Source organism: Panthera leo, chromosome A3 (genome assembly GCF_018350215.1).
Source record: "Panthera leo isolate Ple1 chromosome A3, P.leo_Ple1_pat1.1, whole genome shotgun sequence".
NCBI lineage: Eukaryota > Metazoa > Chordata > Mammalia > Carnivora > Felidae > Panthera > Panthera leo.
In genome coordinates this window covers 118429273-118560607 of record NC_056681.1, presented here as the reverse complement: position 1 = coordinate 118560607, position 131335 = coordinate 118429273, and the positions used below count along the sequence as shown (strand labels likewise).

At 47.3% G+C, this 131335-nt stretch overlaps 1 protein-coding gene across 2 annotated transcripts; it reads left to right on the top strand.

Moving 5' to 3' along the window:
* Positions 1-24336: 24336 nt before the first annotated feature.
* Positions 24337-125274, top strand: DPYSL5 (dihydropyrimidinase like 5). Of its 2 annotated transcripts, XM_042933467.1 has the most exons (14): positions 24337-24727; positions 68555-68819; positions 96429-96587; positions 99224-99403; positions 100272-100340; positions 102535-102579; positions 104387-104462; positions 105405-105561; positions 111553-111694; positions 113327-113469; positions 114935-115142; positions 120251-120419; positions 122260-122341; positions 124646-125274. In XM_042933467.1, coding segments are annotated over exons 2-14 (1692 nt in total). In that variant the 5' UTR covers positions 24337-24727; positions 68555-68558; the 3' UTR covers positions 124647-125274. The 2 variants fall into 2 exon arrangements, with proteins under 2 accessions (XP_042789401.1, XP_042789400.1); XM_042933466.1 differs by lacking the exon at positions 124646-125274 and having other exon boundaries at positions 122260-122553.
* The last annotated feature ends 6061 nt before the right edge of the window (positions 125275-131335 follow it).

Genomic DNA, 131335 nt, shown 5'->3' with positions numbered 1-131335 from the left:
TTTGTGTTTTCTGTTGATGCTCACTCATTGCTTTTTTCTCTTTGGTGCTTGATTACATTTGATACTATGACTGACACATCTATATGAGGAAATAATTTGAAACTTAGAAGATCTTTCTCTAGAGAGCATTTGTTTTTTGTTTTGTTTTGTTTCCTACCAGGTGCCAAGAAGCACTAAACATTTAGAACCAACATAATTCCATTTCAGAGCTTGAGATTTTCTGAAGCACCCAGGTGATTCAAAGCCAAGGTCTATCTCACATCTGAATTTCTTCTCATTCACCTTATTCCCAAGGTACAACCAGTCCGCTTATCCTGCTTACCTTGGTAAGCTTGTACTTCACCTTTTGCCTCCCTAACCCCCCAAGGCTGTCAAAAGCATGGCTCATTTCTTGGCTACTTTTTTTAGGACTGGCAAACATCCCCATGAGAAACAGTTAGGCCAAAGCTGCTGTTAAACTCATCTCTAGATTTCCAACCTCTCTTTGATCTTGGATCAGTAATGACTAACAATCACTATCTTGTTAGCAGTTTAATGCTTTTAAGAAAAAAATACACTTGTCCATTTTTTTTTTTCAGTTATCTTCAGTAGGAGAGTGGTTCAAATGACCACTGGCATAAAGACAGACAAACCAATAAAATAAGATACAATAGATAGCCCAGGAATAAACCCTTCCATATATGGCCAAATGATTTCCAACAGTGGGGAAAAGACAGTCTCTTCAACAAATGTTGCCGGGAAAACTGGATATTCCCCTGCAAATGAATGAAGGTGGACCCTCACCTAACACCATCTGGAAAAATCAAAATGGACCAAAGACCTAACAGTAAGAGCAACAATTATAAAATTCTTAGAAGAAAATGTAGGATAAAATCTTCATGACATTGGATTTGTGATTTCTTGCATATGACACCAAAGGCACAGTCAACAGAAAAGAAAAATAGACAAATTGGGCTTCATGAAAATTCAGAATTTTGTGCATCAAAGGGCACTATCAACAGGGTTAGAAGGCAACCCCCAGAAAGAGAAAATATTTGCAAATCATATCTGATAATGGACTAATGGACTAATAGAACATACAGGGAACCAAAACTCAAACACAAACAAAAAAAAATACCTTGATTCAAAAATGGGCAAAAGACTTGAATAGACATTTCTCCAACAGCGATATTATTAATGGCCAATAAGCCCATGAAAAGATGCTCTATATCACTAACCATTAGAGAATTACCAACAAAAACCACAATGAAATACCACCTCATTAAGCCATTAAGATGGCTACTAGTAAAACAAAACAAAAACAAAATAACAAGTGTTGGTTGGACGTGGAGAAATTGGAACTCTTGTGCACCTCTGGTGGGAATGCAAAATGGTACAACTGCCATGGAAAGCAGTAAGTATAGAGGCTCCTAAAAAAAGTTTAAAATAGACTGACCATATGATCCAGCAATACCCAAAAGAATTGAAAGCAAGATCTCAAAGATTTGTATACCCATGTTCAGTGCAGTACTATCCATAGTAGCTACAACGTGGAAGCAACTTGTGTCCATCAACAGACGAATGGATAAGTAAAATGTGATATACACATACAATGTAACATCATTCGGCCTTAAAGGGGAAGGAAATTCCGACACTACAATGTGGATGAACCTTGAGGATACCATGCTACATGAAATAAGCCAGTCACAATGAGACATACTGTATGATTCCACTTATATGAGGTACTAGAACACTCAAAATCATAGGAACAAAAGTAAAATGGTGCTTGGCAGAGCCTAGGGCTCGGGGGTTGGTGGGGGGGAAAGAAAGGGGAGTTAGTACTTAATGGGTACAGAGTTTAAGTTTTGTAAGATGGAAAGAGTTCTGGAGATGGATGATGGTGATAATTGCACAACAATCCAAACGTACACCTAAAAATGGTTACCTTTTATGTTATGCGTATTATACCACAATTTAAAAAAAGGTTTTTTAAATAGTATCCATGAGCCAGTTTATATTATAAACATAAATTGAGCCTCCATCCAGCAGAAGGCGCCAGGCACCTGAAGAGACCTAACAATGGAACCTGCCTGCTGCTGGCAGATAGGGTGCGTCTGTGGTTCCACTGGGCAAACACCCATTGTCAGCTGTCTGCAGCGGTGGAATAATGGCTCCGGATGCCAGCAGAACACCACCCCTTTTTCATGGTCCTAAGATGGAGACAGTCACAGTTACGTAACAAAGAGACCACATTTGCCACTCTCTTCACCAAAAGAGTTGGGTAACACCTGTGCCCTGGGAAGTCTTAAATGCATTCTGCATTCAGTAAATGCAGAATTTTAGAATCTTCATAATCGGAGCTTAGAAGCCATCCTGCACAGCCTCTCTATTCTAAATCAGAAACTGATGGGCGCCTGGGTGGCTCGGTTGGTTGAGCATCCAACTTCGATCCAGGTCACGATCTCACGGTTCATGAGTTCGAGTCCCACATCGGGCTTACTGCTATCAGCCTGTCAGTGTGGAGCCCACTGGGATCCTCTGTTCCCCTCTTTCTGCCCCTCCCCCATTGCACTTTCCCAAAAATAAATAAATGAAAATTAGAAACTGAGAGGCACCTGGGTGGCTCAGTGGGTTGGGCATCCAACTGTTGATTTCGGCTCAGGTCACGATCTCCTGGTTTCTTGAGATCAAGCCCCACATTGGACTCTGCACTGGTAGCATGGGGCCTGCTTGGGATTCTCTCTCTCCCTCTCTCTCTGCCTCTCCCTGACTCGTGCACATGAACACTTGCACTCCTCTCTCTCTCTCAGAATAAATAAATAACATTTTTTAAAAATTAGAAACTCAGCCACAGAGAGAGGAAAGAGCTTTTCTTCACTCACAGAGCTGGCTGGTGAGCAACCCTGCTGGCCTCTGAGCTCCTGGAAAACAGAATCTCTGTCATCCCTGTCTCCGTGTCCCCACTTCTTAGCCCAGTTCTCAGCTTAGAATAACTACTTACTGAGCGAACAAATGAATGAGGGAGTGGGTGAAGGAATGAGTTGTGGCTAGAACCCATATTATATTACAGATGTTAGAGATTTTGAGACTACATGTCTGGGCATCTATCAGCCTCTGGAAATTTCTCCAAAGTCCAAGAGGTCTAAATGAGGCAGATTTTTGGGTGCCTGGCTGGCTCAGTTGGTAGAGCATACAACTCTTGATCTCAGGGTTGTGAGTTCGAGTGCAATGTCGGATGTAGTGATTACATTAAAAAATAAAATCTTTAGAAGAATAAAAATAAACTAGGCAGGGGCATCTAAGTGGTTCAGTCAGTTAAGCCTCTGACTCTGGATTTCAGCTCAGGTCATGATCTCACAGTTTGTGCCCCGAGTTGGGCTCTTCACTGGCAGTGTAGCGCCTGCTTAGGATTGTCTCTCTCCCTCTGTCTGCTCCCCAGCTTTTGCTCGCTCGCTCTCTCTCTCTCTCTCTCTCAAAATAAATGGACATTATGAAACATATATATTAAAAAATAAACTAGGCAAATTTGTTTCTAAATTATGAAAATTATGATGTCTGGAACCCAAAGTAACCAAGAGAGCACTGAAGAGGTGGGTGTGGACAACAATACGTACTTGCTTCTATGGTCAAGCAAGTTATCCATTACAGAAGACCCATAAGCAGAGGGTGCCAGATCATAGCGTGGAAAAAAGAAATAGTGTTGAGTGTCCCCTGTTGGGAACATCAGCAATCAATAGAGAAAGTAGACTGGATATCCAAAGGGAAGCCACAGCCCCTGTTCTTCCTCTCCCCACTCGCTGCCTCCATGAAGTTTCTCCATCACCACCCGTCTCCACACCACCCCCAGGTGCATCCCACGCAGTTCCGTGAGTTTGCCGGGACTTACAGATCTACTTTGCTACTGTTCTTTGGGTAGTATGAGAGCTGTCATCATCTTCATCACATTAGTACTCTCCTCTCACTCAGGTACCCCTTCATTCATGACCTGCCTCCAAGAGTCCAATTAGCCACCGTTGCTGCCTGGCTGGGCCATAAACCAGCTTGTGGAGAGTCCCCTGTAGACTGTGGCTCTGTGGCCCTGAGTGGTAAACCCTCAGGTTCCCAACCGGGAGGGGAAGCCACCTGAGCCATAGATGCAAGTATGAAAAAAGTGGTATTTTATTGTCTGTTATTCATATTTTCCTAACCAGCAGAAAAGCTGAACGCAGGTTTATGGGCCATTTACGTTCCCTCCTTATAAACCCTACGTATTCTTTACCTACTTCCCTTTATCAATTTATAGAAACTTATATATATTAGAGATACTAATCTTTACTAAATCAAATACATTGCAAATATTTTTTGACTTCTGGGAAGAATTTATTTGTATATACATGGTATGAGATAGGTGTCTAATTTTATCTTCTTCCAGATGGCCAGCAAAATATGCCTGCATGATTTATTAAGTAAAGTGCCTATTGAATTTTCCTCTATAGGATGAAAAGGCCTCCTTTACTATATATTAAGCTCCCATAGATACTTCCATTTATTTCTGCTCACTCTTTATTCTTCTGTTAGTTATAACAAAAAATGGGAAATTACCTGAATGTTTAAATAGACCATCGTATATCCATACAATGAAATATGGTATGCCCATTTACCCATATACATATTACCTATGTAGCTATTAAAAGTAATAAATAAAACCTATATCTATTGGTCAGGAGGGACTTTCGTGATATAATAAGTAAAAAAAGGAAAATTACTAAGTATTATGGATAGACATGTGAAACATGGTATTTATTTTAAGAGGTAATAAAACTATCGTGTGTGGGTATACAACTCTGTGAATGTACTAAAAACCATAGAATTCTGCACTTTAAAAGGGTGAATTGCACAGCATGTGAATTATATCTCAATAAAGCTGTTTTCTTTTTTTTTTTTTAATGTTTATTTATTTTTGAGAGAGTGAGACAGAGCATGAGTGGGGGAGGGCCAGAGAGAGGGAGACACAGAATCCGAAGCAGGCTCCAGGCTCTGAGCTGTCAGCACAGAGCCCGATGTGGGGCTCGAGCCAGGAACCGTGAGAACATGACCTGAGCCGAAGTCAGACGCCCAACCGACTGAGCCACTCAGGTGCCCCAAAGCTGCTATTTTCTTTAATAAGTTTATTTTTTATTTATTTATTTTTTTTAGAGAGAGAGAGAGTGCACAAACGGGGTAGAGGGGCAGAGGGAAAAAGAGAGAGAATCCCAAGCAAGAGCTTGGGGCTCAATTCCACAGCCCTGGGATCATGACCTGAGCCAAAATCAAGAGTTGGACACAACCAGGTGAGCCACCCAGGCGCCCCTCCTTAATAACTTTAAATTTGTGTTTGTGCATGTTTGCAAGGGTATAGAGAAAAGGGTAGGAAGATCCACCCCAAGCTGTCCATATGGGGTTGGGATCAGGAAAGGAAGAGGGGATAATTAACTTTCCTTTATACACGTCTGTATTATTGAATATTTTGCACAGAGAATGTTAGTTTTGTCATTTTAAACTTTCAATAAAATAGCTTTCCAAATTTTGTACTATTACATCTTTCCAATGGGAGAAAAAAAAAAAAGACTCGGGCCTCAATGTTTATATGTTTGAATCCCTGCTGATAACAGCTGTTGTTCTTATTGGCTAAACTGATGAGAATGTACAACCGGTTCCAAATGCCCAGCCTCTAGAGGCATCCAGAAAGAACCAAATGCAGTTCAATCCAGCAGAGAAACAAGAAACTTTCAGAGTCCCCAGCTGAGCTGAAGAGAACTCACAAGATGGCTCTCACTGTACATTCACTAAGTTCTAGACAGACCCCGCACCACTCCAGACCCAGAGGTCCACGTGGACACCCTCTCTAGTCTTACCGTCAGCTTGCGTGGAGGCAGGGCTCATCAGAGCAGAAGGCAAAGGGCCATATACTGAGATGCCAGCCAAGGCTGTGGAGAGAGAACTGTAATTCAGTCCACTGTAAGATGAAACCATCCCTGCATGTAACAAGTGTCTCTCCAAGCCTCTTCAATCTTTCAAGCTTCCTCAGTTTCCTCAGTGTACAGGTATATGCACACGGGGCACACCCTGTGTGTGTGTGTATGCACTTGCTTGCTGAGTGTGGAGCCCGTTTAAGATTCTCTCTCTCTCTCCCCTCTCTCTCTGCCCCTCTCCCCCGCTCCTGGGCTCTCTCTCTCCCTCTCTCTCAAATTAAAAAGAAAAAAGAAGCACAATCCAAGTAAAACTTACACAGAGGTGTCCCAGGCATATTAGTAATACGTACGACAGTGAAGAGATGGCCTGGTAATTTGGTGTGCTGATGAGCAGGCCGCACGTGGGTGACCCCCATGCTAACTGCTGGACCAGGATTATGACACACCAAACCCAAGGTCACCAACCCCAGAAGGCTTACTGGGGAAGAAGGAGCAGCTAGATGGATGGGTCGGCACACCCAGCCCCAGGGGCCGTTGGCGGTAACCAGTGCGTCTCATTCTCTCTCCCAGAACCTAGACCAACCAGGAGAAGCCAGTCCTGCAAGAACCCACAAGAGATTTCCAGGGGTCACATAGGCCTGGGGCCTCACTGGGCTCTCCTCCTGGGGCCTCTCCCAGCCTCCCCATTCCACAGCCAAGGAAACAGAAGCCCAGGGAGGGTAAGTGAATTCTTGGGCAAAGAGTTTCTCCTGCCTGAGGTCAAGGGGACTTTGCAGGCATGAGGTGGGACAAGGGAGGGATTCTCAGTCCTGCTGCAGCAATGGGGATGACCCACCAGGGAGACAGGGAGGGGAGAGAAGTGACAGAGAAAAGAAAGACAGCATTAGACTATGACATGAGTCAGCCCCCAATCACCCTGCCAAGATCCTAGGGGATCTTGTGTTCCCCGAACCGATTCCCACCAAAAACAGAGTCCAACCCTCCTGGGGCCCCAGGGAGCACTCCAGCCCCTGCCCCTCTGTAAGGAGAGAAAGAGCTGAAGCCGTAGCAACCACCAGGTACTGCAGAACAAGGCAGGAGTCAGGGGACCTTCCCAGTCCCCTCCCTCCTGCACTGTCCTCACTTGTGCAAGATTCTGACTTTGGAGATCCCTCTAAAATATCCCTTTGGCCCTTGCTATGGACTGAATTATGTGTCATCCCCCCAATTCATTTTTTTAAGTCCTAACCCCGGTACCTGGGAGACAGGGTCTTTAGAGGTCATTAAGATAAAATGAGGTCATTAGGATGGGCCCCAAGGCAATGTGATTGGTCTCCTTATAAGAAGAGGACAAACGGACACAGATGGGTATAGAGGAAAGATCAGGCGGAGGTACAGGGAGAAGGCGGCCATCCGCAAGCCAAAGAGAGAGGCCACAGAAGAAACAGCCATGTTGGCACCTTGATCTTGGACTTTCCACCTCCAAACTGTGAGAGAATATGTTTCTGTTGTACCCCCAATCTGTGGTACTTTTTGTTGTGGTTTTAAGTAAAAAAATTTTAAGCCATCTCTGATGAGGGACCATAAGGCAAGCTGAGGGCAAAGTACAGGCTAAAACCCCACCACCACCACCCCCCACCCAGGTGGGATATGGGTGATATTCCTCAGGCACTCCTGGCTGCCCAAAAACAAAGGAAAGGAAAGGAAACAAATGAGTAACTGATAGAAATCACAGTCATGCAGGACAGGAGTCTCCATCAGTTTACAAATATCTTAGTAAATTACAAGAAAAAGGCAATCTTATCAATAGCCTCATCTCCAGAAATGTATAGGCTCAGTTTCCTGGGGCCCCAACATCACCCCTCCATAGGCAAGAAGGAAATGGCACGGTAAAGTTAAATTTCCTAATAACCTGCAGCCCATTGACAAATACTTGAGGCAAATACAGAGTATATAACATTTCTCCAGGAACCTCCTGCCTTCATAATGTTAATGCCTTACTAAGAGGAAAAACAACCTTAGCTTGAAGTAGCAAGGCCTCAAGTATCTTAAAGAATCCTCTTTAGCATATCAAAGTCCCTCTGGAGGCCTCCCTTTCGTCTTTACCTCCCAATTCCATAGTCTATAACCAATCACTCTTCACAACCCCCTGGGCACCATTTTCTGCCCACCAGCCTTGTCCCCGTGCTTGAACAAAATCACCTTTTTTTGCACCAAAGAGGTCTTCAAGAATTCTTTCTTGGCCGTTGGCTCTGGACCCCCACCGTCACCCCAAAACTTCATCAATCTCTACACCCAACATGGGGCTTGAACTCACAACCCCAAGATCAGGAGTCACACGCTCCACCGACTGAGCCAGCCAGGCCGGCGCCACCGAGTCTGTGGTACGTTGTAAGTCAGTCAGCCCTGGCAAACGAAAACAGCCCTCATCTACCACCCGGATCTCACTGTTCTAGGGGCATCCACAAGAAGACAATCCAGGTATGACAACAGGAAGGGACCGGGGGCTCACTACAGAGAACGAGTATGGAGGCTGTGGGATGAGAAGGTGAAACGTCACCATGGCAGACATGTGGCGTGGGCTGTTCAGGGCAGCCAAGTGGGGGTGCACAGAAGAGTGTGTCCTGAGTGAAAGGAATGGGTCCCTGCGTGCTTGGGAGGGAGTCCCAGACTCGTCTGGGGCCTTTTCCACCGGAACCCCCAGGCAGAGACCCTTGAGTAGGAAGAACTGTAGAGCTAGCTCATGGTAGGAAGAGAAGCCTGCCACCCCTTGGCTCAGGTCCACCTTCTCAGGTGGCAAGAACAGCAGGCCACAGGTCCAGGGGGGAAATCTGAAGGAAAATAAGCCTCATTAGACCATCCCACTGGCGACACCTGTGCAGACATTGAAATTAGAACGTGATTATAAAAAGGAGAGGCAGACCACATCGATAAAGAACTTTCTATGTTCCGAGGGCTTTCACGTGAGCGGATATGCACCCATTCCTCCTGACAGGTCTGAGAGGTGAGCGTCAGGATCTCCGTCTTCCATCCGAGGTAGTAAATAACCAGGAGAAGGGAACCGAAGCCTGGCACGGAACAGCCCCAGGTTTGGACCCCGACTCTGGCTGCAGCTCCGTGACCCAGGCAAGTAGCTCATTCCCTCTTAAGCCACAGGGATGAGAGATCCTTCTCGCTGGGGTACTGTGAGGGTTGAACACATTGATGTGGGGGAAGCGTCTGCCCCCAAAAAAAGGGTAGCTGCTACTATTCTTGGGATTCTGCCCTACCGCAGTCCCACACGGACGCGTTTCGCAAGGCTGAGGGGCCGCGGCAGGAGGGGGGCTGGAACAGTCGGCAGACCCAAGTCCCAGGAACGACCACCAGGACCAGACCCCCTGGTACCTAGCGGTATGATGTGAGGTCCGGGAGTGAATAACCAAGAACGAATTCTTGAGATGTTTTCAGTTGGGGGGGGGGGGGGGGGGGAAGCGGTGTTATTAAAGCACAGGGATGGGACCCGTGGGCAGAAAGAGCTGCATTGGGATTGTGAAGGATATACTTGTAAAGTGGGGGGAGGGGTGGGTAGAGACGGAAGGAAGTTTCCAAATCCCAAAGGATTTTCATATGTTAAAGAAGACTTACGAGATCCTGGAGGCCTGGCTGTTGTCAAGCTAAGGGTTTTGGTTTTTTTTTTTTTGTTTTTTTTTTTTTGCCTCTAGCGAAGCATCAACATGAAGACACTTGGGAGTCTGGAGGAATGTCATACACTGGTGGCCTCAAGTGTTTGTCAGTGGGCTGCAGGCTGGAAGAAAATTTAATTTTATCTACACTTCCTTTTGCCTTTGTTCTCCACATCACCAAGCAAGGAGCACAGCCACACAAACGGGGGTGCTGGCCTTTGAAAGTCCTTCAAGGGTAGCCCCGGGCCCTATTTCAGGATGGCTATGCAAGGCTGGCTCAGAGGAGAGCAGTCTCAGGGGCTAGGACTCGGTGGGGCTCAGGGGTTTTAAGCAATTCTGAAAGGTTGTCACCAGCTATTGAGTAAAATTGGTCACCCTCAGCTCCACAGCAAAGAGACTAATCTGCCATGACATCTTGAATTTATTCAGTGCTTTTCTGCCAAGGAGATCAAAGTACTTCAAAATAATTTCCGCTAAACTTCTCTGAGAAAGAAGCCAGAGGGAAAAAAACCATTTCACCTATGAGCTGTGCTTGACATCAGTCATAGTCTCTGAAGTTTTATAATTCTTCATGATTTACAAAATGCCTTTGTATATAATCCCCAGTGGCACTCTGGGAAGTAGACAGACGGGTGAGATTGACCCCACTTTACAGGTGGGTAACTGGGAGCCCAGGGAGCCTGAGCGCATCTCCAAAGTGAGGGCAGCACGTTGGTATTGAGTTCCACGCAGATCCCAAGCAGGGCGCGGTTCCTGGAAGGCCTTTGAATCTAGCAGCTGGTAACAGTGCCGGAAGCACCCACTCTCCGAATCCCGAGAAGCCAGTGCTGGATACAGTGGAAGCAGCCATCTGCAGTGCCTGATGGGGGTGGAGGGCCAGAGCCATCCTGGCTGCAGGACCCTGGGACCCCAGCCAGTCCCACACTGGGAGGTATCCTCCAGGCATGGCCATGTTTGCTATTTTCTCCTTCCCAGGGTGCTCCCAAATCCCTCCCATGTTGTCAACCCGGCCCTCTCTCCCCTCCCCGCAGGACTCACCTTCTCCAATCCTACCCCTCCATCTCCCCTCTGCTTTTCGTTTCTTGCTCTTCACGGGACATTTCTCCTGGTCTGTGGACTTGGCCAGGGCCACATCCTGAAGCTGGAAAGAACCTTCCCCGACCCTGCTGGCCCTCCCCTCAGCTGCTGTCTACACCACCAGGGCCATTTCCTCTCCCTGCCAACTTTCCCCTGGCCCCAAGACAGTGCTTGCATCCATTGTCTCCCCACCTACCCCTGAGCCTTCGAGGGACCTCCACCCTCTCCCCGTACTGCGACTGCTCACCACACACCGTCACGACGGCCTTCTACTAGGGGGTCTCCCACTGCGGGTGCTGTGCCAGCCACCCTTAATCTGACCTTGAGAGAAGGGTCCAGGCGAGGCAGCACAGGCTCACTCAGCTCGGGGCTGGAACTCACAACCACTGTGGCTCCCTGCTCCGCCACAGCCCCTCTGGTTGGGCCGTGTGTGTGCTTGGCCCAGGGGAGGCCTCCCCCATGTTAGAAAAAAAGCCCACTGACCCAGTCAAAGGAGGGATGCAGAGACTGGGAGCACAATGAAGAGAGGCTTTAATCAACATTCTTGGAAGAGCAGGTGATGGACAGGCACTCTCCTGGGCAGTTACAGCAGACAATTTATCTCCTAGCATGCAAGTCCCTCCCCTGGTTCCTCATTGGCTGAGTGTTACAGAGGTTACAGCCTCACCCAGATGTGGCCTATGCCCGTGTAAGGCAAAAAGTAGTCTGATCGGAACAAATGTACATTCCCTGAGGAATGAGACTTTCAGTCCCTCTTCCCTTTGTTCTTTGGCACATGCTCATTACAAAGCCTGTGAAAATAAGCCCACTAACCAGAGAGGGGAAACAGAATCAGGAAGTGCGGTGTCTAAGGCTTTGGGACTCCATTGTGGGGGGTGGGGGGTGTACACATTTCCAATAGGTTGTAAACCTATTGTTAATTAGCACAGCTTTGATTTGGTATTTCTGAGAATGAATCATCTCCCTTCTCACACCCCACCCTCAGCAGCTTCCTGTCTCCTGCCTACCTGGCCTGCTACAAGTGTCCCAACGTTCCTCCTTTGTCCCTCTGCACTCACTCCTACACTCTCCTACACTCTCCCAGGCTTCAGCTGAGGGCTCTCTGCAGATGGCCTCTGACTGCTCCGTTGGCCTCCCAGCACCTCCTAGTTCCAAATCCTTGAGGTTACAGCTCCTTGGCTGCTCAACTTCCTGAGATCGTGCAATATAAGGTCTCCAAACCTAGACTCCTCCTCTTCCCCTCAAAGCCGTCTCCACCTTGCCACTTCTCCACTTCTGCCAGGGATGCTGGAATTCTCAGTCATTTGGGGCTTTTGTACAAGCCGGGCCTTTCCACAGGCCTGGCCAGTCACATATTCCTTCTCCCTGTAGCTCCTCAAACCACTGCTTCTTTATTCACTTCACTTACTTACAGCTGATCTATGATCACCTTCCCACTGGCCTTGCCTACGCCTGGGAGACTCCCAGCCCTGAGCCCCCCAAGTCTCCTGCACATGCCTGGTTTTTTAAAATCATTCTAGTATACATAACGAGGTCAACCCAGGAAAGGGCCAGGGAAAACCCAGAAGCTGTGGTGTCTCAGGAGCTCCACATTTCCCAGCACAAGCTAAAAAGCAAAATGTTGGGGGCACCTGGGTGGCTTACTCGGTTAAGCTTCTGACTCTTGACTTCAGCTCAGGTCATGATCTCACAGTGGTGGGATGGAGTCCCACATTGGGCTCTGCACTGAACGTGGAGTCTGCTTGGGATTCTCTCTCTGTCAAAAATAAATAAATAAACATCTTTTTTTTTTTTTTAAAGACTCATCATTTATTTTTTTTAATTAAAAAAATTTTTTTTATTCTTTGAGAGAGAGAGAGAGAGAGAGAGAGAGAGGCAGAATGCAAGCTGGGTAGAGGCAGAGAGAGGGAGACACAGAATCTGAAGCAGGCTTCAGGCACTGAGCTGTCAGCACAGAGCCCAATGTGGGGCTCAAACTCACAAACTGTGAGATCATGACCTGAGCTGAAGTCAGTTGCTTAACCTACTGAGGCACCCAGGCCCCCCAGATAAATGTTAAAAAAAAAAAAAAGGCAAAATGTTGGCCTCACACCTGCTCAGACTTTAACCTTCTCCCAAATCCAAACATTCTGACAGTGTTATAGAACTTAAACCGCTTCCTGAACTGACTTCTCCAGGGAGGCACAGGATTCAAAGTCAGGCAGACCTCAGCCTGAAACCTACCTGCCCCACCCACTTGCTGTATGACCAGTAAGTTGGTAACTTAACTTCTCTGAGCTTCAATTCTCTCATCTGAAAATTTAATCGAGTTGTTGAAAGGATTAAACTTAAACTGGGTAATATGTATAAAGCATACTTCCTGGCACCTCACTCAGGAAGTAGTGGCCTCTGTCTTTACTGGAGACCAAGATATACCCCAGGCGCACCCCCAGCCCCCCTTCTACACTCTATGCCTCAGCCTTGGAGGCTTCCCCCAGTGCAGGAAAGGCAGACATGGCTCCTCAGGAGTCATCAGCAAGGGGAGAGCATGTGACAGAAAACACCTTGATTATTTTGTTTACGTTTATTTATTTTGAGAGGGGGCAGGGGCAGAGAGAGGGAGAGAGAGAGAATCCCAAGCAGACTCTGCACTGTCAGAGCAGAGCCTGATGCCGGGCTTGAACTCACAAACTGCAAGATCATGACCTGAGCTGAAATCAGGAGTAGAGTGCTTAACTCACTGAGCCACCCAGGCACCCCCTTATCAAAACTCTTTAAAAAAAAAAAGCTTTATTCTTTTTTTTTTTTTTAAGTTTATTTTGAGAGAGAGAGAGGGAGACAGCATGCACGAGGGAGGGGCAGAGAGGGAGAGAGAATTTCCCAAGTAAGGCTCCGTGCTGTCAGTGCAGAGTCTGCTTGGGTCTCTCTCTCAATCTCTCTCTCTCTCTCTCTCTCTCTCGATGAATAAATAAACTTAGGGGGGAAAAGGGCTGGAAAACCATTCTTAAAAAAAATAATAAAGCTAAAAAAAAAAACGCTTAGAAGTATGAATCCCCAACAATCCTGCCATTTGGTTTTCCTTAATGAAATTAGACAAGAGGGGCACCTGGGTGGCTCAGTTGGTTAAGCATCCAACTTCGGCTCAGGTCATGATCTCACAGTTTGCGGGTTTGAGCCCCGCATCAGGCTCTGTGCTGACAGCTCAGAGCCTGGAGCCTGCTTCGGATTCTGTGTCTCCCTCTCTCTCTGCCGTTCCCCTGCTCATGCTCACTCTCTCTCTCTCTCTCAAAAATAAATAAACATTTTTAAAAAATGGAAACAATTAGACAAGGATACCAAGATAGCTGTTCACAAATGTTTGTTCTGGGCTGTTTATACTAGTAAAAAAATGCAACAACCTGGTCCAAAAATAGTCTAGTCTATAGGTAGAGTTCCTAATTGCAAGCAAAAGAAACCATTTCTGGCTGATCTGGGTGGAAAAGGGATTTATTAAAAGGATATCACATAGCTCTAGGTATGTAGCTGGGAGTGGTGGATGATGTGGGAAAGCAAAGGCAAATGAAAAATTAAATTTCCTTACTGCCTACAGCCCATTGACACATCCTTGAGACAGCCAGAGTGACCTTCCTCTAGGAGCTCAGCTGCCTCGATGATGACACTTTGCTAAGGACAAACAAAAAGGAATCCTAGCTTAACATTCTCCTGACTCCTCAGGATCCTGTAAGTCTACTTTAACATATAAAAATCCCTTTGGAAACTTTCTTTATCTCTACCCCCCCAAGATATACATTGGCAACCATACTCTAAGCATATGGCCCATATGCTTAGATATACATATACAGCTGAAGGGTCTCATAGCTACGGTTTTACTAGACCGTAATAAGTGACCTTTTCCTAACAATAACTAACCCCCTCAAGGTCCTGGATACCTTGCTTCCAAAATTCCTTAGAAACTTATGCTCTCCCTAACTCCCTAACCCCCTCCCACCTTGAAGCTATATAATCAGTCACCATTCACAACCCAAGTGCAGCTCTTTCCGCCCATGGGTCCTGTTCCCATGCTTTGGTAAACCACCTTTTTGCACTGAAGGCTGCTCAAGAATCCTTTCTTGGCCATTGGCTCCGAATCCCAACGCTTCAAACAGCATCAGTGGGTACCTGGGTCACGGGCAGAACTGGTACAGTGGGCTTACCACTACATTTCCAACCAGAGCAGTGCCAAGCTCTAGTCATTACCACCAGCTCCACTGCTGTGGGCTGCCCAAGCAATGCGCCGTCTTGCTGAAGAGTTCCTCCAGGGCCTCTCTGATTTTATGCCACCAGTTCCTAGTTCAAATATGGGGTGGATGTGCCTGATGGGCAGAATCTGGATCCCATGCTTGTGCCCCACTGGCAAGGGAGCCTGGGAACCAGTTTGGGACTTTTGGTTTCTATAGAGGTAGTCTGGCTCTGTTTCTCCTCATGCTGGAAGGGAATTTGGATGCTGAGAGACCAAAAAGATTGACACATGTGCAGCAGATTAGGAAATGGGTAAAATAAATGATGATGCCTGAATAGAAGAAGTGGGATACTATGGTGAGGGGGCTGAATCTAAATCTACAAACTTTAGTTTCCTAGCTGAAGTTGATTCTTATCACAAGTGCCCATTCGGTGGGGGTGAGAGAAGCAATAGTAAATTAATCTCAGAGAATTTATGGCTCCTCTCCTGTGGAGTGTGTCTAAATTCTGGAGGCTTACACAGAGTAACAGCAAACACCCTCTGCTCTAGATTCTCCATGTCATTTGGACAATCTCCCATCCCCCCCAGTGGCGCGGGGTAGAGGGAATAGACACCCTCTCTTTGGTGTCCACAGAGGCTGTGCTCAGCCCTTGTCACCTTCTCTGTCGCTCTACTCAGCCCAAGTCTGGAAATATTAATCCAACCTCCAGAGCATGAATAAAACTTACTCAGACTTCTGGGGCTCCTGGGTGGCTCAGTAAGTTAAGCATCTGACTTCAGCTCAGGTCATAATCTCACAGTTGGTGAGCTCGAGCCCCACGTCGGGCTCTGTGCTGACAGCTCAGAGCCTGGAGCCTGCTTCGGATTCTGTGTCTCCCTCTCTCTCTGCCCCTCTTCTGCTCTCTCTCTCTCTCAAAAATAAATAAACTTTAAAAAAATTAAAAAAAAAAAGACTTACTCATACTCCTATATTCTTCAAAATCTATTGATGATGCCTCAGTTCCTTCCTAGCCTGAGGGGTAGGCTTTGGAAACACTAAAGGCAGGAATTAACTCCTTTTTTATGCTTTCTGCTTTTCCTGAAGCAGTGAATGTTGAGTCCCCTAGCTGACTGAATGGAGAAAGAACCAAGAAAATATGTAGAAATATCCCTCAGTAGACATTTCAAAACAGTCCCCCTTCACACTCTGTACTTACTGATATCTTTTTCAGAAAGGTAAAATCAGGGATGCCTGACTGGCTCAGTTGGCAAAGCATGTGATTCTTGATCTTGGGGTTGTAAGTTTAAGGCCCACATTGGGTCTTTAAAACTAATTAGTTAATTAATTAATTTAAATAAATAAATATTAAAACAAAATATTTAAAATAAATAAAATTTAAAAACAAAAATAATCTAAGTAATGAAAATATGATAAAAAAAAGAGGTAGGGGCGCCTGGGTGGCTCGGTCAGTTAAGCATCCAACTTCGGCTCAGGTCATGATCGCACAGTCCGTGAGTTCGAGCCCCGCGTCGGGCTCTGTGCTGACAGCTCAGAGCCTGGAGCCTGTTTCGGATTCTGTGTCTCCCTCTCTCTCTGCCCCTCCCCTGTTCATGCTCTGCCTCTCTCTGTCTCAAAAATAAATAAACGTTAAAAAAAAAATTTTTTTTAATAAAAAATAAAAAAAAGGGGTAAAATCATGACACAAACAAATATAAAATGAAGATATGTTCAAATTTTTTTTAACTCACTTATTACTGAGAGAATCAGCAAGCTATAACAATTATTAACAAGGACAATCCAAATAACAAAGACATCTATAGACAGGTTGCTGATATGAATTTGCTAATAATAGAGGCAAGACTGTTCTCTTTCACTGGATGAAATTGATTGCATCTTTACTGGAGAAAATGTATTTACATGTCTGTAAACAGGAATCATTTACAACTACCATCAATTCTTTACATTACATTTTATTCTAGAGAGTTACAGAATGATCAAAGATGAAACGCACAGACATGATAGAATTGGGTGAGCCCAGAAAGGTCCAAGCCTGGCCTTCCATAGAAAGGGAACTCTACTAATTTCCTAGGGTTGAGTACCACAACCCTAAATGGGTATTATAGAACAATGGAAATGTATATTTTCCCAGCTTGGGAAACTAGCAGTCCAGGATCAAGTTGTCTACAGGGCTATGCTCTCTCCAAAGGGGCTAGGAAAGAATCCTTCCTTGCCTCTTCCAGCTACTTGTGGTTCCTGGCAATCCTTGGTGGTCCTTGGCTTGTAGACATCACTCAGCCTCCATTGTTACATGGCATTTTCCCTGTGTATCTGTGTCTAAATTTCTCCCTTCTTTTTTTTTTTAAATGTTTATTTACTTTTGAGGGAGAGAGAGAAAGATCATGAGCACTAGCTGGGGAGGGCAGAGAAGGAAACAGAGGATCTGAAGCATGCTCTGCACTGACAGCAGAAAGCCTGATGAGGGGTTCGAACTCACAAACCATGTGATCATGATCTGAGCCAAAGTCAGACACTTAGCCGACTGAGTCACCCAGGTACCCCTAAATTTCTCCCTTCTTATGAGAACAGCAGTCGTATTGGATTAAGGCCCACCCTAATGACTTCATCTTAGTTTGATTAAATCTAAACACTTCTATTTCTCACAGTTCTGGAGATTGAAAGTCCAAGATCAGTGTGTCAACAGGGCACATGGTCTGGTAAGGACCCTCTTCCAGCTCTCCTGGGCCCCTTTTATAAGACATTAATCTCATTCATGAAAGCTCTGACCTTATGACCTAATCATCTCCCAAAGGCCATACTTCCTAATACCATCATATTGGGCATTACGATTTCAATATATGAATTTGGGGGAAACACAAACATTCAGCCTGTAGCAGAGCCCAGTCATAGAGGGGCCCTCACACTCTCATGGGTTTTACCTCCAAGAACCCCACCAGTTTCTCATGATAAAGAGTAGAGAAGATCCCTTTAATATTTCTGGCATGGTAACCATTTTGAAATAAACCCAGAAGGTTCTCCCTAATAGGGACCTCCAAGGGAAACCTCACCAGAACCTTCTCTTACCTGAAGGAAGAACAATTAGCCAGCTATGACCATGTCTAGCCTCCCTGTCTCATGTAAGAGAAGGGAGAAAAAAGGCTGAGAAATGCTTCTGAAGGTCAGAGCCCAGGGACTCAGGCCTGCTAAAAACAATGAGATTTAATCGTAAGATTATGGAACACTTCTCTTTCCAACATCTTTCCACTACATCAACAGGCTTCAGGATACTAACAGTGGATTAACTGGGAAAGCTGCATATCACAGAGTCTATCTAAGAAGGAGTTCTTAGGGAAACCCAAAAATTACAGAGGGGTAAAAAACAAGGAAATTAGAGGAAACAAGCCTGTGGCACTCAGAGCCACAACAATTCTTAAACACAGCCCAGCTCCTGCCTAGAATAACACAAAGCATTACACTAAAAACCTACTTACCTCAGTTTCTCTTACCCAGTTTGTCATGTCTAGCTTTCAACAAAAACTTACAAGGCATGTTAAAAAAAGCATGAAAGAGGGGCACTTGGGTGGCTCCATTGGTTAAGCATCTGACTCTTGATTTCGACTCAGGTCATGATCTCACAGTGTGTGTGTTCGAGTCTTGAGGAGTCTGCTTGGGATTCTCTCTCTCCCTCTCTCTCTCTGTCCCTCCTCTGCTCATGTATGCGTTCTCTCTCTCTCTCTCTCTCTCTCTCTCTCTCTCTCTCTCTCAAAATAAATAAATAAACATTAAAGAAAAAAGCACGAAAGAGAGGCGCCTGGCTGGCTCAGTTGGTGGAGCATGCAACTCTTGATTTTAGGGTCATGAGTTTGAGCCCCACATTCAATGTCGAGATTACTTAAATAAATAAAACTTGATTTTAAAAAAAGCACAAAAGAATACCATCTGAGGAGACAAAGCAAGCATCAGAACCACCCTCAGCTATGACATAGACTTGGAATGATGAGATAGGGAATTGAAAATAACAATGATTATTATGTTAAGACTCTGGTGGAAAAAGTAGGCAACATGCAAGAATAGATGGGGACTTCAAGCAGAAAGATGGAAACTCTAACAAAGAATAAAAAAAAAATAATAAAGAAGGAAGAAACACTGTAACACAAATGAAGAATAACTTTGATGGGCTCATCAGTAGACTGAACACAGCTGAGGAAAAATCAGTGCACTTGAAAATATGTCAATAGAAATTTCTCGAACTACAAACAGAAAAAAATGAAAAAAAAAACAAACCCCAGAATATGCAAGCATGTAGGACAATTCCAAGTGCTCTGAGATACTGTAACTTTGAACAGCAGGATACAGGCTCTCTGGGTACCTCACAGAGCACCCACATGGGACTTTTCATTGTGAAAGTCAGGAGGCAAGCTAATCAAAGTCAACAGAATCGCCAAGGTGGATGGGATGGCCACCACTCTGAAAATTACAGTATGAATCCCCCCAAAAAACTAGATTTGCGAATAACACACAGTGTGGTCTAAATGAACAAATATGGATCCTGGAGTCAGACCTAGGTTTTGATCTCTCTCTGCCCCTTTGAACTGTTTGACCTTGGCACGTTACTTGCCTTTGAGATCCTGTTTCCCCCTTTCATAAAGTGGGCGTCACACCTTTCTCACAAGTCTGCTGTGAGGATTAAATGAATCCTATGAATAAAGTATGCAGGAAATTGGGGCGCCTGGGTGGCTCAGTCGGTCGAGCGTCCAACTTCGGCTCAGGTCATGATCTCACTGTTTGTGGGTTCGAACCCTGTGTCGGGCTCTGTGCTGACAGCTCAGAGCCTGGAGCCTGCTTTGGATTCTGTGTCTCCTTCTCTCTCTGCCCCTCCCCCACTTGTGCTCTGTCTCTGTCTCTCAAAAATAAATAAATGTAAAAAAAATTTTTTTTTAATTTAGAGTATTCAGGAAATGCAGGAAATGCTCAATAAATATTCACTTTAATTCTTATTGAGATAAGTTCTGATTAAATGCAACTGAAGAGGACAAATTAGCTGAACAAGGGCTGGCTTCAGGGGCACCTAGGTGGCTCAGTCAGTTAAGCACCTGACTCTTGATTTCAGCTCAGGTCTTGGTCTCAAGTTCATGAAATTGAACCCTGTGTCTTCCTCTCTCTGCCCCTCCTGCTTTCTTTCTCAAAATAAATAAACATTTTTTTAAAAGAAAGCCTTTATAAAATAATATCAGAAAAATTCAAGTAAAGGCAGTAATGGGATTTTTTAGTGTTGTTTTCTTTAGACTCCTTTTATAAATGAAAACCCAACTTGGTGGCAGGGTAAGGGGACTCTTTCCAATATTCTCAGCTTCCCGGCCCACTCATCCAGGGTTTAATAAAGCATTGTGCTGTGGAGTGTGACAGGTGGGGAACAAAAAGATGATTAAAGATGTGGCTCTTAGAGTACCTGTTTTGTTCTCTGAAGGTGGTTGTATATATTTAAGTTGTGTTTCTTGCTGTCACTATTATTCTTGCTAATGCCCAGATGAAGTGTATTTAAGGGAGAAAAATGTCTTAAAACAAAACCTCCTTATCCTTATCTATAAAATGTTGACATTGTGAGACTATGCAGTTTATAGGTTCCGTTAACCTGGAGAATGTGTGTGTGTGTGTGTGTGTGTGTGTGTGTGTGTGTGTGTGTGTGTGAAAGAAATGCAAATTTCAAATTGTAGATTTCTGCCAAGGGGCTAGAGCAGCTGGAGTCATCCAGTGATTCTTTAGGTTGGTTTGTGGCCATTCTAGTTCCAAGAGAAGACAAACTTTTATTTTAAAATTACACTTTGAGGGGCCCCCTGAGTAGCCCAGTCAGTTAACCATCTGACTCTTGATCTAGGCTCAGGTCATGGTCTCCCAATTCGTGAGATCAGGCCCGGGAGTCTCAGGGGAGCTGCTTGGGATTCTCTCTGCCCCTCCCCCTCTCTCTTGCACACACATTATTCTCTCTTTCTCAAAATAAGTAAATAAACTTAAATAATAAATAAATAAAATTAAACTTTGAGACTTAAAAATAAAAGCAGGAAAAAAAAAAGGATTCCTAGGCCAAAAGAAATGATTTAAATTTTTGGAGAGCTCATCAGCATTTCAAGAGCAGTGATAAGCCACTGGAATTTACTTTGATATTTTTAGCTCCAGCACAGCCACCCCAGCCTCCCTGGGTCCCTTCCCCTGTGTCTCAGCGTTGGCTGGGTGACCACAGCACACCAGGACCTGAAACTCTCTTACTCTCATTCCCCCACTGCCCTTGTTTGTGTATCTGATTAGCGCTATGCTTTTTTTTTTTTTTTTAAAGATTTTAAGTAATCTCTATACCCAACATGAGGCTCAAACCCACAACCCTGAGATGAAAAGTCCCACACCCTGCCGCCTCAGCCAGCCAGGCACCCTTAGCTCTATGCCTTAATTCTTCTAGAGGCTTCCTCTGTTCAGTCTTTCCCCCAATGTCCATTTGTCCATCCTCCTGACTCCTTTTTTGGTTCCTGCTCCGTGGCACTGACCTGAATATAGAAGTTTGACTGTTAGCTCACAATTGTTTTAATGGCTAAGAAGATGTCACAATGTGTTCTCCACGCTAGGGTTGTCATTGACTTATGGGGAGGTTTGGGGGGAGAATGGTGAAAAGAGAATACCAAGGAAGAAATCTAATACACGACTCAGGAATGCTGGAGAACACCCCTTCTCAGAGGATGCCTTCAGGAGGAACAGGTTGAAACTGCAGAAGAAGGGACATAATTCCTAGAGAGTCACTCATGGTCGCCACAGTCCCTGCACTGGAGAGTCAGCCTTCTGAAAGACTTGTAGGGGAGAGCATGCCGGTGTAGAAGGGCTCTGCTCTGCGTCAGGTAGATGTAGTTTGGAGCCCTGATAATGATATTTACAGCAGGGTGACTTTCTGGGCACATCACCTGACCTCCTCATCTGTAAGACATGTGGAGTTGTAAGGATCCAATGTGTTTCCAAAACACCTACTAGCCTTTCCCCTCTCCCCCTCTTATGATAGTCCTTCACTTGCCCCTTATTCAGAAGCTTGTCGTTACAGCGATTTGGAACCCCAAACACATTTACTCATAAAAGCCAGTAGCCCTGAGCTTCATGAAGTCTGGCCCCAACACCAGCCTACCTTACTATCCTCTTTCTCTTCCCACCATCCGCATTCACGGACTTGACTTTCAAGTCGTGATGGGTTCCTCAGGTGCCTTCCAAACACTTTTCAGCTTCCCCACCCACAAATTTATACTCCTTCCTCCTGGAATCCCAGACCTTTGCTTAGAATCATCTAGCAAATAAATATCCAGGTGAAATCCAAATCCAGCTCCTCCATTCCCTGATGATCTGTTCAGACCAGATTTCTCTTGCATGGGAATTCCTATTCTATTTCATCTAAGCTGGTCGTATGAGCTTTACAATAAAAGTCACAGCATATTGCTTTTCGTAGCTGTTATAATGGAAATCTTGGCATATTCTTGTTTCCCCTCACACTGTTCCATGACCATTTGTTGTTGAATAAATTAATGATAATAGCTACATTTGTTGAGTGCATGCTATAGGCCAGGCAGTGTGCTATGCCCTTTACATGCGTTTCCTTATGTAATTATCACAGCAAAATTTTTTTAAAAATTAAAAAAAAAAAAAATACCGTGATCCCCACGTTCTGTGGGGAGCTAAGGCTCATATGGCATAAGTAACTTTCCCAAAGTCAATTATCCAAAAAGTAGAGCAATGATTCCAACCTAGGGGTGTCTGACTCCATGCCCTATGTCCTTTCTACTTCCCAGGAGAGATAGCCTAGATTAAAAGTATATGAATAAAACTAAACTCAAGTACTGGGGACATTTACAACCCCCAGGTCTAAGGTGTGCGACTTTTCAATGCTCCAGGCAGAGAGATGGCCACTCTTTCTCTTACCAGGGGAGGTAGGCCCCAGAAAGCAAAGAAACAAGATTCCAAATTTGAGGTCCACAAAATGCTGCAGAAAACATTTCCTGCCACTAGAGGACTCCCTTCCCCTTAGGCAAAAAGCGCAGCTTCCGGGGAAGATGGTACTCGGGCGATCCTGCTGTTGCTGGCCTGCTGGGGGCTTCGCTTCGCCTCCCTGAGGCTCAATCCATTTTGCCTAAAGCCCTGGGTCCCTGCAGAACCTGGCCAGCCTGTGAATCCATAGGGCAGTGCCCCAAGCTGGAGCAGTGGGAGGACAAGTCATTCCTGAGCCCCCTGGATTGGGGATGCCTTGGTGTAGGCCCTAGGCTCATTTGGGGGCTCCTTGCATAGCTCAGGACGTGTGAGGCAGAGGGCAGAATAGTAAACCTTCCTCCCTGGAGAAGCAGAGACGCAATGTGAGTAATCAGCATGCATCCCGCCCAAAGCCAGCCTGGCCTGCTCCAGGCCCCGAACCCACGGCAAAGGACTGCAGGGTAAGTGGTCCATGGACACCCCACTTCGGCAGGCTCTGCAGGCGGGATGCACCTGTAGGTTTTGCTGAGAGGAGGAGGGGAGCACCCTCGGGAATAATGAAGCGCTATATTGGTTGAAAATAACTTGCAGAGAGGCGTGAACTACCTCTCTGGCTGCGACTGTACAGCCCGCTCGTCTGGGAGCTCCCCTGCCTTCCCCCCCTCTCCAAAGCTGGGAGGAGAGGGGTTTCTGCAGTATTCCATTGGGGTTCCCCTCCCCCCTCCAGGGACCGTGGGATGGGGTGGGAGGGGAGGACTCAATGGTGCATTTTAATCAACAGCATCACCTTTGAAGTGGCATTAAGTGAAAAGAGGCAAATTGCTAAACCGTATCTAAGCTATTATTACTACAACGACATAAAATAACAGATTACAGCAAAGGCTTGAGAGAGGTTTAGGGAAGTGGTACAAAGAAAGGCCTGATGATCCGCCCTCTCCTTTTTCAGATTTGTTGATTTAGTTCAATTATGCGTGTGTTTAAAACGTGAAGGAAAAAAAGGTGAGTAAATGTGAATTGAGTTATAAAACATTTCCAAAGGCTTCACCGTGTCCTGAAAGGAGGTGTCCAGAAATAGGACAGGCAGCTGGACCTGAGAGCTCCGGATGGAGAAGCCCTAGCTCAGCGCAGCTGAGAGAATGAACTCCAGGTTCGAGCCCCCAGAGCGGACAGACGCGAACTTAGTTGGCCCCGAGGGTCCGTCCACTGTGTACAGTACGTCAGAACATTTCGCTATAACGACCACCCGGTCCTCTCCATCGTGCAGTCCCGCCGAGCGCCCACTTTAGAGGCCTCACACTGGGTCTTGGAGGGAACTAGGCGGCAAAGGGCTGGCCCGGCAGCGGCCGGGGCATTGTTTCAACCCCTCGGGTGGGATCCTGCAGGGAGGGGGAGGGGAGGGAAGGCGGTGTATCCTAGGGACCCGCCCCGTAGCCCTCCCAGGAGACTCGTGCATCAGCGCGTGTGAGCGCTGGGGCTTTGTGAAGTGTAGTGAGTCACCATGGAAACCCAAAGGAACGCGGAGAAGGGCGCGCGGGGGGTCGGCGGGTTCTCCGGCCTCACTCTCCTTCCCCTCTCGGACCCCGGCCCTGCAGCAGGGCCTGTCGGGAGTTGTAGTCCCAAGGCTGCGGCCGCGCGCGGCGGCGAAGATGCGGGGCGCCGCCTGTCCCCGCCTCCCCCTAACCTGCTAGCGCGAGGTGGGGGAGCACTGGGGAGGAGACGTCGGGTCGGTGATTGGCCCAGACCGCCTCCAGCCCCCACCCACGTCCCCTCCCCAGCCCGCGGCTTCCGACTCCAGCGCCCCGCGCGCCAAGGCGGCGATCGAGCGAGCGCGCGTGCTGCCGCCGCCGCCCCGAGCACCCGCAGCTCCTGCGCCGCGTCAAGACCGAGGAGAGACGGACCGACCGACGGACCCTCGCAGCCGCAGCATCCCGGAGGAGTGCGTGATGGCGGGGCGGGCGGTGGGCTTATTCTCCCTGGGCTGGGACATCCATCTCATGGCCTCTGTTTTTCTGGGAGGCGCACAAAAGGGCAGGGTTCGGGGTGCGCCCAGGGGCCCCGCTGCAGGGGACGCGGCGGGAGGTGTGGTTTGGGATTGGGGCGGCCATCGGGGCTACACTGAGGCCGGAATGGGGTCCTCTTTGTACGCCCACGGAGCGCCGTGCAGTGCCTGGCTCATAGTAGGCGTTTCATGTGTGCTTGTGGGATTGCAAAGAACTGAGGTGAGGAGACGGCTCGGTTGAAGGGATTTCACTCTTAGCACATAGTAGGTGCCCAGCCTCTCTCGTCGAGGTGCAGTGAATGGCTGGAGGCTGGGCGGGGGCTTCTCTGGCTACCGGCCCGTCCTGCGCGAGTCCCTAGATCGGCGCTATCTCTGGCCCCCCACCACCACCGGCACACACACCCTGCGTCCATCTCGCCTCCGGGTTGGGATTTGCCCAGCCTGTACCAGACCCGACGGCTTGTTCCACTCGACTGGCTAACGCAGCGGTCGCCTAAGGACGGTTCGCCTGCCGCCTCCGAGGCACCTGCCTGAACTACAAAGGCCGCCTGTGGCTGCCCGCCCCGGAGCGGGCGCCGAGCTGGGTCCCTTCGCTGGAGCCCATTGCGGGATCTCTCCCCGCAGCATCGATCTTGGTGGGCGACAGACACCGACGCCCCAGGCCTGGGGAGGGGCAAGAGCCCGAGCCTGAGAGAAGCTGGAATGGGGAGAGGCAGACGCGGGGCCTCCGTCTGGGCAAAGACGGGGAGATGGGGAAGCTGGGTGGGGACAGGTGACTGGGTCTGGGTGGAGGGGGAAGTAGAGACCAGGGTTGGAGGAGGAAAGAGAGAGGGGGCGGGGGGCGGGTCTGAGGCGGGAGGGAAGAGTGCGGTGCAGGTGGCGCGAGGCGGGGCGAGTCTGGGACTGAGGAAGAATGAGGATGGGAGGGCAGACGCTGGAGGGTGGAGACCGCCGGGGTTGAAGAGGGTAGACGCCGGGGAGGAGGAGACCCGCGCCGGCCGGGGGAGGGTCTCTCTGGGGAGGGAGGTCTCCCAGTGGAGGAAGGTCTCCCGGGAAGGGAGGGGGTGGGCGGCTGGGAGGCGGGTCTCGGGCCTGAAGACCCTCGGCTCCAGGCGTGGAGCCTGGAGATCCTGGCGGCCAGATCCAGGTGGCCAGCTGGGCGTGGCCGTTGGAATGGCAACCGACCTAGGATGGCGGATCCGAGACTGGGCTGAGCTGTCCCCACTAGGAGCTTTGTCTCCCGGCCTGACACAGCCCGTAGGGACTAGCTTAAGGTTTTGCGATAATCCGCAGCGCCGCAGGCACACCCTTTTCTTCGCGGAGCTGAAAGGCTTGGTCCAGTGGCAGATGCTGGCAGGGAGGCGGGATGGGGGAAGTCTCCCGCCGGAGAGACCCGGAGAACAATAGCCGGCACTGGTATCCACGCGACTCCGTACCAGGCCCCCCCCCATCCCCAGAATTGCAAGTGTTCAGTTTTCTGGTGCAGAAAATGCTCTGGTAGAAATCTCAGGGCGTGCGCTCGTCTTTTGGGGTTTGTGTTGGGGACCAAGCCCCGCTGTTAATTCCCTGGTGTGAGTCGCGCGTCCCCCAGACTGTGAGGCGGGCTGAAAGCCGCCGCCACCGGCTTTAGGTGCCTCCGCGCCGCCGCCTGCCCCTTGCTATTGACCAGGAGCCCAGACGTGGCGTGGCGGCCCGGCGGCGACCTGGAGGTTGCCTCCGTGCACAGCGAGCCCCCTTGAGCAGTCGGCTTTGTCTGCGGGCTCACGTCTAAGGTCTGCTGTGTGTTCATGGAAGGAGCAGTCAGGATTGTTGCGGATTGTGGTTAAAAACAACAAACAACAAACCAAAAACCGGACAAGTGGCTTTTGGAGATTACCCGCCAAGGGTGCGGCTCTTGGCTTTTACAGCCTGCAGCCTGGGCACCAAAGCTTCCCATTGCCAGTGACCACACCCAAGCCAGTGTGTCCATCCTTTGCAGATTTTGCCTGTATTGTCTGCTGACCTAAGACAGGGACGGCTCTGTGATAGGAGGTGGCTGCTTGCCCATGGGAAAGCGGATGAACAGAAATGGAAGCACAAACCAGGGCTCAGCAGACCTTTCCATGCGCTCATAGTCTTGCTGGCTGTGTAAGCATCTTTCATGCCAGACTGCAGCATCTTGACATGTGAAAGGATTACCCAATCCTAAAATTTCATTTTATAGGTTTTCTTTAATCATTGTTTAGCTTATATTAGAGGTGACTCTTTGGCATCAGGCTTCTACTTTTAAATTGTCATTCATTTAACAAAAAAGATGTGTAGGGAGGGCAAGGCAGAAGGATTATTTTCTTTTATTCATATTTTATTTTATTTAGAGTGAAGGAAGCTTGGATAAAAGACAGAGCATCATAGGACTCAATCATTGTGACTTGTATTTGCCCTTAAGTTAACTGATGAGCCTTTGGCTCTCTCTAGCCTTGAAACCCCAGGATTTTCTTTCTTAACCAGGTTGATGCATAAGGTTGGTGCATAAGGCTGTGATATCACTGTTGGCTCTTGCCCAGAATATTCGATAGTTGCCAACCCGAAAGCCTCCTATTTGGGCAATACCGAGTGGACACAGGAAAGCAGCAGTCGGCTGTATCTTGCTGGTTTTCAAGGATGGTGTTTTTAAGAGGTGCCTCTCAGAATTTACAAAACTGGTCTGAAAGGATTAATTGGAATGCTGTTCACTGAATGATTTAAACTAAGTTAATAGACCTGTCTATCTCTAGAGTAGATGAAAACCAGGAATCTTAATATTGGAAAACCTACAATCTGACACAGAGGTTTTCTTCTTATGAAAGAGCTCCAGGGGGAAATGTGTCTTCATGTCGTACCCAAGGGGGAAAGTTTCAGAAGGGAATGTTTTGTTGGTTTATTCTTTTTGAAAGAATTTTACGGGTTTATTTAAAGGTGTAATCCTGTTGAGCCCTGTGTGAACATCCATCCCAATAGTTTCCTCCTGGAGAGTCCACAGATGAGGAAGGCCAGCATCCGTATGACCAGCCCATTTGTATAGGGAAGATGGAGAGAAAGCAGCATCCTTCTCCTACCTCCTGTGAAAATGTCTGAGAGACAGGGCCCAGAGGGAAGAATCAGGCGACCCCAGAATTCCGGGGTGCCATTGTTAACTTCCATCTCCCTGACCTCGGGGACCTTGGCTAGGTATATACAAGATGTTCATAGGACATGAACCTGTTTCCAGCATAGCCCCTCCAAGATGGAGTTGTAAGCCAGGATACTTTCAATATGCTTTATGCACTGTGCGTTTCCTCCTATGGGAATGGTTACGCAGCAAGGCGAGCATACACAATTGGCAGAAGTTAAGTTTGGGGACTTGGTGTTGACTTCCTCTGTGGTACCTCCACACCTCTCTGTCCTTCTACCATGGATACCTGGGAGTTTTCCCTCCTTAATAACCACTCCTCGGGGGCGCCTGGGTAGCTCAGTCAGTTAAGTGTCCAACTCCAGCTCAGGTCACTATCTTGTGGTTAATGGGTTTGAGCCCCGCATCGGTCTCTGTGCTGACAGCTCGGAGCCTGGAGCCTGCTTTGGATTCTGTGTCTCCCTCTCTCTCTGCCCCTCCCCCACTCGCACTAGTTTCTCTCTCTCTCTCAAAATAAATAAACATTAAAAAAAATAATAATAACTGCTCCTCTGACCCAGGATTCAGCATGATCCTACATAAAGAAAGCTCCAGGGAACTGTAGGCCGAGGGCCATCACAACTGGCCACATCTCTGGAGTAAATGAGGATTTAGATAATTATACAGAGCCAGAGAAGTCGGTATTCTTATTTTTTTTTTAAGTTTATTTATTTATTTTGAGAGAGCATGAACTGGAGAGGGGCAGAGAGAGAGAGGAAGAGAAAGAATCCCAAGCAGGCTCCCCGCTGTCAGCGCAGAGCCCAACTTGGGGCTCGAACTCACAAACTGTGAGATCACGACCTGAGCCAAAACCAAGAGCTGGACACTTGGTATCTAAGACCCAGGGTGCCTGGCCGGCTCAGTCAGTAGAGCATGCAACTCTTGATCTTGGGGTGGTGAGTTCAAGCTCCACTTTGGGTGTAGAAATTACTTAAAAAAAATCTAAAAACCTGTCTATCTTGCTGGTGTAAAAATTAACCAAATTCTGATAGAATCTGATCCTGTTCATTTTTGTTTTCCGAGCTATAAGAAAATAATTTCAGAAACACCTTGTAAGACTTAGTACACAGGAACCTATAGGAGAACAATAATACTGAAAATCTTTGTCGGCATGAAAACCTGTAGGAAGAAGTTGGCATAATGTGAAATCAAATGAGAATAACAAGTCAGGTGTTTGATTTTATTGCACTTCTAGCGAATAAATGAGAAATAATTTTAGGATCACTTTGCCTTAATTTTTTTTTATTTTTTATTTTATTTTTTAAATTTTTATTTATTTATTTTTTAACATTTATTTAGTTTTGAGAGACAGAGAGAAAGAGCACAAGCAGGGGAGGAAGAGAGAAAGAGGGAGATATAGAATCTGAAGCAGGCTCCAGGCTCTGTGCTGTCGGCACAGAACCCGACGTGGGGCTCGAACCCAAGAACCCTGAGATTATGACTTAAGCCGAAGTCGGATGCTTAACTGACTGAGCCACCCAGGCACCCCACGTTTCCCCCCATCTAATCTTTCGTTGCAAGGGGCTGGGGCAGGCTGCAGTGGGGTATCACCAGTGGGAACAGAAAGAATGATTAGGACCACTTCATGAACCCCCACCCTTGCAAATAGTAGGAATAGCTCTGTGCTGAGTCTGAGCTTCTTTAAGCACAGCTGTTGTCAGCAGCTGAGAACTTGTAGTTAAGAATGTTCCAGAAGTGCTCTGATTCCAGCTTTGCCAAATCATCACAATGTGTGGTGTTGGCCTGGCATTTCACCTGCCCCTTCATCATCTAGAAGATCAGGTACTGGTGAGGGGCTGTTGTTCCAAGGCTGTTCTGGTTTTGGTGTGGGAAAGAGCGTTCATGTTTGGTTGATGGTAATTGTTGGGAATAAAAATATCTGCAGTTTTCCAGCTAAGAAATAAACTCAGCATCACAGAATTACTTATTTAACAAACACTTTCCAAGCACTTACTCTGTGCTGGGGTTGTTCTAGTGCCTATGAATTAAGTACTATTATTATCCCCAGCTTACAGTACAGAAATCACCCAGCTAGAGGAGTCGCAGAGCCAACCTTCAAACCCCAGGGGTCTGCTTAGAGTCTGTATAACTTGCGGTTCTCCAGAGAAACAGAACCAGTAATGGTTATCTTACATGATTGTGGGGTCTGGCAAGTCTGACATGCCTAGGGCAGGCGAGCAGGGTGGAAACTCTCAGCCAGGAACTGATGTTGAGGTCTGAAGACAGAATTTCTTCTTCCTCCAAGGGAACCTCGGTTTTTCTCTTAAGGCCTCTCAACTGATTGTATGAGGCCCACCCATATTACTGAAGAAAACCTCCTTTCCTTAAAGTCAACTGATTGTAGATGTTAACCACATCTACAAAATATCTCGACAGCAACAATATATAGATGGTGTTTGACTGAATAACTATACTATACTACACCATACTATACTATACTGTACTATAGCTTAGCCAAGTTGACATAAGAAACCAACCATGACAGAGTCCATGCTTTTTTTTTTTTTTTTTTTAATATTTATTTACTTACTTACTTACTTACTTAGAGAGAGAAAGAGTGTGTGAGCAGGGTAGGGGCAGGGAGAGAGAGAGAGAGAGAGGGAGAGGAAGAATCCCAAGCAGGTTCCGCACAGTCAACGCAGAGCCCGGGGCTGGGCTCCATCTCACAAATCGTGAGATCATGAACCGAGATGAAACCAAGAGTAGGACGCTTAACCGACTGAGCCACGCAGGCGCGCCCACAGAGTCCAGGCTTTTGAAACACCACTCCAACCAAGAACCTTACCCGGTGGGTGTGAGGTTTACAGTCAACGAAAGAATTTAGCAATGAGCTGTTCCGTGACAAAATGGTCCTCCCTCCTCTTGTTTAAAATAATATCTGGACCTCTTTTTCATCCACGTAGCTTCCAGCACGAAATACTGCTCAGAGTGAGCATTCAGTAACGTTGAAAGAACGGCCGAGTGAATGATCTAGATGATGTGTTACAGGATTTTCCAGCCATTGAGACCTCTGGCTCCCCATTTAAATTGAAAATCCTTGGGCTCAAGTGAAGCTGAGGTTTTATGAATGAGGAGATTCTCCTGAGAAAAGAAGAGTATCTACGTTCTGAACTGAGTGTTGTGTCATTCCCCACCCCCAACATCTGTCCGTTTTCATTGCCAGCAAAGTTTTTCGGGGTCTGTCGCTGCCTCAACTCCCTGTGAATGTGTCTCCCACACACCAGCAGTGCCCAGTACTCAGTCACACCATCTTTGTGTCACTTCAGTGTCCATTGACAGGCAGCCCCTTTGTTGATTTCAGATCCGCCATGGGCTCACTCTAATTTCTCAGGCTTTGGGTCTTTATTCTCCCTGCTTTTGTCTGGTCCTGCCCTTCCCTTTGTCCCTCTGCGGGGCATGATCCACTATTGATGGAGAGGTCCCCTCCTTTCTCATTTTTACCACTTCATCCAGATTTGTCTTTGTGGATTGATAGGTTCATTCTGTTATAAAATTCAAACATAGCCTCCAAATTTTTTTCATGCAATGGTTTTTTTAGCCGTGTTTGCAATACATGTGAAACTCAACTTGGATTATTCTAAGTCCGCCCTATTGCCAAGGGTGTGGGCAATACATAGGCTTAAGATGGTGACTTTGGGAGGGTGGGGTGAGGGTGTATTTTGAAAATACTCTTGTTTTTTAAACTCTTTGGTGAATTATAACAGATACCTAGAAAATATATGAATCATAAGCATATAGCATAATGAATTTTTGCAAACTGAAGATACCAGGCCAAGAAATAGATTACCAGTACCCCAAAGCCCTTCGCCTCCCCCTCCCTTTTTAAGTAATCTCTACGCCCAGTGTGGGGCTTAAATCTACAACCCTGAGATCAAGCGTCATGTGCTCCACCAACTAAGCCAGCCGGTCATCCCCCCAAAGTCTCCCTCTTAAGTCGCCTCCCAGTCACTGTCCTTCCTCCAGGGTTAATAACCACCCTCCTGACTCCTTACAGCACAGATCAGCTTTGCCTGTTTTTGAACTATTTTACAAATGGAATCCTTACAGTGGAAACTTTTTCATGGGTGGCTTCTTTTGCTCAATGTTATGTTTGTTGCATTTCATTTGCTCATTTTCATTGCTATATATTGTCCCATTGTGTAAATGTACCGTAGTATCCATTGTGTTGTTAATGGGTATTTGGGTAGTTTCCAGTTTGAGACTATCATGAATAGTGCTGCTGTGAATATTCTAGTACGCGTTTTGTTCGTGAACATATGTGTGTTTCTGTTGGGTATAACCTTAGGAGTAGAACTGCTGGGTCGAGGGTTTGCATATGTTATTTTTTAGTAGACTGTGCCAAATAGTAAGATTAATGGTGATTAAAAACATTGTTAAGAAGAGTTTTTTAAAAGACATTCTGAGGGATGTACTGCTGTGATTAAACCATTTTTAGAAATCCTAGAGGCTGGTATAATGTCGTGGCTTGATCAGAGGTTGGTTTCCAACTCTCATTCTTCAGGAAAAAATAGAACTTCAAGCTGTGCCTGATTCCACAGTAGCTGAAATGAACTTCTTTTTTTTTTCTTTTCTTTTTTTTTTTTAATTTGAGAGAGAGAGAAAGCACAACCAAGGGAGAGGGGCAGAGGGAGGAAGAGAGAGAGAAAATCTTAAGCAGTCTCCATGCTCGGGCTTGATCCCACGACCCTGGGATCATGACCTCAGCTGAAAACAAGAATCAAGAGTCAGACGCTCAACTGAGCCTCCAGGTGCCCCTGAAATGAGCATTTTTAAACTAAGGGTTGTGTTTCAGCCTTAGTCTTGCTACAGCGATTTCGTTACTCCTGTTTCTTAAGGAAAAGATGAGAACAGATTATAATTGCAACATGGGTCCCCAAATCATTCCAGAGATGTCCTATCAGCCTTGAACAAGATTAACAAGTGATTTTTTTTCTTCTGTTAACTATTTTGCGTTTCTTACATCAAATAGCGATTTTGAGTTGTGTCATTTCTCTGGCTTAAAAAATTCCTCAAAAGGGGGCAGCTTGGAATCACAGAGTTCGGATTTCTCACTTGGGAGTTAGAATTCTAGCATAGATTCCCCCCACCCCCTTTTTTTTGTGGGTTTCTAAAAAAGACTTAAAACGGACATGATTCTTACAACTGGATTATAATGGGACAAAGCCTCTGCAACTACTGAAACCCAATAAAGATGAGGCACAGAGATAGAGCAACAGCCTTCAGATTGCGGATATAAGGCAAACCCATTTCATCGCCATGGCTGATCTTCACCCTTGGTCTAGGAGAGGTGGCAGTGATAACATGGCCAGTATAGATCAAGGGCAGCAGTTTAGGTGTGATTACAGGATGGTGGTAATGAAGCCTATACTACCAAGGGAGCATGACAAGGTCGTCACGAATTCCTAACCCCTCAGGTTTTTCTTTAGGAGACCCATTCACAGAGAGAAAGATTTTTTCCCTGTCATGTGGCTTGCCACGTCTGTATCCATCCTCGTACAAGCAAGTGAGGGAGACGAGATTTATCCTTGCCTAAGCACCTAGGTTTACTGCTTAGACTCTGAGTCCCTTAAGCGCTTAGGCAATACTGTAAGATTTAATTTGTACTTTATTTTTTTAAGCGTTTATGTATTTTGAGATAATTTGTACTTTGTATAGGGGCGCCTGGGTGGCTCAGTCAGTTAAGCCCTCAACTTCAGATCAGGTCATGATCTCACGGTTTGTGAGTTTGAACCCCGCATCAGGCTCCTTTGCTGTCAGCATAGAGCCCACTTCGGATCCTCTGTACCCTTCTCTCTCTGCCCCTCCCCTGCCTGTGCTCTCTCTCTCTCTCTCTCTCGAAAATAAAATAAACATTAAAAAAATTTTTTTAATAAAATAATAAAAATAAATAAATAAAACGTATAATATAATATTCTGATACCTAATCAATTATAAACCACCCATAGACCATTTTGCTAATACAGCTAACGTAATGACTGCTTGTTTCATCAAAGTTTTGTCCATATGCTCACATAATTTTTTTTATTATTAAATATAATTTATTGTCAAATTGGTTTCCATACAACACCCAGTGCTCATCCCAACGGGTGAATTTTTACAGAATTATGACCACAACATGGATACTATTGGTATTCTGTTGTTTGACATTAAAAAAAAAAAAAAGCTCTTTGGGGCGCCTGGGTGGCTCTGTCAGTTGAACATCTGACTTTGGCGCAGGTCATGATCTCATGGTTCATGGGTTTGAGCCCCGCCTCGGGCTCTGTGCCGACAGCTCAGAGCCTGGAGCCTGCTTCAGATTCTGTGTCTCCCTCTCTCTCTGCTCCTCCCTGCTCATGCTCTGTCTCTTGATATCAAAAATAAATAAACATTTTAAAAATGTAAAAAAAAAAAAAGCTTTTTTATGTCTCTACCTAATTTAGAAATGTGAACTTTTAAATGGCTATCTACCATTCCATTGGAAGAAACACTGTTGTATTTAAACATTTACTTATTGGGGTGCCAGTGTGGCTCAGTCGGTTAAGGGTCTAACTTCAGCTCAGGTCATGATCTCGTGGTCTGTGAGTTTGAGCCCCACATCGGGCTCTGTGCTGACAGCTCAGAGCCTGGAGCGTGCTTCAGATTCTGTCTCCCTGTCACTCTCAAAAATAAACAAACATTAAAAATATTTTAAACATTTACTTATTGGTGAACATTTAGATTATGTCCAATTTTTTCTATTATCTTAAATATTGTTCACATCTTTATGAGTGAACATCACATACATGATTTTATCACCAAGCTGATAATGTTTTTGAGAATTGGAATTCCCTTAAAAGGAATTTTTGGTGTGGGGGATGCAGTTTTAATCATAATACCTGATATAGTTTGTACATAAAGACACATGCATGAATGTATGTTAATTCCTTGACTTAAGGACCAACTTCACAAAGTTCCCTGATTGCTTTCTCATCCGTCTTCGTCAGCAAGTTGATCATCAAAGAATTTGTGTAAATGTAGGAATAAAATTGTCTGAAATAGTCATTAAAAACAGGGCTGCAGTGGGATGGATGCCTGTGTGTCTCAGTCAGTTGAATGTCCTACTCTTGATTTGGGCTCGGGTCATGATCCCAGGGTCATGGGATGGAGCCCCATGTCAAGCTCCATGCTGAGTGTGGAGCCTGCTTGAGAGTCTCTCTCTCTCTCTCTCTCTCTCTCTCTCTCTCTCTCTCTCTCTCTCACCCTCCGCCTCCACCCCTCTCTCACGCTCTTGCACTCTCTGTATATATATAAATTTTTTTTAATTAAAAAAATGAAAAATAGGGGCGCCTGGGTGGCTCAGTCGGTTAAGCATCTGACTTCGGCTCAGGTCGTGATCTCATGGTTTGTGAGTTCAAGCCCTGTGTCGGGCTTTGTGCAGACAACTCAGAGCCTGGAGCCTGCTTCGGATTCTGTGTCTCCCTCTCTGTCTGCTCTTCCCCTGCTCATGCTCTGTCTCTCTCTCCTTCAAAAATAAAAAAGCATTAAAAAATATTTTTAATACAAAAAAATAAAAATAAAAGATAAATTAAAAACAGGACTGCCATAATAACTTGGAAGGCAAAGGACTGTAAGTAAAGCCAACTTTCATCAATAAGTTTTGTAAAAGTCTGCCGTTTCTTAATAGCAAATAGCACCCAAAGTTGGCCACTGTGAAAGACATTCTGTGGTCTCCGAGTTGTGTAGGGATCACACAGTTATGCGGAACACTCAGTATTTAGTTAAATTCTAAATACCTGGGTGGAATGCAAATAGCCAGGAACTGGAAATGAGGGTTGGAGCAGCGTGGCAAGTGAGCGAGGGTTTACTAACCATCCAATGGCTGGACTTGGCTTGCATTGAGCTGTCATTTGAGATGGCCATGAGCCTCCACTCACGTATTTCCTCAGTGTCTGCAGGGGGCCAAGCAATTTCCAGGAACGAGCTTGCTCATGGGAGAGAGGTGGGTTTGAATCCAGACTCTGCTGCTTTCTAGGTGTCAGAGATCTCAGGCAAAGTCCGTCTCCCCAAGCCTTGGTTTTGTGATCTGGAGGAATGTTAATATCTTCCTCACAGGTTTGTAGGGAGGACTAATGGCATCCATGCACGGAGCCTGGTGGGTGTGTGGGAGATACTCAGTAAGCGGAGCTAATGGTATTCTCTAGGGGCTGAGTTTGGTGGATATGTAACGGTATATAAAAGTATGCTCCAAGGCGCATGATTGTCAAATGAATAGGCTGGACTATATGGTCATTGGTGCAGAGATAATAGAGAGCACATGAGAAATTCGGTCAAAATGGTTTCGTTCCCTCTGTACCGTGAAGAAGTGGAGACTAGATGCTATCTGACAGCTTTGATGTTCTGTGACAGCCATGCTGTGTCACTGCTGGGAGTGTCGTGTCGCGATGCCTTACCAGCTGAAACCTGCAGACTGCACTATCTGTCGACATTAAAACCGCACATACCCTTTCGCCCAGCAGTACCACCTCTAGGAGTGTACCCTAAAGGTATGCAAACAAGTGCACAATGAAAAATACCAAGGGCTATTATTGCGGCATGATTTATACTAGCCAAAAATCAGACCCAACCTAAATTCCCATCATTGGAGAGCTAGTTAAATACATTCTGATACATCCTTACAAAGAATTATTATGCAACCATTAAAAAGACGAGGCAGACACTTGTTTTTTTAAATGTTTTTATTTTTATTTTGAGAGAGGGACAGAGAGAGGGAGCAGAGAGAGAGGGAGACACAGAATCCAAAGCAGGCTCCAGGCTCTGAGCTGTCAGCACAGAGTCCCATGAGGCGCTTGAACCCGTGAGCTGTGAGATCATGACCTGAGTTCAAGTCGGACACTTAACCGACTGAACCACCCAGGCGCCCCTATGTTCTAATATAGAACAAAGGGCCAATTTATATCACAACAGAAAGAAAGCAGGCAGAGTGATATTTCATGCATGCTGCTATTTTGTGCAATACAAAATAGATAAGTATATGCTTAAATATGCATAGGTTGTCCATGCAAAGAAACACGGCAAAACCTGTGATGGTGCTTATCTTCAGAGGAGGGGACTATTTATATGGTCTTAAATGTTTATCATGTGTATATTTTACCTGTTCAAACAGTAATAACAATAATTTGGCAGCTTTTCCTGGCTCTGGCTCACCTTGGAAGGGATTCCAGAAAACTTGAGAAGAGTTGAGTTCTTGGCCCCATGCTCATGGCTTCTGTTCTCAGATGGTCTCCCACATGGAGGACCCCTAAAAATAAGACACAAGCATGCAGAGTAGGGCTTTCGAGCTGCTGAAGAGACAGAATGTGTAACTCCTTCAAAAAAGAAAGGTGCTGGGACCAGGTAGACTAAGGATGAGCCATTATGACAATTAACAAATAGCATCTAGTATTTTCCCTTCCGATCATTTTTGTTCAGGAAAATTTGGTGTAAATCTTAGGATAGAAGATGAGAAACACTACCCGGACATCACGATCATTTTTTAATCTTAAAAAATGTCTGCATTCTAATATGTACAGGTACTCATTCCTTTATCCCTTCCTTTACGGAAGAGGTGCTATTGAACACCTACTGTGGGCCAGGTGTCGTCGTAGGACATCGGAAGAACCTTAGACAACATCTCATCATTTCACAGAGGAGGAACCTCCAGGGCAATTTAACTTCCAACGAGCTAGATCAGTGCAGAGAAAGCATCTGGTGATTTTTGCCCTCTTTGGTCTCAAATGACAACAGGTTAAGAAGCCTCCGGATCATCCTATAGAATTAGTTCCATTCTGCTTTATGGTTTGGTTACTTGTGGGCGTGTTTTCTCTGCAAGGATTGTGAAGAGGGTCTCTTGGTGTGTCCCGTGCCATGATCCCCAGCTCCTGACGTTCACACCTCTGTGTAATGCTTTCCTGGGACTTTTTTTGTTTTTTTTTTGTTTTTTTCTTTAATGTTTATTTATTTTTGAGAGAGAGTGTGCACGTGCGAGCTGGGGAGGGGCAGAGGGGGATGGGGAGAGAGAATCTCAAGCAGGCTCCGCATGGTCGGCTCAGAGCCCTACACGGGGCTCGAACTCAGATCATAACTTGAGCCGAAATGAAGAGTCGGATGCTTACCCGAATGAGCCACCCAGGCACCCCTGTGACTTGTTTTTAATCAATAGAAGATGGCAGAGGTGACAATGTCATTCCCCTGACTATATGATACACGACCTCGTCTGGCTAGCAGACTTGCTCTAAAGACTCTCCTTGCTCCCTGGAGAAGTAAGTGGTTATGTTGGGGAAGCCCACTTGGCAAGAAATTGGGTGGCCTCTTGGAGCTGAGAGTGGCCCTTAGCTGAAAGCCTACAACCGTAAGGAAATGAATTCTGTCAACAACCTGGGGAAGCTTAAGGCAGGTTCTCGCTCTTTTTACTTTTTTTCTCGTCTTTTTACTTTTTTTTTTTTTTTTTTAACATTTATTCATTTTTGAAAGGCAGAGAGAGACAGAGCACGAATGGGAGAGGGGCAGAGAGAGAGGGAGACACAGAAACAGAAGCAGGCTCCAGGCTCCAAGCTGTCAGCACAGAGCCCGACGTGGGGCTCGAACTCACAGACCGCGAGATCACGACCTGAGCCGAGGTCGGCCACTTAACCGACTTTTTACTTTCACACCAAGCCAGCCACCTGCATTGCCCTTGGCCCATCCCACCCCTCCGTGCTCAGCTCTGGCAAGCAGTACTCTCTTTACACCCTTTGGCACAGCTCCGATAGGGGCCGCAGATCTACTCCAGAAACTGGCTCCATGCTTTTGGTGCCCTCCTTGCTTTACACTGGTTCAGTTTCAGTTGCTGACCCGGAGTCGTGGGGACATTACTTGACACTTCCCCTCAGACCTGTACCCCAGATGCCCTCCTGGGGACCTGTTTCTTGACTTGTAGACCTGCCTGGAGTTTCCATTCTTTCCTGTTACTGCTTCTCGAAACTTAGAAGCACCCTGATGCAAGTCTGAAATCTTTGAGGCCTTGCTGACAGCTTTATGGAGGTATAATTTACGTACCATAAAGTTCACGCATGGAAAGGATACAATGCAATGGTTTCTACTGTATTCATAATTGTGTAACCATCACCGTACTCTTATCTCAGAACATTGTCATCACCCCAGAAAGAAACCCCTTACCCATTAGCAGTCACTTCCCGTTCCCGCCACCCCACCCCCAGCTCCTGGCAACCACTAATCCACTTTCTATCGATTTGCCTGTTCCAGACATTTCGTGTAAATGGAATCATGTATGGTGTTTCATAACTGTTCTCATTTTTTTAATGTTTACTTATTTTAGAGAGAGAGAGAAAGAGAGAGAGAGAGTGCGAGCAGGGGAGGGGCAGAGAGAGAGGGAGACACAGAATTGGAAGCAGGCTCCAGGCTCCGAGCTGTCAGCACAGGGCCCAACTAGCGCTCAAACTCACGAACTGCGAGATCGTGACCTGAGCCAAAGTCGGACAGCTAACCAACTGAGCCACTCAGGGCCCCTGTTCTCATTTTTTTTTTTTTAAGTTATTTATTTACAGAGAAACAGAGTGTGAGCAGGGGAAGGGCAGAGAGAGAGGGAAAGAAGGAAAATCCCAAGCAAGCTCCACCCCAGCTGTTCTCATTTTTTAATCTTAAAAAAATGAATGCGGGGCGCCTGGGTGGCGCAGTCGGTTAAGCGTCCGACTTCAGCCAGGTCACGATCTCGCGGCCCGTGAGTTCGAGCCCCGCGTCAGGCTCTGGGCTGATGGCTCGGAGCCTGGAGCCTGTTTCCGATTCTGTGTCTCCCTCTCTCTCTGCCCCTCCCCCGTTCATGCTCTGTCTCTCTCTGTCCCAAAAATAAAAAATAAAAAAAAAAAAAAAAAAAAAAAAAGTAAAAAAAAAAAAAATGAATGCAAGGTCTACACTCCAGTTCACAAAATACCAATTTTTTGTGTGTTCACATGAAATTGTAAAGGATTTGGGGGGGGGGGGGGGCGGTGCCTGGGTGGCTCAGTAGGTTGAGTGTCTGGCTCTTGATTTCAGTTCAGGTCACGATCTCACAGTTGGTGAGATCGAGCCCTGCGTGGGGCTCCTCGCTGTTGGCTTGGGATTCTCTTTCCTCTCTCTCTCTGCCCCTCTCCCAACACACACGCATGCACGTGTTTTCTCTCTCTTTCTCTCCAAACAAAAACAAAAAACAAAAAAACACGGAACCCCAAAATTAATAAAAATAAAAATTTAGAAAAAAGACGAATTTTGGGAATTACCCACCGTTAAAACGTTTAACCCCACCAAAGTACTCCAGGAAGTGGCGCTCCAGGAATGAGCCCCCAAGCCTCATTCATGCCACTCTCTTTGGGCTCGGGTCTGAAAAAGCGGGCCTAGATAATTCTGACAGCATCTAGATCTTTCTATCCAGAGCAGATAAAAATCCAAAAGTTGGATTATTTGAGTGGATGCTTTAAGGGGAAGGTGATTAACGTTCTGTGTGCATCTGCCTGTAGCCAGGCACCATGCTAAGCACTGCGGGAAGAGAAAGGTGGAGGGAGGCCGGGCCTTGCAGACTCTGTGCCCTCCGAGCAGTGGCAGAGGAGAGCTAATGTCTCCCTCGGGCTGAGAGAATGGTCCTCGCCCTTAGGATACATCAAAAGCCTTTTCTGACAAGGTGTTAGGGCAGGATTTGGGGAAGAGGACATTAGGGCAGAGGGTTTGGTGTAGAAGCTGCAGGATGGGGCCAAGGAGGCCAAGGGGCCAAGGAGGTAAGGGGCTGTGCTGGTTGGTGTCAGAGCGGGAGGCTCGGACAGCAGGGGGAGGGGGAAGACTGAAGGTCGTTAGGAGCGACTGAGCACATCCCCCCACCCCCACCCCCCACCCCCGCGCTTCTGTCCCTTCCTGGCTCTCCCCCTCTGGGGGTCTGTGTGCTCAGTGTTGTGACAAAGAGGGGGCCCAGAGGGTGTCAAATGAGGCCTTGTCTTTATCTGCATGAGTTTACACAGACTGACCAGTTCCCTGGGCCCCCAGACCACCCGCAGCGATTTTTCTTTCCTACTGAAAATCAAGGACAGTACAATGACAAGTTTTAAAATATATTATGTTTAGTGTGTGTGTTTAAAGTAAGAAATTCGTGTGCATAAACGCAATGCCTCTTCTCCTCCTCGGGTTGTGTTAAAATACCCTCTTTTGTTCCTCTTTTATTTTACAGCCTTTTGTTCACATCCTTCATGCTCCAAATAGCCAATAAATAGCACGGAAAATGTGGTCTTTGCTCCGAATTGTAGAATCTTCTGTTCTCAGCTGTGTAAATAGGTGTATGTTTTTCTTTTTTAAGTTTATGGTGAGCTTGGAGTAAACAGCAGATTATCTTGTGGAAGAATTTAAGGCAGGGGCGCCTCGCTGGCTCAGCTGGTAGAGCATGCGAGTCTTGATCCCAGGGTCATGAGTTCAAGCCCCACCGTGGGCGTGGAGCCTACTTTAAAAAAAGAAAAAAAAAAGAATTTAAAGTAACGAACGCGGCTCATGAGAAAGATCCTGTGTGTGAAGAGAACATCAAGCCTGGAAAACACAGCTCACGTCTTTTCTTTCGTGTTTTTCAACTTTTTTTTTTAATGTCTTTATTTTTATTTTTGAGAGAGAGAGACAGATCACAAGCGGGGGAGGGGCACAGAGAGAGAGAGGGAGATACAGAATCCGAAGCTGGTTCCAGGCTCTGAGCTGTCAGCACAGAGCCCCATGCGGGGCTTGAACTCCTGAACTGCAAAATCATGACCTGAGCCGAAGTGGGAAGCTTAACTGAGTCACCCCCGGGTGCCTCTGTGTTTTTCAACTCTTAAGTAGCAGTCAATGACCTGAATGAACATTAGAGATCTGTAATGCAGAGTCCTCACCCCTCCGGCCACCCTGGGCTGAAATGCTAACAGGGAGGTAAATTTGAGATTCTTGTGGAGCTCATTTTGAAGACTGCCGTGAAGGACAGCGAGGGACTCCTGTGGGGGAAGGACACATGGGTTAGCCAGCCTGAAGGTACACGTCCTGTGACCGGTACAGCCCATACTGAGAGAGTGCAGTGCAGAGGCAGGAAAGAGAATGCGTAGGAGTTAAATCTGGGTGCAGATCTTGTCTTCCAGACTTGCTAATAATCTGTGTGATGCCAAGCAAGCTGTCTACCCCTTCCTGAGCACCATTATCCCGATTCCTTGCAGTTTTGCTTCGAGGATTCGAAATGGAACACATCTGGTACAGTGCAGGGCACGAAACAGGGGCTCCGTAGATGTGACTGGCCTTCAAGGTCAGATGGGTACGTTTTGCTTCAGTGAAAGTGATTTTGTTGCTTTCCCCTTCCCCCGGTTTTATGAATAATACATCTTCACTGTGAAAAACTTAATATTTAAATGTCAATGAAATAAAGTAAAAGTCACCTGAAATCCCAGCACCCTCAGGCAGCTACCATTAGCATTTGGGTGATCATCTTTATGACACACACACTCGTACACACACACACACACACACACACACACACACACTCTCACACACATGTCCATCCTGTTTTACTTGTTAACGTTTTTCTTTCTTTAAAAAAAAAAAAGGAAAAGACTTTTCCCCTCTCTTCCACTCCTCTGCAACTAAATGCTCCCTTCTCACCCTCTGGTAATCAGTGTAAACAAACGGATGTTTTCACCCATATTTTGCTCTCTACACATTATCGTGTATAAATAAGATACAAAGATATTTTTTGTCCTTGCACATTTTATCAGAATGGGATCCTATTATGTCTGTGTCTGTGTGTGGATGTCATGGATTACATGTATTGGAGTTCCATTTTGGTAAAATACATTATCTCTACAACTTGTCTTTTCTTATCATTACATCTTGGAAGAAGCTTTTTTTAATTTTTTTTTTTTTAAGATTTTATTCTTAATCTCTATACCCAACGTGGGGCTCAAATTTACAGCCCTGAGATCAAGCGTCTCATGCTTTACCGACTGAGACAGCCAGGTGCCCCTGGAGAAGCTTGAAAGCAATTAGTATAGACTTAACTTTTTAAAAATTGCATGCTAGGGGCACCTGGGTGGCTCAGTCGGTTAAGCGTCATGATCTCATGGATTGTGGGTTTGAGCCCCGTATGGGGCACAGCTCAGAGCCAGGAGCCTGCTTCGGATTCTGTCTCCCTCCCTCTCTGCCCTCTCGTGGTCTGTCTCTCAAAAATAAATCAACATTAAAAAAGAAATAAAAAATTGCATGCTATTCTATGGCATGGATAATGCAATACTGTGATATAATAATAAATCTGTATTTGGTCTTCTTCCCCAATTCTGGCACAGAGCTCCTACAACCCTTGTAACTTCCAGATTGACCGGGGTGAGGAGAGCGTCTTTTGTTATTCATAATAAGCCTCTAGCACCAAACCTGAGTTATGCTAATGAGGTGACTCTCCTGACGGGTGCTGGTTGCCACGGGAACCAGCCAGGTGATAAGAGGGTTGCACTTTCAGCCCCAACCTCCCCCCCCCTCCTCCTGGGAGGGAAAGGGGCTGGAGATTGAGTAAATCACCCATGGCCAATGATCGAATCACTCTTGGTAATGGAACCACCAGAAAAACCCCCCGAAGAGAGGTGTTGGGAGAGGCTTCCAGGTCAGTGAACACCTCGAGGTGCGGGGAGGGTGAAGGCGCGGCAGCTCCACGTCTCTTGCCCTTACGTGGCCCCTCTTCCGCGTGTCTTGCCCTGTTCCATGGGTCTTCCTGTGTCTCTTCCACGTGGATGATCCTGACTTGTAATAGTAAATAAAGCGTTTCTTTGTGAGCCGTTCTAGCAAATTATCAAACTTGAGGAGGGGTTCATGGGAACCCCTGATTTGTAGTCAGGTCGTCAGGGGTAGAGGCGACAACCTGGGCCAGGTGGCTGGCGTCTGCAGTGGGGTCAGTCTTTTGGGAGTGAGCCCTCAGCCTGGGGGGTTTACACTAACGCCTGGTGCTTAGCATCAGAAGTGGCTAGAGGAACACTATTCCTTTAGTTTTTTAAATGTTTATGTGTTTATTTTGAGAGAGAGCCAGAGAGTGAGGGGCAGAGAGAAACCTGAGCAGGCTCTGAGCTGTGACCTTGGAGCCCGACATGGGGCTCAAACTTACGTACTGTGAGATCATGATGTGAGTCTTAATCGAGAGTTGGCTGCTTAACCGACTGAGCCACCCAGGCGCCCCAAACAGTTTTCCTTTAGATAGTACTGTTCCCCATTGATGGGCATTCATTTTGTTTCCAGGTTTTTGTTGGCTTATTGTCCTCCCCACGTTGCTGCAATGGGCCTCCCTTACCTTCCATCTCCTTATGTTCTCTTGCTTCTGTTTCTATGGATAGAGACCTGGGAGTGGGCTTGCCAAGTCACAGAGCTTTTCAAATTTTAGTAAAGGGCTTCTCAGACTGTTCTCTAAAAGCGCGATCATCCATATTTTCAGCAGCAGCGGCACCCTCACAACTACCCCCAACCCACTCCCTCCCCCAAGTCCTGTCAAGGTCAGGTATCACCCTAGAATTGTTGCCAGTCTGATGGATGTGGAATGACACCTCACTGTGACTTTCATTTGCATCTTCTTGATTGCTAGAGAGATTGGACATCTTTTCATATGTTGTTGGTCATTTCAGTTTGCTCTTCTGTGTCACGCTTATGGATGAGCCCATCTTTCTCTTGGTTGTATTTTTCCTATCGGTTTGTAAGGCCTCATAGCTGTCATATGCACTGCATATGTTCTCTCAGGATATTTTTCTATTTCTTCTTCTTTTTCATGTTTATTTGTTTTTGAGAGAGAGAGAGACAGAATGCAAGCTGGGGGTGGGGGAGGGTGGGCAGAGTGGGAGACAGAATCCGAAGCAGGCTCCAGGCTCTGAGCTGTCAGCACAGAGCCCGATGTGGGGCTCGAACCCATGAACCTTGAGATCATGACCTGAGCCCAAGTCGGATGCTTAACTGACTGAGCCACCCAGGCACCCCCGGCTTTTTTTTTTGTTTCTATGATATCATTTACTTTACCAATTTTTTAAACTCATATAAAGTCAGAAACGGGACTTTTCTTTTATGGCTTCTGGGTTTCCAGACTGAGTTAAAAGGGCTCCCCCACTCCTCAATTATACAAGTAGTTTCCTGGGCTTGCTTTTAATACTTTTATTGCTTTATGTTTTACATTTAAATAAATTCCAGATGGATTACAGATTGGGCTATAGGTAGGGAGCCGACTTAATTTTCTTCCAGACAAAGAGCCAGAAATGCCGGCCCCATCTATTAAGTAAATCATTTATCTCCTCCGAATTGAAATACCACTTTTGTTAAATTTAATTGAAATCTGTTACCAGGCACCTTCTTCTTCTCCTCTCATCTTTTGTGTAATCATATGCTGACACCACACAGTTTTAATGACAGTAATTTCTTATAGCATCTTTTAATATTCCTAGGACAGTCCTTCACCTGCCCCGTAGTATTCCTTCCATTATTTTCCATTTCAAAATAAACGCATTAAGAATTCTAATAGGGGGCACCTGGGTACTCAGTTAAGCGTCTCTTAATTTCGGCTCAGGTTATGATCTCAGGGCGCTGACAGCGTGGAGCCTGCTTGAGATCCTCTCTCTCCTTCTATCGCTACCCCTCCCATGCTCATGCTCTCTCTCTCTCTCAAAATAAATAAACTTCAAAAAAAATTTTTTTAATAAAAATAAATAAATAAATAAATAAATAAATAAATAAAATTAAAAAAAATTTTTTTACGTTTATTTTTGATAGAGAAAGACAGAGCACAAGTCGGGGAGGGGCAGAGAGAGAGGGAGACACAGAATCGGAAACAGGCTCCAGGCTCTGAGAGGTCAGCACAGAGCTCGACACTGGGCTTGAGCTCACACTGCGAGATCATGACCTGAGCCGAAGTCGGACGCTTAACCGACTGAGCCACCCAGGCGCCTCTAAATAAACAGAATTTTGAAGAAAGAGAGCTCATGATCCAACACCATTTTATGTCCAAATATGTATACCTTCTAAAGCCATCTGTGCACACTTTCCTCAATTGTGAAACACTAGGCTGAGGGGAGAGGAAATAAAGGACCACGAATTTGGCTTAGGTGACGGCTGGGGTTGCAGCGGCCCCACTAGAGGGGTAGTATTTTTTTAAAGATTTAATTTTGGGGGCGCCTAGGTGGCTCAGTCGGTTAAGCGTCCGACTTCAGCTCAGGTCATGATCTCACACTCTTGAGTTCGAGCCCCGAATCGGGCTCTGTGCTGACAGCTCAGAGCCTGGAGCCTGCTTCAGATTCTGTATCTCCCTCTTTCTCTGTCCCTCCCCCACTCATGCTCTGTCTCTCTCTGTTTCAAAAATAAATAAAAACATTAAAAAAAGATTTAATTTTAAGTAATCTCTATACCCAACGTGGGGCTCAAACTCACAGCCCCGAGATCAAGAGTCACCTGCTCTTCTGGTTGAGCCAGGAAGGCACCCCTAGAGGAGTACTATTTAGACGCCTTCCTTACCATTACCAGTTAAAGGATGGAAAGGACATGTTTGCATTCTCTTTATAACATAGGTTGGAGCACCAGATAAAAGCCGATAATTGGACTCTTTTACTTTAACACCTTTGGACTCTTTAACACAGAAATGTCATCTCTAAGTAAAAATATAGTGGTATTTCTTCAACCTTTTATTGATGTTTGCTCTATATTAAAAATGGCTTGGAAAAATATTTCTGCACCTTCTGCAAAATTGCAGTTAAATATATCCGTCACGTTTCTTACTTTCCTTAGAGAGGAATCCAATGAATCCCTTCTAGAATTATCTACATAGAGAGCAGATCTGCTTTCTCTAAAGCATTCTCTTAAATGTTCAGTTGGATGGAGGGGAGCAATGAATTATTTGGTATTCAAAAGGCTCTTCCTGGTGGATAAATCAGGGCCTCCCTTTTATCCAGTAATAGAAAGTTTTTCCTTCCCAAACCATTTCCACTTCTGCTTCGACTGCCAGGAAGCTTAGCACTAAATGTAATTCCTATTAAGTTCTATCTTGTTTTTTTCTGATCCCCCTTTAGCAATTCTCTGTTAAATGTGTTTTGGTTTTGGTTTTAAGTCAGCTCTACGCCCAGTGTGGGGCTTGAACTCACTTCCCAAGATCGAGAGTTGCATGCTGTACCGACTAAGCCATCCAGTTACCCCTTTCGTCTGTTTTTCAGTCAGCTTTTTTGGGGTGCAATTTACATATGGTAGACAGCCTCTTACAGTATACATTTCAAAGGGTTTGGATATACTTACATACCTGAGTCATAGGGACAGGAGTCCACACTCCAGGTCGTGTCACCAGGAGAGCGTTGGTGTCAGGAGAGCATGGCAGCAGGTGGAGAGGCCTCAGATGTGGATGGGCAGGCTTCCATTCCCTGGAGAAGGGGACAGGCAACAAACAGGAAGCGTGTTCCAGCCTATTGGCCACGAGATAGTAGGTCATTACCAAACAGGGAATCAGGTACCTGATATGCAGTCTGGGGTCCAGTCCTCAGCAGGACACTTATGAATACAAAATCTCACTGATATATACAAAAGTTGATGCTCAGTCAGGGCTTGTCAAGCAAGCACCAGGTGTCCTAATCTTGAGCATGTTGGGCTCCAGTCTTTATTTTTTTATTTTATTATGATTATTATTTTTATTTATTCAGTTTACATCCAAGTTAGCTTATAGTGCAACAGTGATTTCAGGGGTAGATTCTTTAATGCCCCTTACCCATTTAACCCATTCCCCATCCCACCACCCCTTCAGTAACCCTCTCTTTGTTCTCCATATTTAAGAGTCTCTTCTGTTTTGTCCCCTCCCTGTTTTTATATTATTTTTGCTTCCCTTCCCTTGTGTTCATCTGTTCTGTGCCTTAAAGTCCTCAGATGAGTGAAGTCATACGATATTTGTCTTTCTCTGACTAATTTTGCATAGCATAATACCCTCTAGTTCCATCCACGTAGTTGCAAATGACAAGATTTCATTCCTTTTGATTGCCGAGTAATACTCCGTTGTGTATATACCACACCTTCTTTATCCATTCATCCATCGATGGACATTTGGGCTGTTTCCATACTTTGGCTATCGTCGATAGTGCTGCTATAAACATCGGGGTACACGTGCCCCTTCGAAACAGCATACCTGTATCCCTTGGATAAATACCTAGTAGTGCAATTGCTGGGTCATAGGGTAGTTCGATTTTCAATTTTTTGAGGAACCTCCATACTGTTTTCCAGAGTGGCTGCACCAGCTTGCATTGCCACCAACAATGCAAAAGAGATCCTCTTTCTCCGCATCCTCGCCAACATCTGTTGTTGCCTGAGTTGTTAATGTTATTAGCCATTCTGACAGGTGTGAGGTGGTATCTCGTTGTGGTTTTGATTTGTATTTCCCTGATGTTGAGCATTTTTTTCATGTGTCGGTTGGCCATCTGGATGTCTTCTTTGCCCATTTCTAAACTGGATTGTTTTTTGGGTGTTGAGTTTGATAAGTTCTTTATAGATTTTGGATACTAACCCTTTATCTGATATGTCATTTGCAAATACTTTCTCCCATTCCGTCGGTTGCCTTTTAGTTTTGCTGATTGTTTCCTTTGCTGTGCAGAAGCTTTTTATTTTGATGACGTTCCAGTAGTTCATTTTTGCTTTTGTTTCCCTTGCCTCTGGATCCAGTCTTTATTTTTAAAACAGATTTTTAATGTTTGTTTTTGAGAGAGACAGAGCATGAGCAAGGGAGGGGCAGAGAGAGAGGGAGACACAGAATCCGAAGCAGGCTCCAGGCTCTGAGCTGCCAGCACAGAGCCCGACACAGGGCTCGAACCCATGTGCCATGAGATCATGACCTGAGCCAAAGTCAGACGCTTAACCGATTGAGCCATCCAGCCTTCAGATTTGCCTTCAGGAATAGGTCCTCGGCCTGGGCTGGGGGTGGGGAGGAGGCTGGCAGGGACTGGGAACCAAGGGAATCTGGCCAGCTCTTCCGAAGAGTAGAAGGGAATAAACTGTAAGTATTTATACAAGTAATTGGGTATCTGTCATCAGTTCCAACCCCACCTCTCTTCTGGCAGAAGCAGGTGAACCAGAAAACGAGGAAATGCCAGCATTCAGGATGAATTAGGTGGGAGGACAACCATGTGCTCCCATTTACTTGTTTCAAGATGGAGACTTCATCCCTTCTGTTGACAGTTACTCAGCAGGTCCTCCCTGCCTCTGAAGGCTCATTACCTCTTTTTGTTTAAGTAAATGAGGGCATCTCCACATTTTCAGACTCAACCACCAGGAAAAGCCCTTTGAACCCAGTCAGTCAGTTGGTCCCTGTCTCCACCCATTCATTTGTGGAAGGCAGCAGCCAGATGGGCCGGGATTGAGAGGGTGTTCTGCTCCTTTAAGCAGCCATCTGAGAAGACACTGCCTCGTCTGGGGCGCCAGTGAACAAAAAGGAGGAAGCGGGCTGCGTGCTATGGCCTGTGGAGCTATCACTTGTTCTCCTCGCCCTCGCTGCTGGCTCGGTCCTGCGGTGGGAGCTGGGGTGTCTTTCCCTGGGATGGGAGACACTGGAAGAGGAGCCGAGTGGAGACCGAGTGTAACGAGCTCGGTTTTAGATGCTATCCGTTGGGAGGCCCAGTGAGACGTTAAATTAGAAGGATCCAATAGGCCGTTAGACGTACCTATTAATGGTGGTTGAATAAATGTACGAGAGACGTTAACTTGCTAGTGAATTGCCCGTCCTGGCACAGACTTCCTCAGAGCCTACTCTAGTGTGTTCTGTACTACTGCCCCCTTGACCGGGGCTGTTGTCGATTCCACAGCTGGTTTATGATACAGACATTTTCACAATCAAGTAGTGCAGAGAGATTGAGTCCTGCTGCAGTCCCTTTCTCTGAGACAACTGCAGTCACTAATTTAGTGAATAACCTTCCCAGTGTTTTATGCAGAAAGCTTGTTTATATATGTGAGTTTTCACATACGTATGTAAGTGAAGTTTATGTATAAGTGAGAGGTCATATTCATATATATTCAAATATATATGAGATGTCACCTATATACACAAAACCAGAGGCACATACCATGGGGTCTGGTTCTGTAATCTGTTTTCTCCACCTAGTACTGTATCGTATATAACATCCCATGTCAGTACTTAAAGATCTACATGATCCTTTTCAATGGCTGCATCGCCTTCTAGTGTGTGAATGTACCATTATTTATTGAAACAGTCCTTACACTGACACACCCTAACCTTGTTCTCAAATCATTTGCTGTTATAACAGCAGAATAATTATATAATTATATATAATGTTATGATAACGAAACACCCTCATAATCCATTTTTGTGCAATGGTCCGATTATTTCCTAGAAGAAATTCTTAGATGTGAAACGCCCATTTTAAGTTTTCATGTAGATTTTTAGATTTCCTTCTGGTAAGGTTGTATCAGCGTATGAGAGTGTATGCTCCTCTCCCCGTGGGCATTATTCTCTTTTTTCTGTGCCATTACGACAGGTGAAAAAATGTAATTTTCTTGTTTTCACTCACATTTCTTGGATTCTTTTTTTTTTTTTTTTTTTTTTTTTTTTTATTTATTTTTTTTGGGACAGAGAGAGACAGAGCATGAACGGGGGAGGGGCAGAGAGAGAGGGAGACACAGAATCGGAAACAGGCTCCAGGCTCCGAGCCATCAGCCCAGAGCCTGACGCGGGGCTCGAACTCACGGACCGCGAGATCGTGACCTGGCTGAAGTCGGACGCTTAACCGACTGCGCCACCCAGGCGCCCCTACATTTCTTGGATTCTTAATAAGACAAATGTCTTTTCATTTGCTTATGAGCTATTTACGCCCTCCCCATCCCCACGGATTTCCTGTTTATATTTTTTGCTTACTTTTTCTTTCTTTTTTTTTTTAAGTTTATTTTTTTTGAGTGAGAGAGCATATGAGGTGGGGAGGGGCAGAGAGAGATCGGGAGAAGGAGAGAATCCAAGCAGGTCCCGCGCGGTCAGTGCAGTTCCTGATGCGGGGCTCGAACCCACGAACTGAGATCATGACCTGAGCCGAAATCAAGAGTCGAATGCTTAACTGACTGAGCCACCTAAACACCCCTCCTGTGCCTATTTTTTCTACTGGAGTACTTATCTTTCTCTTAAACCATGCAAACATGTCTTAACCAGTTTTTTGTCTTTTTTTTTTTTTTAATCTTTTTATTTATTTTTGAGAGAGCACAAGCAGGGGTGGGGCAGTGAGCGAGGGAGACACAGAATCCGAAGCAGGCTCCAGGCTCCGAGCTGTCAGCACAGAGCCCGACGCGGGGCTCGAACTCACAAGCTGTGAGATCATGCCCTGAGCTGAAGTCAGACGCTTAACCGACTGAGCCACCCACATGCCCCAGTTTTTGTCTTTATTAAAAGTATTTTGTGGCATCTTCTGCTGTATTACAGTTTGTTGTTGTTCTATAGTCACACCTGCATCAATCTCTTCTTTTCCGGTTTCTGGCTTTGGATTATGCTTTAAAAACCTTAAACCATCCAAAATTTATAAACATATCTTTCTGTGTTTCCTTCTAATACTCTGTCCTTTGAGTTTTTATGTAAAATGCAAATCTAATCATGTCACTTCTTTGCTTGCCCTCCCAGCAAGCCTTAGAGTCCACACTCTGAGTGTGTCCCATCAGGCATTGAGTGGCTGGGGCTCCTGGGGCTCCTCAAATACACCAGCCATCCTGAAGGCACCCAGCTAGATTACACCGCCCTGCTTCTGTCTGGAATGCTCAGGTTTGGCTCCCCCAGCCCCCCATGGTGCACTCCTAAGCAGCCGTCAGACTGATGTCCAAGGCACCTCCTCTGAGGAGCAGTCCTCTATCCCACTCAGGGTGAAGTGCTTCTCCCGCCCGCCCCCCCCCCCCCCTTTCCTGGTACTGACACAGCCCTTCTCTTAACTCATATTGAACTTTTTGTTCATGCATTTCTTTGCACTCCAAACTTGGGAGCTCGTCGGGGGTCAGTGCAGTATCTGGCACTTAGTATAGTACCGCGTAGGTGCTACGAGTGTCTCTGTGATCCTATTGGCAACTTACAAGCTCAGTATGCTGACAGGGTGGAGGCCGGGAGACCAGTTAGAAGTATCCAGATCATAGTGATATCATCTTAATGCAGGTAGATGATAGGGCCCGAACCGAGGCAGTTGGTTCGGAGAAAAAAGAAAACGTAAGTGGGGCGCCTGGGTGGCTCAGTCGGTTAAGCGGCTGACTTGATTTCTGCTCAGGTCATGAGCTCGCGGGCTCGAGCCCACGTCAGGCCCTGCTGACGTTGCGGAGCCTTGCTTGGGATCCTCTGCCCCTCTCTCGCTCACACTCTCGCTCTCAAAATAAATAAACTTAAAAAAGAGAGAGAGGATGGATAAGGAGCAGATTTAGTAGGTAGAACTGGCAATGTCTGAGTAGAGTGTTTTGTCTCAAGTGTCTCCTAAGTGTTCAACGCACGAATAAATCAGAAGGTTAGCCCATTAGCACAGTCAGACCTTTTGATCCTTGTATTATTTGGTGTTTAGAATTACCTCTACTCCTTTTCCTTTCCATGAAGCTGTGTGACCTTGACTAGTCATTACCTCCAGTCACTGGCTGTCAAGTGGAGACATCCCCTCATCTCCAAGAGCAATTGTGAGGTTGTTTCCATTAAATGCCATGTGTTAAGAGCCTTAGCACACTGAGTAGCATTTAGTAGGTGTTAGTTTCCTGCTCCTGCCATCTCCTTACCTTGATTGGGTCAGTTGCCATCTTCTGACTGATCTAAAGGGTTCCTAGAGAGGGAAGCTGAAATCGGCTTTCGTTCCTGGGCGTCCATAAAGCACAGGCATGCCCCGACAGCTGGTCTCCATCTGTCCACACCAGCTCTCTGCTCTGCTCTGTTCGCCCGTGCTTCCATTCTTACTGTCTTCCCCAGTCTGTTCTCCCTTTCCTCCGGAGAACTCACCAGCATTCAGTCCTTTCTCGGCCCTGCTCCTTTTCTATTCCATAGGCACCACCAGTTCAGCCCACCATATCCTCATGCCCGGATTACCATAGTCCCCGTTCTCTCGGCCTCCACTCAACCTGTGCCAGGCAGACAAGCGGGGAGATCAGCCCCCAAACCACGTGCTCATCCCCTGGCCAGACTCAGGATCCTGCTCTCCGTGCTCGAAGTCATCCTGGGCCACACGGGTCTCATTCAGAAGGCTGGGCCTCTTGCTCTGTGCTCCTTGACCTCATACCCTGGCTCCCCAAGCTGCTTGCTCAGCCCAGTCTGGCCTCTTGGCCCCAAGGCAGTTCGTCTGCTGGCTGTGCCGAGCCCATACCTGCTTATTCTGCCTCCTGTCTTTTTTTCAGCCCGGCCAACGCCAGCTTTGTTGCTCTGCCCTAAGCTTTGTACCAAACGCCCTCACAACCAGCATGGAACTCTTCTTTGGAGAAGCCTTCCTTCCTGTTGCTAACAGCTCCTTACTGTGGCTAACCCTTTGTGCACAGAGACTGCTTCTACCCCGCTCTCTCTGCCAACCCTCACTTCCTTCAGCTAGCATTTAATGAGCGCCTCTGCATGCCGAGCCCTTAGAAGGATAAAGTGATGCCTGGGCTCTGCTCTCAAGGAGCTGCAGTCTAGTACGGATGAATTCCAACCCACAGTCTCCCCAGCTATAAAATGGGGATAATAATGCCTAACCACCTCACAGGCGGTTGTAAGATTTCTATGAAATTATGTGGGAGCCTGACACACAAAGAGCTCAGTGGTAACGATGGGCTGATGGTGCTGACATCCACTTCACAGCTGAGAAGATGGGTGTGGAGCAGTTAGTCACGTGGCTAGAGGCGCAAAGGCAAGTTCAGGGCTCCTGGCACTGCTCTACCCATCCCCCCCTCCATTTCCTCTTCCTGCCCCCTCGCGCCCTTTGCTTCCCCATTTGCTCCTGTTGGCTGCTGTAAAACAGGCCACTGAAATGCAGACACAGGCTAGTGGCCTCACTGCCCCAGTTGAAGGAAGCTGATTATATTCACCCCAGGCCTGCCTTCAAGCCTCTTAGGACTGCCTGCCCGGCCTGCCATTCCAGGCAGGCATGGTGCTTCCCACACAAGCCTGGGGGCATCACCCATGAGAATTTGCCTCCCCATGGGAGATGATGGAGCTCACAGTGGTTCCCCGCCTTCTGCCCATCTCCCCAAGGTTGGGCTCCATTAGCCATGTATTGCTACAAGCACTGGGGAGATTTGCTCTTCAGGCTCCAGGGATTCTGGGTTAAGGTAAAAGTACCTCTTCACATTAGTGATGGAGGTGAATCAGGTCCATAAGAAGGCAGCTGGCAGCCACAGGCGCAGGAAGGAAGATGTCATTGCCTGGGCGGAAGCGTTATTGGTGAAAAGTCAATGGCAGGTGAAAGCACTTCATTTGGGGGAGAGAGCTGGAAACACATCTGCGGCATAAGATGAAATGTGAGGTACCTCTTTGAAGGAGTCTCACATCACAGAGAAAAAAGTCTGTGTCGTTCTAAAATCTATTGGAGTCAAAGTAAGGAAGGAGATTGGTTTGTCCTAAAGCCCAGTCCTTTTAGGAAATTTCCCTGGAGGTGGCAGGATGATGGCAAGATTTCCTGAAAAGAAAAGGAAACATTTTTTGCACCTTATTTCAATTTTTTTCCTAACAGTATAAAACAATTTATGTAGTTTTAAGTTACCATTATTATTTTTCATTATAAAATCTATATAATATTGTATAGGAAGTTTGAAAAATTAGAGGAGTAAGATCACCTATAATCTCATAAACACAAACCTCGTTATTTATTCTCCCCTTGTCTGTTTTTTTTAATTATTTTTTTAATGTTTATTTTTGAGAGAGAGAGAGACAGAGTGTGAGTGGGGGAGGGGCAGAGAGAGAGAGAGGGAGACACAGAACCTGAAGCAGGCTCCAGGCTCTGAGCTGTCAGCACAGAGCCTGACGCGGGGCTTGAACTCACAAACCGCGAGATCATGACCTGAGCCAAAGTCAGACACTTAACTGACTGAGTCACCCAGGCACCCCTCACCTGGTCTGTTTCGTGTGTGTGATATTTTTACATAATTGTAGTAACACATTGCATATCATTCCGTATATTGACATGGAGTTTTTTTTTTTTTTTAATTTTTAAGAGTTTTATGAGATACATACAGAAGAGCGCAGAAAATGTCTAATTTAAAGAGTCATTTAAAGCAAACACCTGTGTAACTCCCACCCTTTTCAACTGAAAGACTAGAACATTTGCAGCTCTCCAGAAGGTTTCCCCACCAGGTACCTCTGCCCAAACACAGCCCCTCCCTACCCTCCAGAGATAACCACCCACCCTGACTTTTATAATAATCCTTTCTTTGGTTTCTCTTCTTTCTTCAACTTTATGCCTAAACACTGTAGCTCACTTTTGCCTGGTTTTGAAAGTTCTTAAGGAACTTACACTGTATTTACTATTTTGTCTCTTGCTTTTTCCTTCAATTGTTGTTGGGGAGATGTTATATATGGCGGTAGTTAGTTCATATCAAGTTTTAGTTTAAAAGGGATAAATAAATAAATAAAAGGTAGAATTTTTGTGTATTTTCACTTAGTATCTATCCCAAATCTAGAGTTTATCAGGTAGCCCAGGTTTGGGACACTTCTTATTTTATTTTATTTTATTTTACTATTATTTTTTTTTTATTTTAGTTTTTTGAAGTAGGCTTCATACCCAGCGTGGAGCCCAAGGTGGGCGTGAACTGGCGACCCTGAGATCAAGACCTGAGCTGAGATCAAGAGTTGGATGCTTAACCCACTGAGCCACTCAGGTGCCCCAACTTTTCTTTGATTTGATTTTATGTTTTAAGATTTTATTTCTAAGTAATCTCTACACCCAGTGTGGGGCTCGAACTCACAACCCTGAGACCAAGGGTTGCGTGCTCCACTGACTGAGTCAGCCAGGTGCCCCTGGGATACTTTTAGTTAGGAAAACGCATTCTTTTCTCCTGCTTTTACACCCCCCACCTGAGAATGGGGGTCTCGGACAGAGAAGGGTCGTTCCCCACCCCCCTTTCTGGCAGTGGCCGCTGGCCTCTCCGTCCTTTGGCTGGCGTTCTAGGAAGCAGCCACTCTGGGGGCCCTTGAGCTGCAGCTGGTCTCCTTCCAAGAGAGCTGATGGAATTATTTCTGGGGCCTGGAGACAGCTGGTGAGAGCCTGGAAAGCACAGCAGGGCTGAGGAATCTGCCAGAAGGCCCGCCTGGGGAAGGGCTATGCTGGTGATGGTGACTAGCAGTCACAAGAGCCTGGTGTTTTCTGGCTGAAGCCTCAGTCCGGAGGTTGGGACCCTTGTCTCCAGCGTGTTTACACCTCCCTGACTTTCTTCCGGGGCCCTGGAGCAGCTAGCTGGGCTCACAGGTGGGGATTGACTCATATTTACTGGTATTTGCTGGTACTCGGTCTCCCCCAGCCTCAAACGAAAGCCCCCGGACCTCAGTGAGCAGGCGAGCACTTGAAAGGAGCAAGGGCATGGGCCGCGTGCACCTGGTGCCACACGGCCGGCCTGTTCTGTCGCGGCGCCACGCCCGCTCGCAAGCACTCAGCTTCCCCTTCCCACAACTGCCCGGTTTCTCGCACAGCTAACCTGGAACAGGCGGTCTGCGGCTCCATTGCTTACCACCCTCTTGGGCTAATCCTTTGGAATTTCACTTTTGCCCTCTCTGCCCTAATGCGCGTGGCCACGTTGTGCCAGGCCAGGTCGGATGAAGCCACGGGATTAAGACTTCTTGCTGGATCTTAGCCTAAGGACTCCCCCCAAGTGGGTCCGCGTACACCTTCCCCAGAAGCCAGGCCCACCTCTTGGGCTTCGCTATAGCAGCTCCCTTGTCTTTGTTTGTTTGCTTGTGTGTTTGTTTTTAACCCTTCTTAAGAAGAAGCCTTTGTTCACCACACTCTCACCCATCTTATGGACAGATGGGTCCTCTTTGCCTGCCTGCCCTCCCAGTGTGGCCCGGGTGCTGGACTCTTACGGCTGACGGCTACCGGTTGAAGGGTCCAGCGTGACTCAGGGTGGGCATAACATCGGCCACAGCCTGTCCAGCCTCTGCCCTGTGTGCTACCCTTCAGCCTGACTGGCCCTTCTCCCTGCCTCCGGGTCCCCCCCTAGTCCCTGGAGATGCCTAAGCCCCAGATCCCCCCTTTACCTTCCTTTTACCCAGTTCTCCTTCCCCGTGGCTGGGTTCCGCCTCCAGAATCCCTCAAGACATTTTGCACGAAACTCCTAGGTGACCCAAACCAGGCCCACCACTCAGACCAGCCCTCGATGCTGACAGTGGCCTAGTTGGGAGAGGAATTCAGGAAGAGTCTCAGATTTCTGGGTGGGCCATTGGGAATGATGCAGCTGGTTTTGGAAAGGTTGAGTGCATGTGCCTGTGGAACATGCTAGTGGAATGGTCAGTGGGCATTTAGATGTTAAAACGCACTCACATCCTCATTATTAGCATGGAATAGGTTCCAGATTCCTGCTTACCTTAGAAAGCATGGTACTAAGTGATGAAGAAGTCAGTCGTCATAAGGCAGGTGAAGTGTGATCCTGAGATGTTGGGGAGAGGAGGTCATGGGGTGGGAACAACTGTGATCTTGTCTTTTTTATTTTTCCTTGTCACCTAATTGTTATTTATCATTAGTCCATACAAATTAACTGGGGAAGTGGTTATGTCTGAGGGTGGGGGTGGGTAGGACGAAAGAGGTGTGGGGACTTCAACAATAGTGACAATGGTGAATTCACAGGTGTTTGTCACTTTTCTTTATACCTGACACGTATGTTAGAACTACTATTTTAAATCTACTCAAGAGTCCATAAAGCCAATTAAGAATGATAAAATTATACGGCTTTCATATTAGTTAAGAATTATTTAGTGCTGTATTATTTAGAAAGGCAGTTTACTAAACACTTAAATGTATTTAACTTACAGCCTTGGCTGTTTCCCACTCACCTTAAACTTCCCTTTGTGGCTTTTGTGTTCTGCTGAATCTTTCATTTGTTCTCATTTATCATCTCAAAGAGAATCCCCTTCCAGTACCATCCCAGAATGCTATAAGGGCAATGCCCCGCCCCCGCACACCTGTCCCCAACCCCCCTTTAGGGTCGGCTTTCCCCCTGCTCTGTTTCTCTTTCCTGTATGCTGATCAGAAGAAGAAAAGCAGCTGTGTATTTTTTTTTTTGTCTTCTAACCACTGCCACGTATTGCCTTTTGATCCTTTGGCAAATGTTACCTGCTTGGAGCAAAGGAAAAGCCACATCATTCAGTGTAGCCCCAGTGACCAGAACTGGCTTCTCCTTCCCCTCCAGTTAGCTCTCCATTTACCATTAGGGTTGGCTTAGTAGGTCCTTCATGTCACAAGGTGGATGTGTAGCTCTTGCTTTGCACGTCCCTTCATATCACAGTGACTGAGCATCTGTAAAATCACACATTCTTCTTTGGATTTGACCAAAAGAGGACATGTGAGTCTTAAACCAAGGCCTATTAAAAAGAAAATACATATGGGGCACCTGGATGGCTTAGTTGGTTAAGCGTCCGGCTGTTGATGTCGACTCAGGTCATGATCTCGAGGCTTGTGAGATCGAGCCCCGCGTCGGGCTCTGTGCTGACAGCGCAAAGCCTGCTTGGGACTCTCTCTCTGTCCCCCTCTCTCTCTGTCCCTCTCTCAACATGAATAAATAAACTTAAAAAAAAAAAAAAAGCCAAGAGAACATGACCTGAGCCAAAATTAAGAGTTGGACACTTCACGGACTGAGCCACCCAGGCACCACTTTAACAAGTTAGTTTTAGGGTCTTTATGCAAGAAGGATCCCCTTGGCACCCTTCTGGCCCCATGTGTCTTTGTCGAGCCCCAGAGTCCCCCGGCATCCTCCAGCTGAGCTGCTGGCAGGAGGCAGCTGTGCAGGACAGACCTTGCAGACTCTCCTTGTCTCGCACCTCCCTGCAGGCACAGGGGAGCTGGAAAAGGTGATGACAGACACAGGCAATTTCAAGACACAGTGTTGGGGTTGGCATTTCCTTGGCAGGGCTAACCCTGTGCGCCTTTTAGGAGCGTGGGCTTGTGTGCATTTCATGAGCGAGAAGCAGCAGCTGCCATAACCTTGACTGTCCACCCGGCAGGATCCCCCCGCTGTGCAGTTCTGCCCTGGAACAGCTTACAGCACTAAGCGGGGCAGAAGGGTGGGCAGTGCAGGAAATTTTCCTTTATCCAACAAGACAGTTATTAGATAGCAAATAGCAATTATTGTCACTGTTTTAAACATAAAGAGGCTTTCTCAGGAAAGACTGCACACCCAGGTTAGACAGGGCTGTTTCCCCAGCTTGCACATCACCTTGTCTCTGCCCCAGCACTGGCTCAGGAGCATGAGGAATCCATGCCACGGAGTTAGGAAATTGGGGAATACAAGCTGCATACAGTTGGATGAATCTTGGCATATCAAAGATATCCACCATCTTGCCGTGGAAGGCATCGTTGCTTCCCCAGATATGTTGTAGAATTCCTCAGATCTCCACATTTGCAGTTTACCGGCCCCCCTGTTGGTGCTGGACTGCTTCCCTTCTATTCAAGGTCACCGTTGGTGAAGTCCGGGGACTGAAGGGAAAGTCAGGGTAGACTTGATGAATCTATGCAGCTCTAGAATTCCATAGTTCTGATTTATTCCTTCTAATACCGTTTGACTATCTGGCATTTTTCCATTTCTGCCTGGGAGGACAGCCATGTGGTTTGAATTCTTTCATTTGCATAGACAACATAGCTGGGTGATCAGAGTTGTTGGTTAGACAAATGGGAATGTGGAATACCGCCAGAAGTCCTTAAAGGAGGTGACATCTATTTTAAGGCACAGTTGTCATTTAATGATGATTTGATGATAATGTTCATTTCTAATGTAGTATCTTAGCTTAGGCCGCTATAATAAAAATACCACAGACTGGCTTAAACAACAACAAATTATTCCCCACGGTTCTGAAGACTAAGAAGTCCAAGATCAAGGTGCTGGCCAATTTGTTTCCTGGTGAGGACTCTCCTCCCGGCTTGCGGATGACTACCTTTCTCTCTGTGTCCTCGCACGGGGTAGGGTCCCAGGCAGGAGATGGAGAGAGAGAGGGGTGGGGGAGAGAGAGAGATCTCCTGTCTCTTCTGATGAGGGCCCCAACCTCATGACCTAATTCCCTCCCACAGGCCCCAGCTCCAGATACTATCATGTTTGGGATTGGGACTTCAACATAGGAATTTTGGGGGTGATACAAACATTCAGTCCACAGCCTATATGGCAAGCCAGTGGGCCAGACATGGGCTCTGTCTACGCAGTTACTGTGTTTGGAATAAATGAGTGATTTGAAGCATCACAAGTAAGTAAATCTGATACTGACCATGGCCATGGATAAGAATGTTTTCTGAATATACTGCCCCCCGCCAGAACAGAGGGAAAGACCGCCATAGCCCGTGGCACAATTGTGCTCAAAGCTTTTCCCTTCTGAGGGACTCTCCTAAGGGAGCCAAGGTATATTCCCCACTCACCCACCCCCTTACCCCATTATGTTCACCAACTCGTCTGTACACAGACAGAAGGCTTGCTGCAGAAAAAGACACCAGAACATCTTTTCTTCCGTTTAGTTTAGCAAAGACTAGCAGGGAAATCTGTGGGAAGGTGGCGCTAATGAGGTTACTGGGGGAGGTGAGAAGCATAATGAGTGTCAACCGTCAATGGTGAGGGAGACTAGGTGGGATGAGGCATCTTGGCCACATAGACAATTTGGAAATCTAAAATTGGGGGGGAGGATACTGGTGTAGCAAGACAGTCTCACCATCAATCATCACACAGCCGGCTCACTCACTCACAGCTCTGGTCTCTGGTACACGGGTCAGAGACACCCAGTTTAAATCAATACCTGTGGGGGTGCCTGGGTGGCTCAGTCGGTTGAGCATCCGACTTCAGCTCGGGTCATGATCTCACGATCCGTGAGTTCGAGCCCCGCGTCGGGCTCTGTGCTGCCAGCTCAGGGCCTGGAGCCTGCTTCGGATTCTGAGTCTCCCTCTCTCTCTGCCCCTCGCCCGCTCACGCTCTGTCTCTCTCTGTCTCAAAAATAAATAAAAACATTAAAAAAAATTTTTTTAAATCAATACCTGCTAATTTTTTTTTAATGTTTATTTATTTTTGAGAGAAAGAGAGACAGAGTGTGAGCAGGGAGGGGCAGAGAGAGAGGGAGACACAGAATCCAAAGCAGGCTCCAGGCTCTGAGCTGGCAGCACAGAGCCCGACGCTTGGCTCGAACCCATGAACTTCAAGATCATGACCTGAGCCGAAGTCAGACGTTTAAATGACTGACTGAGCCACCCAGGTGCCCCTAAACCAATATGTGTTAACTTTGTTTTCAGGTTTTTAGACAAGAAGTATATCCTTTACACTTTAGTTGCTCTGTAACACAATTTGTGTCTCTGTCACCCACTAGAGAGAATGAAATTAGAGTATTTTTTTAAAGTTTATTTATTTTGAGAGAGAAAGAGAGAGGCAGAGAGAGAATCTTAAGCAGGCTCTGCACCGTCAGTGTGGAGCCCAACATGGGGCTCGAACTCATGGAACCGTGAGATCCTGGCCTGAGCCGAAACCAAGAGTCAGACCTTAACCAACTGAGCCACCTAGGTGCCCCAATTAGAGTATTTTAGTGCACACAAATGTTCATTTTAAAAAGACAGTCTCCGAAAGCATCACGGACAGGGAGTGAGTATACTGAGGAACCGTGCTATGATATTATCCAAACACGACAGCACAGCCCTAGAGTGTTCTGAGGCCTCAGTCGCCCCAAAAGGCTGAAGGCCCGCAGGCAGTTCTGATGACAGCAGTCCCTAGTCTGAAGCCGAAAGTCTGCCAGAGGGTGGGGGAAGGAGCTCAGAGCATCCACCGAAGTGGCTCCACCAGGCGGCTTGAGATCCAGGCTCTGGGTCGCACGGCCTCCATGTTGGCATATGGCGCATGGCCAGGGATGTCGGCTCTTGTGTTAGTCTGCTCAGGCTGCCACAACAAAATACCACAGACTGCAGGGCTTATACAATGAAATTTATTTTCTCACAGTTCTGAGGCTGGAAGTCTAAGATGAGGGTGTCAGTGTGGTAGGTTTCTGGTGAGAACTCTCTTCCTCGCTGGTGGACAGCTCCTTTCTTACAGGGCCTTTTTTCAGCGCTTATGCAAAGCACATGGGGTGGTGGGTTGGGGACTCAGCCCTCTGGTGTCTCTTCTACTAACCTTGTGGGATCAGGACGGCACCTTATGACCTCCTTTAGCCTTAAAATTTTGCTTAGGGGCTCATCTCCAAGCGTAGCCACACTGGAGGTTAGGGCTTTAGCGTATGAATTTTGGAAGGACACAAACTTTCGGTCCACAACAGCTCTAGACAAGTGTCTGGCTTTCAATCCCTGCTTTGTTACAAACTAGCTATGTGATCTTGAGGACGTTTCTTTAACTTTCTAAACCTCAGCCATCTCTGTGGCAGTAATGGGGCAATAATGGTATCTACGTCAGAGCATTGTAAGCAACAGGGTTGGTGAGGGCCCAGTGTACAGGAGGTGTGCACTAATTGTTAACATTATTAACAGGGTCCTCTACGTTCTGAGAATGAGTTCCCTCTACAGGTATCCTGGGAATCCAGTCCCTTCAGAGCTGGATTAACCTTCATGGATTTCTACAAGGAAGACGAAAAGACAGGTTGGGTCGGGGACCCAACCCAAGGGTTCTAGAGAAAGGATTGAGTGTTACAGTCGATAGTAGCTCTACCCACTCCTCCCATAAAGGAGGCATCGGGAGGAACTGAGCCCTCCACCTGAACGAAGGGTCACATTGGATGCCTCTGGCTTCTTTTTAGCTTTAAAAAAACAAAAAAGCTTCTCAACATAACTTCTCAGGTTATGAAAGGTAACCTAAGTTTATTGTATATAGTTTGAAAGTACAGAAAACTATAAATAACATAAGAATCACCTGTAACTCTTCCATTCAGAGCTAACTCTAATGACCTTTCTTTAAACTCAGAGAGACCTGACTGTGAACCCGATCCTTCTCCTGGAGTGGTGTGGCCTTTAATTTCCAAAACTTGTGTTTCCTCCTCTTATGATGGGGCTAATGTTCCTGCCTCGTTCCCACTTCTCAGGGTTGCCCCGTGGTTGAATGCATGGAAAATGCCAGACGCGGGGTGTTAGCTTACCAAGAGCTATTGCTCTCGTTTCTCTTGAAGAAGATACCCTTGGCTTTTGACAGCAGCATCAAAGCTAGGACAAGAATCCCCAGTAATTTATTATCGCATCGCCCTTCAAAGTCCCGACCCTCCAGGTGTATACTCTGAAGTATGTGTTCTAGATTAATAAGCAAGTCAATATTCTCATTTACAACACTGACATAAACAATTTGCCAGCATAAATATTCCTACTTTTCCTCTTTAAAGTAGCTTTAAAAGGTGAGGATTATATATTTGTACAGAGGGCTGGGGCGGGGGGGGTGTCTTCTTTCGGCTGCCCCTACCACCACCATCACTTCCCTCTTCTAGTGCAAACTGAGAAGGTGCATCTCTTCTTTCGTGGTCACACTTGGCCTTGACTTTGTAATGAGAGAGAGGGAGATTGCATCTCTTAGGCTCTCCGGGTTTCTTTTGGCCAGAGTGCTTATGTCCATCACCTGAGAACAAACTCATTTCCTAGTTGCATATTAAATTAAAACTCCAGTTTTCAGGTTTTAGGACAAAAGATCTGAAATAATGGTCAGCTTCCTCCCAGCTTCAAGCAATAAGCTTGTGGCCGCGACGGTCCCATTTTCCCATCTCTCCAGTCCCATTTTCCCATCTCACTGCCGCCTCTCTGCCCAGTACCTTCCTCACTAGGAGAGGGGCCCCTTCTCCCCAGAGCTTGGAATGATACCTGGTGGGGAGCAGATGTTCCTGGGAAACAGCTGTTGCGGTCCACTCCCAACACCTGTGTTGTTCCCCAGCACCGCCCCAGCAGCAGCCCCCCAAAGGGCCAGCCCCTCCTAACAGCAGGAGAGCCTGTTGGTTGACGCTGTGAATAGGCACAGTAAACTTTCTTGGTGTTGAGATTCCAGGCACTCCAGACTGGTCATCTTGACAAAAACAAACTGCTTAATCAAGTGTATCTAGGAGAGCAGGCTAAGCTCTCCAGATAGCTGACTTACCTCCTTTCAAGAGGTATTCCTTCAACAGGTTCTAAAGCCTTTTCATCCTGGGACACAGCCTCCCCACAGCTTATCTGGTGGCAGGCAAATGAAATGGCAAGAAGAAGAGGACATCTGTTGGTGCCTCGGCTCTGTCCACAGGTTTTTGCTGTATTGGAAAAGTGACGAAAGCTGAGCATTATCCTGAACGTAAAGTTGCCAGATATCCCAGGAAACAAATATGGAACAGCCTACCATTCACTGCTTTAAACCACCTGATCATGTTGGGGGTGCAACAAGTGCAGCAAGGCCATTCATTCATTTGTTCACTGGTTTTGAGTATCGTATACAGGAGGCTGGGGATGAGGAGGGAACAGAAACAATGATCATTGATTATACTGTTGACTTGGAGGACCTCAGTTCACAGATGCAGATAGACTCCAGGGCCATGAAGTCTATGAAGGGGCAGGGAGTCAGGAAGCCTTCTCAGAAAGGGGGACAATTGAATTGGGTCCCGAGGAATGAGAAGTTTACCAAGTAGAAAGGTGGGCTTCATCTGAGCCTTGGGGAGACCCTGCAATGGCGAGGTCTCCGTCCCCCTGGCCAAACTTTGTCCTATATTTTCTAGGCCTAAATGAAAATCATTTCTGTTCAGATACCTAAGGGTCAGGAGAGTTGTAGATCCAACCAAAGTGGGCTCCCTGGACGGAATTCTGATTCGCTCACTGTGACCACAGCTGTCTGAGCACTGACCCCTTCCCCTGTGTACCTCCCCCTTCACACCTCCAGCCCCACAGTGGCTCCCCCATACATCCCCCACTCTGCTCACAGCCTCTTGCTCCTCTATGCTCCCAGGAGCTCCTGCCTCCAGATGTACAGAGAGAACAGCTGTATATTCTTACCTCTTCTGCATCTTCACATATCTTCTTCCTATGAGCCTTGAACTTAGCCTTTCTTGAGTCTGTTTCCTCTTCTGTGGATGGGCATGATAATAGCTTCCTCACAGATTTGTTGGAAGGATCAAATAAAATAAACTATGTAAGTTGACAGGGACCTGGCTTCCATTGATGATGGCTGTCATTCTTCCCATGCTGTAAGACCTTACATCACAAATAATCTCTTATTCTCCTAGAACTTCAGTCTTTCCTTTGACTCTTTCCTAGCTGCTTGAAAAATCTTGGGTCTTCTCTGTCCTAAATCGGTACCTTACCTCAGCCATATTCCTCAGCCCATTTTATGGCTTCTTTTATTCACAAAGAATTGACAAATTCCCACAAACTTGCCTTCAACCACCATTTATCAAAGACTTGTTCATCTCCAAAACTGGTCAAGATCTCCTTGTGGTCCCTATTCCCCTCCACTGCATGGCCACATTTAATGCTAATGGAAGGGAGTTCCAAGAGGAAGAGAATGGTTAGTGGTCAAACGTGGCCACTCAGTGTATGTTCCATTTTGAGTTGATTTTTTATAAGATTTGAGATTTAAGCCAAGGTTTATTTTTTGTCTATGGATATCCAATTGCTCCAATACCATTTGTTAAAAAGACTATCTTTCCCCCCCCACCTCCATCAAATTGCTTTTTTGTAACTTTGTCAGAAATCAGTTGACCATACTTGCATGGGGATATTTCTGGGTCTTTATTCTGTTCCACTGATCTTTGTGTCTATCCCTCCATTCATATCACAAAGTCTTGATTACTGTAGCAATGTAGTAAGTCTTGAAATCAGGTAGACCGATCCCTCCCACTTTATTCATCTTTGTCAAAATTATTTTAGCTTTGTCATTTCACATAAACTTTAACAATAAGCTTGCCTCTATCTACAAAATATTTTTGCTGAGATACAAACTACATTAAACATGTATATCCATTAGGGGAAAATTGATATATTACTATGTTGGGTGTTCCAATCCATGAACGTGGTATGTCTCTCCACTCACTTAGATCTTTGATTTCTTTCATCAGCATTTTGTGGTTATCAGCATACAAATCCTGTATATGTTTTCTTAGATTTATGCCTATGCATTTAAAGTTTTTTGCATCATGTATATGTGTTCATTGCTAGTATATAGAAAAACTAACTTCTTATGTTGGTCTTTTATCTTGCATTCTTGCTGAACTCACTTGTACTAGGAGTGGTTTTTTTTGTTTTTTTTTTTTAAGAGAGAAAGCACGAACAGGCAAAAGGGGCAAAGGGAGAGAGAAAGAGAACCTTAAGAAAGAGAACCTCTGTGCTGAGCATGGAGCCTGATGTGGGGCTTGATCCCACAACCCCAGGATCACTAACTACCTGAGCAGAAACCAAGAGTCAGATGCTCAACCGACTGAGCCACCCAGGCACCCGAAGCATTCAGTTTTTAATCATTAAGTCTTATGTTAGCTATAGGTTTTTCAGAGGTGTTCTTTATTAAATTTAGGAAGTTAACTTTTATTCCTACTTTTATGAGAGTTTTTATCACGAATGGATGTTGAATTTTGTCATATGTTTTTTTCTGCATCAAATGATACGATTATGTGGTTTTTCTTCTTTAGCCTGTTAATATGGTGGATGACATTGATTGAATTTTCAAATATTGAGCCAACATTGCATCCCTGGAATAAATCCCATTTACATGGTGTAGAATTCTATTTACACGTTGCTGAATTCTACTTGCTAATATTTTGTTAAGAACTTTTTTTTTTTTTTTTTTTAATTTTTGAGAGACAAGAGTGTGAGCAGGGGTGGGGCAGAGAAAGGGGGAGAGAGGATCTGAAGCAGGCTCAGAACTGACAGCCCAATGCAGGGCTCTAACTCACGTGCTGCAAGATCATGACCTGGGCCAAAGTCTGATGCTCGACCGACTGAGCCACCCACGTGCCCCTTGTTAAGAACTTTTTAATGTATATTCATGAGGGATATTACCCTATAGTTTTCTTTTTTTTGGCACTGTCTTTGTCTGGCTTTGGTATCTGAGGAATACTGGTTTCATAAAATGAGTTGGGAACATTTCCTTCTCTTCTGTTTTCTGGAAGAGATTGGCATTAATTCTTCTTTAAGCATATGGTAAAGTTCTCTAGCTTTTAAAAATAGTGGTTCCAGGGGTGCCTGGGTGGCTCAGTCAGTTGAGCATCTGACTCTTGGTTTCGGCTCAGGTCATGATCTCAGGGTTCATGAGTTCGAGCCCCACATTGGTCTCTGCGCTGACAGTGCGGAGCCTGCTTGGGATTCCCTCTCTCTCTGCCCTTCCCTCCCCTGCTCACTCACTCTCTCTCTCTCTCAAAATAAATAAATAAACATTATTTTGAGAGAGACCGAGACAGCGCGAGTGGGGGAGAGGCAGAGAGAGAGGGGGACAGAGAATCTGAAGCCGGCTCTGCTGACTGCAGAGGGCCCGACGTGGGGCTCAAATCCACAAACCAGGAGATCATGACCTGAAGCAAAGTCCAACGCTTCACCAACTGAGCCACCCAGGCGTCCCTAAAATTTTTTTATAAGTTTATTTATTTAGAGAGAGAGAAAGAGAGAGAGAGAGAGAGAGAGAGAGAGAGAGAGAGAGAGAGCAGGGGAGGGGCAGAGGGAGAGAGAGAATCCCATTCAGGCTCTGCACTGTCAATGCACAGGCCGATGCAGGGCTCGAACTTGAGAACCGTGAGATAATGACCTGAGCCAAAACCAAGAGTCAGACACGTAACCAAGTGAGCCACCCAGGCGTCCCCGCCCCCCCCCACAAACCTTTTTTCAAATAGTGGTTCTGGGGGACCCAGTCTGGACCACATAAAGCTGAATCTCTGGGGGTAGAGCTTTAGTGCAGGTGCTTTGCAAAGGCTCTGCCAATGAGCTTATTCGTGTGCAGCCAGCTGTGGAGCTTAATGTGGTAGTAGTGGCCTTGAGGCAGACATGGGAGAGCCAGCTGGAGCCAAATCCACCTGAAGAATGACACGGATTCAACAACTGTGAGGCTTGGAGAATTTGGCTCTGTGAGACACGCCCCGGGAGCCCCTGATACCTTTGGGACCATATGGTACAGTGGGGACACTGTTCACACAAGACCTGTGGTTTGACTTGGCTACTGAGAAGCCATAAATCCCTTACTCAGCAGTTTCAGCTTTCTGATTGGTAAAATGCCACTCCTTGGGTTGTTCTGGGACTAAAACAACACAGTAGATAGGAAAATGCTTTAGAACCTACACATCATTTTGGGAAGGTAGACACTGATGTTTCTTTGGACCCCGGATGCACCCTTACTGCCACTGTGTCGTGATTCCCAATAAGTCTCACTATGAGGTCAGTGGGAGGCTTGTGACCCCAGCTGGTTGTAGGACCAGTGTTCTCAGGCCATGGGGAAACTTCCTCCCCCTCCCTGCTCACTTACTCTGCCCATGGGGTTTGGACTCTGATAGGAAGAAGTGGGACCTTGGTTACAGTGAAAAGGGACTTTGACCTTGACTGGTGCCTCCCTTTCACCCTCCATAGGAACATGCTTGCCAATTCAGGCAGCGTGAGGATTCTCATCAAGGGAGGCAAGGTGGTGAACGATGACTGCACCCACGAGGCTGACGTCTACATTGAGAATGGCATCATCCAGCAGGTGGGCCGTGAGCTCATGATCCCCGGAGGGGCCAAGGTGATCGATGCCACTGGGAAGTTGGTGATCCCTGGAGGCATTGACACCAGCACCCACTTCCATCAGACCTTCATGAACGCTACATGCGTGGACGACTTCTACCACGGGACCAAGGTAATGTTCCTGTTCGCTGAAGGTGCCTTCCTTCCCTTTCGGTTTCTTCTGTTTGTGAGGTTGCTCCAGACTAGACCCATGTGAACAGGATGCCCCTGCTGTATTGCTAAAAGGACGAGGGTGCTCTCATGGGGCCACTGTGGCAGCTGACATAGGAAATTCCAGGCTAGATGTCATAGATCTCCATGGCTACCGAAAAGGAGGTATGTAGGCCTGTTTTACCGATCACATCACTTACCCGTGTGCCGAGGCTGGGAACTGATTTTATTTTTATATGGTTACATCATGTAATGCAGACCTAGAAGAAGAAGAGAATTATAGCTGGTGTTTGTTGCTATGCATGTATGTGACGGGGAGTGTGGTATTGATCTGAAGAACTCCTTTATGGATGATCAGCTAAATTAATTCCCCAAAGATTGTGAAAAATAGATCTGCTTCTTCTAGATGATTTTAATGGCAGTAATTATGAAACAAACATGGCTAGCGATCTTGGATTATCTCTCCTAGCTTGTTCATTATTTTTAAAAACAGCTGGGAAAAAAAACAAAAAACCTGGTAGTGGAGCCTCTTTTAGAGGGAGTTGTCATGGGCAATATTTACTGTTATTGAGCTGAGCCAGAGCTGTGGTATGTTGCTGAATGCAGAATACGAAAACCAAATGAATTAGGAGGAAATTAACATTTTGCAAAAAAAGTCACGTGTGGATTCTTTTACCCTTCTGTGCTCCCGAACCTCTGTTATTGCTGTCACTCCTCTGCATTGTAATTACCTGTCACATGCCAGCCTCTCCCTGAACACCAGAGTATGGGCTCCTTATGGCCTTGATGATATTCCTCTGCTTTCCCAGATCCTGGCACTGACCAGAACCGAAATAACTACCCAGTAAATGTTTGTTGACTGAATAAGTGAAGAGTGCTTATGCATCAAAGTTACCTATGAAGGTTTTTTACCTTTTTTTAAAAAAAAAAATGTTTATTTATTTTTGAGAAAGAGAAAGAGAGAGAAGGGGAGGAGCAGAGAGAGAGAGAGACAGAATTTCAGGAAGGCTCTGTGCTACCAGCACAGAGCACAATGTGGGGTTCACACTCATGAACCAGGAGATCATGATCTGAGCCAAAATCAAGAATCGGACACTCAACTGACTGAGCCACCCAGGTGCCCCTGAAGATTTTTTTAAATGTAGAATTAAATCAATTTCAAGGACCACAAGTCCCTGACCCTGGAGGCAGCCCCTTCTACTGTCTGACCTAATAAAGGACTTGGCCTCTAACACTCTCCGGGCAAAAGGGATCCACTAGCTACCGGTCCAGGGGCTGTAGTTAGCCCTCTGTCCTACTTTGGCCCACAGCCTCAAATCCCCACAGCCCTCCACCCTAAAATGCCACCTCTGCTCTACCGGGGCTTCTCAGGGAGCCCTTCTCCCATGCTTAGGTGTCTCCCCTTACGATCCATTTTCCTGGAGGTTCAGAGGCTCCTGCTAGGCAGTGACCGATGAGGCTCTGCAAACCCACCCCTGAGGAGTCTGGCTCGGGCAGGCAGAGGCTGGCCTTGGGGTCACAGGGCAGTTGGCCTCTAAGGTCTCCCTGAAGATACGTTCCCATCCTGCTGCAGGAGCAGCAGACCAGACCCCCGGACGGCTGAGCTGTGAGGAGTCACAGTCGCCGTAGCCCAGCCGGTTCTAAGGCAAGGATGGGCTCAGGACTAATACTCTAGAATCCAGGGCCAAATCTGCCTATTCTAGCAGAGCCCAGAGAAGAGAGGCAGTAGGCAGACCCTTCCTACTTTCTCTTCTGAGAATTCCCGCAGGACCTGTGAGTAAGGCTTCACTGAGGAAATGGGGAGCCCCAGCCCCATCAACTTCTGCAGGGTACACGAGTGGCAGGACTTCTTTGAAGGGAGCGAGCACATCCACTTCACTGTCCCCAAGTACTGGAGCCAGGCCAGGCCTGTTTGGTTTATGGTCATCGTACTGTTATTTTTGTTGAAGCAGAGCATATATACAGAAAAGTATGCAAATTGTAAGTATACAGAATTGTCACAACTGAACACACCCTTGTAATCAGCACCCACATTGAGAAACCAGACTTTACCAGCACCAAAGTGCCCCTCCTTATGCCCCCTCCCAGTCACTACTTCTTACCAAGGATAACCACTATCCTGACTTTTTATACCATTGTTTGAAAAAAAAAAAACAACAAAAAAACAGCTTAGCAATCCCTATCAAAGTAACACCAGCATTCTTCACAGAGCTAGAACAAACAGTCCTAAAATTGGTATGGAATCAGAAAAGACCCCGAATAGCCAAAGCAATCCTGAAAAAGAAAACCAAAGCAGGCATCACAATTCCAGGCTTCAAGACCTATTACAAAGACGTAATCATCAAAACAGTATGGTACTGGCACAAAAACAGACACACAGATCAGTGGAACAAAATAGAGAACCCAGAAATGGACCCACAAACATGGCCAATCAATCTTTGACAAAGCAGGAAAGAATATCCAATGGAAAAAAAGACAATCTCTTCAGCAAAAGGTGTTGGGAAAACTGGACAGCGACATGGAGAATGAGCCTGGACCACTTTCTTACACCATACACAAAAGTAAACTTAAAATGGACAAAAGACCTGAACATAAGACAGGAAGCCATCAAAATCTTAGAGGAGAAAACAGGCAACAACCTCTTTGACCTCGGCCACAGCAACTTCTTACGGAACGTGTCTCTGGAGGCAAGGGAAACAAAAGCAAAAATGAACTACTGGGGCCTCAAGATAAAAAGCTTCTGTACAGTGAAGGAAACAATCAGCAAAACTAAAAGGCAACTGACGGAATGGGAGAAAATGTTTGAAATGACATAGCAAATCAAGGGTTAGTATCCAAAATCTATAAAGAACTCACCAAACACAACACCCAAAAAACAATCTAGTGAAGAAATGGGCAAAAGACATGAATAGACACTTTTCCAAAGAAGACATCCAGATGGCTAACAGACACATGAAAAAATGCTCAACATCACTCATCATCAGGGAAATACAAATCAAAACCACGAGATACCACCTCACACCTGTCAGAATAGCTAAAATAAACAACTCAGGCAACAACAGATGCTGGCGAGGATGCGGAGAAAGAGGATCCTTTTGCATTGCTGGTGAGAATGCAAACTGGTGCAGCCACTCTGGAAACAGTATGGAAGTTCCTCAAAAATTAAAAATAGAGCTACCCTACGACCCAGCAATTGCACTACTAGGTATTTATCCAAGGGATACAGGTATGCTGTTTCGAAGGGACACATGCATCCCAGTGTTTATAGAAGCACTATCAACAATAGCCAAAGTATAGAAAGAGCCCAAATGTCCATCGATGGATGAAGGGATAAAGAAGATGTGGTGGATGTGGCGTGTGTGTGTGTGTGTGTGTGTGTGTGTGTGTGTGTGTGTGTGTAATGGAGTATTACTCAGCAACCAAAAAGAATGAAACCTTGCCATTTGCAGCAACATGGATGGAACTAGAGGGTATTATGCTAAGAGAAATTAGTCAGAAAAAGACAAATGTCATGTGACTTCACTCATATGTGGAATTTAAGATACAAAACAGATGAACAAAAGGGAAAGGAAGCAAAAATAAGATTAAAAACAGACAAATCGTGAGAGATTTTTATTTATTTATTTATTTATTTATTTATTTTAATTTTTTTTTTTTTTAACGTTTATTTATTTTTGGGACAGAGAGAGACAGAACATGAACGGGGGAGGGGCAGAGAGAGAGGGAGACACAGAATCGGAAGCAGGCTCCAGGCTCTGAGCCATCAGCCCAGAGCCCGACGCGGGGCTCGAACTCACGAACCGCGAGATCGTGACCTGAGCCGAAGTTGGACGCTCAACCGACTGAGCCACCCAGGCGCCCCAAGAGAGATTTTTAAATACAGAGAACAAACTGAGGGTTGCTGGAGGGGTGTTGGTGGGTGGATGGGCTAAATGGGCAAGGGGCATTGAAGGAGGACTCTTGTTGGGATGAGCACTGGGTATTGTATGTAAGCGATGAATCACTAAATTCTATTCCTGAAATCATTGTTACACTATATGTTAACTAACTTGGACATAAATTGAAAATAAATAAATTTTTACAAAAAGATCATAGAAACAAAAAAAAAAAAAACCAACAGCATAATTGAGATATAATTCAGACATCATACAGTTAAGAAAGTAAGTAGGTAACTAAAGTATAGAAGTCCATGATTTTAGGTATATTCACCATAGATTGGTCCTGGCTGTTTATATAAATAAAATTAAGTGGTTTGTACCTTTGCATTAGCTTCCTTTGCTCAGTATTATTTTTGTGAAATTCATTCATGTTGAACTTATTCACTTCCACTGCTTTATTGTTTGATGTACCACATATTGGCATTATCAATGCCAATAATACCGTTGCTGTGAATGTTCTTGTACATCTTTCAGCAAATGTATGATCACATATCTGTTGAGCACATTCCTAGGAGTAGAATTGCTGGGTCATAGGGGTACATGCGCTCAGCTTTAGGATAGGCCACCAAATTATCTTCCCAACTGATTGTAACAATGAATACTCCCAGCTGTAATATAAGAGAGACCATAGTATTTACCACCAACAGGACTCTGATTACCACTGGGGTCCCTGCTGGGGTCAATTCTGTAGTGTGCTCGAGCGTCGCGCCCAAAATTGTAGCTTTCTGGCTCCTGTCTCCACTTGGGAGACCTTCAGTTTAAGGTCAGATGCCATGCTGTCACCACGCTGTCTACCAGCCTCTCAGAGGGCAGGCTGGCCTTCTTTGTCTTATTTTTCACATTGTCATCTGCCGGGACCTCATTAGCCAGGAGTGGCAGGTTTTCCCCTGAGAGCCTTTAGCTCTTTATAGCCGATGAAAACCCCAGCACACGCATCTTTGTGCAAGGTGGTGGGTAACTCCTGATCTTTTCCAGGCTTCTCATCCATGGGAGCAGCTGCCTCTGCAAAACACGTAAAAGCCCCTCTGTGATTTAAGGCCCCCCAGTGCATGTCAGGCCCTAGTTGTGCAGTGTTTAAAGACCCAAAGATCCTACGCCACGCTGGCTACCGGCATCCCCCAAACCAACCCTTTGTTATGTCCGTACTAAGCAAGATTGGATCTTGACACCCTTGTGCTCGAGCCCTTATATTGAACATCTGTTTCCTAACGTAGCCCCTGACTCAGCCTTCCCTGGATCCCATCTATAGACCCTGCCCAAAATTCTGCCACAGTCTCCCAGCCTCCCAAGAGCCGGTTTCCTGCCCCAGTACTCCCAGCCCTCCATTCCTGGATTTCTCCTTCACCTTGGTGCTCCTACAGGGGGACGCTTGGCCTTCCTCTTTCTTCTGGTCGCTGACCATCTCCCAGGGAGAGAAAATGCTCTCCTGTTGCAGTGCTGCTCCAGGGACATGTCGATTTAATTATTCACACGGCCTGTGGCGCTCGTTCAGAGGCCGTGCACCCTGATAGACCAACGCTGACCTACTTTGTACATTCTAAGAAAGGTAGTAGTTGATTGGCTTGAAGCATCTGGATTTATAATAGAATAATAATCCTAAGGAAAAGCTCACCCGAGTGATTAGCCTAGAGAGAAAGAGAGATCAAGTTGCATCTTTTTGTTCTTGTCCGACAGATCCGCGGGGCCTTGAACTCTGCGCCCCCTAAGCTATTGCGTGCCTGTCAATTTGGCGGCAGCAGCCAGGGCTGGGAAAACAAAACAGTTGAAAGCCTGGCTCTTCCGAGAGCATCTGGGTCTCCATTGTACTGGGTCTAAAGGGATTTCTCTAGCACTTTAACAAATGCTTCGCCTGCTTTCAGACGCTGTGGCAGGCGCTGCCTGGCACCCCTGGCTCTGCATCCCACGCGCACAGCGGGCCCTTGATCCTCCTCCCCGCCTCCTCACACCCTCCCGACCTGCGGGCGCTGCCCTCCCCGGCCCAGAACCTAGGTTTCCCGGAAGCGGAGCGCCAAGACCACCTGCTTGTTAATAATGCAGACCCCATTGAAGAAAGAGCTTGTCTCCCGCGGGGAGGCAAGGCCAGGATTTCAGATGGGTCATGAGGTCTTTTATTGTTATTCTCCTTAACTTACTTATAAGTTATATTTATTCTCTTGTGTGTAGCTAATGCTACCTAATGAAGAATGTTAACGCAGGGTCTTGAGATCCACCCCACCAATGGCTCTCCGCAGCGAGGTGGGAATATCAGAATCGGGCTTTTTAAGCTATAGGCACAGCCCCTTCACTAAGATGTTGATAGAGGGGGCAGGCATGGGCAATCGGAAAAAGCTTCCTAGATGCCTTTTCTGCTTTCCCGCTTCTCCGAAAATATATTAAGCACCACCATCTAGGCCAGTGGTTTTCAACCCTTAGAAACAAATTACAGTAGAACGACTCGGGGAATTTTTTACGACACCGGTACCCAGGGCCCATGCCAGACCGGTGAAATCCGTGCCTCTAGGTCTGCCTCTTCCTCCATCAGTATTTTTTTTTAATCTTTTATTTTATTATTTTTGAGAGAGAGAGTATGAGCAGGGGAGGAGCAGAGAGAGAGAGAGGGAGACAGAGAATCCAAAACAGGCCCCAGGCCCTGAGCTGTCAGCACAGAGCCCGACGTGGGGCTCGAACTCACAGACCGTGAGATCATGACCTGACCCAAAGTTGGACACTCAACTGACTGAGCCGAGCCACCCAGGTGCCCCTCCATCAGTAATTTTTTTAAAGCATCCCTAATGATTCTGACACTGGCAGGTGAATTAATAAGGAACTTTCTCCGCTGTTTTGAATAGTGTATTGTCCTGGCTGTTACTGCTGCCGAGCTGGCCCTCACGTCCTCTTTGAAAGCTGGGGCCTGCTTTGCCTGCCCTTGCCGGTCTTATTTATTTGCTTCTCTCCTTCCATTCACATTCCAGGGTCGTCAGTGGGCTCCCAAATCCCAGCCTGGGTCTTAGAATGCCTGTACTTGCTAGAATTCGCTGGCCCTGTGTTCTCCCCTCCTGTCTGTATCCCGTTGACATCATCAGTGAGTGAGAAGTTGGCCATGATAGACGTGTCATTAAACGGAAGTCCGGCCGGGTCTGTTCCTCTTTGTGGTCCCAGAGACTCCCTCTCGCCTGTGCCAGGACCATCTGGTCACAGAGACAGCCTCCCATTAACTCAAAATCAGCATCAGCAGGACATCTATTCTTTTCTACAAGAGAAGCCAAATCTGAGAAGAGTGCTTGGGCCAGCATGAGATCAGCCAAGGCGCTGTTCGATGGCATAGGTTTGGAGAGCCTGCCACATCCCACCCCCCAGTGGAGGGTCCTGACCCTCCCTCCCCTTCTGTCACTGCAGAGGACCGGGCCCTATCTGGCAGAGTCATGAAATGGGACAGGCTAGTACATAAATAAATTCCCTTTGGTGTCCAGCCTGCCGGCATCCTTACCAAGGAGCCCATTTATCCACTGGGCAGGCGGTTTTTCTACTTTGCTTTTGAAATTTGCTCTTTTGGAATTAAACCTTTCAATGGTGTTCACCATTTCTTTCTTTTCTTTTTTTTTTTTTTTCTCTTGACTCCAGTACTCTATCCATTTCTGTTTAATTCGGGCCAAAATGTTTTTCCAGTCTTTTAGCTCTGCAATAACTCTGTTTATCAGGACCCAGGTTCCTATGGTCTGGCTTATTAATTAATGCTCCCGAATTCACTTATGTCTTCATTCCTGTAAAAAGCTGGAAGGGACCTTAGAAGTCTAGCTCCACCCTCCCATCGATGGAAAATGCATGAGTTGCCCCAAGTCTCAGAGATAACTGGGCCAGAACGCAAGTTTCTCAGTCTGAGGGCCTTTTCACCATTTTCACCAGGCCACTCGGGCTCTCCTGAAACCCCAGAGTTGGATAGTCACCCCTTTCGGACCGACAGCTACCTCTCAGCGGGCTGCATACAGATAGTTTCCTTGACGCTATGGTCTGGACCCGACGAAATCATCACAGAACTGACGTGCATTGCAGACCGCGGAGTGAGCTCTTTGCCATCCTGAAACGGTGGCTTTATAAAACCCCACCCGTCACTGGAGGAGTAACAAACATCCTCCTTAGATGTTGACAGTTTCTGCCATTTACAAACGGGTGTCGTGGGGCTTAAAGGAGGATGCATGAAAGACACTTCCCACAGTGCCTGGCACAGAGTGTTCGTACGATAAATGATAAATGTTGGTCCCTAGGGTATCACTGCCTGTGTCCACCCTAGGCCTGGCCTTGGCTCTGTCTTCTGTCTCTTAGACCCACCCATTTTAGCTTTGCAATGAAACTGTTCCACTGCCTGTCTAGTCCCTGTGCTGCCTGGGTCCCTAGCTTTGCCAGCAGGACATCCTGACGGGCCTTCTCTCAAAAGCCACCCTCCTCCCATCTCTCAAAATCCACCCTCCTCCCATCCTGGGCCAGATGCTGCCACACCATGCCTGTTCTTCCCACCGACCTGCCACCCTTCTGGCACGGCTGTGCTGGTCAGGATCAGCACAGCTGGGCTCCCCTCCCTCCTCTGAATCACTGACAGTCACACTAAAGATCTCCATGAGTGCCTCATGAAGTGGCTTCCCCTTCTAAGCCACCTGGAGGTCATCCCTTCTCCTGCCTCTTCCAATGGAACCTGGCACCCTGGCAGGCGTCGTATTGGTTTTCTACTTCACGACAAATTAAAACAATACCTATTTACCAGCGCCCAGTTCTGTAGGTCCTAAGTCCGGGCACAGTGTGACTGGGTCCTCTGCGCAGGGCCTCACAAAGGTACAGTCAAGGTGTCTGCTGGGCTGCTTGCTCATCTGGAGTTCAGAGTCCTCTGCCAAGCTCACCTGCCTGTGGCAGAATTCGGTCACTAGCAGCTTGAGGGCTGAGGTCCCCGACTCCTTGCTGGCCACCTGCTGGGGGCCTTTCTCAGCTCCTCGAGGCTGTCACCATTTCCTTACCACGTGCCCACCTCCATCTTCAAAGCCAGAAGGAGACTGGCACTTTGAATCCCTCTCCTGTTTCAAATCGTTCTGACTTAGAATCTCTTTTGCCGGAAAGAGCTCGCCTGGTTAGCCTCGGCGCACGGAGATCCTCAACTGTCCCATATGACATAACCTGTGGGTAATGGCGTCCCATCTGATTCACGGGGCCCCTTCCACACTTAATGGGAGGGATGTACAGAGTGTGGTTCCCTGGGAGTCCCCTGCCTACGGTTGGTGAAGGGGAACACATGCAAAACCATGGCCATCCTATAGACTGTTACCCTCGTCTACCCCCACCTCACTGATTTTGCTTAAACTACTTAAGACTCCACATTTACTTTAAAAAAAAAAAAATCAAAAATCACCTTGGCCACCCTTCACTTCACAGCTCTCTGTGCCTCATGTCACGCTCCTGCTTGAGACCCTGCTGTGACTCCCTGTGGTCTCAGATGTCAAGTTCGGGTGTCTGGGTCTTCACCCTGGGCAGCTCCCATCTGACCTTACCTGTCCATGCAGTCCGCATTCCCAACACGTGCCCGTGCATCAGCAAGGTGGTTTTCTCTCCCTGTGACCATCCCATGCTCCCCACTACTGTCCCTTCCCACCATCCATGTAAACCTTCCAGGCCTACCAAACTCCTGTCATGTTCTTCCTCCAGCTAATTCAGATCCTGGATCCCACTATCTCCTCCGCAGCCGAAATAATTTGTCATCTGGGGCTTTCGAATTGTTTTGTGTGGAAAGTTTGTCTTCCAGCTAGATTGAAGAATATTCCAGGGGCAGAGACCACCATTTATCTTTAGCTCATGACCCACCACAGACCCACATGGCTTGAAACATAGAGTAGTTGTTCTCAGAAATAGGTGAATGTCAGCAGTGTGGTAGTAATGAGCAAAGACGGGGGGAGACCCCTGGAATCTGCATTTCAGCGCATGTTTACTAGACGTGTGATTTGGACAAATTCATCTCTCTCTGTCTCTCGGTTTCCTTCTCTGGAAAATGGAAGATTATAATAGTATTTTATGCGTGTTAATTGAGTTCCTATTTGTAAAGAACTTAAAATAATACTCAGTGCTTACTAAGGACTCTATGAGGGTCCATTAAATCAATCCATCAATCACCCAGTTGTGCTAATCAAGGACCAACCCTTGGAAAACGGTTTGTACAATTTCCTCCTGAGCCTACTACATATTCAACCGTTAGGCATCACACAGGAACTAAAACATTGGATTCTGTTTCTACTGTTAGGTTAATGATGTGTGTTTTCGATTTCAAATGGAGTCTAATAGTAATGGTGATGAATTCTAGATAATTTTCTCTCTTCTCTCTTTCTCTTAAAAGCAGAAATAGCCAGTCAAACTCTGCAGGCACTCAGGAGCTATTTAAAGATGCCCTGCTTCAGATCAGTTGTCTTGTTTAACAAAACCTTGCCGGCAACTTCTTTCTATGTCCACATTAATTGGGAGGCAAAATGTAGGCCAGGTTGACCCTTCTTAGAACAAATGTAAGAGGAGATCTATCGTTTCTTATAAATTTTATATCTTGTATTGGAAAAAAATCTCCTGTGGTGACCGGGCAACTCCTCAATTTCTAGAATAGTGTTTGCAAAGAATTTATCTATACAGAGATTATTGAATCTTAATAGAATAGAAATAAACGCCCCCTCTGTGATCCTAGATGTACTGGAAACCTCTCATACCTCGTGCGAGAAGTTCTGCTTTTATATTCTCATCCTTTGAGGTTTAAAAAAAGAAAATAAAGGGGCGCCTAAGTGTCTCAGTCGGTTAAGTGTCCAACTTTGGCTCAGAGCATGATCTCACGGTTCGTGGGTTCGAGCCCTGCGTCGGACTCTGCTGAACGCTTGCTTAGAACCTGGAGCCTGCTTCAGATTCTGTGTCTCCTTCTCTCTGCCCCTCTTCCACTCGTACTCTGTCTCACTCTTTCAAAAATAAATAAATGTTAAAAAAAAGAGATGAAAAATACATCATCTACTGTATGTATATTTCAGTGACACGTAATACATGAATGATGTGGTTTTTTTCCTTTCTTCTTTTTCTTTTCTTAAAACCTGCATATTTTTTAGTGGTTCAAGAAATAGTTGAACACAGCCCACGGAAAGCTTCAAAAATCTTGTTTTCTTTATTTATTGAGAGAGAGAGAGAGAGAGCACGAGCTGGGTAGGGACAGAGAAGGGGAGAAAGAGAGAATCCCAAGCAGGCTCTGTGCTTTGAGATTCACAGACTGTGAAATCATGACCTGAGCCCAAATCAAGAGTGGGACACTTAACCCGCTGAGCCTCCCAGACACCCCGAAAACTTCAAAAATCTTCACTGAAAATATCTCTTTTCCCAAACCTTGCTGTAGTTGCCTCGGGTCTGAAGTTGTCCTGTTGTTGTGTTGAATGTAAAGTGTGTCTTCAAATCCCACACTGACTGACAGGTAGAAATGTGCTGAGATGCCACATCTCTTCCCCCGGTGGTTTCCGCCTCACCGTTCCCTCAAGTTATCACTGCAGCCAAGCACATTTTTTCTCCTTCTGATCTCCTTTATTTCTCATTAATTAAAAACTAGGAGCTATAGTGATCCTTAATTAGTGACTACGCCCAGACAAAACTATGGGTCAACCATAGTAAGAACTTTCTCACTGATCAGTTTTTCTCTTTCATACACACGTTCACACACTTTCACGTTCTCACACACACGCTCAATCACACACACGCAATTTTAGAGCTAGAAGTGCCATTAAAGATTAAGGAATCCATCCCCTAATCCATAAATAATTTTCGTGTTTAGATTTAAACTCTCCACAGCATTCTCAATATTTAAAAATAAAATTAGGGGCACCTGGTTGGCTCAGTCAGAGGAATATGTGACTCTTGATCCCAGGGTTATGAGTTCAAGCCCCACATTGGGTGTAGAGATTACTTAAATAAAACTTGAAAAAAATAAAAATTAAATTAAATGAAAATTAAACAATATCTGTGGGTGAACTCTTTTGAGGAGGAGTATGAATAGAATAAAGAAGTTCATGATTAGGTAACCTAGGAAACCATCTTTTTTTTATTTTAATCTGTGGGTTTTTTTCTTCAACAAATTAAGACATACAATAAGCCACACATTTTTAAAGTCTATAGTTTGACACATTTTAACATATGTGAAGCCATCACCGTTGATATAATAAACCTATTCATCATCCCCAAAAGTTTTTTGTGGCCCTTGTAATCCTTCTCTCTCCCAGATAACCACTGATCTGTTCTCTGTCACAATAGATTAGTTTGCATTTTCTCATGTTTTCATATAAATGGAATAATACAGTATGTATTCCTTTTTTTGGACTGATTTCTTTCACTCAACATTGTTAAGTTTTTGGTTATTGCAGATAAAGCTACCATGAACATTTGTGTACAAGTGTTTATGCAGACGTATGTATATTTCCCTGACGTGATTACCTAGCAATGGAGTGTCTAGGTCATATGGTAGGTGTATATTTAGCTTTTTAACAAATTGCCAAACTAGTTTCCAAAGTGATTGTAACATTTTATATTCCTTACAGGCTCTACATCTTTGCCGTCTTGTTATGATCAGTTTTTTGTTTTGTTTTGTTTTGTTTTTGAGAGTGAGAGAGAGTCAGAGGGAGGGAGAGAGAGAATCTTAAGCAGGCTCCACGTTCAGCACTGAGCCCCATGCAGGGCTCGATCCCATGGCCCTGGGATCATGACCTGAGCCGAAAGCCACCCAGGCACCCCTATGATCGGTCTTTTTAATTTTAACCATTCTAACAGGTGTGTAGTGATATCTCATTGCGAGTTTTTTGTCTTTTGTTTTTGTTTTGTTTTACGAGATCACCAGTTTGTTACAAAAGGATATAACTCAGGAACAACCAGATGGAAAAGGTGCACAGGGCGAGGTTGGGGGAAGAGATGTGGAGCTTCCATGCCCTCTCCGCATGCACCATTGTCCCTACACCTCCATGTGTTCACCAACCCAAAAGCTCTCCTTTGTGGTTTTTTTTTTTTTTTATTATTTTTATTTATTTATTTATTTATTTAAATTTTTTTTTCAACGTTTTTTATTTATTTTTGGGACAGAGAGAAACAGAGCATGAACAGGGGAGGGGCAGAGAGAGAGGGAGACACAGAATCGGAAACAGGCTCCAGGCTCCGAGCCATCAGCCCAGAGCCTGACGCGGGGCTCGAACTCACGGACCGTGAGATCGTGACCTGGCTGAAGTCAGACGCCTAACCGACTGCGCCACCCAGGCGCCCCTCCTTTGTGGTTTTAATTTGAATTTCTCTAGTGGCTAATGTTGAATGTCTTTACATGTATAGATTCCGTATGTCTTTGGTGAAGCGTTCACAACTTTTGTCCGTGTCTTAATTGAGTTGTTAGTCTTTTTATTAGGTTATTGAAGTTGTTTATATTTTCTAGTTACAAGTCATTTATTGGGTATATGTTTTGCAAATGTTTTCTCCCCGGGCTGTGACTTACCTCTTTATTTTCTGAACAGTGTCTTTTGAAGAGCAAAAGTTTAAAAAAAAATTGTTTTAGAGAGAGAGAACACGCAAGTGGGTGAGAGGGGCAGAGGGAGAGAGAGAGAGAGAGAGACAGAGAGAGAGAGTCCCAAGCAGGCTCCACGCCCAGCACAGAGCCTGACGTGGGACTCCATCTCACAACCTTGGGATCATGACCTGAGCCGAAATCAAGAGTTGGATGCTTAACCAACAGAGCCACCGAGACACCCCAAAAGTTTAAAATTCTGAAGTCCCAATTTATCGATTTTTTGTTCATAATTTCTTTTTTGCACTGTGATCAAGGAATATTTGTGAAATTCAAGGTCACTAAGATTTACTAAATTTTCCATTAGAAAACCCTAGCCCCTACATTTAGGTCTGTAATCCATTTTAAGTTGGTTTTTGTATATGGTATATGGTAAGGATGGAGGGATTTTTGTGTATGGCTGTCCAATTGTTCCGTGCCATTTGTTGACAAGATTATTATCCCTTGTCAAAAAAGCAGTTGACCATCTATGTGTGGGTTTATTTCTGGACTCTCTTTTCTATTCTTTTGATCTATTTGTCTATCTTTACACCAATACCTCCCTGTCTTGATGCTCGTTACAGTAAGAATTGAGAGCAGGGAGTGTAAGTCCTCCAGCTTTTTCTTCGTTTTCAAAGTTCTTTTGGCTACTTCGTCTTTGGGAGCAAACTTTTTCAGTGCAGGCAGTAAACCAAAAACTGAAGAGGACTGTACACCGAGTGCATTAATCACATACTTGGTAAACATCCTCTGCCCTTAGCGTGGTCCCTTTCTGTCAGCTAAAAGTTAAGACCTTTCTTTAAAATTGTCTCAAGTTGGGGGGTGCCTGGGCAGTTCAGTTGGTTAAGCGTCTGACTTCGGCTCAGGTCATGATCTCACGGTTTGTGAGTTCGAGCCCCGCGTCGGGCTCTGTGCTGACATCTCAGAGCCTGGAGCCTGCTTCCGATTCTGTGTCTCCATCTTCCTCTGCCCCTCCCCTGCTCACACACTCTCTCTCTCTCAAAAATAAATAAACATTAAGAAAATTGTTTTAATTTTCTCAAGTTGGGGCTTCTGGGTGCCTCAGTCAATTAAGCATCCAACTCTTGATTTCGGTTCAGGTCATGATCTCATGGTTCATAGGATCGAGCCCCACGTTGGGCTCCGTGATGACAGCATGGAGCCTGCTAGGGATTCTCTCTGTCCCTCTCTCTCTGCCCCTCCCCTAGTTGTGCTGTCTCTCTCAAAATAAATAAACTTTAAAAAAAAACCATACAATTTTCCTAAGTTGTTTGGAGGCGGGGCGGGGGGAGGAAGCTATGAGTGTGTGTGTGTGTGTGTGTGTGTGTGTGTGTGTGTGTTAAAAGAAACTTTATTGGGTGTTGGGGGTCCAGGTCCATGGAGGATGTTGTCCTCCATGATCCTGGGCTATGACGTCATGGGGAAGAGCCATTCAGTTCCCTCTCTGCCTTATAGTTGGTCGATGGCAAATAGGGGTAGCCTGGGGAGTACCGAGCGAACTGGAGGAGTATAAAACTTTTGTGGACTGGAATTGCAACCACTGAGCCATTGCCACCCCATCCTTGCCCCCGTCAGGTTTCCATTCTTTTTGGTGTCCCTCCTTACCACCAAGCCTGGTGGACTGGCCTGAGTCACTTGCCAGACTTAAGATACTCTAGAACTCATGTTTGGGAGAGTACTCTAGCTCCGAATCTCTATGCCCTAGACTTATTGGACCATCAAAGAGCATTTTTTTTCCTGCTGTGTGGAAAATACAGAGTTCACAATGGAGCACATTGAGCCTCTGACGGGCTCTGGGGTCCCAGGCCCCCAGGTGGCTCCTGGCGGTGCATGGCTCTCCACCGGGACCCACAGATGAGCTTCTGTCCCCTGCTTCCTACAAGAGGGGTGTGCTGAGCTGTCAGGCCTGCACTCAGGCCCATTTGTCAGAGCACTTCTCTATCCATCATCCACTTATTTTGATCTTTAAAGCCCCCCCCCCCCCCCCACTTAATATTATCTTATTATCCTTCCTCTCCAGGGGGGAATGCTGAGTCTCAGAAGAGTGAAATTCTTGCTATCCATGCTAATCAGTGCAGGGACAGGTCTGCCTGCCTCCCAACCTTGACTCCAGCCCCATTCCTGGACGCCATGTATCCAGGGAAGCCCCAAGGCAGCCTCCCTCGGCAGTTTGATGGTATTGTTATCAATTAGCTTTGGAACCAAAATGAGAACTCACCCACATCCGAGTAGACGAGGAAAGGAGAGCAAGGTGGGTGACATGTGGCTTATTTCTGGATTGTTGATAAATCCCTCCTCTCTGGCATCCATGGGCAGCCTGGACTTACAGTAAAGATGGTCGTGCCCTGATGCCTGTAAACTTTCCCGCTTTGGGATTAGAAGGGGCTCTGCTAAAGAGGAGGATGACAAAGGGCCTCTCTGTGCGGCTCTGTTTTAGAATGGTTTCCCCAGGCCCCTTGGCTTCTTAGAAGCTGGCAGCACATTCTCTCCGCCACATAACTCCGTTTGAGGATCATCTCCAGTCTCCATGGTAACTGCATGTCGGGAGACAGCCTGCTCTGTACTGTGGCTTTGTATTAAACACAATGAATTTAAATTGGATGCTCGGCAGTGAAGATAATCATTCTGGATCAGAGAGAAGCCTGGAGCTCCTCATTTCATAATTTTGGATGTTGGCACAATTCTCAGATTGAGCCCTGTAATTCAAGCCCAAGCCCCACCTACCCCTCTGTTTCTAAACTGCAGTTAGGTCTAATTTCACTTGGGCTTTTCTCCAGCTTTTCACAGAGGAGTCTTGGAGCCATGGAGCCCCTCAGTCAGGTCAGGGCTATCCTGAGCTCCAGAAGGGGCAGCATAATGTAAAAGAAACTTGGGGGCTCTAGAATCGGATGGACCCTCATTCAGTCTGGCTGTGTGACTTCCTCTGAGCCCGTTTTCTTTTTAATTAAAAGAAAATTTTTAGTGTTTATTTTTGAGAGAGAGACACAGACAGAGTGTGAGCAGGGGAGGGGCAGAGAGAGAAGGAGACCTAGAATCTGAAGCAGGGTCCAAGGTCTGAGCTGTCAGCACCGAGCCCGACACGGGGCTCGAACTCACGAACTGTGAGATCATGACCTGAGCTGAAGTCGCATGCTTAACCAGCTGAGCCACCCAGGCGCCCCTACCTGTTTTCTTATCTGTCTCTATAATTTTTTCATCCTCCCTGGCTGAACTCTGTACCCATCATAAATATAACTCCCCCATTCTCCTCTCCCCGCCCCCAGCCTCTGGCAACTACCATTCTACTTTTGTCACTGTGAGTTTGACCACCCTGGGTCCCTCATATATGTAGGTTCATACAGTCTTTGTTCATTTGTGATGGGCTTATCTCTCTTAGCGTAATGCCCTCAAGCTTCAACTGTGTTGTAGCACGCGTCAGAATTTCCTTCCTTTTTAAGGCTGGATAACATTCATATATACCACACTTTATTTATCAGTCTGTCCATCATTGGACACTTGGGTTCGTTCCAGCTTCTGGCTGTCATGAATAATGGTGCAACCACATATATCTGTCTGAGTCCTTGCTTTCAATTAGAGACTCATTTTGAGGAGCAAATACAATCAATGTTAAGGGGCACCTGGGTGGCTCAGTAGGTTAAGCATCCGACTCTCGGTTTCGGCTCAGGGCATGATCGCACTCTTCGTGAGTCTGAGCTCCACATCGGGCTCTGCGCTGACGGTGCAGAGCCTGTTTGGGATTCTCTGCCCATACCCTACGCCCTGCGTGCGTTCTCCCTCTCTCTCTCTCTCTCTCTCTCTCAAAATAAATAAACGTTTTAAAAAAAAGATAATAAATATTAAGGACACTGCACACAGTAGGCCATCAGTAAACGTTAATTTCTTTCCTGAGTGTGAGTTCAGGCAGCGTTAACTGCCACAGTGGTCTGCTGGCTTCGGTGAGAATGATGTCACTTTCTACTGTGCAAGCTGCTTCTGTGTCCCCGCAACATGCTCATCTGCCGTGTCTGGGAATTAACACAGTTCGTTCCGTGGTTTAAAGGAAATGTCTTAACCATGAAAACGGGCATCGTCTCATGCATGCTTTTACATTCTCCCACCAGTTGGTATGCATGTATCCCTGCTTCCAGAAACGACAAGATGTTAGGGCTGATGTATATACTTCCTTATCGGTTGTCTATTTTAAGTCTTCCCTCTGGGAGACCCTGATGCAGGGGTGAGATCACCCCAGGCTGTGAGATTCTGTGCTTCGTAACTGTTTCACAGGCGTCAGATCTGTTCTGAGCATTACAGAAGAGTATGGGATTTGGAGGGAAGATACCTAGACCCCAGTTCTGGCCCACCTCTCAAACACTGAGGTGAGGAAAACGTCTGTCGCCCGTGGTGGTTGTGAAGATTAGATGAGGGAAGTACTTTGCTGTGTGACCCGCTCCTGGAGCAGCCCGTGCCCTGGGGGAGAAAGGGACCAGGTCCTTGGGCTGGGGGGGCAGCTGTCCAGGAGATCCTCCCTGGGTCAAGTTTCATCCAAAGTCCCTATAGTAGGGGTGACTCTCCACTGCCTTGGGCGCCTCCAGGGGTGGGAATCCCAGAGCTCAGGAACTGTCTTTCCTGCGGGGTAGCCCTTCCAGGCCACCGGGCGGCTGCAGCCCCCAAGAGAGTCAGCGCCCCTTTGTACTCAGGAATTTGAGACAGAAGGGGAGGAGGAGGAGGGCTCTTGCCAGCCTCCTGACCTGCGTGCGACCCAGCTGCTCCCTGCAGCAGGCTGTCAGGCCTGTTCTTTATTGCTGAGGCTGGTGGGAGGAGGAGAGATGGGGATCTCACACCGCATCCCAGACCCTTCGCTCACTCCTCAGCAGTGCTGCTCGCGGTGGTAGCGTGTGTGCCCCGAGTCTACCTGTTGAGATCCTGCCTCCACGCACTGCTTACGAACGTAAAAATGCAAATGTCACTCTAAGCCCCAACCAAACTCTGGGCCAGCCCTGAGATGCCTCCCTCCTGATGCTGCGCTGGACCTCTGCCTCGAGCCAGCCCTGTTCCCTGGGCTCCCCGCTCCCTCAGTTCTCCCAGGTTGCTTCCCCTGCACCCGCTGCCGGCCTCACCGGTCCCTCAGAGCAGCATGTTGATTCCAGCCCTCTCTAGTTGATTCTGCGTGTAACTCCCATAGGAGCATTGGCTCGGTGCCACACTCCTAATTTTCCCACCCCTTGCCTCCGGGAATTTGATTCCACTTCCCGTTTTGCTAAGGGGTCTGGGACCCCTTCTGATCATCTCCACCTTTCTCTGTTACCCGCCCCTCTTGAATGGATGGAAAGAGGGGTGCCTCCCAGCCTAACAGATATGAAGATCAGCCCTCAGGTTTCCTCATCGGAGTAATGGGCACAATAACGCACCTTTTTCGCAGGGTCGTTGTGAGAATTCACGGGGCACAGAGCACAGGCTCAGTGGGCGTCGGTTACCGTTAGTGATGTTCGCCTCCACTGGGTTGACACTCAGCTCTATCTTAAGGCAAACGAAAACTCCCTTTCTTCTTCTTTGTCTTCTGAGAAACAGCTTCCACCTGTCTCTTCCGTCCCCACCCCCAAATTCAGGGCCATGACAATGCAGCCGGCACCCCACAGCCAGGGTCATGTTCCGAAGCCATACGTCATGTTCTTCCCCTGCCCGGAAGCCTGCTGTGACCACAGACGCGTCCAGGGCTGGGGGTGTAGCCAGCGTCCCGTCTGTAAATGTGCTCCTAACCGCCCCCTCCCAAGCTCCCTCAGGACCACCGCCGGCACAGCACACGAGCTGCTGAACTTTGCTGACCGGACAGAATCCAGGTTCGGCAAGGTCCTCACATGTTTGGTCCTAATCAGACCTGCCTTGGCCCAAACCAGACAGGTGTGCTGTCTGTCCTCCGGCCGCGCCCCCCCCCCCCCCCCGCCCCGCCTTTGCCCACACCATCACGCCCGCCTTCCGGCTCTCGGCCCGCCTGTTTGCACTTGATGGTGTCATCAGGAGGAATGCTATCTTTGCCCTGTACTCTTACAGTACTTAGCAGTCGTTTCTATTACAAATGAAGCTTTTTCTTGTCCTGTTTGCCAGCCACACTCTAAGTGCCTCAGGTGCTTAACATTTCTCGCCTTTCTGGACCATCTGATACACGTGATAGAGGGCACACGGTGTGCACATTAGTGCTACCTACAAGTGACGCTTACTGGTGATAATCGCTACCATTTATTGGGCTCCGACTATGTGCAGGCACTGCACTAGGTACTTTACATGCATTATCTCATTTAACTATTGTGACCCCATGGGTATATATTATTATCCTCATTTTACAAATAAGGAAATGGAGGGGCACCGGGGTGGCTCAGTCGGTTAAGCATCCAACTTCGGCTCAGGTCATGATCTTATGGTTGGTGGGTTTGAGCCCTGCATCAGGCTGTGTGCTGACAGCCTGGAGCCTGCTTCTGATTCTCTGTCTCCCTCTCTCTCTCTCTCTCTCTCTGCCCCTCCCCCACTCACGCTCTTGTCTTTTTCTCTCCCTCTCTCTCTCTCAAATATAAATAAACATTTAAAAAATGAGGAAATGGAGCTCAGAGATTAAACAGCTTGTCCAAGGTCTTACAACTAAGTGTAAGTGTCTTACAACTAGGATTTATACCTGGATCTGCCTGCCTTAAAGGCTGATTCTTGTCACTATACTGTTTTGCCTCTAAATATGACATTAATATGCCTTTACGTGACAGGCGGATTAAATGTGGGAAAATGTCCTTTTCTCGAAATGCGTTGTAACTGAAGGTTGCCTGTTTTCTCTGCAGAAAAATCAAAGAATGAAGTGCGAGTTTTTTTTTTTTTTTTTTTTTTTTTTTTAATTTTTTTTTCAACGTTTTTTATTTATTTTTGGGACAGAGAGAGACAGAGCATGAACGGGGGAGGGGCAGAGAGAGAGGGAGACACAGAATCGGAAACAGGCTCCAGGCTCCGAGCCATCAGCCCAGAGCCTGACGCGGGGCTCGAACTCACGGACCGCGAGATCGTGACCTGGCTGAAGTCGGACGCTTAACCGACTGCGCCACCCAGGCGCCCCTGAAGTGCGAGTTTTAGATATGGTAATGTTTAGGGTAAGAGCACTGCAAAATCAGAGGTGGGACCAGGCCCCAGATGGTGTGGGAGAGGCCATGGACCCAGAAGGTAGGCGTGGAAAGTAAAAGGAAGTTTGGGAGTGCGATTAATTGCGAACGCACAGTTTGGAGAAAACCAGTCAGCTGCAAGCTGCTCAACAGGCTGTAAATCATGGGTGGAGAAAAGACTTGAGAGCTGTATGTAGCGGGAGGGACAGAAAGGGTAGCCCCAGGGAACTGATCACACATCAAATGGATGCTCTGCAGAAAAGCTAGGGTTGTTTTTGTTTTTGTTTTGTTTTGTTTTCACAGAAAAGAGGCATTTGATAGAAAGAGGTTGGGGTGACTCCGAAGGAGAATGGATGGGGCAGTGGTCAGAGCAGAGGTCAGCACTCAAGCGGCCTGGAAGGGAATTGTCAGAGAGCTGGCTTGAGTTGGCAGTAAAGCTAAGTAAAGTTAAGAGTCTCATCACCCTACATCAGGCAAGTGTAAGAGCCTCATCACCCTACATCAGGCAAGTGTCATGAATAAAGAGGTGGGACTCCTTCTTAAAAGATCATTAAGAAACTTAAGATGATGACAGCAAAACATTAAACGATCCAAGCACAGAGCCCTTCTAAATGCAGGGCACTGTGGGCTGCACAGCCCACAAAGCTGGCCCTGGCTTGTGGGCTTGTGTTTCAGGATGAGAAAGATATTTACTTAGAGTGCCAGGCATGGTTCTAAGTACCATAGATGTATCATCTCACTTGATGAAGTGCTCAGGTCCTCCTTTTGGAAAGCTTCTCAAGTTCCAGGACTTGAGTGGTATTTAAGAACCGGCTTTCCAGGGGCGCCTGGGTGGCTCAGTCGGTTGGTTGGGTGTCTGACTTCGGCTCAGATCATGATCTCACGGTTCGTGAGTTCGAGCCCCGCATTGAGCTCTGTGCTGACAGCTTGGAGCCTGGAGCCTGCTTCAGATTCTGTGTCTCCCTGTCTCTCTGCCCCTCCCCTGCTCATGCTCGCTCTCTCTCTCTCTCTCTCTCTCTCTCTCTCTCAGAGGTAAATATTGGGGGGGGGGGGGGGAAGGCTTTCCAAAGGGCCAGTAAGCAACCAACAGATCCCTGATGGTGCAGGAAGTTACTCCGAGCAAGAGAGGAATCACCGAGCTGGTGATTTTATTTCTCTTGTACTTTGGGAGATTGTGAATAAAAGAAGAGAATTTTCATGTGCAAAGAAAAAGAACTGGTTCAGTGATTCCAAGAGAAGCAGATCTAGCTGAACCTACGATGGCTTTCCCAGCTGCATTAGGAAATGTAGAAATGTTTACTTGACGCTCAGCCTACAAAACACATCCAAATACTTATTTGGTTCTCAGTGCTGTAGCGTCCCCCCTTTAAAGATTAAGTTGCCCTTGATCGATAGGTCTAGGTAGCGGCAGATCCTGCTTTTCCGATTCCAATCACCTCCCCCCCCAAACACACCCCTTTTCTATGTGCTATATGAAAATACACTCCAGGAAGCCTCTCCCTCTTCCCCCATGAAAAACCCCACGAATTATCTCTGGCTCAAGTGCCTTCTCAACAGCGGAGCACAAAGTTTGTGCCTTGACTTACTGGTTCAGCCTTGGAACAAGCTGCTTCTTTGACAGAAGGGTTGCAGGGCAGGGGCAGGAGGGTGAAATTGGAAGATTAAAAAAAACCATTGCTACTGGGAAACCAGCAAAACGTGATTCGAGCTGCAGCAATGCAGAAGATAAGTGAGTGATTCTCCAAAGAGCTCTGTCCTGACAAAGGCAAGGAGGGCCAGTACACTCTTCTCTCCAATACTGTGACGGCAGCAAATAAGTCCTATTTTTCTGAAGTTTCTTTCCAACTTGCTGAGCATGGCCCTGGTCAATACAGAGACCCTGCGTGCCCCACAGGCGTCCGTCCGATGACTTCTGATGCATAAAGATGACATTTATATCCGGTTTAGGTTTAGTTTCAGTACAAGTTCTTGCCAAGTGTATGCCTGGAAAGTCGGTCAGAAAATGGATCCCCATTAAGCACGTTGGGTTTTATTAGGAAACAAATGGAGGTGACATTACTGGGCATCAGATAAACCCAGACTTATCCAGCAGAATATCAAATATGTCAGAGACAAATCATGGTAACCCTTTGAAACACTAAAATTATGTTTCATCTCTGCCAAATGTGCATCATGATGCTGTGTCTGTTGGTTAAACAAATAGTCCCAGTGTCCGTGTTAACTTAATAGTGAGAGATGTGAAGTCCCACATTCACGATTAAAACAAATGCCACATTCTCAATGGGGATGCTTGGCTGGGCAGCAGTGTATGTAAAAAATTAAGGGCTTGCGTTGGTAAATGGGCAGACTTCGTCAGCCACCAGGCTCCAGGAGGCCCTGGTGAGTTAGCCCGTCCGTGGTCCGGCGTGGTATAATTGGGGGTGCGCATGTGCACGAAGCTACAACTCCACTTCCGGGCGACGTATACCCTGAAAGTGGGGACCGTTCATGTGTGTGCAAGAATCCTCAAGCGCCATGTGTAGCGGTAAATGCCCACGAATTAGAACTGAATATGTACATGGAGGAGTATTCATACAATTAATTAATTAGAATGGAAGAAATAAATCTTAAAGATGTTGAATTTTTAAAAAGCATGTTGCAAAAAGGTACGGATAGTACTTGGTGTAAATTTTTAAAATTCACGAAACAAACATAGTAAAAGCATGAAAACAGAGATGGGATGATCCACCTCAGGGGAGAGGGATAGGGAACAGGATGGAGGGTTTTGGTTGTATTGGTTTTTTTTTTTTTTTTCATTTTTTTTAACATTTATTCATTAAAAAATTTTTTTTAACATTTATTTATTTTTGAGAGACAGAGAGACAGAGCATGAACAGGGGAGGAGCAGAGAGAGAGGGAGACACGGAATCCAAAGCAGGCTCCAGGCTCTGAGGTGTCAGCACCGAGCCTGACACGGGGCTCGAACTCATGAACCATGAGATCCTGACCTGAGCCAAAGTCGGTTGCTTAACCAACTGAGCCACCCAGGCGCCCCTGTATTTCATTTTTTTTTAAATGTGTTTTAAACAACAGCAAAATGTTAACATCTGTTATGTTTGACTAGTGGGTTCATGCCTGTGTGTTATTTTCTATACTTTTACCGTATGGTTGAAATGTTACATAACTTTAAAAGAAAATATTTTAAACACACAAGCATGGTTAACTAAACTTTAAGTAATTTTTAGCTTCTTCCAAATTTATGTTTAAAATAGATATTATAAATAAAGTAATTGATTCTATTAAGTAAATTTCAGAAAACTAGAAAAAAATAACTCAGACTCTCATCACTGAAAACAGTCCTTGTTAATGTTTTGGTATATTTCCTTCCATGTTTTTCCTTGTGTGGGTGCCTGTGTGTTTAAACATCCTTCTAAGCATCTTGGGTACACATATTGAATTCTGTCTTTTTCGCTCATTACAGTATCACCCTTTTTCCATGTTATGACTTAGCCTCCATGAACATCATTTCTATTGACTTCCATTAAACATTGTCCACAGCTTGCTTAACCCACACCATTTTTTGCAGAAAAACAGGAACATTCAGTAGTCACACGGTCACATATTCATAAACATAATCCTTTTGAAATCCTCGGGAACAGGATTGGGTCATGCTCTCTGTTGATTTCTACAAGGATGTTTTATGTGGGATGACAGTAAAAAGGTCTGTCACATCTGTGATATCACATTCCCAGGAAGACAGAGCTTGTCGGCATTCGTCCCGTGGGTTGGAACTGTACATATTTTAAAAGCCAGCTATGTGTGTCTCTTGCCTGAGAGGAAGCAAGTGCTCATACACCCTTGTACATCCAGCATCTGGTCTGGGCTCCTGAACCCGCAGCTGGGGGAGTATTTGCTGATCCTGTTAAACTCTTGTTTTGAGGCCTGAGGTTAATAGTAGAAATAATTATTGCAGATATTTATGTGCTCCTTCCCAGCTTATAAAGGCTCTCACATCCATGGCCACCTGATCTCCTCTGGGAGGGGAGGTCCGAGTGGGTATACAGCTGGCGCTGGATTACAGCCAGAAAGTGGGAAAGTCAGGACCACTGCCCAGTGACACCTACCTGAACTCTTCAGTGACTGTCCTTAGACTCAGGCAAGAGGAGCCATGTCTGCCCAGAGCCCCCTGTCCTCTTCCAGACCACACTCTGGGTCCCTGGAATCCCCTAACAGATGACCCTGAGCACTTCTAGGACCTATGTATGCTTGCATCTGTCCTCCTTGGGGGCCAGACCACCAGTGCCTGTTCGCCTAGGTCCACGGGCAGCATTTTGCAGGGAGTGAGCAGATGAGAGGCCTGCGGGCTGCAGGATGAACCCAAAGCAGGGGTGTGGGCTGGGGGCAGTGCAAAGGCTGAAGGCCAGTATCCCCTACGGTGTAGCTCAGAGCTGCAAGGACCCCAAGAACTCCAAATCCAGGCCTGGTCTTCTTGGTCACGTATTTGTCAGAGTAGGAGGATAGGAGGTATTCTGTGACTTTTAACTATTAGCTTGATCTGTGACTTTTAACTATTTAGAGATTCAGCACATGGACCTCCTTTTCTACTCTCGCTCTGGGACCCACAGATCTTAAGAAGTCTTGCTTCTCTTATCATCCTATACCATGCTGTTTCCAGGTCTCCTTTTTTCTACCCAAGGCTACAGACATACTGAGGGGAGTGCAGAAGAAAGAAAGCCATCGAGGTGCACCTGCGTGGCTCAGTCGGTTAAGCATCCAACTTCCGCTGAGATCATGATCTCACGGTTCCTGAGTTCCAGCTCAGCGTAGGGCTCTGTGCTGGGCTCTGTGCTGGCCGCTCAGAGCCCGGAGCCTGCTTCGGATTCTGTGGCTCCCTCGCTCTCTGCCCCTCTCCCACTCATGCTCTGTCTCTCAAAAAAAAAAAAAAAAAAAAAAAAAAAGTGAATAAACGTTAAAAAAAAAAAAAAAAGAATCTAGAACCACAGAAAAATAAAACAATTTAGTGTATAAAATCCCAATAGATAACCCCACCCGCACCCCCATCTCTGCATATAAAGGCAAAAAATGCATTTCGGGGCAGAATAGAGTACAACCACCTGCTATGAGGATGAATCAGCCTGACACGATCGGGATCACAAATAGAAGCCAGCTAGTAAAGCTACAATCAGCGGCTCTTTCCCTTCTCTCATTTCCCCCCCGCCCCCGCCCCCCCCCCGCCCTCCGCCATTCTGGTTACCCATCTCTGCCACAGAACTACCGCCCTCTGTTGGTTGCTTTAAGCCATGCAAGAAGTTGGACCTCTGAACTCCCGGCAACAGGGAAAGTGGTCTCCCAGCCAGGGACAACAAGGAGAATCTGTGTTGCGAGAGTTTTAATTGTTTGGCCGCTGAACTTTTTTTTTTTTTTCAGTTCCCCATTCCCCAGCAATATTTCTGATCTGATTTGTGATCAAGGATTTGACTGACTAGAGAAGCAGGAATCATTAAGACAATTTCATTGTCAGAGATAAACAGTCCAAATCTGGATGATTAAACACACATTACGACAGACTTCACTCAGTCCATTTTATTAGAGAACGGTGCAGTTGACTTTCCCAACGATCCAGGAAGGAAGCTAATTTAGGTAAAGCTTAGAGAGGTTAAGTAGCTATTATAGTAGCTATTATAGGTAAAGCATCTCAGAGAGGTTAAGTAATGTGGCTGAAGTTATCCAGCTGGGAGGTGGCGAGCGGGGACTCAAGCTTGGGCTCATCTAAGTTATTGCAAGGACCCAAAAAGAAAGACAGGGTTTGTCCAGACTTACTCATTGGAAAAAGAGAGTCACCTTCTATCGGAGCTCTCCAAGGGGTGGAGCTCTCTCTTAATTATTCTATTTTGATGAAGTTTTGTTGGGGAACAACACATTAACGTGGAACAACCTTTGGTCAATGCTAGTTCTGGAGGCGTGTGCGGGTCACCTGACAAAATTGGCTTAAAAAAAAGCGTATGTGTGGGCGGGGGAGGTGGAGCTTTAATACAGATTTAGCCATTATTCCTGGAATTACAAGAGAGGCTTTTTAAAGATTTCTTGTTAAGTGATGTCATGTGGAGATTGTGAATAGGATAATTTTTCATTGATAAATCATACAGGGACCTAAAAACTGCTCCATCTCAAACAAGATAAATGGAAATGAACTTAGCATGCTTGGAGAAACTGAACACAAAGGCCTCGATGTTGAAAATGCATATGAAAACTTTGAATAAAATTGTTTCATGGAATATGAGAGAATAAGACAAAACAATGTATCCAAACTAAATTTTATTCATTAGGATTTAAATATGCATGTGTAATAGGGCGTCTGGGTGGCTCAGTCAGTTACGCATCCAACTTCAGCTCAGGTCACGATCTCACAGCTCGTGAGTTCGAGCCCCGCGTCGGGCTCTGTGCTGACAGCTCAGAGCCTGGAGCCCGCTTCGGATTCTGTGTCTCCCTCTCTCTCTGCCCCTCCCCTGCTCATGCTGTCTCTCCCTCTCTCTCAAAAAAAAATTTAGAAATTTAAAAAATCTGTGTGTATCACTAAATAAACATTATAAATGGACGCATTATATTGCACTAAACATTTGATTATGTCATGTATATATTCAAGTTGGTCAAAATTGTTGGGAGTGGAGGGACTCTTCTTTTTGGGAAATAGAGGCTGGCTTTGAGGCTCCAGTGACACACTAAGTGGTTTTTCCAAAGCACTGAGCCACAACCCAAGATGAGGAAGAGGCAGGTTTGTGTACTGGATCCAATGGGGTGATGAAGGTTGACACATGGCCTCCAGTGTGTGTCTAGCTCCTCAAAATTTCCCAAGCGTGGCTGCACTGGGGCCTCACAGCCTCTCGCTTAATAGGGTCTGTGGTTGTCCTGAATGTCCACCCAAGGACCTCAGGTGTCTCCCTGCGTCAGTGACTCGGATGTGGGAAGGGATGTGATGAGACTGCTTTTCCCGTCCCCCACAGGCGGCACTAGTCGGAGGCACCACCATGGTCATCGGCCACGTCCTGCCTGACAAGGAGACCTCCCTCGTGGAAGCCTACGAGAAGTGTCGGGGTCTGGCCGACCCCAAGGTCTGCTGTGACTACGCCCTGCATGTGGGGATCACCTGGTGGGCACCCAAGGTAACAGTGCTGGGTAGAATCCCGAAAGAATAAGTGCTTTTTTTAGGGAGAGGGGCCATTTGGGTGGAGTCAGCTGGGGTGGGGTGCTCTCCCACAGGTAGGGGACGCCCCCCACCATCCTAACTCCCCCAGATGCCAAAAGAAAAGAACACATGATTCCACAAGGGGGTGACAAGGCTTGTTCTGCTTAATTTCAAGAGCCAGTGTTCCAGCAGACCCAGAGGGCCTGAGACCAGAGGCCTGGGGAACGCCGGCTGACTCCTTGCTCAGACCACAAAGCTCTCAACGTGTCTTGATACTCTTCATCGGGTGCCACTTCTGCTGAGCAGCGGGCTTGGCAAGAGTCAGGCTCCCGGGGACGTACTGTTTTCATGCCGGAAGTGACGGCATGGACCTGAGGTCTCCGAACAGAACAAGAGAGTCCTGTCCTGGCTCCGTGCCACCTGGATAAATGGGACTGGGCCACTTTTTTCCTCCTGGGGCCCGGCTCCTGCTCTGAGAGCCCCGAGGCTGCTTCTGGCCTGTGGCTGAGGCTGGCTCCCACTGAGCCCTTTCTCACTTCAGCCCCTGTGCCCCTCGCTTCTGGCTTTCCCGTCCCCCGCTGCCCCAGGCCCCAGGGGCAGAGTCTAGTCCCCTCCACCCAGATTCCCACTTCCTAAAAACAGACATTTAGATTTTGCTTCATTTCTGGAGTTTTACCACTTATTACCCCAGAGAAGCAGCCTGGATGCCCATTCCACCACCAATTCTGTACTGGTACAGGTGCCAGGACCTGTGTGGGCATCCTAAGCAAGCACTGGGGCGCCTGGCTGGCTCAGTCAGTCGAGTATGAGGCTCTTAATCTCAGGGTGGTGAGTTCTAGCCCCACATTGGGCATGGAGTTTACTTCAAACAAACAAACAAAAAAAACAAACAACAACAACGAAACAAGCATTGACGTTTTACAAACTTCTTCAGCTAGGGAGGCTGGTCTAAAGGGCCTGTGTCCCTTCTGAGGTGGTAATTAAAAGCCTTGTGTCCTTCTGCCCTTGGGTTTTAGCTTTGAGCGTGGAGCTCCCCCACTCTCCTCTGTTATGTCAGACATGGTCCTTATGAAAGGCCTTGGAGCCCTCCAACCTTCACACCATGAAGACCTCCCTGCTGGCATTGGGTAAAAGTGCAGACCCACCCTGAATGGCAGCCGGCCCTTATCGGAGGAGGGGGTTTTGTTTATTCTCGACACCCTCCTGGGGGGACGACCTTACCCCGAGCTTCTGTATTCCCTCCCCCCGGAGCTGGCCTGGAATAGGGCGTCCATTCAGATTCTCAGCAACACTGAGGCCAGGCCAGCCCTCCCTAAGTCCCCAGAGGTTGTGGGGACTTCCATGCATCTAGAATTTTAAATTCTTTTTGTTATTATCAAATAATTTTTTTCCTATCGATTTTAGAAAGAGAAAAGAAGCCCATCATTCTGGTTATCCCAACACAACCACTCTTGTTACTTTGGCTTATTTCTCTCCAGTCTTTTTTTTTTTTTCCATGTGTGCTTTTTACATAGTAACTCCTTCACTTAAGTGTGAGCATTTTCTGTGTGGCTGCATGGTCTTCATGACCATCGGTGCAGTGGCCGCTTCATGTCCTATCAAGGAGATAAACCTCAATTTGTTTTCCTGCTGTCAGACCAACGTTGCTTCCATTTTTCCCCAATGTGAACAACATTAGGATGAATCTCCATATTCATATAGCCAGGCGGGCCAGCCAGGCGCCCTGGGTCTCAGGAGTTTCAGCATTATTGTGCCTTCTTTGAAATTTTTTTTTTTAATGTTTATTTATTTTTGAGACAGGGAGAGACAGAGCATGAACGGGGGAGGGTCAGAGAGAGGAGGGAGACACAGAATCCGAAACAGGCTCCAGGCTCTGAGCTGTCAGCACAGAGCCCGACGCGGGGCTCGAACTCACGGACCGTGAGATCATGACCTGAGCCGAAGTCGGACGCTCAACCGACTGAGCCACCCAGGCGCCCCTATTGTGCCTTCTTTGTAACACCACTTCCATTATGGGAGTGGGGAGCACAGGCCTTGGGGGTAAACGCTGTTAATGCATTCACCAATAAGGCTGACTTGGAATTAGAAACACAAGACAAGCCTATACGACAGCAGAAACATGCCTAGATGGTCACAATATGGTTCCTACGTTTGTGTCATGCTTGACAATTTTCTTTTTTTTTTTTATTTAAAAAAAATTGTCCTAATGTTTGTTTATTTTTGAGAGAGAGAAAGACAGAGAACGAGCAGGGAAGGGGCAGAGAGGGAGACACAGAATCCGAAGCAGGAGCCAGGCTCCGAGCTGTCAGCACAGAGCCCGACGCGGGGCCCGAACTCACAAACCGCGAGATCATACCCCGAGCCGAAGTCGGACTCTTAACCGACTGAGCCACCCAGGAGCCCCATGCTTGGCAATTTTCAAAGTCCTTCTGCATCCGTTTGCTCACCTGACCTCACAGAGGCCCGGGGGGTGGGCAGAAAGTGAGATACTGCAAGGTTGCAGGTGGCCGTATGGTCATTCCTCCCACTGGCCCCCATCTCCTCCATCCTGGGCCCGTCAGCCTCTTGAACATCTGTACTCACGTGGCATTGCCTTTGCATTTTGCTCTCCAGGTGAAAGCAGAAATGGAGACACTGGTAAGGGAGAAGGGTGTCAACTCCTTCCAGATGTTCATGACCTACAAAGACTTGTATATGCTTCGGGACAGTGAGCTCTATCAAGTGTTGCACGCTTGCAAGGACATTGGAGCGATCCCCCGAGTCCACGCTGAGAATGGGGAGCTCGTGGCTGAGGCAAGGCCATAGAGAATATTGGGGAAGGGGGGCTGGGGCACCAATAGAGACAGTTCTCAGCGGGATTCCTGACCACCCATCGCCCATCCCACAATTTTGTCCACACAAAATGAGTCATAAAAGGCAGTGTGAGATGTTAACACCCCAGGTGACAAATCTTCGTCAGAAAATCCAAACTTGTCTACCGTCTGTCTGTAAAAAAAAAAAAAAAAAAAAAAAAAAAAAAAATCTCTTCATAGTCCAAAAGGGTTTCTAAGTCTTAGATGATAATGTCTTAGTTCTAGTGATATGATATTTAAATTCCATGATAGCAAAAGAACTTGGAGCACCTCTAAGAAATATTTTTAATGAGATTTGACATCAGAATAAATGACAGTCAGCTCTCCTCTTTCCTCCGCTTTCCTATTACCTCTCCCCCACCACCCCCGAGGAACTGAGATATTATAGCAATCTGCTCACTGGTAGATGAATCCCTTTGTACCTCCTGGATCTTAAATAGGATGCTTGGTAAGGGTTATTCTAGGTGTTGCTGGAAACTAGAGATTTGACTAGATTTCCGGTGGGGAAATTCTGATTTTTCAGACCGATGGTCTTTGATGTCCCAAGCCTATTGGCTAGTTCTAGAACTGGAATTTTAAGAGGAAAAAAAAAATACGTTCAGTCCTTAGGAAGTGAGGTGCAGGAGAGCCTGGCTGCCAGGGAACCCCATACTTACTCTGCCCTCTTTGGAAGGCGGATACTGCAGAAGTGAGCAAAGCGGCAGCCTATTGGAATGCACGGTGTCCGGCATGCTTTCGTGTCCCTGGGGTTCGTTATTTTCTCGTATCTGTATGGTTCTCTCAATTTTCTTTCTTTTGCTGTTATTCAGGGTGCTAAGGAGGCGCTAGATTTGGGAATCACGGGCCCAGAAGGAATCGAGATCAGCCGCCCAGAGGAGGTGAGGAAAACTGACTCTGCCTCTTCTCAGCTTCTTTCCTGTGGATTCACAGAACCTTTAGGATAGAAGAGGCATCAGTAAATATAAGTTGCATATTATCGCTTTCTCCATGGGTGAAATTCGCATCTGGAAGCTTTTCAGGGAACAGCCATCGCCCAGCGGAGGCTGCCTTGGCCTTGAGCTTCCTTGGGAAAGACTGTTTGGAGGAAACCAGACCCACCTAATTTGATTCTGATTTCAGGGATCTGAGGGAGACCATGTGAGCACATCGGGGGCTGCGTTCCCCAAAAATTGAATGGGGAAAGAAAAGACAGAGTGAAAGCGCTTTCGGGTGTAAGAAGAAATTCCAGATTATAAGCCAGTGATTTAGTGTTGTAGGAATGAGAGCATCTGAGGAAAACTTTGGACCCTTCCCGCCAGAAACCAGAAGCACATACGTGTCTATACTCTTGCCCCCTTGTTACCATATTAACCACCGTGGTGATCATGAAAAGCCCTGCTCTCCTCTGCCCTCTGGTTTAATCCTGGCACAGTTTGGCAGGGTGCCCACACAAATCCCCAGCGGTCCCCCCGCTAAAGATGTCTGTTCTGGAGGGGACCTCACTGGACAAATCGTGCCTTCTCGTCCTGCGACCCCATTCCGACACCTACCGTTTGTGAAGAGAAAGCTATTTCCCATTTCTTCGAAGCGTCCAATGCAGAGTGGTGGCTGGATGTCCATGAGGGATCGATGGGAGGCCCTGAGGGACGAGGAGCCAGAGACCAGATGTCATGGCACTGCCATCAGACATGCAAGGCCCTGCGAGGACCTGTAAGGACAGGAGTGGGCGGGTGGGCCCAGGACTGGGCTTTGTTCAGTTGTATGAGGGAAAAAGCCAAGCTCTGACTGTAGGGTATTAATAGCGAGAGTCACCACTGTTATCATCTACTGGTTAAAGGCTCTACGCCAGGAGAGATTTTGCCCTCCAGCAGACATCTGACAATGTCCAGAGGTATTTTTGGTTGTCCCACCTTGGGGGGTGGGGGGGCAGGGGGAGGGTGTGGTACTGCTGGCATCCAGTGGAGAGAGGTTAGGGATGCTGCTTGACGATCGATCCTACAGTGCCCAGATAGCCCCCTGCCACAAGGAGTTACCCGACTCAAAATATCCATGGTGCCGAAGTTCAGAAACTCGGATCTAGGTTAATTTCCAGCTTGATATTAGTGAGTATCATTCCTTGCTACTGCGCTGAGGTGGCTGTGGAAAGAATACCCCAGAAAACACGGAGGGGTTTCTAGGTTCTGTTTCCTTTTGTTGCCTTTTTCTTTTTTTGAGAGAGAGAGAGAGAGCATGAGCTAAGGAGAGGCAGAGAGAGAGGGAGGGAGAGGATCTCGAGCAGGCTGCACACTGCCAGCGCAGAGCCTGATGCAGGGCTAGAACTCATGAACCATGAGATCATGACCTGAGCTGAAATCAAGAGTCAGACACTTAACCGACTGAGCCACCCAGGTGCCCCAGATAGGGAAGAATTTTTAAAAATTTGTTTTAATGTTTCAGTTTGACAGAGAGAGTGTCAGAGCTCCCGTGAGTGGGGTAGGGGCAGAAAGAAGAAGAGGGGGGCGGGTAGCAGCAGAGGATCCAAAGCAGGATCTAAAGCGGGCTCCGGGCTGACAGCAGAGAGCCTGAGGTGGGGCTCAAACTCGAGAACCGTGAGATCGTGACCTGAGCCAGAGTCATATGCTTAACTGATTGAGTCACCTAGGCGCCCCCCCAAATTTTTTAAAGTTTATTTCTTTATTTTTAAGGGGGCGGGGGGCAGAGAATCCCAAGCAGACAGCACAGAGCCCCATGCAGGGCTCAATTCCACGAACCATGAGATCATGACCTAAGCTGAAGCCAAGGGTTAGATGCTTTAACTGACTGAGCCACCCAGGTGCCCCTCGTTGCCTTTTATTTAAGGCCTGAGTAGCATCCAGCGAGGATATGCCTGGTGTAGTAAATCCTCGGATTCTCTTAGGGTGAGAAGAGGTGGTTGGAGCTTGGTGCCCCTGTCCAGGGCTTACCCCCCGAGCCAGCCCCTGTGGGTGCATTTGGCCCCTCCGGCCCAATGTTGGATATTCCAGCACTTTCTACAAAGTGGGCTCTTGAGCAGAGGTGGGCTTGCTTGGGAGAGAGGCTGAAGCTTGTTTTCTTCCTGTCCTTTGTTTCTTACAGCTGGAGGCTGAAGCCACTCACCGAGTTATCACCATTGCAAACAGGGTAAGTAGACCCCGGCTCGCCCTAAACCCATTCTTGACTCTGGGATCAGAAACCAGCATCTTCAGTCTACACAGTGGGGTCCCATTCTGCCCTGGGTGCCACCACCATGCCTGGTTCACAGGACCCCAAAACCGTTTCCTGGGTGTTGTTATTCCCACAGACCTGGCAGAAGTCCTCCTAGCTGCCAGCTCTCTGTCCTCCCCCCCCCACCGCCGTGAGCTTGCTGAGTCTGGCTTCATTGCTCAAGTGGAAATGGCTCCCATGGGAGGCAGGGTGAGTTGGGTGTCCACAGAGCCTCACTGCAAATGAACTCTGTTTCCTGTAGAGGAATTCGGTAGATGGCTTGCTTAGAGAACCGTGATCGAACCCTCTGCCTCTAGACCACTTAGAAGTTTTCCTTGGTATCGCTCAGGGCGAGGGGGTGCTGACACGGTGTAGGAAATGAACAAGACGTGAGACCTTTACCAAACACGAAGCTCTCAGTGTATGCGCATCACTCAACCACTCTGATACACTATTTTGTTATCTAATGTTGGAATGATAATATCACTTCTCACAGGAGGATTGTGAGGGTCAAAGGGGGGCAGAGAAAGAAAGGCATTTTATAAACAGTAGATATATACCAAGAAATATACCAAGGTTGTTTCTCCTAAACCGTCATTAAAGAGTTCGATTTGCTCAGATAATCTGTGCTGTCACCTCGAGAATACCAGTTTTCTAAAGTGTGGCGCCTGGACCAGCAGCACCCGTGTTTGTTAGAAATAGAAACTTAGAATTGCAGATTCTCGGGCCCATACCCATTGAATCAGAAACTGGGGACGATGCCCAGCAGTCTGTTTTAAGAAGCCCACCCATGGTTTTAGCGGGCACTAATGCTCGAGAACCTCTTCTCTGAAAAGACATGGGCGATCCCGAAGGATGTAAGTAAGCACGACGGCGTGGTGTTAGGAACGCCGGGGACGAGGCAGAGGTTGGAGGTCCAGCGGATCTCAGAATTAGTAAAGTTGCACCAAGCACGTCAAATGTCAGGCCAGTTCCTAAGCTCTCTGTCCTCTCATTTTGATGAGCAGAGAAGGCATCAGAGTAACATTTGGGAAAAGTTTCCCATGAGCAGTTTACAAGTCTGGGTGCCGGTCGAGGACATTGATTTACTGGCACACCAGTGGCTATGATACCAATGATTTCCTGACGGAGACCGACCCCAGGATAAGGAAAGATGTCAACAACAAAAAGCCAGCTTCCTGTTTTTTAGCTCAAACATATGCCCAGGCAGGTGAAGCCAGGGACCATTGTCGCACCGCTCAGCAGAGGAAAAGCTCATTGATATTACAACCCAGGTGTCCATTTGCAAGACCAGTCCTGCCTGACATAGACTTTGAACCCTGAACCTCTTCCATTTTGTTTCTTCTGAGGGTACATTCTGTCTACTGATAAGGCAGCCCTCGTTTTAATTTTAGATACGAAGTATGATCCACGACTGTCTCTAGGTCGTCACGTTCATGAGCAGGAAATTTAAAAAGTCCCTGGTGTTAAGTTATAAATCATCTTGACTCCGGCTGGTGAAATATTTGAGGCTCGGCCCCAACATTCCCCTTGGGCCCTGGTGCTTGCCTCCTCCGTGCTTCCCCTCGTCTGTGCTCTGGCTGCCCGCCTGCCTTCCCGGTAGAAGACCCTCTCTCCCTGCGAGTGGGGCTAAGACATGCAGAGGGAGGTGCCGGGGCCCGGACTGGTTTGGCTGGGGCTGTGCTAGTGCTTGTTAGGTTCATGGGGCTGATGCGCTCTCCTTTCTGCCGGTTTCCTTGTTTAGACTCACTGTCCAATATACCTGGTCAACGTGTCCAGCATCTCGGCCGGTGACGTTATCGCAGCTGCTAAGATGCAAGGCGAGTCCTTGGGCTGGAGTGGACCGTGCGCACGTGTGGTGGGGTTGCAGCCCTGTGGGGTCCCCCGGAGTACTCCCTTTTCTCTCCCGCCGCCCGCAGAAGCACTGCGCTAGCCTGGGTTCGGTGCGCTAGAAGCAGTGTTTTCCTCTGTGCATTTGCATGCATAACAGCTCTGCAGAAGTGTCTGTCACCTCTCCCGGGTCTGGGAAAGTTTTCCACGTTTTCAGTCAGCTCCTTAATTGGTATCTTTTTGGCCTCTTGGGTTTTACTGGTCGTTGCCTTGGCAACTAACATAAAATCCTGGACCGGTTCCAGTGGACATTTCAAGGGGATGCCAGGGAAGTCCCCGGAGGAGTAACAGTGTATGGACCCAGCTTCCCTTCCAGCCACCCCACACCCTGTGTGCGAGCCCCGATACCTGTGTGTCGGCTGCTGCTGAGCACTGGGCAGCACCTGAAGGTTTTTATACTTATAGTCTTGGCCCGGCTCAGGGTGCCAGTGAGGTCCTGGAAACGGGAGAAACAAAGTCATGGTCACAGACCTGGGGAGATAAATCAGAGCAAGGGCTTTCAGCCTTCTGGTAGAACTGCCTGCGAGATCCTGCTTCCCGCCTCTCCCCCAGTGGGAGCCCTTGGGTGTCTCACCCGCACCCCTGGCCCTCCTTCCTCCCATCAGTGCCCTGAAGCACCCGTGGTCCCCCGAAACGGCGGTGCTGCCCCTCTTCGGCACCCTTGCCCTTCTGTTCTCCTTGCCTGGAGCCAGCATGGCAATATGGAGCCCTCCGGCCTTGAACCCAGCTGTGCCCTCAAACCCCCATGTAAGCTCGGGCAAGTCCCTTCCTCTCTCTAACTTCAGCTCCTCCGCCTATGAAATGAGAAGCTCAGACCAGTGATCTCTCAGGTCACTGGCTTCCTAGTCATGGTTTGACCTTTCTTCTTCTAGGGAAGGTTGTGCTGGCCGAGACCACCACCGCCCATGCCACTCTGACAGGCTTACACTACTACCACCAGGACTGGTCCCACGCGGCCGCCTACGTCACGGTGCCTCCGCTGAGACTGGACACGAACACCTCCACCTACCTCATGAGCCTGCTGGCCAAGTAAGGCATTTTGGCAGAACCTCTGTGGGCCCCGTAGCACATCCTTAATCATAATATATGCCGTCCTGGGAACGTACACGTCTTCGAGGTGATGTCGCAGAGGCCCCAAATCTGACCTAGGTCTGGTTCCATTGTGCCCGTAGGATGACTCTACTCTTGTTACCTTCTCCAGAGCCCATCAGCTAATTGCTATCCCAATTACCTGTCGGCTTCTCCGACCACTTGATTTGGAGTGAGAGCTTCTGCAGTGTAAGAGTCAAGAACATATATGAAACGGTGAATGGTGGTTGTTCAGAATTTCCAAGGACATTGCTTTTACACTGAGGACCACTTCAGGGCTGTAGGATGTGGCTGCTGACTTATTCTAGAATATATGTGGGCTTTTCTGTCTCTTTTTTCTTTACCTCCCCCTCCTCGTTGTTTCACATGTGGTTTCCCCTTTCTTTCCCCTTTTTCCTTTCCTTCTGCCCTCTCTTCCTCTTTCCCCCTCATTCTTCCCCTCCAGATCTCCTTTTCTCCAGCTCCTCTTGTTCTAACACGACTTTTTCCCATATCCAAATCTAAAGGAAAAGTTTTAACGAATAGTCTGAATTCAGTGGGACACAAAGATGAAAAGATTTCGTTTTGTCCCAAACTGCTTGCAGCTTCTTTCTTTCCTTTAGTGACATTTTGCATAGAATCCATTGTTTTCTCTCCCTCTTGGTTATTAAAGTCTAGTTTATTTTTTTTTTTTTAATGTTTATTTATTTTTGAGAGAAAGAGAGAGCTGGGGAAGGGCAGATAGAGAGAGAGGGACAGAGGATCCAAGGCCGGCTCCACACTGACAGCAGAGAGCCCGATATGGGGCTGGAACTCACAAATCATAAGATCATGGCCTGAGCTGAAGTCAGACACTTAACCGGCTAAGCCACCCAGACGCCCCAAGTCTAGTCTAGTTTAAATGTCAGTCTCCTCCCTTCCCCGTGCCCAGTCCCTGAGTAGGGGGATTCTTCTCCATACCCAAGCACCAGTCTATACTCCTGCTTCTCAGACTCAACATGACTGGCCTTTGGGGCCCTCCTTATGTAGGACACATGCCCTTGTGGGCTCTCTTGTGCAGCCCTCATACAGTCCCCTGATATGGAAGATGGATTCCAGCCCAACCTCTTCCACCTACACCTTCCTTGCTTCTAGAACTAGTGGTGTCCCTGTGAACAAGGACCCTGGAAGGCAACTCCAGCCTGACCACCTTCTACAGTGTCTGGGGCCCAGAGAAAGCTCACACAGCTTTGCCACTCTCGACGGTGGGAGGGCAGTCTGTCCCCATCCCACTGGCTCTCCTCACCTAGAGGCTCAGGGCGGGTCCACCGGCCCCCTCCCAAGCAAGAAGCCCACAGCCATCACCTCTGTTTTCCGTGGGTGAACCTGTTGTAATGTCCCCTCCTTGACTATGGAGGAGACTGCTAGGAGGGAGGGTAGGGAAACCGCACTCGAACACGAAAAGAAGGAAGAGGAAAAGACTACAGGACTCTCCATCCTGTGATACCTCAGTCTCCCTCCCTGTCATAGGCTTTTATATACCTGGGGGGAGGTGACAGCCCTCTTCTCTTCGAGGGTGATGGTGAGGATGATTGAGGGAAGTAGCCAGCCCCGACTGAAGATGGCTGTCTTGAGAAAAGGGGGCACTTATTTCATCCAGGTCCTTAATGTTCCCTCCTGGTCGCCGACAATTGGCAAATTCCCACTCAGCATCCTGCTGTGTTAACACCTGAAAGAGGAGTATAGGGTGCAGTCAGTAAGGTCTCGGGGTGCAGGTGGCCCCGGAGGGCCAGTATATGCATGGCCCAGTGCAACACCTGCTTTCTGTCCCACAATATTGCTGTGATCCTGAGCAGCAGCACCCCTTACACATTTAGATAAATTAGGGTGTACGATGGGGCGCCTGGGTGGCTCAGTCGGTTAAGCGGCCGACTTCAGCTCAGGTCATGATCTCTCGGTCCGTGAGTTCAAGCCCCACGTTGGGCTCTGTGCTGACAGCTCAGAGCCTGGAACCTGTTTCAGATTCTGTGTCTCCCTCTCTCTGACCCTCCCCTGTTCATGCTCTGTCTTCCCTGTCTCAAAAATAAATAAAACATTAAAAAAATTTTTTTTTTTTTTTTAAATTAGGGAGTATGAGAGAGGAGAAATGCCAGATCAGCTCTGACTTAAAAATGCTTTTCACTGCAGGGGGCACCTGGGTGGCTCAGCTGGTTAAGCGTCCGACTCTTGATTTCAGCTCATGTCATGATCTCATAGTTTCTGAGTTCGAACCCACCCCCCCCTCAGGCTCTGCGCTGACCTGCGGGAGCCTGCTTAGGATCTTCTCTCTGCCCCTCCCTGGCTTGTTCTCTAAGATAAATAAATAAACTTTAAATATATATGTTAAAAATAAATAAGGAAATAATTTTTAAAAATGCTTTTCACAGGGAAATGCCAGCCAGCCTCTTTTCCATCTTTATCAACACAAACAAAACAGACAAGAACCAGGAGCCCACTGTAGTAATTTGGGCTCAGTGCCAAGGTCAAAAAAATCTTTTGAAGTACCTCTGCTTGCCACAGGCATATTTGCTGGAAGAACAAATAGGTGGCAACTGCCCCAACCTACCCAGATGACAGCGGCCCCAACACATTCAAATAGGCAGGGGAAAATAGTGCTGTTAATGGAATCATTTAAGGTTTTATATTAAACTAGCCTATTTGTAATGTAACTTAAATACATTTATTCACTTAAGTCGAATTGTAGTTTCATGCTAACTGTCCTGAGAGTAGTTTGAATCCCTTTTGAAGATCGGTGCATATTGTACAAGTGTGTAATTTTACGGAATTTGGAGCAGCGTTTGAACATTTTTGTTGTGTATAGGATTTTGTGGTACTGTCGTTTCGTTTTTAGGACACCTTGTTGGTGATAATTGATATCATACAAAATGCTTGACAGAAAACCCAGACACCAATTACCATATTCTTATAAGAAAACGTGCACTTATTGTTACGACCCACGTTAGCATGTGACTTCTTCTGTATCAGGGGGGAAAGCACCATCTATGGGTGTAAGGATTTATCCTTTATTTAAAATCTAATGTCACTGGGGCACCTGGGTGGCTCAGTCGGTTGAGCGGCCGACTTCGGCTCAGGTCACGATCTCGCGGTCCGTGAGTTCGAGCCCCGCGTCAGGCTCTGTGCTGACAGCTCGGAGCCTGGAGCCTGCTTCGGATTCTGTGTCTCCCTCTCTCTGACCCTCTCCCATTCATGCTCTGTCTCTCTCTGTCTCAAAAATAAATAAACGTTAAAAAAAAAAATTTTTTTTTTAAACTTTTAAAAAAAATCTAATGTCACTAACTAAAATTTCAATTAAAAATTAATTAATTAATTAAAATTTTGGTGTTGACATAAATAAACAAACAAATAAATAAATAGATAAATAAATAAATAATAAATCCAATTTCTTGGGGCGCCGGGCTGGCTCCGTCGGGAGAGCACGCAACTCTTGACCTTGGGGGTGTGAGTTCCAGCCCCGTGTTGAGGGTAGAGATGACTTAAAAATAAAATCCCTAAAATCAAATCTAATTTCTTTCTCCTTGTTTTATTCTTCTTTTACTGACATGTGGTTGACACATGATGTGACGTGCTACACGCGAGTACAGCAGCGACTTGGCAGTCTCTGTGTTATGCTGTGCTCACAAGTGTGGCTACCTTCTGTCACCGTGCGACGCTGTCACAATACCATGGACTGTATGCCCCACGTTGTGCCTTTCGTGGCTGTGACTTACTCGTTCCATAACTGAAAGCCTGTATCTCCCCCTTTCCTTCACCCATTTTGCCCAGTCTCCCAGCCACCCCCCGCCTCTGGCAACCACACAGGTTGTTCTCTGTGTAAAATTTCATTTCTTAAAGGGGCCAGAAGTTCTCTTCATTTGAATATGTAAAATTTTAAAGGACTTGAGGGGCGCCTGGGTGGCTTAGTCGGTTGAGTGTCTGACTTCGGCTCAGGTTATGATTTCCCGGTTCGTGAGTTCGAGCCCCACGTTGCGCTCTGCACAGACGGCTCAGAGCCTGGAGCCTGCTTCGGATTCTGTGTCTCCCTCTCTCTTGCCCCTCCCCCAGTTGCGCCCTGTCTCTCTCTCTCAAAATAAATAAACATTAAAAAAAATTTCTTCACCTACTTAAAGACAGTCATGTTCTAAACTTTAAAGGGTATGGATGTGGGTGTCGAATTTCCTAGATTCAGGGCAGCACTAGGAGACCTCAGAAGCCCTTCTGGAATGTGACCACACTCCCCGAGGGGCACCTACTTGTGTAGGAGCCTTTTTTGAAAGGTGGTTGCTCAGTAGGACTTGGTTCAAGAATGGGAGTTGAGGTTCCTGACCCTGAGCCAATGATTCTGACAGGCACCTCTTCTGATCTGAGCCCTGCCTGGGGGTCTGGAGGACCCCTGAGGAGAAGGTGAAACTCTGATGGGTTCTGCAGGCCCGGGGAATGTGGGCAGCACTGGGGCGCCCTAGAACAAACCCTCTGCTCTGTGGAGAGTGTCCCCTGCAATCTCTGAAAAGGCCCAGAGCAGCATGTTTGGCTAAGGGAGACACCAGCCCATGCCACAGGAAGGGCTAAGTCATCTCACTGTGGATTTGGCCAAGGAAGTCAGTCATTTGGCAACAGTTGTGACTGATGAACCCTGCCAGGCCCCCAGTGGAGACAGCCCAATATGCAGCCTGACCCTGAATTGTCTGAGAGCCTTAAGAATATGCCTCGTCACTGGGGCGCCTGGGTGCCTCAGTAGGTTGGGTATCTGGTTCTTGGTTTTGGCTCAGATCATGATCTCATGGTTCCTGAGTTTGAGCCCTGCGTCAGGCTCTGTGCTAACAGTGTGGAGCCTGCTTGGGATTCTCTGTCTCTCTCTCTCTTTCTCTCTCAAAATAAATAAACTTAAAAAAAATTTTAAAAAAGGAGATGTCTCATCACCAAGTCTGACGTGGGTAGCTTAGATGGCCCACAGGCATTCACAGGCTTTGGTGCCTCCTACAAAGAAATTAGGTTCTCGGGGCCCCCGCTGTGTGGTCCCAGCAGTTGTCCCCCTCTCCCACACAACCCTCATGCTCCAGCCAGGACCCTCCCTGCCCTCCAATGGTGTTTCCTCATGAGGTTGCCCTGGCCTGGGCGATGTGGGCATCCTTCCCCCTCTGCCCCTCACCACCTCTGAGCCCTCGGCCTACAGAGATCTCTGCACATGGGCCAGCTATCTGCCGCCCTCATTTGGTCGAGGGTCTGCTGCCTCGTGTACTGTCGCACCGTCCTACTAAGTCTCTGCCCTGAATCCTAGCGAGGCTGGAACCCCCGGAGAGCCCCACCATGCCTTAGCCACCCACAGCCTTGCACGGAGGTCGGCCTCAGTAACCTTCCGAGGACAATGGTCATAGAGGGCGGGGGTGATGAACCGGTTGGCTTGCATAGCATCGCTGGTTTATTAAGGCAAACATCTCTTCTGTCTTGTCCCTCCTTTCCTCTTCTGTGCCATCAGAGTCCCCACATCCAAGAAAGGCTATGGCCGCAAGTTATTTAGCAATGCTTAACATTGAACTTGTAAATGTTTTACCAAGCACATGCTTGTCACCAGCAGGGACCGGTAGGGGTTGAGGGAGAAGACGATAAGAGCTTGGCATCTGAGCCTCTGGCAGTAAAACCACCTCAGGTTAGCAAAACTAGGGGTTGAATTTTTCTCTGCCTGCTGCCTTAACTCTTAATAAAAGTTGATGCCCCAAAGGCTCGCATCAGTGTCTCCTGTGACACTGACAGCTAGTGTCAACTCTCAGCCCACAAACCCATTCTACAGATGAGTAAACCGAGGTTCACACAAATGAAGTAACTTGTTAGAGGTCAGCTTTGCCTGAATCCGAAGGGAAGGCTTTTTCCCTGCACCTGTCCCTACCTTCCGGGACCCTGGCCTCCCTCCCTCACTGGCCCATCTTTCTCTTTATCCAGTGATACTCTGAACATTGTGGCATCAGATCACCGGCCTTTCACCACGAAGCAGAAAGCTATGGGCAAGGAGGACTTCACCAAGATCCCGCATGGAGTGAGTGGTGTCCAGGACCGCATGAGCGTCATCTGGGAGAGAGGAGTGGTATGTTCTGGGGACCCCCCTCTGCTCAAGTCCTCGCAAGGGTTTTCACTCTTAGGAGAGCTATAGCCATGGCTCCTTGTTTCACTTAAAAACAAAACCAGAAAGTTTGTATTTTCACCCAACCAGAAAGGTAGTACAGCCTCCTATAGAAATTTGGAAAATGCAGAAAAGTGTGAGGAAAAAAGATCCCCCTAATTCCATACCGAGAAGTGAAAGTATTAATATTTTGGTCTCTTTCTTTCTAGTTCTGTGTATGTTCTGGATGTTATTGTAATAACGGGGTTCATCTTTTTTTTTCACATAACAGCATACCTTGAGTGTCTTTCTATACCAGTAAAAATTCTTTAAAAGCATCTCTCTCTTTTTTTTTAATGTTTGTTTATTTTTGAGAGAGAGCATGAGCAGGGGAGGGGCAGAGAGAGAAGGAGAGAGAGGATCCAAAGCGGGCTCTGCACTCACAGCACAGAGCCTGACAAGGGGCTCAAACTCAACTGTGAGATCATGACCTGAACCGAAGTCGGACGTTCAACCCGCTGAGCCACCCAGGTGCCCCGATAGCGTCTTTTTTTTTTTTTTTTTCAATTTTTTTTAACGTTTATTTATTTTTGAGACAGAGAGAGACAGAGCGTGAACAGGGGAGGGGCAGAGAGAGAGGGAGACACAGAATCTGGAACAGGCTCCAGGCTCTGAGCTGTCAGCACAGAGCCTGACGTGGGGCTCAAACTCACAGACCGTGAGATCATGACCTGAGCCGAAGTCGGACGCTTAACCGACCGAGCCACCCAGGCGCCCCGATAGCATCTTTTTAGTAGCTAAATAGTATTTCCTCCGGTGGAAGTAGCACATTTCAGTTAATCCTTCCCTGAGTTTGGAGCTTTTAGCTCTTCCGGAGTTTTGCACTTACAAATAATGCTGCAGAGAGCTTCTTTGTTCAGGAGTATATATGTGTGAGCATTTCTAATTATTTCCTTAGGACAGATTCCTAGAAGCAGATCTCTGGGCCAAAGGGAATGAACCTTTTTTAAGGCTCTTTACATATTTTGGCCAGTTGCTTTTTGAGAAAAACAGGGACTAGGACTTCATTTGAATACCACCTGTTCTCCCCACGAAGAATAAGTATTTTTGGTCCTGACCTATCACAGATTAGCTGCAGCAAATCCGAGCCTAAGGAGATTCGAAGTCCTCAAGGGGAAGCCAGCCGCTCAGAGAGGCCCACGAGTGGCTGTGGAATCCCCCTTGAAGGGAGTCCACGGTGCTCTCGCTGGTGGGTGAGGCAGTAAGATGTTTTTCAAGAGCCCAGAAATCTGTGTCCCTTTGTGGACGAAGGAAGGCTCCCGACCCATCCCTAGTAGACACATGGGTAGAGCCGGTTGTACAAACAGGAGGTAGATTTCCACCAGGTAGGCGGCCTTTGGCGAAGAGCCCACTCACCACTGTTGCCGGAGGAAGGATTGAGGCGATGGCCGGGAACCCGGCCAGCAGGTTGGCTCAGCTGAGACGGTGCTCACATCATCGTCCTTCTCGGCACTGTTGTCGTGACCAACTAAAAGACCGCAGGCCAGAGTCAAGGGAGGCCGTGGCTTTGAGGCACGCGCAGGGTTTGGGTGACGTGGCACTGTTGCAATGTTTCAGGTTGGAGGAAAGATGGACGAGAACCGTTTTGTGGCCGTTACCAGTTCCAACGCGGCGAAGATTCTCAACCTGTATCCCCGCAAGGGCCGCATCATCCCTGGGGCCGATGCCGACGTGGTGGTGTGGGATCCAGAAGCCACAAAGTAAAACCTGCTGCTAGTCGCCGGGGCTAGAGGGACTTGGGATTTTAAGGCGCTCGCAGTGCAAAACTCCACCAGCTTATCGTCTCTGCGCTGCATCTAGCGTAGCAAAGTGTGACCCTGTGGTGTGTTCGGTTCGACAAGTATTTGAGGGCCTGCCGTAGTCTGGGCACCAGGAATGCGGCAGTGAACAAGACAGGCTCAGACAGGCTGCAGGGTATCACCGTGCGCATAGCCCCTTACAGTGATGCAGAGCGGCTTCACGTCAGTGATCTCGTTTGGTTTTCACGCGGCCCCAGGAAGCACTCATGCTGGTGTTCTTATTTCCATTTTCCTATTGAAGAAACGAAGACCCAGAGAGTAGAGGGGCTCCCCGCATCACATAGCTAACACGCACTTGAACCAGACAGATGTCCTGACGCTCCGGGCTCCTCCGCCAGCCCCCTGCTCCCCTCACTGAGGGTGTTGGGTACTCTGGAGTGCACAGAGCTTGACAGCCACGGCATTAGCGCACGCGAGTTGAGTGAACGAATGAAGGGGGTTACCAGGCCACGGGCTACAGAGCCTGGTTTTTACTAAGAGATTTGGGCAGGGGAGATGGAAACCGCTCTTTCCGATTAAATTTCATTAATCGCTCAGCAGATTTTTGTTAAGTGCTAACTGGTGGCCAGGTACTTTTCTCGGTGTACAGGCTAGAAGTAAAGAAGATAAGCAAAAATTTAATGGAATTTTGAAAATAAAAAGTTGAATCGGAAAGAAGGTTCGCCTTCTTTGGTGCACCGCCACCCACCCCAAGGCCGGGATACCCACGCTGTCTTCTCCATTAGAGCATTCGAGAAGCCATGTTCTGCCTCCTGAAGCCTGGGGCTGGTCCCTGTTGCTGCAGAGGTGTGGGTGTTCATGATCACTGTTGGCAGGAAACCCGCTAGAGTTTGGCTCAGTTGATCCATTTCCTAGGGCTGCTCCGGCCCTACCACAGACTGGTGGCTTAGACGCACCAGAAACGTATGTTCCCACAGTTCTGGAGGCTGGGAGTCCAAGATCAAGGTGTCAGCGGGTTTGGTGTCATCTGAGGCCTCTCTCCGTGGGTTGTAAATGGCTGTCTTACGCCTCCGTCCTCACCTGGTCTCTCCTCTATGAGTGTGCATGTCTGGGGTCCGAATTTCCTCCTCTTATAAAGACACCAGTCAGATTGGATTAGTGGATCATCCACTCGTATGATCTCATTTTACTTTAATTAGCTCTCTAAAAGCCCTGTCTCTAAATTCAGAGGCTGGGGGTGAGGACTTCAGTATATACATTTGGGGAGGTGATGGGATTCGGTCTGCAGCAGACAGATTTTGGGGTCTATTATTATTCCTTGTCACTGAGCATCACCCCCTCCCACTGACCATCGATTCGTCCTGCTGAGCTGTGACATCGTCACCTCTTCTCAGAGGTTTCTCTCCCACCCCTGCCTCTCCACCAGGACCATCTCAGCCAGCACCCAGGTGCAGGGAGGAGACTTCAACCTGTACGAGAACATGCGCTGCCACGGCGTACCGCTGGTCACCATCAGCCGGGGACGAGTCGTGTATGAGAACGGTGTCTTCATGTGCGCTGAGGGCACTGGCAAGTTCTATCCCCTGAGGTCCTTCCCAGACACTGTCTACAAGAAGCTGGTCCAGAGAGAAAAGGTAAGAGGAGGGAAGGGGAAGAAGGTGTATACGAAGAGGTTAAAGCCCCCCATTGGGGAAATTCTATAATGACTGTTTTAAACCTCAAAGATGTTCTCATTCCATTTTCCCACTGAACCTTATCGCCTAGAATGGTCACTTTGGGGACAACCAAAATAGCAGAAAGGGAGTACCTATAACAGAGTAAAAATGTATCGGGAACAGTCCCTAAATCCCCCTAGAGCTAAGGAAATACTACAGGATGCTCGCAGATGTCCCCAACATCTAGTCTCTGGGAGGATTGTCACCAACCCTCAGATGGGACTCCCGGCTCGGCCTGGGTTACCATATTTGCCCTGGAGTTGTTCTTTCCCTGAAGCCTCCCCCTCCCTTGTGACCGGAGTGAGGTTGGTAGGATTTTCTGGGTCTGGACGCCCCCCAACCCTGATGTGATCAGGCCGAGTCTAGAATACTTCATATCCCAGGGGTCCTACCCAGTCCTTGGGTTCCACAAGCACACTGGATGTTCCCTAAATCTTTGGGCTTCACCTCATCCCCAGGGGTTCCTGTCCTCTAAGTAGACACATTCACCCAAAAAAAGACTGGCTGTTGCCTCATTGCTTAGGGATTGACTGCCCAGACTTATCTTCGAGAGCTGCCCTGGAGAACCTGGCCTGAGTTCTTGCTGACAACTCCGGGTGCTGGGGACTGCAGCCGTGGCCTCTGCCGGGGCAGGAGGGGGTCCCAGAGCATCGGAAAAGAACAGATCTAACACATTGACAGCTGAAAGCACGTGGTTCTCATCGTGGTTTCTCCTCCCCTTCCTCGGGCATAAAGCAATATTATTGTGACTTCAGAAGGCTCCTGTGCAGAAAGGGTGGGTGTTCTTCTGTCACGCCTGAGGGCCCAGGAGCCCCAGCCTCACTGGTCCAGCCGCACTCCTGCCTAGGCTCATGGTTGTAATCATGGCACACTTAAGAAACGTTGATCCTTTTTTTTTTTTTTTTTTTTTTTTTAATTTCCTTACCCAGCTTCTCTTGTTCACTTGTTCTATTCCTTTTGCCATTCTAGTCCTCTGTACACAGCAGGTGCCTGCTGTATGTTCTGAAGGTAGTAGCAGAGAAATTTTCTTGTAAACTGCCCAGTCTGGCCTTGTCGGTCAGCTGCTTGTCTGTGCCAGAGGTGAGACCCAGGAAAACGGTCTGTGTGTTTTTTAGCTGGAGGCCCTAAGTAGCAGCTGGTGGGGAGGCCTTTTCTGGCCCCTTCCAGGTGACCTCTCCACCCCCCACCCATATTGTGGTTCCTGTCCCAGACCAGCATCAACTTCTTCCCACTCCCAGGCCCCATGCTCTCCTCTCATCATCAGCTCTGGCCTGTAGCAGGGACCAGAGCTATAAAGCACCTTGACTGAAAACAGACTCAGCTGCCATTATTACTGAGCTCTAGAAATCTGCTCAATAATATCTTCGGAATAGGCCTTTTAAGAGCTGCCTGTGGCGCACTTTGCCACGAGACGGTCACATGACCTCTCCTCTTCAGCCAAACTTTCTTAGCATCGCGATTCTGAAGTCCTTTATGCAAAAGCCAAGCTTCTTTGCCCAGTGCCTCGGACCTCCCCTCCTTGTTCCCATTCTTGTTCCTTCCTTGAACTGCCCAAAGGCTTTCGGGAGCAGCCGCTTCAGCCTGTGTCCTTCCAGCTGTTCTCTGTCCACTGCTCAGGCTGGCCTATGAGGCCCCAGCCCTAGAAGGAAAGCTCTACCAGGACGGGGGGTGGGGTGGGAGGAGAAGCGGGGGGCAGGTAGGCTATCTTTCACTCTCCGGGCCTCTAACCAAGACTTCGCTTCACCCTGAGTGTGGTCCTCAGTAGAGCCCCTCTGTACAAGTTCATTCACAAAAAACTACAGTATTCTTTCCTAAACTGTGGTCCAGCTCTCCTGGGCTGAGAGGGGTGTGGTGTGACGGGACAGAGGGAACGCCAGAGTCGGATAGTGCTGCTTTCCATTCCCCATCTTTGACTGTCACATAGCATTTTAAGTGATCAGGCAAACGGGGAGTTCTGGGCTCCCGAAGGCACAAGAGCGAAACATGAGCATGTCTGTGACCCCTGAGTTCCTCTCGATTCGCAGGCTCAGGGGCCTTTGAGGTACTGCCATTGCTCAGTTGCTTCCCAGTCTTGAAGTAACGGCACGTAAAACTGATACTTGAAAAGCAGTCATCTGGGGCGCCTGGGTGGCTTGGTCGGTTAAGCGTCCGACTTCGGCTCAGGTCATGATCTCATGGTCTGTGAGTTCGAGCCCTGCGTCAGGCTCTGTGCTGACAGCTCAGAGCCTGGAGCCTGTTTCAGATTCTGTGTCTCCCTCTCTCTCTGCCCCTCCCCTGTTCATGCTCTGTCTCTCTCTGTCTCAAAAATAAATAAACGTTAAAAAAAAAATTAAAAAAAAAAAAAGAAAAGAAAAGCAGTCATCTAAAGCCTAAAAGTAAGCAGGCCATGTTAACACCAGAAGATCAATTCTGCCGGCTTTCCACACGTGAGGGCCCAGAGTTCTCAGAATGACTAAACATCCTTCTCTCCCAAAGGATAACAAAGGAAGAAATCCAAAGCCAGATCTGCTGAGAGGGAACAGACTTGGGTTCCCTGAAAAAAAAAGAAAAAACCATGATTTCACTTATCACCGCGTTCAATCCAAAAGCAAACTCAGGGTCTCTCAGGAGGTGAATGGTGCCATCTATCTCCAGAAAGCTCCTCAGATGTGAACCCACAGCACAAGGCCTCAGCCAGCCTCTGGAGGGAGCGCTGGCAAGAGCAGTGAGAGTGATTTGTTCATACAGCACAATGTCTGACCGAGGGTGGCTGTCATTTTAAGAAGGAAACTGGAAAACAAGTGTCGGTTGGGATGTGGAGAAAGGGGAACCCTTGTTCGTTGCTGGAAGGAATGTCAAATGGTGCAGCCGCTCTGGAAAACAGTTTGGCACGTCCCCAAAAGTTAGATATTAGAGTTACCAGAGGAGCCAGCATTTCTCCTCTTGCGAAAATCCTCAAGGAAGTAAAAATAGGTGTCTACACAAAAGCTCGTACACGTCCATAACAGCGTCACTCATAGAGGCCGAGAAGTGGAAACACCTCCAATGTCCATCAACTGTTGAATGGATAAACATAATGAAGTATAGCCATTCAGTAAAATATTATTTGGCCCGAGAAGGAAATGGAGTCCTCATATATGCTGCATTCAACACACGTGAACCTTAAGAGCATTATGCCAAGTGAAAGAATCTCGTCACAAAATACCACATAGCTTAAGATTCCATTTATGTGAAGTGTCCGTAATGTCCATAGACAGAAGATCCATTAGTGATTAGTTAAGGCCGGGGGGTGGGGAACAGGAGTGACTGCAGACGGGTGTGGGATTGCTTTTTGGGGGCGATGAAGATGTTTGGGAATTAGACAGCGGTGGCCCAAAGTTGGGAATGCGCTCAACGCCACTGAATTGTGCACTTTCGAATGGCAAGTTTTATGGCATGTGAATTATATTTCAGTATGAAACAAAAAGAATGACGGTTCTGCGGTCTTTCCAAAAAAAAAAAAAAGGCATTTGGTATTCAGGAAATTGGGTCAAAAGAGAGCGGAGAGAGTATTTCAAGCCCTTCTAAAAGGCAGCCTCATAAAAAAGTGAGATAGATCCCAATTCACAACACACCGCTCCCCTCGGGTCAGCCACCATGGAAGAGCCCCAGTTTCCAGGATTGGTATCAATTCAACCCAGAGTCTCTTTATCTAAAGCATTTATTACAACGACAACGTAAGGGTCCCAAGAAAAAGCCAGTTCTGTTAAAGTAAAGGAGCACTTGCATGCAGAAAAAGAAAACTATCAAAAAGTCTCATTTTCCAAAAATTGTCAGTGATCAGTCCCTAAAGAGCATGGGGCTCAGGGAAGAAATCCTCTCTGGGAGGGTGTGGTATACAGCCAGTAACGAAGGGGTTGGCAGCGGCTGTCACCTGCCAAGGTCACAAACTCCGTTTTCACTCAGCTGGTGTTTCCACCTTTCACCACTGGGACCCCAGCTTCCCAAGCCAGGATGCTAACGTGCAGCCTGGTGGAGGCCAAAACAGTTCAGACCAGGCTTGACATTCTGAGGGCTGAGCTAAACCCTAGGTCTGTTGTTGGAGAATATAAAGGAATACGGAGGCTGAAGATCCTTCAAGAAATCCCCCATTGTCTATTGTTGCAACAAGATTTTCAGGAAGCAGCAAGGAGGTGGAGGTTATGCCCCGGACAAGTGCCTGGCATGAAGATCATCCACGCTGCTCCTTCAGACTTTCTGAGCACAACCCAACTCACTTTGTCCTCACAGCAGCATGAATAAGCACACGTAAATGACCTCTGCCCTAATTACAGCTCCCGGTGCTTTCACATCACTTGCCATGTGCCAGAGCAGTTCGAAGAGCTGTATGTGTATTAATTCATTTGATCCCCTAACAATTCTATATGTAGTACCAATAGGCACTACGGTCAGCCTATTTTTACAAATAAGGAAACAGGCACAGAGAGGTTAGGTAACTTGCATAAGGTCGCAGAGCTGCGATTGGAACCCAGGCTGTCTAGATACCGAACATAGGCTCTTAACTTTGCTGCCTTTGTGAGTACAAAAGTGACTAACATTGCCACTGGGGGTTCTCCTCTCCAAATCGGCTGTATTTGGTGTCTCTCCCCACAAAGTTGTCAGATCACAGTAAAAGGCATGGCCTCTTGGAAGCCTGGCGTGTGAGGGGATAACATTGCTCCGTGGGAGGGGAATACCCCAGAAATCCACCTGCCGCCTTGGAAGGGATTCCACCAATGTTGAGGGGGAGCCAGCGGGGGCCCCTCTATGCAAGGACGCCCGCACACACGTACACACGTGCACACACTGGGAGGTAAAAGACTCCACTCCTGAGCTCAAGACATAAGAAACTTTTGTCGCGGGCAGTCATTTGGGTCCTGAGAAGAGTGGCAGCATCCAACCTCCTGCCGGCCATCGGGGAGGCTCTGGTGGAGATGGTGTCTGGGCTCTGATGGCGTCTGGGCTCTGATGGTGTCTGGGCTCTGATGGTGTGCTCTTTTCCCATTTCCTCCTTCTCCATCCTTCGCTAGACCTTAAAGGTTAGAGGAGTGGACCGTACTCCCTACCTGGGGGACGTAGCTATCGTTGTGCATCCCGGGAAAAAAGAGATGGGAACGCCACTCGCAGACACTCCTACTCGGCCCGTTACCCGACACGGGGGCATGAGAGACCTTCACGAGTCCAGCTTCAGCCTCTCTGGTAAGAGCAAGGGCCGCTCCGGCTGGGATGCGTGGCTCTACCACAGCGGGGTGGCCGGAGGACAGGCCCACCCTGGCAGCTTTTTCTGTGGCTTTTTCTCTTTGTCTTCTCCCTCCCCCCACCACCCCATCCCACGTCTGCAGATGGGTGTTGGGTCCCACATAGAGACACAAATATCAGGAGGGGCGGGAGGGCTCTTCGGGTCCCTGGGCACCAGTCATTCCAAGAGGCCATGGCTTGTCTGCTGCTCGCCCCGCAGTTTCTAAGTTCAGAAAATTTTTCCCTTGAAACATCTTCGGGGCCCTGCACACAGTGGGTGCCCCAGGGGTGATCAGAGCTCTGAAGGGTTAACCCTCTCTGCTACATGGGACTGTATCCCAATGCAGTCTCCCTGTCCCCATCCCTGCTCCTTGCCAGCCTCTACAAGAGGTATTTCCCTATTCCCTTTCCTCCCCCGCCTCAGCCCCGTGTTTGTCCCTCTGGCACCTTCTTTTTTGTCAGCAATTGTAGTATATGTAATACCACATATAATATATGGGGGGGCGGGGTTGTTCTGGGACTTTCCTGTCAATAACTCACATGCCAGGTGCTCTGCAGTAGCGAAAGGTGGGGGTCGTTGCCACAAAAATGGTAGCCCTCCGTGGAGAATGAGCACGGTAAGGTGGCCTGGTCCTCCAGGCCGCTTTGATGGACACTGGGACCCCACCCCCGACCCCAGCTTGAAAGGGGCAGGATGGGGTCTCCTTGAACACACTGAGCGGCCTTCAGAGTCGGACCGGGTAGAGACCTGGCATCACTCTGCAAGGTCCACACCGGGACCCAAACAGTGAGAGGAGCAAGATCCAGATCCTTCCACACAGGGTGTGGCATTTACTCTTATGATAGGAAAGGCCGAGGGAGGGGGCTCCCCGCCGAGCTTCCTGTGTGTCCCCCTATGTGCTGGGGGCAGAAGACACGTGGTTCCTGTTTAGAGGTTTTGAGGACTTTGTGGTCTGTGGGGAGGGGTCCTCTCCACCACTCTCCATCCTCAGAGGCGATCTCAGTGCCAAGATAACTATCCCCCTGCCCCCGCCCTGAAGGCCACTGCCAGTCCCACCAGGGACAAGACACGTGTGCTGGGAGTCGGGAGGGAGTCCGTGGTGCCGAGTGTCGTGATCAGGCCTTGCCATCCCAGGAGGTGTAGGCTCCCATGGCTGCCTGGGCACGGCCCTTCCTGCAGCAGCCAGGCCCACGAGAAGCCACAAGGCCCTCGGAGCGGCCAGTGGCTTCGGCTCCCAGGTCTCGGGGCAGGCCTCTCTCCAACTCGGCAAATATCCCTCCACCCCAGTCTCCTCTCTCCTGGGCAGGCTAGGCGGAAGAATGTCCCGCTCGCTCCCTGGGGCACCAAGCCACTTTCTGAGTCTTGGGATTTCAAGATGCTGGGCCTTTGGGGTGTGGTTCTTTGATTTTTCCAGAACAACGGAGGGCCCAGCCATCTCCCTGTCTTACTCACTGAGGCGTGTATACAAAGGCCCGCGTGCTAATGGGCTGACTGACGGTCCGTGTGCCTGACAAGAGACCACATGTCCAGGTTTGGGAGCAGCGAAGGTAGCAGAGTAGCAGTTCATCAGAGAGGCCCTCAATCAGAAAGACCTGGGTTCAAATCCAGGCTCTGCCACCTACCTACACGCTGTGTAACACTGGGCAAGTCACTTAACTTCCCTGAGCTTCGTTTTCCTCACCTGTAAAACCAGATGGGGTTGTGAGGGTTCAGACAGATCGTCCCCACAGAGGGCTGAACGCCTCCGCCGGGGAATGGTGGCTGTGCAGCCGAGCTCACCCCCTGCTTCCTTCTCTGCAGGTTCTCAAATCGATGACCATGTTCCAAAGCGAGCTTCGGCTCGGATCCTCGCTCCCCCCGGAGGCAGGTCAAGCGGCATTTGGTAAAGGCACTGACCAGCCCCCCGCGTGAGGACGCACCACTGCCACCAGCCCGCACACCCTCCGGCCGCAGCTGCAGGGGGCGGGAGAGGCTGGGCTGGGCAGTACACACCACCTGAGGGGGCCACGGGACCCGGGGAGCCCTCCCCATGTCTGACACGCGATTCACTGTGCTTCGAGCCAACCCTAACAGGCACTTTGAGATGTGTCCCTCCCGCTGCAGTCCTTTCCTGCCTTGGCCTCGGCAGGCTTTGGGGGGCCCGGGAAACCCACACTATGCACAGAGCCCAATGCATAGAGCCCGGCCCAGCCCCTCCTCTCACACCCGCCTCCATGCGCTGGCTTTGGGAAAGCCCAGACTTTAGTGCCCTGCCCCCTGGCTGACCCGCCAGCTGTCCGGAGCACTTTAGCAGATGTGTGTTAGAGGAAAAGGACCCCCTCCCCCTAAGGAGGCCCCGCGGTCGCTTTTCCCAAGTCAGACAGGTGTTGGCTTCCCGGCCGTGCCCAGGGGGTCCCGTTTTTCCTGACTCCACGCTGGCCCCTGTGTGGGTGTGGTTGGGGCGCTCCGCACCCTCCGCCAGCTTCTTCCTCCCCCCCCCACCCCACCCTCTGGGAGTCACAGGCCCAGAGGGGCTAGCTGGGTGGGGCACGGGGCTGGTGCCAGGCGCGTGTACATGATTTTGTTTTGCACGTTTGGTTTGCGCAGTGGTTTGGTTTGACTTGTTTGTGCATCCTGTGAAAAATAACGGTGCTTCGTGTCACTAGCATAGCATAGAAACAGGAGTAGATGTGGACCTTAAGAGATGCTGCACTCGACACCAACCAGACAGCCTAGGGCACAGACGAGGAGGGGGCGGTGAGGGGTTGGACTCACAGGCCCTTCTTCTCCCAACCTGGGGCCTTCCAGGCTGCCGAGGCCTTGTCCCAGGCCCTCCTCCTGTCCCCTCCCCTCTTGGTATAGTTCCCTACAGCCTGAGAGGGTGCCCCGGGGACCGTCGGGGAGCGGAGTCACCTTTCCCATCTCTGGCTCTGGTCACTCCCAGCCCTGACACCCCCACACCCCCAGCCAGCTTCCTGTAACCTCCCCCTGCTGGACGGAGGCCCGGCCGCTCTTCCTGTGTGATTGGCGAGAGGCCTCGTGCCTGCTAAGAGAGGGGGAGCGGGACCAGGGAGGGAGTGGGCTGGAGGCCAGGCCAGCGGGACAGGGCTGGAGAACCCACATTGCTGCACAGGTGCCGTGGAGCCCCGTGGTCAGCACCTCACCTTCACCTGCCCGTGGCCTCCCTCTCCTCCCACCTCCAGCCCAGCCCTCCCTGCCTCGGAAGCACCGGGAGGTCTCCATGGAGACGCTAGAGGCCGGGTGATCTCCATCCACCCTGAGCGAGCTGGGAAGCAGCCCAGCCACCTGCCCTTCTTAAGCTCTGCCTTCCCCTCGGGGAAGTGATTTCATGTCGCACATCGCTTTGCGCACCCCAGGCTTGTTCCAGGACTCGGGCCAGCGGTCGTACCCTGCACGTTTCTTTCGTGCTTTACGTGTCGTCAAAGCGCTTGCATCTACGAGCGCTCGCTTGCTCCTCGCAACGGCAGAGCGTGTATTGTGGTCCCCATTTCGCAGATGAGACCCAGAAGGTTTAGGCCTTCGACCTCAGAAGTGTCCAGGACCACCCCTAAGGGCGTGGCTGCCTCCCCCCGCTGTGGAAAGGAGGAGGGGTGACGTCTCTTGTAGATGCCACCCGAGAATTCCACCACCCGGAAGACTGACTCCCTTGGTAGGCGTTCTGCTTTGTTTTGCACAGATAGCTAGATTTTCCTTGTAGACAAACTAACGCGTGTTCACTGCTCGAGCCAGAACTAGATCCGTGCTGGCGGCTTGCCGTGTGGTTTGCGCTGCCCCCACACCCTCACTTCTCCCTTCAAGCTCATCTTCCTCACTCACTCAGGGGCTGAGAGGACAGAGACGGTACCCCAGGGAGCAGAGGGAGCAAAGGCACCCACGGGGACAGGAGGTAGGGATCTGGGCCTGGGAAACTGTGACCCTGATCCCTCGGTACGGTGCACATCACCATCTTTATCCCTTCCAGCCCTTTGCTGGGTCGCGGGCCTTGGGAAGATGCCAAAGAGCCGAGCAGTGGTGGTGGCCGGCGGGCAGAGTGTCCCTGCTTGGGCCAGGAAAGCTTTACCTTCTCTGAGTGCCTCTGCCTGAGAGATGCATGGTCTGTGGCTCTAGGAGACCACGTCTTGGAGTGGTCCACCGCAGGCCTTCCGCTTCATCTACCCTCCCCACCCCCACCCCCGATCTTTCATAGACCCCACCCTCGCCCGGGAGCTTCTAGATGAAGATCAGAAGGAGGCTCAGGGGACCACATGAACGGTCCGCTTCCGCCACCCGCTCCTTGCCCCTGTGCAGAGCTCCAGCCGGCTCCATCGGCAGCCCCACTGCCCCTGGTTGGAACGAAAAGGGTCTCTGGTTGCACTGAATGCAGCTCTCAAACTGGTCTTGTACTTGCTGAATAAATACTGTTGTTCTTGCCTTAGCTGCTCTCTAGGTTTGTGGGAATAAGTTACCAGAAAATTGTGCTACTGTGTGTGCGTGTGCGTGTGCGTGTGTGTAGTGCTAGGAGTCCACAGTAGGTCTCTGTCAAGCCGATGCCGCGATGAGGGCTTTTCCGATACTGACCCAGAAACCACAGAACCACGCGAAAACCCAAACCACCCTCTCCAGCTGCCCGGGCGGCAGGCACAGCCTGGGGTCAGGATGGAGCCTCCAGCACCCAAGTGACTTCTCACTCCTCTGTAAACGTCATGGTGCTAAGATCGTGTCAACCCCAAGATGACACATGGTCCTGTGCTTTGGCCACCTGTTTGAGGCAAAAACAAAACAGCCCGACACATTGTGTTCTGGTGCAGGTTTGTATTAAACTGTAGCTACTTCTCACTTGGTCTCAGTTGTGTTTCTTCAAAGAAGAGGGACTTTGACAGGGGACCTCTTCCACAGTGGCAGGGGCGAGGCTTCGGTTGCTAAGAAAATTCAGCTCTGGTTTTTCACTCGTGTCGGGTGGCAGGTAGCAGCTCGCTGAGAGGTGGGAGCCTCAGTGCCCGGCACTCAGGGCTCTGTCCTCTTCCTGGTGGGGACAAAAGCAAGGCTTTGGATGCCAGATTCCCAGGACAAGGTTGCTGAGTTAACTGAAACAGCCGTAATTGGGAGAAAGCATTACATACAAAAGGAGGTGGGGGAAACTAGGCTTCCCCCACTTATCCCTTGTTGCCTTGGCTACCATTTTGGAAACCCATAGACCCATAGACCCCCCTCCCCCTTTACACAATGGAACTCTTGGCTAATGGAGCTGTGACCTCATAAAATCACATGACAGAGCTGTCTGAAGGCCAGTGTGTCTTTCTTTTTTTTTTTAATGTTTATTTATTTTTGAGGAAGAGAGAGACAGAGCGTGAGCAGGGGAGAGGCAGAGAGAGAGGGAGACAGAATCTGAAGCAGGCTCCAGGCTCTGAGCTGTCAGCACAGAGCCCGACGCAGGGCTCGAACTCACAGACCGTGAGATCATGACCTGAGCGAAAGTCAGATGCTTAACTGACTCAGGCGCCCCAGCCAGTGTGTCTTTTTCAGGCTGCTCCCTGGTTCTCCAGAACCCCACCTTTTGGGTTGGTCTACTATACCCTCTAACCCCTGCCACCTGCATCACCTCCACCGTCTCTCTAGATCTCAGCCAGATGTTGGAAGGGATTACCAGATCAAACTCGTCCACACTACAGGGTGAAATTGTTTCCAGTACTACGGGGTCACTTGTAGTTTTTTCTTAGCCCCCAAAGACAAAACCCTAGTGGCAAAGGAACTTTCCCACTTCTCGCCAAATAAACAACCCTGCCAACAAGGCCAGAACCGAAAGAAATCCCCGGGGTGCTGCGTTGGGACCAAGCACTCGGCTGTAATGAAGTGAGCTGTATGCCCAAACTCTGGTGGGGTTTCTGAGCCAGATGGAAACACTGTTACCTGGCTTGCAAAGGATGCCGAGTCCCTGGGATGGTACTGGGCCAAAGTGTCTGTTACCCTGATTTCCCATCACGTGGGAGCATACCAGAATTTGACTAGCGGCCAAAAATCTTTTGTGTTTGGATGAAAAGCATGCCACATGTTCAGCAGGCCATGTGCATGGTATTGGATGGTTTATGGAGAAAAAAATAAAAGCTACCCGGGAAGACACGGCATGCCTTTGTGTGTATGTAGTTGCGGGAAAATAAAAGACCACAGACTTTAAAATAAAGCCATCTAGTAAGATAAGGGTTTTAGTGCTTTCTCACTAAAACAGTAAAGGATCTAACATTTGGTTGGTACTTGACGCTGTCTTACAATGAAATCTGATTTCTTCACTTTCTTCCCCTGGTATATTTACAAAGTACACATTTATACCTATGGGGAATCTTGTCCTGTTTTTCCCGGGACAGTTCCGGGTTAAGTCTGTCGCTCCAGGGTAATTAGTGGTGCCACCTTTCATATATGTTGTGCTTTGGGCACTAACTTATTTGGCCACCTCATGCATCCCTATATATTCATTAGGCTATGAAGATGCCTGATCGGGAGTTAAAATTCATTCCATCACTGAAAGGTGAAGGGCAGGGCATCGTGGGAGGTGGGGAAAATGGGTCCTTCTACTGTGAGTGGGGACAAGGGTGTCCTGTGACAAGCCCCGAGTCTTCACAGCTCTGCCATGGGTACAGCAGAATGGGGAAGGTCTGGGGGCGCTTCCCTAAGCTTTTCAGTTTAGTGTATAGACTTATTATTCCATTAAAAATTATAAGTCTACCACTTTTCATCATTTACTGTTAAGGGGACTATGATCCCATTTAACAGCTTCATTGAACACTTTACAACATTTCTAACTACATTCGAAATTCCATCTCCTTCTTAAGCACCTCTCCTAAAAGCTAAATAATTATCGCCAATCTAATCAATTAAACCCACAGCTATAGTGAGCTTAGAGGTTCATTAGATGTTTCACTGCCACACATAAACTTAGATTTCACCTCGAAGTCCTAAATCTTTGGCTGGGAGCCTGGGCATCTAAGAGGATGTGAGGAAGGCCTGCTTCCTAGCTCCACTCCAGTGGCTCAAATTTCCAAAGTTAGGTACCAGATTCTCACTTTACCACTATTCGGTCCCTCTACACCAACCGCATAATTATTAGTGCAAGACTCCTACGTTAAGTTCTAGCCAGATGAATTCTGCCTCCTTTAAAATTTTTCCTGAATACATTAGATGCTTTGTATTTTAAGGTTTCCTTAAATTTTAACTGAACAAATTCTGTTCCTGTATAGCTTTCTTTTAAAAATAGGCTTTATTTTTTTTTAGAACAGTTTTGATTTACAGAAAAACTGAAAAGATAGTACAGAGAGATGCTACATACCCCACACCCAGCTTCCCCTATTATCAACATCTCACATTAATATGGCACTTTTGTTACAATTAAAGCACCAATATTGAGGCATTCTCATTAACTAAAACCCATACTTTATTCATATGTCCTTAGTTTTTACCTACCGTCCTTATTCTCTTTCAGAATCCCATCGAGAATGCCACAGTACATTTGTTTGTCATGTCCCCTTGGGCTTCATTTGGCTGTGACCGTTGTCAGACTTTTCCTTGTTTTCAATAACCTCGATAGTTTTTAGGAGTACTGATCAGGTGTTTTATAGAAGGCTTCTCTATTAGAATTGGTCCACTGTTTTTCTCAAATGAATGGTTAGACTGGGGTTATGAATTTTTAGGAGGAAGGCCACAGAAATGAAGTGTGCTTTTAATCACATCATATTAAGGATAATACTGAGTACATGATTTATCACTATTGATATTGACCTTGATCACCCAGATAAAGTCTGGCATCACTGTTTTTAAAAATTTTTTTAATGTTTATTATTTTTGAGAGAAAGAGACAGAGCGTGAGCAGGGGAGGGGCAGAGAGAGAGGGAGGCACAGAATCCGAAGCAGGCTCCAGGCTCTGAGCTGTCAGCAGAAAGCCCAATGTGGGGCTTGAACCCACCAGCCGTGAGATCATGTTCTGTGCCGAAGTCAGACATTTCACGTTCTGAGCCATCCAGGCACCCCTGGCATCACTTTTTAAATTTACATTGTTCCCTTTTAAGACCCCACCAGCTCCTCTTTTTACAAAATGTAACTTTCTTAAGCCACTAAATATACTATGTGCTGCGCTAAATTTTACAGGCATTTGCTAAATGGTTCTCCTAGCTATGACTCTTTTTTTATTCAGTATCAATTGTAAAGTCTTTACTTTGACCATGGGAGAACAAGAAGATTCCGGTATCTTAGAACAGCACCTGATCAACAAGAAATATGCACATTAAACACAGGCTCTTGAGATTTCATCTGAACTTCTGACTCCTGTGTCAAAATTTAGACATTTATACACACGCACAGCACACAATATTTTTATTTCACTACATAACCCCAACTTCATGAGGCCTTTGGATAAATACAAGTATCCATTAGCTTAATGCTGTTTGAATCATACTTCCAAAATCCAATTAGAAATTCTAGGGAAAGGGGCGCCTAGGTGGCTCAGTCATTGGATTGTCTACCCCTTGATTTTGGCCCTGGTCATGATCTCATAGTTCATGGGATCAAGCCCCGCGTTGGGCTCTGTGCTAACAGCACGGAGCCTGCTTAGATTCTCTCTCTCTCTTTCTCTCTGTCCCCTGCTTGCTCTCTCTGTCTCAAAATAAATAAATGTTAAAACAAACAAAAAACAACAAAAAGGAAACTCTAAGAAAAAATGGCACTAAACAGATAAAGTTAATAAGCTAATGTTGAGGAAACATATTATTATTTTAATGCAATGCAGGAAGTTAGGTTGCAACTTTTCTATGGATTTATATGATTTTGGATTATCTGAATTTTACTGAATGAATTGATAAAGGATACATTTTTTCCATTTGTAACCCATATTAGTCTCAATATCTTTCAACGACCATCAAAACCCCATGTCTTGGCACAAAAACAGACACACCGATCAGTGGAAAAGAATAGAGAACCCAGAAATGGACCCACAAACGTATGGCCAACTAATCTTTGACAAAGCAGGAAAGAATATCCAATGGAATAAAGACAGTTTCTTCAGCAAGTGATGCTGGGAAAACTGGACAGCGACAGGCAGAAGAATGAACCTGGACAACTTTCTTACACCATACACAAAAATAAACTCAAAATGGATGAAAGACCTAAATGTAAGACCAGAAGCCATCAAAACCCTAGAGGAAAAAGCAGGCAAAAACCTCTTTGACCTCGACTGCAGCAACTTCTTAACACGTCTCTGGAGGCAAGGGAAACGAAGGGAAAAATAAACTACTGGAACCTCATCAAAATAAAAAGCTTCTGCACAGCAAAGGAAACAATCAGCAAAACTAAAAGGCAACCGACGGAATGGGAGAAGGTATTTGCAAACGACATATCAGATAAAGAGTTAGTATCCAAAATCTATAAAGAACTTATCAAACTCAACACCCAAAAAACAATCCAGTGAAGAAACGGGCAAAGAAGACATCCAGATGGCCAACCGACACATGAAAAAATGCTCAACATCAGGGAAATACAAATCAAAACCACAACGAGATACCACCTCACACCTGTCAGAATGGCTAATAACATTAACAACTCAGGCAACAACAGATGTTGGTGAGGATGCGGAGAAAGAGGATCTCTTTTGCGTTATTGGTGGCAATGCAAACTGGTGCAACCACTCCGGAAAACAGTATGGAGGTTCCTCAAAAAACTGAAAATCGAACTACCCTATGACCCAGCAAATGCACTACTAGGTATTTATCCAAGGGATACAGGTATGCTATTTTGAAGGGGCACATGCACCCCCATGTTTATAGCAGCACTATCGACGATAGCGAAAGTATGGAAACAGCCCAAATGTCCATCGATGGATGAATGGATAAAGAAGGTGTGACATATATATATATATATATATATATATATATATACACACACACACACAATGGAGTATTACTCGGCAATCAAAAGAAATGAAATCTTGTCATTTGCAACTACATGGATGGAACTGGAGGGTATTATGCTAAGTGAAATTAGTCAGTCAGAGAAAGACAAAAATCATATGACTTCACTCAATGAGGACTTTAAGATACAAAACAGATGAACATAAGGGAAGGGAAGCAAAAATAATATAAAAACAGGGAGGGGGAAAAAACGGAAGAGACTCATAAATATGGAGAACAAACTGAGGGTTACTGGAGGGGTTGTGGGAGGTGGGATGGGCTAAATGGGTAAGGGGCACTAAGGAATCTACTCCTGAAATCATTGTTGCACTATATGCTAACTAACTTGGATGTAAATTTAAAAAAATAAATTAAATGGTAAAAAAAAAACATGCTTTACATAATATTTACAAAAATGCTTTAGCTATTTCATTTTAGTGCAAAAATTCAAATTCGTGTTGAAATCAATTATGCCATATTCAAAATTCTTGATTTCACATTCTATAGTATCACCTTGAGGGGAGGGAGGCAAAATTATATTTTAAAGAAACAAACTCACTGAGTTTCCCAGCTTTGTTAATGTTTTAAACACCTTTTGAATCTGAGAGGCAGTTAATCCTGAATTCCCAAACTTGAAATCTTAAAACTGCATTAGGGTGCATTTTATTTTTTATTTATTTTTATTTTTATTTTTATTTTTTTTTAATTTTTGTTTAATCTTTATTTATTTTTGAGAGAGAGACAGCGTGCGAGCAGGGAAGGAGCAGAGAGAGAGAGGGAGACAGAATCGGAAGCAGGCTCCAGGCTCCGAGCTGTCAGCACAGAGCCCGACATAGGGCTCGAACTCACCAACTGTGAGATCATGACCTGAGCCGAGGTCGGACGCTCAACCAACTGAGCCACCCAGGCACCCCTTAGGGTGCATTTTAAAACTGCAATAAGGGTGTGCCTGGGTGGCTCAGTCGGTTGAG

Excerpts from the sequence above, each read along its gene's own strand:
- DPYSL5 (XM_042933466.1), top strand. The coding sequence starts at position 68,559 with ATGCTTGCCAATTCAGGCAGCGTGAGGATTCTCATCAAGGGAGGCAAG. Across the intron at positions 102,580-104,386 it reads TTATCACCATTGCAAACAGG|ACTCACTGTCCAATATACCT; the intron begins GTAAGTAGACCC and ends TTCCTTGTTTAG. Across the intron at positions 111,695-113,326 it reads TCATCTGGGAGAGAGGAGTG|GTTGGAGGAAAGATGGACGA; the intron begins GTATGTTCTGGG and ends GCAATGTTTCAG.